At 40.2% G+C, this 144179-nt stretch overlaps 3 protein-coding genes and 1 long non-coding RNA gene across 9 annotated transcripts in view; 3 read left to right on the top strand and 1 right to left on the bottom strand.

Moving 5' to 3' along the window:
* Positions 1-714: 714 nt before the first annotated feature.
* LOC114884295 lies at positions 715-3313 on the bottom strand. The gene is made up of 3 exons (XR_003790820.1): positions 2517-3313; positions 2110-2175; positions 715-1638 (listed from the first exon to the last, which is right to left on the bottom strand). It is a non-coding gene; the product is annotated as an uncharacterized LOC114884295 (long non-coding RNA).
* A 238-nt stretch (positions 3314-3551) lies between these two features.
* Positions 3552-70823, top strand: TUT7 (terminal uridylyl transferase 7). Of its 5 annotated transcripts, none has more exons than XM_029203192.1 (29): positions 3552-3691; positions 4748-5298; positions 9580-9761; positions 10129-10245; positions 10746-10923; positions 12657-12745; positions 14509-14560; positions 15525-15594; positions 16352-16478; positions 18792-18911; positions 32453-32605; positions 35487-35667; positions 37078-38177; positions 38590-38740; positions 39855-39941; positions 40552-40652; positions 42336-42393; positions 47207-47310; positions 47974-48063; positions 48915-49028; positions 49195-49272; positions 49897-50074; positions 53668-53715; positions 53802-53893; positions 55229-55344; positions 56474-56799; positions 58966-59042; positions 59404-59467; positions 69813-70264. In XM_029203192.1, the coding sequence occupies exons 2-29, from the start codon at positions 4779-4781 to the stop codon at positions 69878-69880; spliced, it is 4641 nt and encodes a 1546-aa protein (XP_029059025.1). In that variant the 5' UTR covers positions 3552-3691; positions 4748-4778; the 3' UTR covers positions 69881-70264. The 5 variants fall into 5 exon arrangements, with proteins under 5 accessions (XP_029059025.1, XP_029059029.1, XP_029059028.1 ...); XM_029203193.1 differs by lacking the exon at positions 3552-3691 and adding an exon at positions 4128-4349; XM_029203196.1 differs by lacking the exon at positions 58966-59042 and having other exon boundaries at positions 3553-3691.
* Positions 70824-75426: 4603 nt separating this feature from the next.
* ISCA1 (iron-sulfur cluster assembly 1) lies at positions 75427-89475 on the top strand. The gene is made up of 5 exons (XM_029203804.1): positions 75427-75599; positions 81016-81090; positions 82400-82453; positions 85162-85267; positions 86724-89475. Exons 1-5 carry the CDS (start codon positions 75519-75521, stop codon positions 86870-86872), a joined length of 465 nt encoding a protein of 154 aa, XP_029059637.1. The 5' UTR covers positions 75427-75518; the 3' UTR covers positions 86873-89475.
* Positions 89476-128191: 38716 nt separating this feature from the next.
* The window catches only part of GOLM1 (golgi membrane protein 1), a 59868-nt gene continuing 43880 nt past the window's right edge, over positions 128192-144179 (top strand). For both annotated transcript variants that reach the window (XM_029201712.1, XM_029201713.1), the window contains exons 1-3: positions 128192-128323; positions 138613-138762; positions 140528-140707. In XM_029201712.1, coding sequence (XP_029057545.1) covers positions 138634-138762; positions 140528-140707 — 309 coding nt within the window. In that variant the 5' untranslated portion in view covers positions 128192-128323; positions 138613-138633. The remainder of the gene's footprint in view (positions 128324-138612; positions 138763-140527; positions 140708-144179) is intronic.

Genomic DNA, 144179 nt, shown 5'->3' on the forward strand with positions numbered 1-144179 from the left:
CCATCACTGCCCTGTGTCCAGTGCTGGGAGAAAGGACTTCATCTGTGCTGGGCTGCTTGGCAAGGAGAGGCAGCAGCTTCCTGGTATCTTTTGGGGGTTGGGTCTGTAAAGATGAAGATGGCCTAGAGATGACTTCTAAAAGCCTCAGGTAACCCTCAGCTTTCAGTTGCAATGGGAGGGCTGCAGGTTTTAGGGGGTAGCACATGAGCCCAGGGATATTCTCAGGTTCCTGATCCAGTGGATACTCAAAGGCCTCTTGGGAAGTTCGACCCCAAGAAAGCTGTGGGGGACAGGGCTGTGGGGAACCTAAAAAAGTCTAGAGTGCAGCATTTGATAATTGTGAAGATGAGAAGCAGGCAACGGGACCTAAGAAATAGCTGGGAGTTGGGTATTCAGTTTCCATGGGAAAAGGGGCAGCTGAAACTTGGAAGTAGGGAGAGGAAAGAAAGATGGGGCTGCTAGTCTCCGTGGCAACAGGGAGGGGAGCAGAACTTTCCATCACTCAGAGAGTAAGATTAGTTGAGGGAAAAGTTTGAAACATGTGGCCCATCCCCAGACTGGAACATGGGGAAAGTAGACTACCGAAGAGAAACATGGGATGATTTCAGGTGTGAAAATAACAGCAGGACACAGTCAAGCAGAGAACTGAAATTGACACTTTCAGGTATACTTGAGATTCCTTGTGTTCTTGAAAAGAATCCAGATGTTTCTGGATTTTTTTTTTTTTTTTTTTTTTTTTCGGGACGCAGGCCTCGCACTGTTGTGGCCTCTCCCGTTGCAGAGCACAGGCTCCGGACGCGCAGGCTCAGCGGCCATGGCTCACGGGCCCAGCCGCTCCGCGGCATGTGGGATCTTCCCGGACCGGGGCACGAACCCGTGTCCCCTGCATCGGCAGATGGTCTCTCAACCACTGCGCCACCAGGGAAGCCCCTCTGGATTCTTTTTGATGCCAAGGAATACAGACAGCAAAGTAGCCAGGAGATTGCCAACTGGGGGGAAGTAGTGGACCACCCACAATGAAAATCGCCTGGGAGTTGCAGCTAGATTCCAAGAGGGATGCATGATGCCATCACGTGTAGTAGGATGGGTCCAAGCTGGCAACAGCGAACGACTGGCGATGGACTAAGCTGACAGAACCAACCACGAGTCCATGAGTCTCAGACCTCAGCATCAGATATCCAGCAACAAGGCAAAGAACAGAGCCTAGAAAGACCAAAGAAGCAAGAGGACCCCCTCAAAGAGGCTGTGGATGTGTATCTAGGCACACTTCTTTCCAATCATATGACTCCAGATCGTCACATCTCCAGATAGCATGCAAAGGAAGTGGAGAAGAAAATCTGAACAATAGGGCGTATACCCAAGAGACCAAACCATCAAAGATATGATTTAAATTAGCAAAGACTTGAGATATGTTAACTGGCAAGTTAAATTTTTTTTCCCCATAGTTCCCAGAGGGAAGTGTGGCCCCAGAGTAACATTAGCTCAAATTTAGGAGGAAAAAAAGTACATTCATCTAAGTGAAGTCTTAAATTTTCAATTTCAGGACATTTTTTACCTTTACCATATTTTTCAACACTTTGAAAACAGGGACTGTGACTATTTCTCTCATATATCAGGCACATATCAGGAATTCAACATCTGTTGAAAAAAATGAAACGGATGAATGACCCTAAATAAATGGCTGACTCTGGAACAGCACAGTCTAGGTTTTAGTTCATAGCGTAAAATAGCTCACTGATTTTCCTCAGGTTTGAAAACAAGCACTGGAAATAAAATTCCTTTACTTTACACAACTTCTTAGGTCATAAATATAAGGTCCTGAAACAATTTAAACTAAGAGACTTTGCGGTAGGCAGAAACGGGATCCTGTTAGCCCTCTGTAATTTGTTAATGACCTCTAAGGCAGACAGCCCCGATATTTCTGCTCCAAATTGTTGGAAATATGTCTGGACCATGATGCAATCACTGCAAAGATTCTGAGAAAATCAGTATTCCCTCCAGTGACATCCAAAAAAGAATCAAACCAAACTTTTCAACTGGATTTTATGAACTCCATGACCAATTTAAATTCCCATTACAGTACAATATTGACAGAAAGAGGTATCTTACCTGTCAATATCTGTTGATTAGTATTGCATCTTGTTTTAGAGAGCCTCATTTATCCTCAAGATGAATCTTAAAAGTACATTTTGAATAGAAGTTAGGCTTTGGGAAACACACTGAAGAAAATGCAAATAAAAAATATTTTAAACTCTTAAAAAGATGTGTCCTCTACTGCTCCTCTAGAACTCTAGACAGTCAAGAGTGACTTTTCCTAAACCGGTTGTTCCATACAGAGTTACTCGGCTGGGTGTGGTGGTGCTGCTCCTCCATATAATAAATGTAATAATGTATCATCACACTCCCTTTGGACTCCATAAAAGGCCATTGTCTGCCTGTCAGATTACTGGCTTGATTGTCATGTATTTTCAGAACCAAAGTATCTAGATAAAGCATTGTACAAAAGTTGTACCTACCTGTTTTAAATCACCTTTAGTATAGACAGTGGTTAAAAACAGACTCTGCCTCATTAAGGTTTGGATTCCAGCGGTTCCATTTACTTCACAATAAACGCTATGTCGCCCACCATCTTTAAAAGGGGGATAATGCTATTCTCCTAGTGGGACTGCTGTGAGGATTAAATGAGTAATTATTTGCAAAGCCCTCAGAACAGCGCCTGGCAACAGCCAGTACTAATGTGTTCATTTTAAGACCATTATCCCCACAGAATCTCATGGCTTTAAATTTAAATACCCTTAAAGAGAAATCAAAACTGTTGCATTTTCTCAAAGCTCCCTAATTTTATTAGTTGCTCGAGGCTTTCCAAGCATTTAGAACACTGCAGATAGCAAGGAAGGTAAAGTCAATGGAAAAGAGAGAGAGAAAAAAGGAACCCAGTTGTTTGCTAGTTGCATTAAAATATTCTCCGTTTGAAAATTCGAGTATGAATGCCCTCCTTGGTCATCCTTTGCATTTACACATTTTCTGCGAAACCAGATTTTGTTTTTAAGACCGTACACAATCCAAGAAAAAAGCACAGCATTTCTTTCTGAGCCATACTGTGATCCGGATGAACAGCGGAGGCTTAAAAGCTAGGGTCGGCCATTAAGACCTCACTGAGACGTTCAATCACTCGAATTATCAGAAAAACAGCACGAGCGCCACGAGGCCTCAGACCCACGCTGAACTTGCCCTGGAGTGGAGCATCCAGGGGCAAAGCGAGTCTCCGACCCGACCCGGGCACACGGCTACGCCTCACCGCGGGCTTCGCTTCTCTCGCAGAGAACCAGAGGCTTCCTCCGCACGCCTCCCCGGTGCTTTTAAAGCCCAGGAGAGAGAGGAGCCCAGGCGAGGACAGCTCCTAGCGACCAAGAGCGGAGAGCCTACACTCAGACCCCGACTCAACTCCCGACTACCGACTGCGGGAAAATGCGCCCGCGCGGCGGCGGCGGCGGCGGCGGCGGCGGCGGAAACGGGAGCGGCGGGGTGGTGGGAGTTTCCGGCGTGCGCGGCGGAGCGCTCGGACTGGGGCACGGCCGGCTCCTAATAGCGCACAATGAGACAGCGCTGAGCGCCGGAAGTGGGGCTGGAGGAAAACACGGAGAGGGAGCCCGGCCGGGACAGGAAGAGGCGGGGGGCCGCGGCGGAGGTGGTGAGTGCTCACGGGCACCGGTTCCCCCGTGTCCCTGTCAGACTCGCGTCCGGGGAGGGTCTTGGGTGGGTTCTCGGGTCTGCACAGTCGACGGTGGGCCCGGCCCAGGAGTTACGTTGGCTGCATCCTCCGCCGGCCTCCTCTCCCCAGTTGCGAGGTCCAGGGAACCCCCGAGCCGGTGGGGACTGAGCTGTCGGGCTCGAGTCCGCGTCTTCACTTTGTGTCAGACCCTGCGGGGGCTGGAGAAGAAGGGATCTGGGTGGAGGCACTCGGCCCCAGCCCCTTGTCCGGCCGGGGAGACCCCGGAACCCTATCGAGGAGGCAGGTCACTTCCTGCTTCCTGGTCCCCGCGGTGGCTTCTTGGCCAGGACTGCGGAGACGCCTCCTGTTTCTCCGCCTCCGACCCAAAGGGTGGAAAACGAGGCAGATCGGGGGTGGGGCGGTCCCATGGGGATCGAAGAGGGAGAATTGCTGTTCGTGACAAAACCAGACTTGTTTGGGGTGGGAGGATGAGGACTGGGGGGATTAGCTTGAGTTGTCCCTTGGTCAGAAAGCCAGCCCCACTGACCAGAGCGGAGCCTTGGTCGGGAGCCCTCCGTAGCCCAAGAGATCGAAGCCTGTCGTTCTGAATAGTCTCAGGCGGAGCCGAGGTGCCGGGGTACGTAGAAGGGACTGAAAAGTGGAGTTGAGAGATGTACTGCGTTTACAAAGTTTCGGTTACTTTGTAGTAACACTTAAAAGTAATTGCCAGCTTGTTTTTAAAAGACTGGGGAGTTCTCTAAAGTATAGGCTTGGGCTGAGGTATTTGGTTTTGGGGGGCTTTGGGGGATTCTGAAGAAAAGAGCTTTTGTTATATCTGTATAATATCTATGAAGAATATTATAGAATTAAGCCTCCTAACTTCTAGTATAACGCACTAATTATTGGAACGTGATGGAAATTAGGAAAAGAAGGGTTTCTTACAAGCTTTTGAGCATCTGTGCAATAAATGTGTGGTACTTTGTGAACTTAGTATGATACCTTGTTATAGTTGGTCTCCAAAATGCCTTCTTCCAGGTGAAGATTAAGAAAATTGAAGTCAAAGATCATGGGAGATGCCACAAAACCTTATTTTGTGAGGCGTGCTAAAGAGCGAGGGACTCCAGATGATGAGGATTTCAGAAGGGGTCACCCCCAACAAGATTATTTAATAATGGATGATTATGCTAAAGGCCATAGCAGTAAAATGGAAAAAGGCCTTCCAAAAAAAAAAGGAACACCAGGGAACTATGGGAATACCCCCAGAAAAGGACCATATGCTGTTTCTAGCAATCCATATGCATTTAAGAACCCAATTTACAGTCAACCCGCTTGGATAAATGACAACCACAAAGATCAGAGTAAAAGATGGCTATCTGATGAACTTGCTGGTAATTCAGACAGTTGGAGAGAATTCAAACCTGGACCTAGAATTCCTGTTACAAACCGACCAAGAAGAGACTCTTTTCAAGAAAGTGAAGATGGGTATAGGTGGCAAGATGGAAGAGGGTGCAGAACTGTAAGACGACTATTTCATAAAGACCTGACAAGCCTCGAAACTATGTCAGAAATGGAAGCAGGAAGCCCTGGTAATGTTTCCAACTTGTCAAGTTACAACCCTGACGTCAGCAATGTCTTTTATTTTTCATTCAAATGAGTTTTATTATTTTCAGCAATGCAGTTCCAGTTTTTCATAGTTTCTGCTTATTTAATGTGATTATTTTAAGGATTGTAATCATGTTTTTTGGGCAACTTCAATATGTTGCATGTATTTCCCTTTAAAAGTTCACTTTGCCACAAGGGTTATTTTACTTTAGTAAAACTATATTTCCCATTGGTACTTTTTACAGAAGAGGGTGATGATATCCCCCTGGGGATATATCGTAATTTCTGAGGGGTATGTATGTGTTTTCTAAATTATGTATTTTAATTTTGTACTTGAATAATGAATGTATCTGTAATATAAACAACAGAATATAAAGCTTAAAAAAAAACTTATTCTATGTAAAAACACGATGTAAACTGCATATATCTCCTGCTACAGAGGGATATGTGTCTTTTGTGTGGATCTCAATCTCTAGAGAAGGACAGTGCAAGATTTTTTTTCTCAAAAGTGAACATGGTAAACAGGTTGAAAAACATTGTTTAGAAAGTCAGAAATTCAGATAAGATAAAAGCTTGTCCTTTTAGTTTCAGTAAAACCAAAAGCCTTCTAAGCACCCTATGTGCTTGATAATAATTGCCCCAGAGTTATTATTTATACCTTTTTCTAAAAGGTGAATAGATTTTGTCCATGTAGCATAAGAACAGAAGAATCAACCAGCCTCGTAAATCTTTAAGCTAAAAAGTACTTGAAGGAATTGCAGTGCTCTGTCATGGTGTATCAAAGGTAGAATCACAATTTTATTCAATACAAAGCAGGTAGCTGTGTCTCTGGAGAGGTTAAATTTATCCAGACTTGTTTATGCAGAGTGGTAGATGAGGAAGTGGAACTGAAATCAAGTACTGTGCTGCTCTGGCCATGAACTCGGCCTGGAATCTGACAGAGGGAACTGAACACGTATTCATAGTTTCTGGCCTTTCGTTTCTAAAAGTCTGTGTATATTTAAGTAGTTCTTTATTACTGTGTCCAGGCGAGACATGGACATTCTAATTTAGTTACCAATTGTTGGTCTTTCAGAAAAGAAAAAGTTGATCTTAAGCAGCATTACCAAAAGAAAGATTTATAGGTCAAAAGTTTGCAACCAGATAGATATTAAAAGAGACTGTTTACAGACCAAAAACCTCTTATTCTGTATTCTATATTCTATATTCTTATTCTATATTCTGCCTAGTCTTAAAAGCAAAGCTTAAGTGATTTTGAATAGGACCTGCATTTTTACTATCTTTTTGTTGAAGTCAATCCAAAAGTCCTGTGTTTGCGATATATGAAATTATATGTGTGTGCTTTCAGTTTCCAAATGAAGGACTGTTCAGTTTCTATTCCTTGAAAAATCTTCATGAAGAAAATATTAAGCTTTGGCATAACATTGCTTACTGTAGTGAGAAATTCAGTTTAAAGTATAAACTTTACACTGTACTCAGAGGATCCTAAAAAGGATCTCACTAAAGGGACTGAAATTTTCCTTAAATCAAACTTATATCTTAATACGGAAGGAAGATATTAAGTTTGATTCCTTAAATCAAACTTAATATCTTAATATTCCTTAAATCAAACATATCTTAATCATCTTCTTAAATGATGCAAGAAGATATAATGAAAATTATCTTAGAGTTGCTTTGTTTTTTAATGCTAACTTTCTATTTTTCAGTTCTACTTTACTGCCCCTACTTCATTCCTCATATATCCTAGATTGCCAATTTAATATATTTGGGACAATGCCATTAATGATCTTAGCTGGAAAATATCTGCTCAAATGCACTTGTCCTTTGTGAATGGAGTAATGGACCATATGCAAATGAAATATGAGAAACTTGGAGTACTGTATACAGAGAATTCATATTACTACAAAAAGCCTGGGATGAGCCAGGTAGTCTTCCTTTAAGTAATTATGGGAATTTTTTTTAGCAATACCCAGCTTTGCCTTTCTAGATTCCCTTCAATGAGATTTTAACTGTTTTTACCATGCAGGCCTATGAAACTCAGTTCAGAAGTTTGTATTGCCTTGTCAGTTCCTGCCTTTTTTTTTTTTTTTAAACAAACTAAGTGGTAGGGAGTTCTGGTCTATTTTAGATGTGAATGGGTTTGCTACAAGAAGGGATTTTTCTTATACTGTTAGATAGAAAGATGAATTTCAGAATTCCATCCATGCTCTAATCTCTGTTTTAAATCCCTTTATTGGATTTAGTCACGTGTCCCTGGACAAGTTACTTATTTTCTTGGACCAGCATGTTCCCTATCTGTATAATGGGGATAATATTAGCATCCATGACAGGATCACTGTAGGGATTAATCTGAGGCAGTGCACATAAAGTGCTTACATTGCATCTGTCACATGATAAAATACTCAGTATTGGTAGCTGCAGTTATTGTCATCATCAGACAATTTGTGCAGCCATCCACTTCTGTGTATAAAATAAGGCGTTAACTGTGCTCTTTGGAGGGAAATTAAAGTCACTCTTTCTAGAAAAATGATAGCAAATATAGTAAGAAGCCTTTGTGATCAAGAGAGAGGAGATGAAAAAAGGAATTTGGTTTCATATCAGTTTTTGTTTTGTGAACTAACAATGGACTTCTGTGATGATGTTGCACATGTTAGTGTAAACCTTTAATGAGTGTTTGCCTAAGAAACTTTGCCCTGAAAACTGAAGTCAGATGCAGTTATTTAGAGTTTTTAATGATAAGCAAATTAAATGAGAATAGACACACCTCTGAGTTAAAAGAATTGCTTATCTCAAAGGTTTATGCGGATCAGGAGTACTGTCCTTAAAAGACTGTGATAATTTAATTGGGCATAGGGGGAGTGTTAAAAAGCAATAGACCGTTTTTGACTACTTAACCTTTTAGTATTCTATTTGTCCCATTTTGATTGCTTTAAAAAAAAAAAAAGACAACTGTATTTGTCCTAATACTTGTTTAATTTTTTTTAATTTCTGCTGTATTTGCAGAATTTCATTATATTCATCTCAGGGTAGTTTGAGTACAGTGCTTGCTGCTTTTCTTTTAGAGCTGTTGGCAATAGCTGTTTTTAAAATTAGAGGTCCTATACGTCCCTTTCCTGACATTATTTCTTTTCAGTCGACTGATTCATCATACTTGCTATACAAATAATGAGTTCCACTGAAAACTTGACATGGCAGTTGCCTCAGGCAGAGCATTTCAGTAGGTTTATATTTTCAGAGAGTAAATTTTGGTAAGCCATTTAAAAACTATTCAGTCCACTTATCACAATTTTAATTGCGGAAATGAATTTCATTTTACTCTTATGTGGTACTAGTAGCTTCATTTTCAGAACTTGATAGAAATTACCAAAGCTATTAAAAACAATTTTTTGTAGATCAGTCCCACAAGCATCTTCAGTTTTACTGAAGTTGAAAAGTTATAAGTTTAAAAAAGGAATAGATTCATTTATTAGTTATAAGGACTGTAGAACTAACAGCAGGGTTTATAAACAAATGAATTAGTCTGTACTTGTAGAAAACTTTTATTTCAACTGCTAATTGTTTTTTTCCTTTGAAATATGCTCAGTGTGCAGGCCGTTCAAAGAAGCTAAAATGAAAGTAAAGATAAAATGGGTAATAGTTATCCTCGGTAAATACAGTTTTGGCTTGGACTTCTTGATATTAATGTGGGGGAGGGCCCAATAATATGAATGCTAAATTTACAATTTAGTGATGGATTTTCACTCCAGATAAGAATGTAGTTGATTTCTGAGTTCTTTGGAGATAGACTGTCCATCTTTGCTCCATTGAGACTGTTCACTTATAAAAAATGAAAACAGATGTGGATAGTTTTCATTAGAATACCAGGTATACTTACAGGTGTACTAGGAAGCGTTAGATACATGTACATTATATATTATGATATATTAATTACATTAGAATTACAGGTGTACTTCAAAGGATAATTTTTACTATTGCTTGAGTATGCTCAGCAGTATACCAGGAAGAGATGATAAAATCAAATTTTATGGTTGAAGTAGAATTCTTTTAAGTTTTCCAAAAAGGTGGTTTCTGTGGATTGGTGTATCCAAATGTGAGGAGCTTAACAGTATTTAAGCATTTTATCCATGGGAGAGGTATACCTTTCCTTTTGTTCTGTGTTCAGATGTCATTCAGATATCACATGATTTCATTAATATGTAAGTTCTGCTTTTTACTCAGAGTGGTGTTATTCAGTATTGCCAATAATATTTTCCCACTAACTTAAGAAAACAAGAAGCAGAGGTCCAGACCTAGGAAGCCACGGAGGACTAGAAATGAGGAAAATGAACAGGATGGAGACTTGGAAGGCCCTGTGATTGACGAGTCTGTGCTTTCAACTAAGGAGCTACTGGGCTTACAGCAGGCTGAGGAGCGATTGAAAAGAGACTGCATTGACAGGCTGAAAAGGGTAACAGCCTTTTGTTAGTTAAAATTTGTTAGTTAAAATCCTTGTTTTGGTTTAATCTATTAGTAATTGGGAACATGTGCTTTGATGAATTATATATCCTACTTTGATATTTAAGCACTACAAGTCAAAAGTGATACTGTTTGATTTAATAGAATTACTTTTTTTTTAAGAATTATTTTTCAAAAATGATTATTAGCATAGTGATAAAGAGTGATAGTACTATATTAACAGTTTTTAAAGTGAATGAGAAATCATCTCCTGGCCAGTTTTTGTTTACCTGTATTTTGTCTCTGTACATCTTTCTCTCTATATGTCTCTATAAATATGTGCTTATGTGTATGTCTCTATAAATCTATTCAAATTGTAGCGACCGAGAAACTACCCTACAGCAAAGTACACCTGCAAACTCTGTGATGTTTTAATTGAATCCATTGCATTTGCTCATAAGCATATCAAAGAGAAGAGACACAAGAAAAACATTAAGGTAAGTTTACTATAACCCAAACAAATATGTTTACTTGTCAGTTATTACTTGTCATCTTTATGACTTTCCTTAAGATTATGGTATTAGTAATTTTGCTACTTATATTGCTGAATTTATTTTGACCAAAATATTTTATACTGGTCAGATATGTTTGCTGGGCAGTCTTGTGAATTTCCTTAGGACAGTATCAGGATGAATGAAGCCAATGGTAGGACCTAGATATATGTCCTTAGGTCAGTAATAATAAAGTAAATAATTTGCCATTGCTATTTCTAAAGTTCTTTCTTTACACTTTTTCCTTATTCCTGTCTTCCCTCTATTATCACTTTATGTGCATAAAGAAGTGTGTGCGTGTTTGATAAGATGAAGACTAAAACAGCTAAAGTGAGAAGGAGGGCTAAGAAAAATATTCCAGAATACTGTACAGGGTGTTGTCTCTGTGAATAGTAGAAGGTAAAAACTGTGTGAATCATTTTTAATCTCAACATTGATATTAAAAGGAGAAGCAGGAGGAAGAGTTGCTCACCACGTTACCCCTGCCTACACCCTCCCAGATAAATGCGATTGGTATTGCCATTGACAGAGTGGTACAGGAGTTTGGCTTACACAATGAGAACTTGGAACAGAGACTAGAAATTAAACGTATCATGGAAAATGTGTTCCAACACAAGTTACCAGGTATTTTCTAGATTTGTTTTTCTTTTTAGCTACCTAAAAGTACCCCATTCATTTTTCCTACCAGTAGTAATTTTTGCCTAATAGAAATTGATTTGCCATGTCCTGAAGCTCTCAATTTTATTGTATGTTTTTGTTTCTCCTGGCTTACCCTAAGGTAACAAAGACTTTTACATATGTTGTCATTAACCTGTCTTCATTGTGAGTTTCATTGTGTCTGTCCATTTACATGCCCCGTATTATTAGAGCACCATGGGACTCTTGTATATCTGTTTACCTTTCTATTTATTTATTTACTTTCTATCTCTAAGTTCAGTTTCTTTTTTTTTAATTGAAGTATAATTGACTTACAATATATTAGTTTCAGGTGTACAACATAGTGATACAGTATTTTTTATACATTACAAAATGATCACCACACCTTTCTACCTATTTACATTGACACAATATTTTGAGTTAAAATAAAGAAAAGTATCCTGGAGTCATTATCAGGTTATCTGTGTCCATAAAAGGTTCTATTTAACCGCACTTAAAAGAATTGCACCATCTAAAATGAGCTTTCAAAACTAATTTGTAAGAGATTTTGTGCAGTGTTGAATTGATTTTTCCAAGTTATGTCTGTGGAACCATGGAAAACTATTTTTTTTCAAAGCTCCACAAGTGATTCTGATCCACAGCCAGGGTTGAAATCACTATTTGAATTTAGCGCCATACCACCCATAAAACTGTTTGTTCTACTGAAAGATCATTCATATAGTATATGATTCATATTAATATATATCTGTTAAAAAAAATAAAGGGCAAGATTCTGCTCATCCCCCTGTATAGGTGTCTCATCCTTTATGTTGTAGACAAGCTCCTGAGAAGTCATTTGTAATTTTGATTTTTGCCATAGATTTTCATTGTAAAATTGAATGTGCTTTGTCGTGGAAAACCTGTTAAAACCCAAAGAAGTTGTTTGACTTAACAAACCTGGAAAAAAAAAAATACAAAGTCCCCTGGTGAGAAGGGGTAATTTTTTGGCACAACAATAGTAAAACATTGGGGAAAATGCTGTAAAATAAATATAGGTGGTACACATACACACGTCTTCCTCTGAACTGTGAATCTCTTGCTGCCTAACATTTTAAGTTATATCAGTGATACTATAATTATTTTCTAAACTTTTCCTAAAGGGATTATATTATGTTAAATTAAGCTTTTTTTCATAATACAATGAGTATTCATATTGAAAAGTAACTTTATGCTGATTTTTGTGATTATTGTTTTACTGAAACATGATCTTTATAGTAAATTATACCTATGTACGCTTTCAAAAAGGTGAATTGTTTGTATTAACTCTTCAGTATATACATACTATCAGGTTTACAAACGTATGACAAAGTTAGGCATCCCTTTTCGACTTCCACATTTAAAAAATCATTTCAAATAGTATTTTCTGCACAAAACATGAAATAGTAAAGTAAGTTTTAACATGTTTTACAACTGATATGAAAAGAGTGGCTATTAAACTAAACTGCAGTCAATACAGTCTTCCCTTTTAAATAAAATAAAATGAAGACAAGAGCAAAGAGTCACCCATTCTTGTCCTTTGCTTATGCCAGACTTGAACACTTTTTCTTTTGTGTGTAGTTCTAATTGATGGTTACATTTCTGAAATAGCAGTGTCTTGTAATAACTTTTGAGAAATTTTAGTTTATTTATGACTTGTATTTATTCAATTTTTTTTGTTTTAGATTGTTCTCTGAGATTATATGGGTCATCCTGTAGCAGATTGGGTTTCAAAAATTCAGATATAAACATTGACATTCAATTTCCAGCCATTGTAAGTACAAAGTGAAATGTTAGAATTTTCACAGAGTGGTACAGAAATTCATTTTTTCCCCAAATGTGAGCTATATATGGATATATTTTAGATACTTGAAGACAGTTTAAGTGTGATTTTTTTTCCTAAAACTGCATTGTTTTTAAAAGTATAATTTTTTTTCCTAAAATTGCTGTTTTTATGTTCTTCTGCATGCCTTCAATTTTAGAGCATTTCTTTTTATTCTACAGATCTTTCATACTTTCTTCAGACACTGGTCTTCTAACCATGTGAATCTGATCGGGTAATTTAGGTCTGTTAACTTGAAAGGATTAAATTATCTTGATAAGTCAACTTTCCAATGGCAGGAAAGGGTTTCAGATTTCAAATTGTGTATCTATATAAACATTTATGACCTGCAAGCTTAATTTGTTCCTGAGTTTCCTTATATACACCCACCTTGTAAAAATAGTTATGCTTTTGAAGAACTACACCTAGCCTAGATTTCTGGTTTAAACATGGTTCAAAAAGATGTTGATAAGTCAGAACTTTAAAACTGGAAGGCACTTTGGTAGATTATCCATTTACTTACTGGTGGTTCCTGCAGGCCAGTTTGCAAATGGTTTATGCCCATTTACTTGTGTTGCTACTTAAAAATAAAAATGATTCCTAGTCTCTTCCCCCAGATGTTCTGTTTCACAACTTCTCATTCCTTGCCATCCCTGACTGCTATAGCTACCTGGTCAGCTGACCAATAGATTTTACTGTTCTTTTAACCTTAAATTCTGCTTAATAATTTACCAGCATAGCAGTTATTTTGATTTCATGTCATTCATTCATTTAGCAAATATTCAGTGAGTTTGAGTATATGTCAAGCACCATACTAGGTTCTAGAGGACAAAACAGATATCATTCCTCCCTCCTGGAATTCATACTAGGGAAGGAGATAAGTAATTATGTATGTATAATTAATTATAATGAGAGCTATGCAGGGAAACAAGGTTCTGTGAGAGAAAATAATAGAGTGTAGATATAGCTGTCCTGAAGGCCCCTTTGAAGGGATTACATTTAAACTGAACTCTAAAAGATGAAAATGGGTGGGGACAGTGAAAGGGTAAAAGAGTGCTTCAGCCTGAGGGCACATCATTTGTGAACAGTGAATTTGGCCTATTCAAGGCATGCTAAAAGGAAAATTGTAAGGGCTGTGGTGAAGGCACCTTGAGAAAGAATAGTTTAAGATTAGGATAGAGGAGTAATCTGGGGCCCAACGTACAGGAAGCCAGAATTTCATTTTGACCTAAGGGCATTAAGAAGCCAGACTGAGAGTTTTAAGGAGGGTCACAACTAGATCTAATGTATGATTTTAAGTGGTTTTGGTTCCTGTGTGGAGCAAAGATTAATAGAGAAAGGCAAGACTAAAGTGGAGACCCGGGTAAGCAATCTGTTGAAGTAGTCTCACAGAGTGAGAAGTAATATTGTTAACAGTTTGACAACCTCTAGCCACAACTTTGAGATTTGCTGAGAGGCTAATTACCTCGGGAATTAGTGAATCAGGAGTTAACTGCATAGTAGGTCTCTTTTTGCCCACACTCATCCTCTTTTTGCTCATCTCTCTGTGTCTGACTGATGTGTGCTCACAGCACAATGATTAATTCCTTTACTCTGGTAGCAAGGTGCTTTCTAATTTGGAAAAGAATTTGGGTAATTTCAAACGACTGTGTATTATCTCAGTGAAGCAAAAGTACTTATGGATTATTTGATATATTCACTGATTTATTTCCTAGATGTCTCAGCCAGATGTTCTCTTACTTGTCCAAGAATGTTTAAAGAACAGTGGTAAGGCCAAATTCTTTCCACATTTTGCTCTTAAATTTTTCTTTTGTCTATAATTTGAATATCTTATTTCTCAAACTTTGAAAATAAGAAGTCATGTTTTTTGATTTACTTATATGGGTAATATCCAAACAAAAAACTAAAGGAAATGCCCATGAATTATGAGCAAGTTAATTAGAGTCTTGTTAGTTGTCCTACTATGCAGAATAATTATTTTGTAAGTAAAGCTTTTAGCTTGGTGATAATGTCATAATTTAGAAAGATTATATTAGCCCTAGGCTGAGAGTAAAAAGAATTAAAATATGTAAAATTTACTTTTGAGGGTAAAAAACTAAAGGATAATCTTTTTAATTCTATGGTTTAAATTAGTACTTTACAAATAATAAATAGTGTGGCCCAGCCCAGATGAATGAATCAACAAATAGTTGTTCCCAGTTAGGTTTATCAGTAGTCCAGAGTAATGTCCAACTGGGGCTTGATGGCTTATGTGCTTTCCATAGGCCTCATTCAATTGTCTCATCCCTTGAATTAGTCTTTCCCATCCTTTTAGTTTTGATTGAATGAAACATTTAAACATTTCTTCTTACTTCAGTCAGTATGTATTTTGACCCCATGTATTTTAGTAGCTTTTGCAGCAATTTTTTTTAATGTCCTATTCATATTTCTAATTATGTTACCCACGTAACATTTAAATGTTCTAATTCAATTATGTAGTCATTTCTAATCAGACATTAGTTTTTCAAAATAAGGATTTTAAATTAATGTGATTACTTGATTCTTGAATATAATACTTTTTTCCTTTTCAAGTCACTTTTATTTCATTATCATCTCTTGAGAACCTTATTTTGTAATGGTCTTTCAAAAGGTCAAACAGATAATTCACAACTGGTACTTGTACTTTATCTAGTTGTGCTTTTAAACAAAGGCTTAGTTAACTAACCTATCTGATATTCTTTTCTTTTTCCAGACTCTTTTATTGATGTTGACGCAGATTTCCACGCTAGGGTGCCAGTGGTGGTGTGCAGAGAAAAGCAAAGGTCTCTACTTCTTTAAGCTGTTTATTAAGTACCAACTTGCCAAAAGCACTTGTACTTTACTCCATCTTAATGTCCAGTTTCTAGAATTGTAAGCTCCTATGTGGTTAATTTCACAAGCTTCCTGTTAGCATTCTCCGTCTACTGTTGGTGTTTAACACAAGAGGAAAAAGTGTTTTATTTTTAAAAGAGTAAAATTACTTAAAAAGAAAAAATATAGGAAGGAAGCATTTTGACCCATTTCAGTAAAAAACACCTCTGTCAAATAGTTACTTGCTCTAATCACCTTTATTTGCCATCCTTTTTAGAAGCATTTTAAACAGTGCTGAGTAACAACAGTTCACCCGGCTCTCTCTCCATCTGGAAGCATTACCATTACCACTGTAAATGGGTAGTTTGTAGGCTGTAATGATTTGCCATTAGGCAGATTCCTCCAACTAGGGAAAACACACTTGCCCTTATAAAGATGAATTCATACTCCCATTTGAAAGATTTTACAGTATTCTCCTTACTTGCATTTTCCCCCCAAAATAATTTTAATATATGAAAACATGAAGTTTTTGTTCTTGAAAAATAAAGTTTACTTAGAAGACAGCTGCCCTATCTTTTTTAATACAATATTGAGATGACCCATAAAGGTTTAGTGAGTTAGAAGTATTTACTATCAGTGTAAATTAGTTGGTGGTGGTGTAAAAGACACCTGATACCTGTATAATACTTTCTCTTTTTCCTTCCCATTCTCACCCTCTACCCCCACCAGTGGTCTTCTTTGTAAAGTGAGTGCAGGAAATGAAAATGCTTGTCTGACAACAAATCATTTAACTGCCCTTGGAAAACTAGAATCAAAGCTGGTTCCTTTGGTGATTGCATTTAGGTACTGGGCAAAGGTAGGTTTGAGTTCTTTAAGTGAATGCACATTCTGTGTGTGCATAAGCAGTATGCTTTGATTTTTACATGGTTCATTTAATCTTAAATGTTTGGATGCATATTTATAGACATCAAGGGAGTTGGCATCTGAGTATTAGACCAGAAATTTTAATGTGTACAGAAAGGAAAACTCAGTTTCTATTTCACTATGACATATTGCTCAAAAGATCAAAATGCTTTATGATGCTTATTAAAAATCAGATTTGTGGGGGCTTCCCTGGTGGCACAGTGGTTGAGAGTCTGCCTGCAGATGCAGGGGACACGGGTTTGTGCCCCAGTCTTGGAAGATCCCACATGCTGCGGAGCGGCTGGGCCCGTGAGCCATGGCCGCTGGGCCTGCGCATCCAGAGCCTGTGCTCCGCAACGGGAGAGGCCACAACAGTGAGAGGCCCGCGTACCGCAAAAAAAAAAAAAAAAAAATTAGATTTGTAAGTCAAATTCCAGAGTTATGGCCCAAGTGTTTACATTTTTTTTCTTTTCTTTGTAGTTCTGATCCCTCACCAAACAAAAGTAAAATTTTGATGCTTTAAAAAAATACCTCGAAAGCCATTTCCATATATTTGTCAGTGGAAGCAACCAGCTGGCATTTCAGTGATGTGTCCTAAATCTAACATTACTCTCATCAGCTGGAGGCAAATTCAAAAACACATAGTTTGAATAACAGCAGAAGAGAATTCTGTCAGTCCCTCTCCCGTTTCCCCCTTTCTAGTGGTAGAATGGCACAGCTATTACCCTCAGAAAAATGCAACTCTCCCAGAATCATATTTTTTTGTACAAGTCTATCTCAAACCATAATTCTTTCCATGTTAATTGTGTAGCAGGGATTTTTATGGATTTCTCAGCTGACATCCTTGGAAGCAAGTTCACTTTATTTCATGAACTTATAAGGTTGTCTGTGCTTGATCAGCTTCACTAGCTAAAACCCCCCCATCCCTTAGTCTCAGTTTGGGGCTGGATCTTGTTCACGTTGTCCTGCTCAATTAAGAGAGACAAAATTACGCTGCTTAAAGATTTTTGATGTAGGTTGTCAGGAAAACCTGATAAAAACATGTGTGTGGATTAAGGCGCATTATGGCCATCAGTGAAAAGTCAGTTTAGAGTGCAGGACTCCCACAAGTGGGTTAAGAAGTCATTTTCTGCAGATCAAGAAAATATACTCATCACAATATTCCTACCTTTGTACCATATGAATCAAATACACTGTAAATAAACCAGGTCTGTGCTGAGGAAAAGACAATGTCTAAAAGCATTTATAAATGAAGCTGCAGCTTCATAAGATGAATCTCATCAATAGTATGTGACCCACCAACTGTTTACTTTTTAACTAGTTTCCAGAAGTGATTCTCAGGCACAGGAAAGTTTGAAATGAAGCTTCTCATACCATTTCCAATAATATACCCAGAGACTCCAAAAAAATGAAAACCACTATCTGATCTTGCTTTACATTTCTACAATGTTTTAAATATGGTATCCTATTGAAATGCTCAAATAATCATGAGAGCATCTAACATTTCCCCAAAATGTAAGGTCTTATCATGATTATAAAATTGAGATTCTGTGTAGAGAAAAGCCAAAGCTTTACCGATTAAGACATGGCAGTAACAATACATAGTTCCTGTTGCTTGGGTCCAGGACCCAACAGGGACAGAGGATGTCCCACTCTTAACTGGGTGAATTGATAATCACAATGTGCTGTCTTTTGAAAGCAGCCTCCTACTTCATCACTAAGTAGGCCATGCTTTCTAAGTTGTTATTTCTGCTAGCGCTAATGAGTTTGCCTACATTCTCCCCTAATCACCTTTCTGACCAAAGCATGCATTTTCAAGGTAGTAGCTAAGGGTGAGGGGACCATTAAACTGAGCAAAGCCAATTGGCTTACAGTTGGAATTGAACCATCATTTTGACTCCATTAACAAGTTTTTGAACCAAGTGAATGGAGTTACCATGGATATCAAAAAAATAAAACAGTAAATATTATTTTTAGGGCCCTTCACAAATGAGTTTAGTTAAAATGAAAAATTTGAAATTGAAACTGTCACTCAAAACCACAATCTGTGGTTACCCCAAAAGTACAAGGAAGTATTTTGTCACTGTGGAGTTTTATTTGGAGGGGTAAATCATGTGACACACAGAAATGAAGTAACGGGTTTTAGACCAAATTGCGTAAATGACAAGTTTACAAAAGAATGTACTTTTTGACAAGTACAAAAGAATGCTTATCCTCTTTTTGACAAGTACAAAAGAATGCTTATCCTCTTTTCTCTCATTTGTAGCTTTGCAGTATAGATCGCCCTGAAGAAGGAGGTTTACCACCTTATGTGTTTGCCCTGATGGCCATTTTCTTTCTTCAACAGAGGAAAGAACCCCTTCTGCCTGTTTATCTAGGATCATGGGTATAAAACTTTTTTGCTTATGTATCTGATACTGATTTTATTACAGGGCCACAATCCCTTGTGTATAATTTCAGAGTGTAAAAACCTAACCAGAACTGACATGAATTTATTTATCCTACTATTGTGAATATTCATACCTTTCACTGCTGAAATATTAATGTATTTGACTCAGGATGCTGCCCTGTACTCTGCTTAGGGACACTGTTACTTTTCTAAACTGAAAAATCTCTTGACTTACGGAACACATGGTCTTGAGGTTTTCAGACAAGAGAATGTGAATATATTATCATTTGGTACACACTTTCTTTGGGTACAGTTTTATAATTTGATACTTGAATTTATATATCACCTCCAGAGAGACTGTAGGAAGCTTTTGGTTCGCTATCACTTACTTTCTATTACTAGTCTTTTGATTCTCTTTATGCCCCGTTCCCTGTGAAACAAAAGAAAATATAAGTGCTGAAATTGCTACCTATAGCACAAGATGCAGAACGTAGCAGTCAGTCACCTCTTGAATAATATTTTGCTATAATCTTTAAGATGAATTAGACTTCAGTGATGTGACTGTTCTTTCTTTCTGGATAAATTAAAGTTGAGCTGGTTTATTCAAATAGTAAGATTTAAGAAGAAGCCACCTCAAAGTCAAAATGAGGTTATTCTCATTCTCTTCGAAACCTCACTGTTAATCCCTAGGTGTTTATCTTGATAAAAATCTTACGTGTACACTTACTTTATAAAAAGGGTCACTGGGTGAGAGCTTACTTTGGTACATCAGTATTTTAACTAGTCTTCTTACCATATGCAGAATTCTTGTCATTTAAGGAGGAGATGTTCTAGAGCAGTAGCCCTTAATTATGGGTCTATAAAAAAAATAAGATTTTAAGGAATTTTTTCTTTATACTTAATAAGTTGAGAATTAAGCAGGGACCTTTGTCTGCCAGGCCCTGAGAATAAAGACTAAAGCAGAATAAGTCCTATATAAACTCTGTCTTGGCATTAGGGATTGCAGTCTGCTGTGCTGTGACCCAGTTGCCTAAAGGGAGCTCTCTTTGTGCTTGTGGTACTGAAATGAAAAAATTCAGGGTATCCTTGCTAGTCTGCTCTCCTGGTAGAAAAAAGGGTGAGAGAACAAAGTCAACTCTTAGTTGATAAATAACCCTTTTCATCAGACCCAAATAGGATTCTGTGAAAGTCTTTGAAGTTTTCTTTTCACTTTGATCCAAGAGAAACAGGAGTTTAAGATGGAACCAAACCAGTTGGACTCCTATGCCAAACAAAAAGCCTTAGAAGAGGTTGATGCATTGCCATGCTCACTAATGTCTTAGTGAAATCTGCCTTTTCTTGTGTCCTCATCATCTCTAAAGTAGGCATCTGTCACTGATGTGAGGATGCAGTAAAAAAAAAACAAGTGCTTCTATTCTGCTGCTGGGATTCTCCTCAGGATTTGCTTAAGAGAAGCATGAATACCCTTTCCTGTGGCCAGTGTATTATTTCCTCGGGAGTAGTACTGGAAGTCCTCTACGGTGACACAGAATTTGGTTTTGACTATACCATTTATTTATTTAAGATTTTTTTTTCTTCTCTACTCTTATTTATTTATTTACTTTTTAACATCTTTATTGGGGTATAATTGCTTTACAATGGTGTGTTAGTTTCTGCTTTATAACAAAGTGAATCAGTTATACATATACATATGTTCCTATATCTCTTCCCTCTTGTGTCTCCCTGCCTCCCACCCTCCCTATTCCACCCCTCCAGGTGGTCACAAAGCACCGAGCTGATATCCCTGTGCTATGCGGCTGCTTCCCACTAGCTATCTACCTTACGTTTGGTAGTGTATATACGTCCATGCCTCTCTCTCGCTTTGTCACAGCTCACCCTTCCCCCTCCCCATATCCTCAAGTCCGTTCTCCAGTAGGTCTGTGTCTTTATTCCTGTCTTACCTCTAGGTTCTTCATGACATTTTTTTTTCTTAAATTCCATATATATGTGTTAGCATACAGTATTTGTCTTTCTCTTTCTGACTTACTTCACTCTGTATGACAGACTCTGGGTCTATCCACCTCATTACAAATAGCTCAATTTCGTTTCTTTTTATGGCTGAGTAATATTCCATTGTATATATGTGCCACATCTTCTTTATACATTCATCCGATGATGGGCACTTAGGTTGTCTCCATCTCCGGGCTATCGTAAATAGAGCTGCAATGAACATTTTGGTACGTGACTCTTTTTGAATTATGGTTTTCTCAGGGTATATGCCCAGTAGTGGGATTGCTGGGTCATATGGTAGTTCTATTTGTAGTTTTTTCAGGAACCTCCGTACTGTTCTCCATAGTGGCTGTACCAATTCACATTCCCACCAACAGTGCAGGAGTGTTCCCTTTTCTCCACACCCTCTCCAGCATTTATTGTTTCTAGATTTTTTGATGATGGCCATTCTGACTGGTGTGAGATGATATCTCATTATAGTTTTGATTTGCATTTCTCTAATGATTAATGATGTTGAGCATTCTTTCATGTGTTTGTTGGCAGTCTGTATATCTTCTTTGGAGAAGTGTCTATTTAGGTCTTCTGTCCATTTTTGGATTGGGTTGTTTGTGTTTTTGTTATTGAGCTGCATGAGCTGCTTGTAAATTTTGGAAATTAATCCTTTGTCAGTTGCTTCATTTGCAAATATTTTCTCCCATTCTGAGGGTTGTCTTTTGGTCTTGTTTATGGTTTCCTTTGCTGTGCAAAAGCTTTTAAGTTTCATTAGGTCCCATTTGTTTATTTTTGTTTTTATTTCCATTTCTCTAGGAGGTGGGTCAAAAAGGATCTTGCTGTGATTTATGTCATAGAGTGTTCTGCCTATGTTTTCCTCTAAGAGTTTGATAGTTTCTGGCCTTGCATTTAGGTCTTTAATCCATTTTGAGCTTATTTTTGTGTATGGTGTTAGGGAGTGATCTAATCTCATACTTTTACATGTACCTGTACAGTCTTCCCAGCACCACTTATTGAAGAGGCTGTCCTTTCTCCACTGTATATTCCTGCCTCCTTTATCAAAGGTAAGGTGACCATATGTGCGTGGGTTTATCTCTGGGCTTTCTATCTTGTTCCCTTGATCTATCTTTCTGTTTTTGTGCCAGTACCATACTGTCTTGATTACTGTAGCTTTGTAGTATAGTCTGAAGTCAGGGAGCCTGATTCCTCCAGCTCCGTTTTTCGTTCTCAAGATTACTTTGGCTATTCGGGGTCTTTTGTGTTTCCATACAAATTGTGCAATTTTTTGTTCTAGTTCTGTGAAAAATGCCAGTGGTAGTTTGATAGGGATTGCATTGAATCTGTAGATTGCTTTGGGTAGTAGAGTCATTTTCACAATGTTGATTCTTCCAATCCAAGAACATGGTATATCTCTCCATCTATTTATATCATCATTAATTTCTTTCATCAGTGTCTTATAATTTTCTGCATACAAGTCTTTTGTCTCCTTAGGTAGGTTTATTCCTAGATATTTTATTCTTTTTGTTGCAGTAGTAAATGGGAGTGTTTTCTTGATTTCACTTTCAGATTTTTCATCATTAGTGTATAGGAATACAAGAGATTTCTGTGCATTAATTTTGTATCCTGCAACTTTACCCAATTCATTGATTAGCTCTAGTAGTTTTCTGGTAGCATCTTTAGGATTCTCTGTATAGTATCATGTCATCTGCAAACAGTGACAGCTTTACTTCTTCTTTTCCGATTTGGATTCCTTTTATTTCCTTTTCTTCTCTGATTGCTGTGGCGAAAACTTCCAAAACTGTATTGAATAAGAGTGGTGAGAGTAGGCAACCTTGTCTTGTTCCTGATCTTAGTGGAAATGATTTCTGTCTTTCACCATTGAGGATGATGTTGGCTGTTGGTTTGTCATATATGGCCTTTATTATGTTGAGGAAAGTTCCCTCTATGCGTACTTTCTGCAGGGTTTTTATCACAAATGGGTGTTGAATTTTGTCAGAAGCTTTCTCTGCATCTATTGAGATGATCATATGGTTTTTCTCCTTCAATTTGTTAATATGGTTTATCACATTGATTGATTTGCGTATACTGAAGAATCCTTGCATTCCTGGAATAAGCCCCACTTGATCATGGTGTATGATCCTTTTAATGTGCTGTTGGATTCTGTTTGCTAGTATTTTGTTGAAGATTTTTGCATCTATGTTCATCAGTGATATTGGCCTGTAGTTTTCTTTCTTTGTGACATCCTTGTCTGGTTTTGGTATCAAGGTGATGGTGGCCTCGTACAATGAATTTGGGAGTGTTCCTCCTTCTGCTATATTTTGGAATGGTTTGAGAAGGATAGGTGTTAGCTCTTCTCTAAATGTTTGATAGAATTCGCCTGTGAAGCCATCTGGTCCTGGGCTTTTCTTTGTTGGAAGATTTTTAATCACAGTTTCAATTTCAGTGCTTGTGATTGGTCTGTTCATATTTTCTATTTCTTCCTGATTCAGTCTTGGCAGGTTGTGCATTTCTAAGAATTTGTCCATTTCTTCCAGGTTGTCCATTTTATTGGCATAAAGTTACTTGTAGTAATCTCATGATCTTTTGTATTTCTGCAGTGTCAGTTATTACTTCTCCTTTTTCATTTCTAATTCTATTGATTTGAGTCTTCTCCCTTTTTTTCTTGATGAGTCTGGCTAATGGTTTATCTACTTTATCTTCTCAAAGAATCAGCTTTTAGTTTTATTCATCTTTGCTATTGTTTCCTTCGTTTCTTTTTCATTTATTTCTGATCTGATTTTTATGATTTCTTTCCTTCTGCTAGCTTTGGGGTTTTTTTGTTCTTCTTTCTCTAATTGCTTCTGGTGAAAGTTTGGGTTGTTTATTTCAGATGGTTCCTCTTTCTTAAGGTGGGCTTGTATTGCTATAAACTTCCCTCTTAGAACTGCTTTTGCTGCATCCCATAGATTTTGGGTCGTCGTGTCTCCATTGTCATTTGTTTCTAGTTATTTTTTTATTTCCTCTTTGATTTCTTCAGTGATCACTTCGTTATTAAGTAGTGTATTGTTTAGCCTCCATGTGTTTGTATTTTTTATGGATCTTTTCCTATAATTGATATCTGTCTCATGGCGTTGTGGTCGGAAAAGATACTTGATACAATTTCAGTTTTCTAAAATTTACCAAGGCTTGATTTGTGACCCAAGATGTGACATATCCTGGAGAATGTTCCATGAGCACTTGAGAAAAACGTGTATTCTGTTGTTTTTGGACGGAGTGTCCTATAAATATCAATTAAGTCCATGTTGTTTAATGTATCATTTAAAGCTTGTGTTTCCTTATTTATTTTCATTTTGGATGATCTGTCCATTGGTGAAAGTGGGGTGTTAAAGTCCCCTACTATGAATGTGTTACTGTCGATTTCCCCTTTTATGGTTGTTAGTATTTGCCTTATGTATTGAGGTGCTCCTATGTTGGGTGCATAAATATTTACAATTGTTATATCTTCTTCTTGGATCGATCCCTTGATCACTATGTAGTGTCCTTCTTTGTCTCTTCTAATAGTCTTTATTTTAAAGTCTATTTTGTCTGATATGAAAATTGCTACTTCAGCTTTCTTTTGGTTTCCGTTTGCATGGAATATCTTTTTCCATCCCCTTACTTTCAGTCTGTATGTGTCTCTAGGTCTGAAGTGGGTCTCTTGTAGACAGCATATATATGGGTCTTGTTTTTGTATCCATTCAGCCAATCTGTGTCTTTTGGTGGGAGCATTTAGTCCATTTACATTTAATGTAATTCTCAATATGTATGTTCCTATTCCCATTTTCTAAATTGTTTTGGGTTCACTATTGTAAGTCTTTTTCTTCTCTTGTGTTTCTTGCCTAGAGAAGTTCCTGTAGCGGTTGTTGTAGAGCTGTTTTGGTGGTGCTGAACTCTCCCAGCTTTTGCTTGTCTGTAAAGGTTTTCATTTCTCCATCATATCTGAATGAGATCCTTGCTGGGTAGAGTAATCTTGGTTGCAGGTTTTTCTCCTTCATCACTTTCAGTATGTCCTGCCATTCCCTTCTGGCTTGCAGAGTTTCTGCTGAGAGATCAGCTGTTAACCTTATGGGGATTCCCTTGTGTGTTATTTGTTGTTTTTTCCTTGCTGCTTTTAATATGCTTTCTTTGTATTTAATTTCTGACATTTTGATTAATATATGTCTTGGTGTATTTCTCCTTGGATTTATCCTTTATGGGATTCTCTGTCCTTCCTGGACTTGATTAACTATTTCCTTTCCCATATTAGGGAAGTTTTCAACTATAATCTCTTCAAATATTTTCTCAGTCCCTTTCTTTTTCTCTTCTTCTTCTGGAACCCCTATAATTCGAATGTTGTTGTGTTTAATGTTTTCCCAGAGGTCTCTGAGACTGTCCTTAGTTGTTTTCATTCGTTTTTCTTTATTCTGCTCTGCAGTAGTTATTTCCACTATTTTATCTTCCAGGTCACTTATCCGTTCTTCTGCCTCAGTTATTCTGCTATTGATCCCTTCTAGAGTATTTTTCATTTCATTTATTGTGTTGTTCATCATTGTTTATCTTTAGTTCTTCTAGGTCCTTGTTAAATGTTTCTTGCATTTTGTCTATTCTATTTCCAAGATTTTGGATCATCTTTACTATCATTATTCTGAATTCTTTTTCAGGTAGACTGCCTATTTCTTCTTCATTTGTTAGGTCTGGTGCGTTTTTATCTTGCTCCTTCATCTGCTGTGTGTTTTTCTGTCTTCTCATTTTGCTTATCTTACTGTGTTTGGGGTCTCCTTTTTGCAGGCTGCAGGTTAGTAGTTCCCGTTGTTTTTGATGTCTATCCCCAGTGGCTAAGGTTGGTTCAGTGGGTTGTGTAGTGTAGGCTTCCTGGTAGAGGGGACTAGTGCCTGTGTTCTGGTGGATGAGGCTGGATCTTGTCTCTCTGGTGGGCAAGTCCACGTCTGGTGGTGTGTTTTGGGGTGTCTGTGGACTTATTATGAATTTAGGCAGCCTCTGTGCTAATGGGTGGGGTTGTGTTCCTGTTTTGCTAGTTGTTTGGCATAGGGTGTCCAGCACTGTAGCTTGCTGGTCGTTGAGTGAAGCTGGGTGCTGGTGTTGAGATGGAGATCTCTGGGAGATTTTTGCCGTTTGATATTATGTGGAGCTGGGAGGTCTCTTGTTGACCAGTGTCCTGAAGTTGGCTCTCCCTCCTCAGAGGCACAGCACTGACTCCTGGCTGCAGCACCAAGAGCCTTTCATCCACACAGCTCAGAATAAAAGGGAGAAAAAGTAGAGAGAAAGAATTAGTAGAAGTAGGAAGAAAGAAAGAGAGAAAGAAAGAAAGGAGAGAAGGAAGGAGGAAGGAAAGAAGAAAAGGAAAGAAGGAAAGAAAGGAGGGAGGGAGGGAGGGACGGTGGGAGGAAGGAAGGAGGGAAGGAAGGAAAAAAGAAAGAAGATAAAGTAAAATATAATAAAGTTATTAAATTAAAAACTTATTATTAAGAAAAAAAATTTTTAAAGCAACAACAAAAATAAACGGACAGATAGAACCCTAGGACAAATGGTGGAAGCAAAGCTATACAGACAAAATCTCACACAGAAGCATACACATACACACTCACAAAGAGGAAAAGGGGAAAAAATCATAAATCTTGCTCTCCATGTCCACCTCCTCAATTTGGGATGATTCGTTGTCTATTCATGCATTCCACAGATGCAGGGTACATCAAGTTGATTGTGGAGCTTTAATCCGCTGCTTCTGAGGCTGTTGGGAGAGATTTCCCTTTCTCTTCTTTGTTCTCACAGCTCCCAGGGGCTCAGCTTTGGATTTGGCCCCGCCTCTGTGTGTAGGTCGCCGGAGGGCGTCTGGTCTTTGCTCAGACAGGACGGGGTTAAAGGAGCCGCTGATTTGGGGGCTCTGGCTCACTGGGTCCGGGGGGAGGGAGGGGCGCGGAGTGCGAGGCGAGCCTGCGGCGGCAGAGGCCAGCATGACGTTGCACCAGCCTGAGGTACGCCGTGCGTTCTCCCAGGGAAGTTGTCCCTGGATCCAGGGAACCTGGCAGTGGCGGGCTGCATAGGCTCCCCGGAAGGGCGGTGTGGATAGTGACCTGTGCTCGCACACAGGCCCCTTGGTGGCGGCAGCAGCAGCCTTAGCGTCTCCCACCAGTCTCTGGGGTCCGCGCTTTTAGCCGTGGCTCGCGCCCGTCTCGGGTCCGCGCTTTTAGTCACGGCTCACGCCCGTCTCTGGGGTCTGCGCTTTTAGCCGCGGCTCGCTCCCATCTCTGGGGTTCGCGCCTTTAGCCGCGGCTCGTGCCCGTCTCTGGAGCTCCTTTAAGCAGCGCTCTTAATCCCATCTCCTCGCGCACCAGGAAACAAAGAGGGAAGAAAAAGCCTCTTGCCTCTTCGCAGCTCCAGACTTTTTCCCGGACTCCCTCCCGCAAGCCGTGGTGCACTAACCCCTTCAGGCTGTGTTCCCGCAGCCCACCCCAGTCCTCTCCCTGCGCTCTGACCGAAGCCCGAGCCTCCGCCCGCAGCCCCGCCTGCCCCGGAGGGTGAGCAGACAAGCCTCTTGGGCTGGTGAGTGCCGGTCGGACCTGATCCTCTGTGCGGGAATCTCTCCGCTTTGCCCTCTGCACTCCTGTTGCTGTGCTCTCCTCCGCGGCTCCGAAGCTTCCCCCTCCACCACCCGCAGTCTCCGCCCGCGAAGGGGCTTCCTAGTGTGTGGAAACCTTTCCTCCCTCACAGCTCCCTCCCACTGGTGCAGGTCCCGTCCCTATCCTTTTGTCTCTGTTTTTTCTTTTTTCTTTTGCCCTACCCAGTTACGTGGGGGGTTTCTTGCCTTTTGGGAGGTCTGAGGTCTTCTGCCAGTGTTCAGTAGGTGTTCTGTAGGAGTTGTTCCACGTGTAGATGTATTTCTGGTGTATCTGTGCGGAGGCAGGTGATCTCCACGTCTTACTCTTCCGCCATCTTCCCCTCCCGCCTATTCAAGATTTAATAACAAAAACAAGTATGTGGTGGCCAAACAAGTATGTGGTGTGTCAAATACGGCAAACTCTGCTGCCTGAACCAAAGTGATCTGTAGCTTTGAGCATTTTAAACTAGTCAAGTATCAGTGTGCTGGCTTCTGCTAGGGTCTTCTAGTCAAAAATGTGAAGCAAGTGAGAGAAAAGAAATTCAGTGCCTTGTTCATGCCAGATATTTTATATCACTCTTTCTGCAGAAAATCTATTGAGAACCTCAAAATTACGTGCATGAAAGCATCTAAACTGTTAACTCCTTCAAAATTTTTAAAGCACTCTGCATGTTAGTCATTGTACTAGGCCCTGAAGGTAATACACAAATGAATAAGACTAAATTCTCTGTCAAGAAGTTTAGAGTATTGTATCTCTGTGCTCAGATCTGTGTTTTCGAAAATCTTTCAGCCATTCTCTCCCAACCTACTCAGATTTCTTCCATGTTGGAGATTATCTCTCTGACCTTTTACTCCCAATTAAAATTCCCATTTATTATCATTAGATATTGATATGTGAGTTGTGAATGATGAATAGGCTTAACCCTGTGTTCTTAGCATCTTTTATCCCCTGCAACAATATTTTACTAGTCTCCTAGTGGATATTATTTGGAATCTTCCTTATTTTAGATTATGTAAATGTAACCCTTAGGAAATAGTTATTTACACTTTAAGTATGCCAGATAATATAGTAGAAAGAAGAGTAGTGTTAAAGTTTGGCAGCCCTGAGATTCACCCAGGATTTGCCACTTAAATCCTTGTGACCTTGAACAAGTTATTTAATCTCTGAGCCTTGGTGAAAGACTCATCTGCAAATTTGTGAAATGAGATCAGGAATGTAGAGTTCCTGGAACTCTACAGGTAGGAGAACAGATGTAGTCCTTTCCCCCTTCAATAGAAAGGCAAGTTCCACTTACGGTATGTAGGTGTGAACTCCTAAAACTAGTGATCCTTCTGGAAATAACAGCTATAAATTCTCAACAAAATACATAAAACAACAACGTGAAGGCTCTGGAGACTGAACAAATGCAAACAGACTTTGGAGAGAAGTCAAAACCTGTAGCAAGTGACCAACGCAGAGTGAGTTTCTGTTTTTCAGTGGCTTTACCCCTGAAGGCAACCCTGGTAGAAAAACCAGTACTCTTTCTGGCCAGAGGAACTAAGGCCACCAGATAATAAGGGGAAGAAAAACCAGAAAGGGAAGATATAGAGAAGTGGAACCTTTAATTCTGTGTGGGAACTCAGTACATCACTGACTGACTTCTGAACCAGTCCAGTGTGCCATATAAGGAGATTGGAAGTCAATACTCTATCCTCACAAAAAGAAAAAAACTGAACATGCTGAAAATCAACAACTCTTTTTAGAGCCATTAGAGAATTGAGGTCATGAGGAAAACCACTGCCCCCAAAATTGGAGAGACAGGCAAATATATAAGTTGTCAGAGCATAAGCCCAGAATCCTGCCCATGGAACGGCCACCAGGGAAGGAAAACATGGACTCTGATTCTGGAGGCTCAGTTTGGATAAGCTTGAAAGTGAAAAACAATAAGGGGACCAGTCTTAGTTTTATCTGCAAAAATGCCCACCAGGTTCTCAGGGTAAAGATCTAAGAAAAATCCCCTTTGAGGGAAAAGCTAGCCATTTTGAAATTGCCTGGAGCATTCTGCTGTTAGAAACAAAAACCTGCCCTCAAGGGAAACTGTTTTACCAGAGCCTGACCACCTTGAGTTTTATCAGGGCCTAACTGACCTGGGTAAAGGAAAAATACCAACTCCAACCCTCTGTAGTTTCCTGTCTCACCTCAGGTGGGCAGGACTGAGAAGCACTTTGTGAAGGTCACAGCCCAGGACCACAGTCTCACTAAAAGACTGAGATCAGAACATAGGACTATAGAATGCTTCCCCTTCCCTCACACCTTACTACAGCATCATTAGGCCTCTGGTGTAATAATGGGATTACAACAGACAGACCTCATATAAGAAGAAATCTCTTGGGAAACCCAAAAGCAATACAGGAGACAAAAACAAATATACCAGCATAAGTTATAGCCCCTTGACATGTACAGCTACAACAAACAGTACATAGCCTGACTCCTAGCCAGGTAAAAGAAAACCTCACACCCCAGGCCTATACTTTACCCAGCTTTCCACAAAAAAATAACAAGGTATACTAAAAGGCAAATAACATAGTATGAAGAAACAGAGCAAACATTGGAATTATCAGACCAGGAGTTTAAAAAACAAGAATATGCTAAGGGCTCTAAAGGAAAAAAATGGTCAACATGCAAAAACAGATAGGTAATATAAGCTGAGAGATGAAAACTCGAGGAAAGAATCAAACGGAAATACTAAAAATCAAAACTAACAAAAATGAAGAATGCCTTTGATGGGTTCATCAGGAAACTGGACAAAGCTGTGGAAAAAATCAGTGAGCTTTATTCAATGGAAACTTCTCAAACTGAAAAGCAAAAAGGAACAAAAAAATGAAAAATAAATGGAACAGAATAGCTAAGAACTGTAGGACAATTACTAAGGGTTGTAATGTATGTATAATGGGAATACCCGGAAAAGAAGAAAGAGAAACAGAAGAAACAGTTGAAGTAATAATGACTGAGAATTTTTAAAATAAATGACAGACTTATAAACCATACATGTGAAGCAGACTGAAAACAGTTAAGAGCCAAGGCTTACTAAACTGAGCTGAGGTCGGAGCTGCTGTCTACCAGAGAGGTGACAATCTGCATTTTGTCTAAGCAGTTAATTACCTATAAAACAAAAGTAACTACACGTATTGGAGTAACATAAAGAATCCAGAATTTTCACAATACATTATAGTATCACAATATCCAGAACGCAATCCAAAAATACTCAGCAATACAAAGAGCCAAGAAAATGGGACACACTCTCAAGGGAAAAGAAATCAACAGATGCCAAGCCCAAGATAAGATACCAAAGACTTTAAAAGCAGTTATTATAACTGCTCCATGAGACAAAGGAAATACACTTGCAGTAATTTGAAGAGATAGAGAATATCAGCCAGAGAATTAGGAAGTGTAAAGAGAAGCAAATGGAAATTTTAGAAGTGAAAGATACATTATTTTAAATTAAAAAAATTTACTGGATGGGCATCATAGCAGAGTGGAGGTGACATAGGAAAGAGTCAATAGATATGAAGATAGATAAGTAGAAACTAATCTAAAGAATAAAAAGAAAAAAAGTTTAAAAATAAATAAATAAACCTCAGGGACTTGTGGAACAATTTCAGAAAAATCTAACCTATGGGTAGTTTGAGCCCCAGAAGGAGAGGAGCAAGAGAAGGGGATAGAAAAAAATAAATTTCACAAATTGATAAAAAGACAAACTTACAGTCTCAATAAGCCAAGTAAACCTCAAGTAAGATAAATTCAAAGAGAAGCATGCTTAGCACATCATAGTCAGGCTGCTGTAAACCAAAACTAAAGAGCAAAACTCAAAAGCAGCCAGAGAAACACCTTACATAAGGTGAGAAAGGTAAATAAGTACATATCAAGTGGTGGTCATTCTCTGAGGAAAAATAAACCAGGGTAGGAAGGACAGAGTGAAAGAGGAGGAGTTATTTAGAGTCAAAGATATTTGAGCAGAGCCTGAATGTGTTCCTCACTGCATGGGTTAGCTGATTTAGGGAGAAGAGCCTTCCAAGCAGAGGGAATAGCAGATGTCAGCTCCAAGCCAGGAGGACAGATCAAGAAAATGGGTCAGAGAAGTAGCAAAGGACCAGATTACCTAGGCCCTAGAAAAGACTGAATTTCATCCTGAGTAAGAAGGAAACTGTCATGAGCAGGGGAGTGACATGATGTCTTCTGTTTTAGGATTGCTCTGTCTGCTAAACCAAAGAAGTAGTCCATTTGATGTGGAAATACATGGGGGAACTGGGGCTACCACAGACACACCCCACCCCACAATTCACTGTGTACATTAACCTGTCTAAAAGGCTGTGATACATCCCTTTGTACCTACAGTAAAGAAACCTGTTCACATTTGTTCCACATTTCTTAGACCTTTTGAGCCTAGACTTTTCTTTAGCATCTTAACAATGTCAAAAGAAACACTTTATATTTTTTAAACACTTACTATATGCCATACCCTGTATCTGAATGCTTTGTGTCCAGTATTTTATTCCATAACTATCCCATGAAGGAGATTCTGGTGTTACCCCTTTTTACAGGAGCCTGAAACCTAAAGAAAATGGGGACCTTACTGAAGGTCTCACAGCTAGTACATGAGGGAGTGAGATTTGGGCCCAGGTGGTTTTATTCCAGAACCATGACCTTAGGCCTAGGCCATGTTGCCTTCTCTTAGACTATTTACTAAAGAATTATTTCCAAAAATCACCAATTCTTTTGCAAATCAAAACCTTGATTTTTCCTTTAAATTTACAGATGTCTCAAAGATACTCCTTTTATAAAAAATACCTTTTATATTTTCAGTGAACTAAAGTATGTTACTTTTCATTTCTTCCAGGATTAATATGCTCTGATTGATATAAAATCGTTTCTGCCTTATAATAGTATGTGTCTAATTTTTCCCAGATTGAAGGATTCTCATTAAAAAAACTAGGGAATTTCAACCTTAAAGAAATTCAGAAAGACTCTGTGGCCTGGGAGTACACTGATAATGCTGCAGGGGACGCAGACTCAGCAAAAGAAGAGGCACCAAAAAAAATGCCCGTTAAAAGGGGACAGGTCTGTTCTCCCTTGTTTCTAGTTTTACTGTCTATTTTTAATTTGTTGTTAATTGTGGAGTTTATGGGTTACTCAGTTCTTCCTCTCTTCTTTCCTCAACTATCTTAACTATTTCGTGGCTGTTTAGTTTCCTAGTCTATTCAGTCCTTTGAATAGACAAGTAATGAGAAAAGGTAAAATTCAAATCATTGAATCCACAGTTACTTATGTGGTTTCTTCTGTGTGCAAGGTGCTATGAAAGAGGCTGAGAATTCAGAGATAAATTCCCATCTGTCCTCTAAGAGCTTAGGTCTTAGATAGTATTATGAGGTTTAAATATATGAAAAGTTAACTAACCTCAAATTACTAAAATAACAGTGAATAAGTCTCTGGTCTAGCGTACTTGTCCGTATCCATACTATTAGGGGTGGGCAGGAGAATTTATGCAAAAGGAAAGAATTGCCATTAGAATTTCAAACAAAAATCTGAACAATGTAATTATACTAGTAATAACAATAGGATTCTGACCCAAATTGGTAAATGGTCCTTGACTCCATGAGCTTCCCCATAACCCTTTGGGGTAAAATGACAGTAATACCCACAAAATACTTCTGAGACCTGGATTCTTATCCTAGCTCTTCGCAAACAGGTCATGTCACTCTTTTAGTCCTTATTTACTCATGCCTAAAATGAGATAATGGTGAATCATACGTTCTCCAGGTGTGTTTTCTGGAATCCTTGAGAGTTGAGGGGAAGAGGGTGGGGGTGGCACTCTACCCCTGCTGCCGCCAGAGCACGCTGCTGGTATCAGTTTTCTATTTGGGGTTCCAGGAGTGGCTAAAAGCACAGGCTGTGGAGCCAGAATATTTGAATTTACAAACACAAATGCAGCTCTCCTACTTCCTAGCTGTGTGTCTTTGGGCAGGTGACTTAATCTTTCTGTGCCCCAGTTTCCTCACCTGTGAATGGGGATGATATTGGTACCCTCTCATAGTCACTGATTTATAGAATGCTTCACTCAGTGCCGAGCATGTGGTAAGCACTTAGTAAATGCTAGTTGCTAGTCTTATTTTATTTGAGAAAGAAAGTGTTCTCTACGTTAAAAAAGCAGAAACAACAACAACAACAAAAAGTGTAAGTACCACTAGTCTAGATATGTCAAAGGTCTCTTAAGTTCCATGTTATGATATTATCAAGTCATTTCAGTGAGATGCTTAAAAATCCTTAGTAATGCTGAATATATGGATAAAGAGGTGAGATCTAATGAAGCTTTCCATTTCTGGGGTTTTCTTTGTGTCCTCGACTATAGTGTGTGGGACCTAGACAACTTCCATTTTTAATCAGTTTTGCTTTGTAAGCCCACCTAATAACTTTATCTTATTTCACAGAACCTTTGTGGTTAAGATTTAGTGAATAAGTATGTGGCATTAATAAAATACCATACTACTTGTTTTGAAGCTTGATATAATAAAGTGTGATTGGAAACAAATTTGTATACCCTAGAAGGAAAAGCTATTGCTGAAAGTCCAATTAAATACTTTATCTTTTCATTTGAATGCTAATTGGAGAGATAAATCATGCTGCCACTTCTGAAATTGAGACCTCGACAGTGTCGAAATTGCATGGTGTGGTGAAAGAACACTGGACTGGGATCAGGAGACATTGTCCTCATTTTGCTCCTGACGAGCATTGTTGAGACCTTTGACAAGTCACTCTTTGGACTTCAGTTCCTTCTCTTGTAGCATATGGGAGTTGAACTAGATTACCTCTTAAGAGCATCTTACAGTTGTGACATTGTTTCAATGGTATATGGATTTCTTGTATTTAAAAAGACTATACCTAAATGAAAAAATACAGAGAGCAACCAGTCTGCCAGATGCTTTCCCTTGTTTTCTGATTTAATCCTCATAACTATCCTGTGTTATAGGTGGTATCATCCCTACTCTGCAGATAATGGTAGCGACCATTTTTTGAACATGTGTGCCAGGCACTGTGCTAAGCTCTTAACAGACACTCTCTCACTCAGTCCTCCCAACAACCCTATGAGGTGGGTACTGTGATCCCCATTGTTCAGATGAGGAAACTGAGGCTTAGACAGCTTATATACCTTCACCAGGATCAGACACAGCCAGTAAATGGCAGAGCTGGATTTGAAAGCTAAGCATGTCCCACTCCAAAGCCAGTTCTCTTAGCCTCTGTGCTATACTGCCAATCCAAGAAAGAAGCAGCTAAGTCACAGAGCAGTTAAGATCTGTGAAGTGGTAAAATTGTATTTGGACCCATTTTTTTCTTTTCTAAGTCCTTTGTACTTTCCACTATATTCCATCACAGTATGTCCCAACTTGTCATGAGTCTGTGAGTGGAAAACTTAGTATTAGTTTCTGATATCAAGAGTTATTTATTTGACTTTAAAATCAGTTGCTACTGGCAGATTCAATGAACTTAATGTAGCTTCTCAGAGCAAGTGAGAGGAGTGTTTTTCCTTTTGCTCTGTGCCTCTAGCTGCAGCCCATTTCTGTGTGTAACTGTGTAAAGGCACCCTCCAGAGGCAGGAACAGGGAGAGCTCAGTGCTGAGAGTAGTAGCAATCAGGGCACAGTTCTCTCCACCTGCCCTTAAGACTTCAAAGTAAGGAGTGCTGCCTGGTTACATAAAACTGCCTGTCTATTCCTATGATAATGACTAGATTTTAACATACTTTAATCCTGGGAATTCAGTGAAGGAATGCTGTTTTCCCACAATCAAAATAGAACCTAGAATGTGGTTATCTAGATAGGCTGTCCAATTCATATCTTTGCTAAGGTTTTTCAGATTTTTTTAATTTGATGCTTGAATGATCTCTTATTTTTCAGATTGTACTGACATCTGAAATAACCTGTATATTTTCTCTTTGCTGTTAATAGGTATCATTAATATTTGATTTAAAACACCAGCCTTCAGTACCGGTTGGGCAGCTCTGGGTGGAATTGCTTCGATTCTATGCTTTAGAATTTAATTTGGCTGATTTAGTGATAAGTATCCGTGTCAAAGAATCGGTATCTCGTGAATCAAAGGATTGGCCCAAAAAGCGCATTGCCATTGAAGGTACCTCAAAATGTTTATCTTTAATTTCCCCACCCCACCTTTTTTTTAAGGTGTCAGTCTAACAGCATGCTTTTTATTTCAGTCTTTTTTCAGCTCCTACATATAAGGTAGGCCTGACCCCAAAAGTGAAATAGATAGCCAGAATCTTGCATGTGTTACAGTGAGTCATTCCAAGGGAACAAATTGTTCATCCTGGGTTTTTTAAGTGCTGCAATAAAACATCTTAATCACTTAAGCAACTAAAAGAATGGCTGGCTGTGTCCTTACTTTCTTTGTAAATTGCTTTAACAACTTGAAATGCTTAAAAAGTCTTTTCGAAGTGATGTGTAAATCCCACTTTCCTCTTTGCTGTTCTCATTTCTGGATTTTTAGATTCACTCCTTTCATGGATTGTTGTTGATGTTTACAAAGGTTGAGGAAAGTACCTTTTCTCATGAAAAATAACATTCTTCATCGGATTCCTCTCCATAGAGAAAAAGTATAGTTATTTTTGGAATATTTGCAATAACATTTAGAACTTATTCATGAAAACACCTTTTCTCTTAAAAAAAAACACTTAAACTCTTAAATGAGTTAAGGTTCATTAACTGAAACCACTGTATAAAAGACATACTGATGTGCCCTGTAGATTTCATTAAATGTATGAGATCTCAGCTTTACAAAGTCAGGAGGTGGAAACCCCACTAGAAATCTTAATTCTCCTCCTTCAGATAATTTAAAGAACCTCCTAAATGGAATTTTCTTATTTTTGCTTGATTTTTTTCAAGCCTTATATTGCATAAGAGGGTTTTTTGCATTTTGCATAAATTCTGTGTGCAGTCATGGGGATCTCACATTTTTAAACCCTCCCCTGCAGTTTCTCTGGCTCAGCTCTTCTGGCCAATTGCCTAACCTGCTGGAGTTCTAGGGGAGGAGAAAAGATTGAGAGAAGTGGTGTCTCCTCCTGGTGCCTCCCTCTCGCCCCTGAATTCAGTCCAGCCAGTTCAGTGATGGGGCTTCCCAGGGCAGAAGAGTGGAGGTAAGCTCTACAAACCACAGGGCCTTGCTGAGTGGGGAGGCTGAGCACTCAGCAGAGCCTGGCGGGAAGACCTCGCTTCCCGAGGGCACAAGAGCCCCACTGATGACATCTTTTTTTTTTTTTTTTTAACCTCCGCAGTCACAGAACAGAATAGGGAAGGGGTACTGGTTCTGAACAGAATGGGTTCTCTTCAGAGAGCAGATGTTTAAGAAAGCATTTCTTTTCGTTTTTAAACTGTATCTTCTTACTCCCCATCCCCAGTTTTTTAAAAAGCATATGATACATGATAAATTTTACTGTTGCTTACTTGTTGTCTTTATCTATAGCAGGCTAATTTTTAAAACATGAAATAGAAGTGTATGAAGTAGCAGATTTTTTTTTTTTCATTACAGATCCCTACTCTGTTAAAAGAAATGTGGCAAGGACCCTAAATAATCAACCTGTGTTTGAATATATACTTCATTGTTTAAGGACAACGTATAAATATTTTGCTCTTCCACACAAAATTACAAAATCCAGCCTTCCAAGGCCTCTGAGTACTGATACCTGTACTTCCAAACATTCTAAAGAAGTAGCAAAACGTGATCCAGATGTACAAGTGAAAGATGATAAACTCAAAACCTCAGTTTTGGCTCAAGGTCCTGGTGCTGCCAGTTTAACTGCGAGCACCTGCAAGGTACCATCACTTACTCTTAAAGAGACAGCTGAAAGCTTTGAAAGCCCATCAACAGAGGAAATGGGAAACACACACATCAGTGTCCACCTGGAAAACTCAGACTATATCAAGGCAGAGGTCACTTGCGATGACTCTGAGGATGTTAAAGTACATCATCAAGAAACAGGAAGTAAAGATGAGAAAGAAAAATGTGGAACGGAGGGCAAGCATCCTTTGACTGCTGATGATCAAGCTTTAAGTAGTAGCAAACGTGGAGAGCTTGTCATCTGTGGCAGCCCAGGAAATGACGAGACTCATGGCACTTTGCATTTAAAAGGCTTCGAAACTCCTACAGCTAAAGAGTGTGACGAATTTGCGACTTTAGATGACAAGGCTGATGTTGATGAAGAAAGCATTGAAGGTACAGATGAACTTGGAGATGCTCTAAGCCATTTTACCCCTTCAAGACAGGGCCAGACATCAGGAATCACTCACTCTGATGAAGAAGAGGAGGAGGAAGAGGAGGAGGAGGAAGAACCCAGGCTCTCCATTTCCCGAAGGGAAGATGAGGATGATGTTGCTAATGAAGATGAGTTAGACAACACCTACACTGGATCAGGGGATGAGGATGCCCTGTCTGAAGAGGATGAGGAATTAGGTGGATCTGCTAAGTATGAAGACTTGAAAGAATGTGGAAAACACCAGGTGGATGGAAATCTACTAATGGAACTTAATAAAATCAGTCTTAAAGAAGAAAACGTATGCGAGGAAAATTCAACTGCGGATCAGTCTGATTTCTTCTATGAATTTAGTAAACTCATCTTCACCAAAGGCAAGGTAATCAGTGCCACTCCTAGACGTGGCACTAGGAGACTTGAAAGAGTTTTAATGCATGTACTTTCGATTTTTGTGTACTAAGACAGGGCTCTCCCCTCTTGGTAGTGGTTAACAAGTTGCTCTTTCACTCCAGTGCAACCACTAGGTCCACTTCCCTCCTTAATCTCTTAGGAATTTGCAGAGGAGAAAAGTAATGCTGTTGGTAGTAAAAATAACTGCCTTTTTCTCCTGCGTGTACCAAAAGGGTGTCCCCATCTCAGATACTTTGGAGTGGCCACACCATTATATTTTCATTCCTTTGGAATGTGAGAAGTAGAATGTGTACTTTGGAAAAAAGATTCAAGACCCCTTTGTTTGGTAAATAAAGTTTTATCTTAAATCTTTTATTATTTGCTTTGCCATCTTCCTGCAGTCTCCTACAGTAGTATGCAGTTTATGCAAACGAGAGGGTCATCTGAAGAAGGACTGTCCCGAAGACTTCAAAAGAATCCAGCTGGAACCTTTGCCACCATTAACACCCAAATTTTCAAATATCTTAGATCAAGTTTGCATTCAGTGTTATAGTAAGTTATTAACATTTCTTTTGATTTGTCAAAATATTAAATTGGCATTTTCTCAAGAGTTATCTGAATCACTAACCTGTTAGCTTCATTATAGGGGCTAAGTCTGTTCCATTCTCCATTGTATCCACAGTGCTCTGTGTATCCTGTTGCATTTGGGACATGCAATAAAAAATTGTTAAAGAAAGACACGGAGGGAGAATTTTTAAGTCTTAAGACTGGAGTACTATCATTTCCTAACTGGTATTCCTTGAAATGTTTTTCTAGGTGCCTGCCATTAATCATATTTCGTCACAAGGAGTATTCCATAGGTCAAGTAGGGAATAACTCTATATCCTGCCCCCTCCCGTAGAGGTTTTTAGGGCACACTAGCATAATAAAGCCTTCTGAGAAATGCTATGGTAAAGAACTTATTTAACTCTTTAGTCTTCTGTAACTCTTTTCCAAAAGTTGAGCGTAGAGTACTTTTTAATTAATGCTAATTAATAACCTTTATAACAGCCCTTTAAGGAGCACCAGTTTGGGGAAGTGTTGGTATACTGAGGTATAAAGCTCCACAAGGAAAAACATTCGATGGAGAGGCATGGCAGCTGCTTAGAGTGAAAGAATGTGATCCATCACATTGCTGTACCTTGAGATGTCTGTCTGTGCCAGAAGACACTTATTCTGAATCAGGGATTTCTTTTTTAAACCTCTTCAGAGAGTATAAGTGATGAAAGGAAACTATTGGTTCTCTTTAGAAAAAATACATACGTACGCACATGCTCACAAACTATTGCGTTCACCCTGGCGGGGGCGGGGGGGGGGGGGGGGGGGGCGGTGCGGGAGTTTGTGTAGTTCCCTGAAGGCTGCCTTCATAGGGCTCTGGGTCTCTGTGAAACCCAGGAGCAGAACCCTTGTTCAGACTGCTTTACATCTCAGGAGCAGTTCTTGGTGATAGACTCTTTCAAAAGGCATCTTTATTTTACATTGCTTAATGCGGTCTACTGAGAAGACACATAAAATTTAGAGTTTTGTTTATTTTTTTTTTAAGCCAGTTAGGTTTTATTAAAAAATATAGTTTTTCAGAGAATGTGAACAATCTTTGTTTCTGAATGTATCTGTTTATTTTAAACAGAGGATTTTTCTCCAACTATTTTAGAAGATCAGGCACGTGAACACATTCGGCAAAACCTAGAAAGTTTCATAAGACAGGAGTTTCCAGGTAAATAATTTTTTACCTTTAAGAAAAGAACGATAGTGTGACTTTCCTTCAGAATGAGTACATGTGTTACAACAACATTAATTTTGAGACTAAGAAAGCAGTCTTACAGTGATGGTGGGGACAGGGCTTAAGTTGTTCTGTGATATACCTAGGGTGGCTTTTGGTCTTCCCAATCCTAGTTTGCCAATAGAAAAGACAGACGCAGTGTAGTATTTTGCTTAGCAGATACCACAAGTGAACTTCATTTAGTATTAGGTTTAGAGTCAAAGTTCAGACCTGTAAAAAGTGAATTTATTTAGAAAGTAGTAAGCTTACATTATTAAATGTTCTGAGATGATCCACATTTTCCTTGAAATGTCCTTGCATTTAAGAAGAAAGTGGCATTTGATAATCTTGCATGTCTTCTATAACTTGTATTTATTTATTTATAGTAAATTTTGAGAGAAAATAGTTTATAATAAATGACTAGTTAATAAAAGAACATAATTATAATGAGATTGTTATAGGACAGTTAACAACTGGGTATTTTTGATTCATGAGAGATTTGTTTCTATCAGAAAATTAAATGTACTCAGGTAATTAGGTATGAATTTTCATATATCCCTAACAGGAACTAAACTGAGCTTGTTTGGCTCCTCCAAAAATGGATTTGGGTTCAAACAGAGTGACCTTGACGTCTGTATGACAATTAATGGACTTGAAACTGCTGAGGTACAGTGACCACGTAAAACTTCCATTTGCTGTGGAGTGTGATTTGACAATCTTGACTGACAATAGCATGGTATTTTCCAGATTTATCAGGGTGTATCATACGGAGTATGCCATTTGGCACAATCTGTCTGGTCAGATAACTTAGAAGTTGAGAAGTGAATGTGAGGAGTAGAAAGGCTTCTGCTTGCAACTTGTAGTGCAAACTAGATTTGAAAGCAACATCTGGGAATTCTAGAAAGCTAAACCAGCCTCTCCCGTGTCCCAGTGGCGTAGCCGCTAGGCTGACTCAGGTACATAAATATACCAACGTGAGGTTTTCTGAGAAGTTTTTTAGTAGGCAGGCAATGTGGTGCAGTGATAGGAGAGTGCTAAACTGAATTTAAGACAGACTTGGTTCATCAGTCCTTAAACATGTGGTCTTTGGTTGATAATCTCTAATATGGAAGTGAGATCCTCTTGCCTCAGGAGATGGTTGTGCTCTTCAGCTTGGATCATGTATGTCAGGAGTCAGCGAACTATGGCTTGCTGCCTGTGTTGTAAATATCAGTTTTTATTGGCATACAGCCACACCCCTTCATTTATGTATTGTCTACATCTGCTTTCACTCTGTAACTTCGTGGTTGAGTCCTTGCAACAGGCCATATGGTCCACAAAGCAGAAAAGGTTTGCCAGCCCTCATGGATATGAAGGCATTTATAAAATGTAAAATACTTTTGAAAAGGTGTAAAGTCTGAGAAGTACTGAATTTTTTATTTATAACAGTCCAAATGCTGTATATCCAAAGGAGTGATTGCTGCTGTTGCTCAGGATCTTTTTATGCCTTTTTTGAGTTTCAAGTTTTTATCCTTTGAGGATGTATCTGGCTTGGGGAAATAGTCAAAATTTATCTAGCATGACTATGGTGAATAGGTGGCTAAGCAAGATTGGGTCCGATATATGGAATGACCTGATTATATCGGGTGGCCAAAAAGTTCGTTCGGGTTTTCCTGTAATGTGGAAAAACCCAAACGAACTTTTTGGCCAACCCAATACATCATCAAGATTGAATTTTTACATGATTAATAAACTAGTCTTGAGGGCATTTTTAAATTAAATTCCAAATATATTCTGGGAAGTATATAGCCATCAGAAGGACTTAATGTTTCAGCCCAAATGTTTTTAAATATTTGAAATATTATTCATATTTCCTGTATGACTTTCTTTTTGTGCATTATATTTTTTACTAGTTCTGTGGAGAAATAATCTGAGCTTAATTACTCTCCACAGCATTTCATCAGCTCTTAATTAAAGTATAATGAAGGTCTACCCAGAATGAATAAGACGGGCCACGGAAGCTCCCTCTTATTAATTCTGTCACATAGAGAGTACTTCTGAGTGACATAATTACATAGCGGGGAAAAATGGAGATCCTCGCTGGTTCAGAGACTTTTCTGGAGACGCTGATTTCAGCCTTTCTTGTGCCTCCAAGAGCAACCCAATGAGGGTTTCCACATCCTTAGGATATTCCTATGAATGAGGATTAACGCTCACCTAAAAGGGAAAAATGTATGTAGAATAATTTGAAGTTAATTTTGTTATTTCTGGAGGAAATGGAAACTATAACAAGGTTAGGAACCTGTCTTCCATTTCTGATTCAGTAGTTTGTGCCTTTTTTTTTGTTTGTTTGTGCCATTTTTCTTGCAGGGGTTGGACTGTGTAAGAACTATTGAAGAATTGGCAAGAGTCCTCAAAAAACATTCAGGTACCTCTGTAAGCTTTTTCTAAAAAATATTTTTGTCTTTTTTATTAGTGTTTTGCATACTTAGAATTTATGAATGCCAACGAAACAGTGTAGTGGCTCATATAACATTTGTGGTATTGGTGTCTTTAAAAAAATCTTCTGTGATTAAGTATGAAAAACTGAGGAATTGGTTATAATATGTGTGTGCATGTTTTTGCCTCAGTCAGTTTTATTTCAAGACAGAGTATATACCACGCAAGAAATTTTGGGAATCGCTTTGCCTTATCAGCATTGTGTAAATCAAAGTGTAGGGGCTGCTCGCAGTGATGTGAAGTATAGTGGGACGCACCATGGACTAGGGTGATGGATTGTACTTACAGCTGTTTAGCTGTGTGTGACCCTGAACAAGTATTTACAGCTGTAAAATGTACAGATTCTGTAAATTGTGCACAGAGCTGAAATGCCATTAGCATATTCTCCTGCCTCTCTTTGTCAGAGGCAGCTATGGATGCTGTTAACAGTGAGAGTCTTCTTTTAAACTGTGGTTCATCCAACTTCTGTGCTAAGAGTTGAAAATGAAAGTGAACAAGATATTGTCGTTGCCTTTGTGGAACTTAAAATCCGTGCACCATCCATGAAAAGCTTTCTTATATCTTAGTCAAGAGTAGACCTAGGGCTTCCCTGGTGGCGCAGTGGTTGAGAGTCTGTCTGCCGATGCAGGGGACACGGGTTCGTGCCCCGGTCTGGGAAGATCCCACATGCCGCAGAGCGACTGGGCCTGTGAGCCATGGCCGCTGAGCCTGCGCGTCCGGAGCCTGTGCTCAGCAATGGGAGAGGCCACAACAGTGAGAGGCCTGCGTACTGCAAAAAAAAAAAAAAAAGAGTAGACCTAAATTCACAGCGTAGGCATGCACACATACATACATACATACACATAAATATGCACCTGGAATGCCCCTTTTTGTTGCATTCTTTTTTTAAATAAATTTATTTATATTTGGCTGCGTTGGGTCTTCGTAGCTGCACGCGGGCGCTACTCTTTGTTGCGGTGCGCGTGCTTCTCATTGTGGTGGCTTCTCTTGTTGCAGAGCACGGGCTGTAGGTGCGTGGGCTTCAGTAGTTGTGGCGCGTGGGCTCAGTAGCTGCGGTGCATGGGCTTAGCTGCTCCGCGGCATTTGGGATCTTCCCAGACCAGGGCTTGAACCCGTGTACCCTGCATTGGCAGGCAGATACTTAACCACTGCGCCACCAGGGAAGTCCCTGTTGCATTTTTTATTTCCAGGAGTTTAAAGAGGATACTGTGTTATTTAAGTAACGGGGGAAAAAAACTTAATTTTGATTTACTCCTAATGAAAACCTAGCGCATCAGTATTTTTTAATATGTTTTGATATGATTTTTTTGGTCATTGAAATAAGCATTTTGGGAATTTTACCTCTAAAGATCATATGCTTTTTTATTTTTATTTTTGAAGATTATGCAAAGAAACTAAATTGCTAAGCTTCCGTGACTATTAGTTATTTAGTACTGAGCTAGGTTTTGACTTTTGATTTTGAAATAATTTCAAAGTTAAAGGAAAGCAGCAAAAATTGTATAAAGAACTCTGTCTATCCTTCATTCAGATCCACCAGTTGTTAACATTTTACCACATTTGATTGATCATTCTATCTCTTGCTTGCTCTCAATTTTTTTCTGTACCATACGAGATTAAGCTGCAAACATCACATCCCTTTCCCCTAAATACCTGTGTGTATTTCCTAAGAATGAACCATGTTAAAAATAGGTCATTTTTAGACTAGAAATGACTTTTACATACAGATTACAATGTAATGCAGATTGCATGGAACAAAAATGGAATAATAGCTACAGGACTATGATTAAGAAAGCAGTCTCCCCATGTATTTTGTTGGGTACCTGTTATGTGCTCAGCACTGTGTTGGGCACTTAGGGATGGTAGAAAAATAAGTCTGTATAGGTCTTTGACAGCTTTCAGATCTCAAAGGTAAGATAATCTCACAGGCTATGTAACAATGTGTGGTAGTATTCATTTATTAAAATGAGTTGTAGAAACTACAGCAAGTATTAAGTAACTTCTGAAGAGAGAGAGATTCTGGGGAAAGAGTTGGGTAGGGGAGGTTCATGGAAGAGATGGGCTTTTTCTGATCTCAGGTGATGATGAACATGATTTGAAGAGGATAGGAAGAGAAGTCATTTCTAAGATGCATGGATGTGAGTGCGAGAATCACTGTAATATATTTTTTAGGACAGTGAGAAGATTGGTACATTTTGAGAGGAATTTCAAGTGGGAACTATTAGGAGATAAGGTAAAGTCTGTAGATATTTGGAAGCCACTGAACTTTCTTCAGAGGGGAGAAACCCCATAAAAGCAAAACTTAAACTTTTTTAGGGAGCTGATATACTCTTAGGGAAGATATAATCTAAGTGACAGGGCAGAAGGACCTTAACCAGATGCCGGTGATCCTAAAAGGAAAAGAATATGAGAGATTCCAAAGGGAAATGTCCTAGAATTGGAACCTACAAGTAGGAAATACGGGTTCAGGCTGATGTCTGGGTGTTTGAGAAATGAGAATGTTTGCAGAGAACGCCGGTGTGCCATGAAGCTATAATCTCCGAGGGTTAACAGTACAGCAGGCAGTTAGAAATATGGAGTTGTCAGTTAGGATTGAAGAACAAAATGAAACAGTTTTGTATTGAAATGCTTGAAGGAAGAAAGAGAGACAGAAGCCAAGAATAAAACAGAATTCCATGGGATCATTTGAGAGAAGTTGAGGACCAAGCTTTAATTCTTGAGTGTAGAAATTAGGGAAGGACACTGAAAAAACAGCTATTGGAATGGTAAAATAGGAACCAGGATGATGTGCTATGAATAAATCCTAGAGAACAGGCTTAGAAGTGGTTAGCAGGGTCAAATTCTAGAATGGGAAGGAGATTGAGAAAAAGGATATCTAATTTAGAGCCAGTATAGCAAAGTAATTAATGGGGCTTCTAGAATCAGACTCTCTAGTTTTAAATCTTGGGTCCCTGCTTTCTGGCTGTGTGATCCCCAAAAGTCACTCAACTTCATTATGAGCACTCAGTTTCTCATCTATAAAGCAGGAACAACAGAAATAGCATTTACGATTAAGCAAGGCAATACATTAAACTACAGGGCCTGACATAACGCAAAGTGTTCAGTAAGTACGAGCTTCCTTGCCTCTCCTCCCTATCAGTGTGTTAGACTTCTGTCTCCCACACAGACCTTTTTTGCTGAAATTTCTTTCATCTGTGTACTTTTTTTCTAAATTCCAGACCACTAGGTTTCTGCCCTCTAGCCATCACCACTTAACTCTCTCAGAAGGAGCTCAAACCCCAACATCTCAGGATGAGCTCATCTTTCTCTTTACTGCCTTCCTTCTGCTACAGCCACCACTACCGGCTCGTCCTTCTGAATCCTCTTTCTTGCTTATTGACATTGGCTTCCTTGGAATCACCAAAATGAATGAAGTGATAATTAGCCTGTCCTAGACTAGGTTCAGTAGATTCAGTCATACCTAGATTTGAATCCCAGCTCCACAGTTCACCAACTGCACATTCCTAAGCACGTTCATTTCTCGGGGTCTCTGTTTCCTCATCTTTTGGGTAAGGGTGAATGGTCTTAGGAGGTAATGTTTGTAAAGGAATCTGGATACTCAGGAAATGGTCTTACTGTTACAGCCCTCCTTCTTCCTTATCACCCCTACTTCTACTTCCCCAACCCATCCAGTTATGGATGCTCTCACACATGTCTTACTGCTTCTCTGCCAGGTCAGTTTTTTTTTGTTTTTTTTTGCAGTACGCGGGCCTCTCACTGTTGTGGCCTCTCCCGTTGCGGAGCACAGGCTCCGGACGCGCAGGCTCAGCGGCCATGGCTCATGGGCCCAGCCGCTCCGCGGCATGTGGGATCTTTCCGGACCGGGGCATGAACCCGTGTCCCCTACATAGGCAGGCGGACTCTCAACCACTGCGCCACCAGGGAAGCCCTGGGTCAGTTTTTATAATGGTCACTTAGTCTCTCTTCTGGGAGCCTCCAGCCTATCCATTGCCAGGGACCTTGTCTAAATAGATGTGGTCAGTGATTCTCCCCAACTTACACCAGTGCATTGGCATTTCTTTGCCTCTGAGGATGTATATGTCCCCTATTTGGACTCCTCCCAGTTTTTACCACATCTCCTATTACTCATTATTTCTTTCCCTCAAGTCCACTCTGTAGCCTGAACGATTCATGGCAGTTCCCTGAACATGCCGTTCTGCTTCAGGCATCTACCCTTCCCCTGTGCAGTTTTCCTTGCCTGGTAAATCCCGTCAGCCTTCCCTTTTTTTGCCTGTTCTTTTTCAAAGCCTGGCTCAAGCAGTTTACTTCTCTGTTGAAGTTGATTCCTTTCTTTTACTGACATAGCTTCTAGCTCCAGGATGAGTAATTTTTGTTTTGAGGATTCTGATGATTACCCCTATGGGCTTTTCTCCATATTATATGTGTAGTCATATGGAGAGAATAGGTAGGGCCCACATAGTCCAGATTCTGTAGTAGTTTCCTCTTTTGTGGTGTTTATCAGACTGACAGCCCTATACACATGCACATGATCCATTGAGTTCCTGAAGAGCAGTGGCTGCCTTGTTCATTCTTGTACTTCAGTTATTGATGTGTTTAACAAATGTAAACTTTGCCAGAAGAGTCTTCCCAGATGTTTGTTAATAACAGAGAATTCTTTGACTAGTCTTAGTGACTCACATTAACATAAGAGCAGCTTATATCCCCTGCTGCTGTATTTAATGACACTATCTTATTTCCCAACCTAGGGCTGAGAAACATCTTGCCTATTACAACAGCAAAGGTGCCAATTGTAAAGTTCTTCCATTTGAGAAGTGGTCTGGAAGTGGACATCAGTTTGTATAACACATTGGTAAGATTTTCTTTAGACTTTTTCTTTATGGAGATGAAGGGGAGCAAGTATCTCTTAATTTACACAATCTTTCAGTAAAATTAAGCCATTCATTTCATCCAGTTCATTCTTTCAGTAGTTATTTATGAGTGCTTGCTAAGTGCCTGGCAGTGTTCTGAGGCTGGGGATATAACATAGAATTGAGTTAATATTAGTATTCGTTTAAAATGAGGTCAGAGTGGCAAGTGCTTTTTGTTTGGCTTGAACTTTGTTTTAATTTTGGAGCGTGTATGTGTGTGTGTGTGTTTGTGTGTGTGTGTGTCTTTGGTCTCATACCTGGTTTATTTCAGGGCTTTATGGGACCTCTCTGGCCCCTAAGGACATTTAATTTGAATAATGGGCAGGGAGTGGGGGGTGCAGATCTTACGTTGACTTAAATGGAACTGATTATTTTAATAGCCTATATTTTCTAGGAATGTTTAGACTAAGGAGGCCTGAGATCAGATGTCACTTATAATTCTTATCTAGTAAGTTAATGAAGTTTGTCTTCAGGGGAAAAATATTAGTTTCAGCCTAAATGTCTTCATCCTAAAATGAATTACAGTGTAAACCTTTTCAGAATATTCCATCTTAAAACTTTTTCTTCTAACTGGTAGACTTACAGTGTAATTTCCCTTTTAACAGGCCCTTCATAACACAAGGCTCTTATCTGCTTATTCAGCCATTGATCCCAGAGTGAAATATTTGTGCTATACCATGAAAGTATTTACAAAGGTGAGTATGCTTCCTCTTGTGATTTATCAGGAAATTTCATTACATCTTCAACCTTGTTGAAAACATAAGTCCATAACAGAAACAGACTCAGTGATATAGAAAACAAAGTAGTCGTTACCAGTGGGAAGAGGAAGTGGAGCGATAGGGGTATATGTATTATGGGATTAAGAGACACAAAGTACTATGTATAAAGTAAATAAGCAACAAGGATATATTGTACAGCACAGAGAATATGGCCATTATTTTGCAAAAACTTTTTTTGGCCTCACCGCACGTCTTGTGGGATTTTAGTTCCCTGACCAGGGATTGAACCCGGGCCCTCGTCAATGAGAGTGCAGAGTCCCGACCACTGGACCTCCAAGGAATTCCCTACTTTGTTATAACTTTAAACGGACTATAGGCTATAAAAATATTGTATCACTATGTTGTACACCTGGAACTAATATAATATTGTAAATCAACTATACTTCAATTAAAAAAAGAAAAAGAAAAGATAAGTGTGTATTTTTAAAGAACCATAGCCATGTCAAATGCTTCTTTTAACTATTTGAGAAGCCCTACTCAGCAAGCTAAAATTTTGTTGCTTAAATTTTACGTGGTAACCTAATATTGCTTCTGGCTGATAGTTCCACAGCTTTGTTGGGGTTTGTTTTGCTTTGATTTTTATTTATTTATTTATTTTTTTGGTTGGTCTTATTTGGTTTTGTTGGCATATTTTAGCATTTGAAAATGTAATTTTTATATTAGTGCCCTGTAGAAGCACCTTACTCTTAGTGACAATAGAATAGATGCAAGTGTAGCAGAAGACATTGGTGGTCTTTCCTTTGTTCCTCCTTTTCCTTCCCCCCCAGATGTGCGATATTGGCGATGCTTCTAGAGGCAGCTTATCGTCATATGCATACACGCTTATGGTGCTATATTTTCTCCAGCAGAGGAACCCACCAGTCATTCCTGTCCTTCAAGAGGTATTAGTAAAAGAAATTGTATTTCTCATCTGTAGAGCTGGGTGATCTTTGAGCCCTCTTCCTTCTCTAAAATTCTGTAGTTAAAATTTTTACTATTTTCCTACAAGTTTTTGTATCAATGCATTAAGTTTGTAATCAATACTAATAGTTTAAAAATTAATTTCAGATATACAAAGGTGAAAAGAAACCTGAAATATTTGTTGATGGCTGGAATATTTATTTTTTTGATCAAATAGATGAACTGGTACGTATTTTAATAGTAAAGAATTTCTACATCCTTGACTGAAAGTTACCTATCCTATGCTGTAGTGTAGATGGTCAACAACTATATTATCACTTGTAATATTTATTTATATTATGATAGTAAAAAAAAAAATAGCACATACAGATGATTCCTTTGAAGTTGAAAACATTTTTTTTAAGCCAGGTGAGTTTCTAGGGACTATATCCAGGATTTCTTTAATGCCCAAGAATTCCAAATGGTCAAGTAACTTTATTCCAAATGAACAAATATTTGCTCTGTGGTTTCCTACAGAGAGTTTGGAAAGACTCTCAGTTACAGAGATATAATAACCAGGTGTCACCAAGGCTCTTAAAATTTATTTCCAGATTCTTCCACAAACATGCATTCTGAGGTTTGGCATTTAAAACCCTGAGCTCTTTCTGTCTCCAAGTCATAGGGTAGAGATTAATAAACTCATGTAAATGATATTTTAAAATATAAAAGAAAAGTTATATAATTATATTTTTATGTATTTAAACTCTAGTTAATTAAAATAAACCCAGATTTACTCCCTAAGATACAAATGACTATTGATATTAACACTTTACTATAGAGCATGATATCTCTTGTTCCTTCTATTTCTAGCCCACCTATTGGCCAGAATATGGAAAAAATACAGAATCTGTTGGGCAGCTATGGTTGGGACTTCTTCGTTTCTACACAGAGGAATTTGATTTTAAAGAACATGTTATTAGCATCAGGAGAAAAAGTCTGCTTACAACTTTTAAGAAACAGTGGACATCAAAATACATTGTTATTGAAGGTACAAATAAAATCAAACTTAAAACTGATTAGAATATAGAGATTGAACTGTGAGGGTGTTCTTCATCCTTGCTGAGCTCTTCCAGAGCAGCCATGAGCCACTGATTGGGGTGCGCCTTGCAGCCATCCCGTTACTGTCCACATCAGGCAGACTTGTCTGTTTCCAACTTAAAGATTTATTTTTAAATGACTGATGCCCTCCCGTGGGGTCTCTCACAAATCCAAAAGTCTTTGTTCACCATGACAAGCCCTTTACCTGTGTTTAACAGGTACTGGAGAATAAGGTTGCTATAGAGGTAAGCCAGCTTCAAAATAGTGGGACTTTTAAAACCTTCCTAAGTGAGGGTTTGAAGAGTACCACCGAAAGTCAGTTTTCAAGGTCTTTATTTGCTGTTTATTGATGGAGAAGTTTACCTATAAGTAGTTAGATATAAAATTTGCCATTTATTTCGCCTGTGCTGAAGCCTTCCTTGAATGCTAAGATCCGTGGGCCATTGTGTTTGTATTGATATTTGATTGTTTATTTCCACTTTGGGAGATTTTTGTTTCTATCTTTGTAGATTTTTTATTAACTATATATATATTTATATATTCACCAAATTGTTTTCAGTGGTTGCTCAGTACTGGTTTTTTTTTATTGTTGTGTACTTGTTTTACAATATTATATTAGCTTCCTGTGTATAAAATAGTGATTCGATATTTTTATAGATTATTCTCCATTTAAAGTTATTATAAAATATTGGCTATATTCCCTGTGCTGTACAGTATATTCTCGTTGCTTATCTATTTGATATATAGTAGTTTGTGTCTCTTAATCCCATACCCCTATCTCGCCCCTCCCCATTTCCCTTTCCCTACCGGTAACCACTAGTTTGTTCTCTATATCTGTGAGTCTGTTTCTGTTTCGTTACATTCATTTGTTTGTTTTATTTTTTAGATTCCACATATGATAAATGTGGAATTCCACACATTCCACAAATGATAAATTTGTGGGATTTTTAATTTTAAAGACAAAATGGAGTTTAAATGTTTAAAAATGAATTGAGAAATGGCTTAAATATTTTGTTGATTTTGGTCTTTTTAAATTTATTTTTAATATAATCATATCACCTAAATAATGTATTACTTTAGGTTATGCTTTTATCATTACTTCTGCTTATTGACAGTATTAAACTACTGTGAACATTTGTAAAATTAAATTCAGATGACAATGAGTTATAGATACAATTTTAACTTTTTGGTATCTGATATGTCAAAAACATAGAACTTTGTCTTAAACCTTTCCACTATCACAGTGGGTTCTTACGGTCTGCCAATTATTAATATTTTTTTCTTAATTTTTTGAAGCCTCATTATCTTTTGCTTTTAACTTTACATTATTTACAAACAAGCCATTAGTAATAGGCTATATTAGAAGGAAGACTTTTAACTAGTCATTCTAGAACTGAGAAATTTCAGTGGTGGTAGTTTGTAGTGTCTGTACGATAGCTAATATCGTAGGATCTCTGCTAACACCAAGCAAACAACCAAAAATACTTACACATAGCACACACATAAAAATCACCAGAAGAAAGCATGACCAAACCTACTAGAAAGGTAACCTTCTCATAGCAGTTATTAGTATAGGGTTATACTGAGTAAAGGGTCCTATACGCCAGTAAACTCTTAGTGGGTCTAAATCCCAAATGGTATACCCCAGTTATTATACATTAGAAGCATAACAGACAACCAGAAGGAATGCCTCTTTTTACTTCGTTACTCTTTTTTTTTCTTTTTTTTTGCGGTACGCGGGCCTCTCACTGTTGTGGCCTCTCCCGTTGCGGAGTACAGGCTCCAGACGCACAGGCTCAGCGGCCATGGCTCACGGGCCCAGCCGCTCCACGCCATGTGGGATCTTCCCTGACCGGGGCACAAACCCGTATCCCCTGCATCGGCAGGCGGACTCTCAACCACTGCGCCACCAGGGAAGGCCCCTTTACTCCTTCTGTATGTACCATATACATCCTCTATTTTCTTAATGAGATGATCCCCAAAAAAGGTTTTGGGTTTATTTTTTCCTTTGCTTTCTTGAATATGTTTTTAGACATTTATTGGAAGTAATTAAATATCTATACATAATGTTTAAATTGTGAATTATTCTGTGTATTTTTATTTTAAATCCAATATAAAATAGTATTTTGATTTAGAAATAGTGCTTTACCTGAATTTATTTCATGAACCAGTTTATTCAGATCTCACATACATCTTTGACATCAGCATTTTTTCATCATTTCTACCACTTTTTGGATCATCTAACAAATAATATTTCGGATACATCATGTTTATATACCTATCTAAGACATTTGAGATGCAGACATTTCAGATCATATGGGAGGGACTTCCCTGGTGGCGCAGTGGTTAAGAATCCACCTGCCAATGCAGGGGACACAGTTTTGAGCCCTGGTCAGGGAAGAGCCCACATGCCGCGGAGCAACTAAGCCCGTGCGCCACAGCTACTGAAGCCCACACACGTAGAGCCCGTGCTCCACAACAAAGAGAAGCCACCGCAAAGAGAAGCCCGTGCACTGAAATGAAGAGTAGCCTCCGCTCGCCACAACTAGAGAAAGTCTGCGCACAGCAGCGAAGACCCAACGCAGCCAATAAATAAATAAATGAATAAATAGAATTCTAACACAAGCCATTTGGTTAAAAAAGAAAGATCATACAGGAGTCTATTTTTTGGCTGCATTGGGTCTTCGTTGCGCATGCAGGCTTTAATTGTGGCGAGCGGGGGCTACCCTTCGTTGAGGTGTACGGGCTTTTCGTTGCAGTGGCTTCTCTTATTGCGGAGCATAGGCTATAGGCACGTGGGCTTCAGTAGTTGTGGCTCGCGGGCTGTAGAGCACAGGCTTAGTAGTTGTGGTGCACGGGCTTAGTTGCTCCTCAGCATGTGGGATCTTCCCGGACCAGGGATCAAAGCCGTGTCCCCTGCATTGGCAGGCAGATTCCTAACCACTGCACCACCAGGGAAGTCCCAGGAGTCTTTATATAAAGCTTTTACTGGAAATGGAGATCCAGATAGCCATTGGTATGCTACTGGGACAGGTGTGTGTGTCTGTGTATGTTTTCATTTATCTTCTGTTTTATGAGCTTCATGATAAATTATTTTCTAAAATGATGTTTTAAAGGCTGTTAATTAGCAGGAGCATTCAGTACTAAAATGTTTTAAATATATTTGTGACTTCTATATGCCTCTAAAACTAGCATGATTAGGTAATATCAGACTAATATATCTTCTCCAAACAGTATTTTGTTGTTCAAAATGAAGCACGTTCTCATAATATGAAGGACTCTTTAAGGATTCAAATATAAAGCAATACCCTCTTTTCTGATGGATACTTTTGGGGGAAAACTTACCTTATATTTAGGAATATATATATATATTACTTAGTTGTATTATAGACTTAAAACTCGTTAAAAAGGCAGTCATTTAATACTTTTATTGATAAAGTATGTAACACTTTCTTCTTGTTATATAGACCTCACTTAATGTATGAATACTGGTATTTCCTATTTGATTATCTTTTTATGTTTTCATTAATTTTCTTTACTTAGATCCATTTGATTTGAATCATAATCTTGGAGCTGGATTATCAAGGAAAAGTAAGTTATTACTTCGTTTATAAATATTAATGCCATCTCTTTTCCTTTTAATCCCTCCAATTGAGCCTTTACTCTTTTCTTCTTAGTGACAAATTTTATAATGAAAGCATTTATAAATGGGCGAAGAGTATTTGGTATTCCAGTCAAAGGATTTCCAAAAGACTACCCCTCAAAAATGGTAAGTTTTGGAAATACAAAAAACCAATTCTAAAAGCCATTTAAGCACCTAATTTGTATACATTACTTCAGTAGTAATCTAAATACTCTGGAAGTTTGGTGAGTCTAGCCAAGATAAAAACCTTTTAATAAACATCCCTGTTTTGAAGCCATTTATCAGGAGAACAGGAAGAGATAGCCGGAAGTGGAGTTTGGGTGGGAAAATTAATAATTTTGTTGCTGCTGCTTTTCCTCGGTAACACACATTGGTGGCACTGCTGTTCCACCAAGCATTCAGCTCCATACCAGCCTCTGCAAACCCAGTTTGCACATATCTAAGGACATCCCCCACCCCCTCATATGACATCTAGATTCTTCCAGTCTGCTTGCAAAGAGTAATAAATCCCTTAATGGGACAAGAGAGAGTCAGTGCTGCCTGTGCTAAAGATCTGTCTGTTCTCATATAACCTAATAATCAGGTTTTTATGGAACCACACTCATTAAAAACAAAACAAAACTGCATTATAAAAATTCATTTCAGTGAGAGAAAACGGGAAGGGGTTAGGAACTAGAGAGTTTTATGTTAAAAACAAAGGGGTTTTTTTCCTGCATTAATTTTCTTAATAAAGACTTTTTAAATGAACCTTAAGTTCTTGGGTGTATAAGCATGTTCGGCATTTGATTACGTCTCTGCATCTAGTGTTTGCTAGATACTGCTGTGGTGGTCTTCTACACCAGTGCTTTTGAAACTTGTTCAAACAAATCACCTGGGGATTTTGTTAAAATGCAGGTTCTGATTCAGGAGGTCTGGAGTGGGGCCCAAGACTATGTCCTACAAGCTCCCAGGTGATGCCACTTCTGCTGGTACCCACCTTAATTTTGGTGGCAAAGAGGCTAGAGTCCAGACCATTGTCTTTCCTTTCCTCTGATATTTTCCTTCAGAAGCCACAACAAAGCAACAGCACATAGCTTCTTTCTTTTTAGGTTTTAGCCTTTTCATTTTATGAGAAAATGAAGTCTTTGTACCTGGCCTCAGCTTCCCCCAAGTCCTAGGAAGCTGACTCACAGGGATGTATAATGCTTTTGTTCAGAAGTGTGGAAGGGAACAAGCTACCTTTATGGTTAAACCGTGTTCTGCATGATGAATAGTAATAAACAAAAATGAATTCAGGTAAGCCTATCCTGAATTAGACCTCTTAATGGTTTTAGACTTTGGAATTAAGCAATATAATAATAACTATTAAAATTAATATATCGATGTTGGTATGTCAGTGAGATTCCTGATTGATATTGGTTAGTTTTTGTGTTTGGATCTCATATTAATAGTTCAGATTTTTATGTATTTATATTCTGCTAGGAGTACTTTTTTGATCCAGATGTGCTAACTGAAGGCGAGCTGGCCCCAAATGATAGATGTTGCCGAATTTGTGGGAAAATTGGACACTTCATGAAGGACTGCCCTATGAGGAGAAGGTAAGCAGATATTCAAAAGAGGTGGTTTTGTTTTTGTTTTCTTGCTGTACCAGTTTTTAAATGAGGTTCTCTTGTAACAGAAAATAAACTTGTATTAAATCCAGCAGTTCTCAGATAAATTTGAGCTTTTTTTTACCATGAAAATGAAGTGATTTAAAACATGGCTTTAAGTGCAGATGACTAGGATTAACTAGGGTGTCCAGGAGACAGTCTTCCAGGCCCGGTCACCTTTCCTAATTTGGGGCACAGCCCTAATCATCACTTGATCATTTGGTTATCACACTCTCCAACAGGGATATACGAACAAAAGAGGAAACTGAAATTCTTCCCTTTTACAGCAGTGAGGAGTTCAGAATCATTTCAGTCAATGAAAAGTAAAATGGGTTTTTTTTTTTTAGGATCTCAATTACACTTCTGTGTACAATAACTGGGGCGTACTTAATAATTGCTATGGTGACCTACTCAGTTTGGGCCCCATGCTTTCTTATGATAATGATTGCAGGAGGGCAGAGCGGGACGTAGGTTAGGTTGCTTGCTTGGGACACATTCTTGTTTTGGGGTGGTGGTGGTATTTTTAACTGGACGATAATATTCTCATTTAAAAACTTGCCACTTAAAATAAGTCACCATCTGGAATTCAAGGCTCTTATTTAGTACTTTATTTTTATTCAGATAATAGTCACTGATCATGTAGGTCAAGGAAGAAATAATTTTGACAGTTTAAGAACATAAATCTCCTTATAACCATTGTTTCCTTGTGAACCTAAAGTTTCATGTCTCAAGTTTCCAGTGCTGGTAAAGAATGCTCATGGGCCAGAAAGGTTTAAGAAATCATTCCAAGGATAATTTGAGTTTCATTGCATCAGTATCAGAGTAGGTATTAACTTAAGGAGTTCCACTAGTTGCAAAAACTGGTTTTAAAGCACTAGAGTACTTGTGAAAATGAAAAAAACTACACCCTTAAGCCCTGAGGTTGCTTCTTAATAGAGAAGATGAACTTAAATTGTTAAATTCTTGTTTTTCCCTCTGATGCCTCCTATATCTGGTTGTCTCCTAAACCTGAAGTGGTCTTAGGAATTTATTTAGGTTTTTGTTCAGATTTTTCCTACTAATATTATATCTTCTACAGAGTGAGGCGACGGCGAGATCAGGAAGATACACTGAACCAAAGATACCCCGAGAACAAAGAGAAAAGAAGCAAAGAAGACAAAGAAATTCAAAACAAGTACACAGAGAGGGAGGTATCAACAAAAGAAGATAAGCCCATGCAGTGCACCCTTCAGAAAGCCAAGCCAGTGAGAGCAGCTGTTGACCTGGGGAGAGAGAAAATTCTCAGGCCACCAGTGGAAAAATGGAAGAGACAAGACGACAAAGACTTAAGAGAAAAACGTTGTTTTATTTGTGGAAGAGAAGGGCATATTAAAAAGGAATGCCCACAGTTTAAAGGCTCTTCAGGTATGCACACCCATCACACCTTGATGTTTGCACTCACATCTCAAGGGAAATCTCTTTTTTAGAGTTCTTAACTATTTTATTTATATTTATTTCTTTAACAGATCTATTTACTGGAAAAGATTTTGTTTTTAAGAAGGTGAACCCACCTCTCCTGCCTTTACTTCTGATCCTCTATATGTCTTGAACACTTATTGCTGGTTTTTTGAGAGGCTTATCAGAGTCATTTGGTTGACTTTTCTGATAAGATTATCAGTGAATCGAAGACCTGGTAATCCCCAGTACCTAAAAAATGTAACCTAAGTGACCAGAAAACAAGCTACCACTTGAGCTTTGCTACTCAGTGTGTGTACTTTTGAAATGGAAGCGCTGCCGGGCCATGGGGGAGTGATCTCAGGACACCATACAGTGCGTGCAGGAGCCGCTTGTATTGTTGTTTAAATACATGTGCGCACAGGCCTAGAAAGGGGACTAGAAGTAGAAGGGTTACACAGTTAATGGTGCCTCTACCTGCAGCGGATTGTCTTTGCATTTCATCATTTTAATAATTTTCTGCAGTGAGCATGATTATTCTTATGATGAGGAAAAATATATTGATACTATCAGTCCATAGTTGAAAATCATCCACAGATCTTGCCCCTTTGAGTTGTCAGATCTTAATCCACTTTTTCTATTAAATGGGTAAAGTGTCTGTTATGGGCATCTTTTTAACAGACTGTTAAGAGTAAGGGTTCTTTGTGTGGGGGGGATAAGTTATGGTTTACAAAGCAGTTTATACACTCTCACTTTCTTTTCTCAGAACAAACCTGTGAAAGTGGATGAAATTTGATTAGCATGGAAATGAAACCCTGAGAAATAATGTTTTTGATTAAAGTGATAACCCTGTTCTTGTCCTCGATTGTAAATGATGTTTATGTGCAGCATAAAAAAATGTCAGCACTGACAATTTCCTTAAAATATTCACTCTAGTCCTTGTTGTTCCTGGAACACTAATACCTCTCTTCCATTCTATGAATCACATCAGCAATATAGTATCTCTTTTTCTTAAGGTAGAAACTTTTTAGATCAGCTATCCTTATTTTTTTTAAATGAGCTTTATATGAAAAGAAGTATATTTTTAAATTGTTTTCATTATTGATTTTAAAATAGGACTTAAATGTTTATGAAAGTTACAGCTTCAGCTTGTCCTACTTCTAAGGAATTCAAATTCAAACTTTTTTGCCCTAACAAGGGACGTATACCAGAATAAAATGATCTTCTTTTATAATTATAAGAGGTAAAATGTTTAAAAGAAATTAAAAGCAATAGCTAACATTCATTGAGCACTTATGATGGGTAATTTCATCTCATTTTCACCACAGCCCCATTAAATGTGGTATTATTGATATCTCCAGTTTACAGATGAGGAAACTATAAACGGTATAGATAAGATGTAATATAGTCTCACCAAAATTCCTTTTGTAGGCTACCCTTCAGAAAACTCAGGTTTTGTGTTTACTCAGAGCAGGAGCATTGCGTTCCTCTTTGGTACAAGAGTGGTGAAGGAATGCCCCTGTCCTCCCGCAGCTTGGATGGATCTCTTCTTTCTAGCTAGTAGCAAGTTTTAAGTTACCTACTAGTGAATCTCTCAAAATAGTTAGAGCAGGGAATTCCCTGGCCGTCCAGTGGTTAGGACTTGGGGCACTTTCACTGCTGTGGGCCAGTCTGTGGTCGGGGAACTAAGATCTGACCAAAATAAAAAAAAAAAAAGTAGTTAGAGTGGATTCTGGCTGCCTAGGGGGCAGTAGCAAGTCAAAGAGAGATGGGATATCCTGGGGCAGGGATGGGGTATTATCAAAGCTACGGAAAGCACTAGAATCTTGGTTTCTTCAGACTGCAGTGTTTTCACATTAAATCAAGTAGTCATAATATAAAAGTAAAATAAAAAGGGGAGGAGTGGGGCTAGAGTATGGTGAATTTCCTCCAAGAGCAATTAAAAATAATCAGCTTCTTTCTGTCTAAAAATTATGTTGCTCCCTCTCATTTCTTCCAATATGTTATTATTTTGTCCACACAGTATACTGAGTAGAGTTTCTGTCATATCAACAGAAAATCATTCTGTGAAGGTTTGAAACAGGGCTACTACTTTGGATTTAAAGTAGGAACAAAAAGTGCTGATTTCTTTCTCAGGTCTGTCTAAATCTGATTGTGTATTTGGATCCCCTTCTTCACCTAGCCCTTTGAGACCAACTGGCACATTTGTTCAGGTAAACCTAGCTCAGGCCTGAGCAGGAAACCCTCCCATCCTCTGTCTCTCCTGCAAACACGTACTGAGTGCTAGCAGCTCTGTGCCAGGTGCTCAGAGGTGCTGGGCTGCCCCAGGCCCTGTCTCCATCCTCGTGGCTCCTCTGCTCTGCCCAAGGCACAGGTTGCGATGAGCTTGCTGTGCACCAGCTCACCGGGTGTGCTTTAAGGGGTCCTGCAGATGTGTCTTGCTTGTTGATTAACTTGCGAAGTTCTGCCACCCACATGCCTAATTTCAGCTCTCCTTGGATTTAGTTACAGTTTTCAGGCTGTTTCGGATGCTGTTCCTTTCGACTTTGTAAACCAGTCTATTTCGTTTTTTAGGCAGTGCTTTTACATGAAGACCAAAAGAAACAAAAAACATCTATATTTTTGAGTCCCCAGTCAGGTATGTGGGTTTGAAAAAAAAAAAAAAATGTGTGTTATTTTATTTACTGCATAGTGTACCACATGCCTTTTAAGGCATTTCCTTTGAATAAGTGGTTTTAACAGGGATTGGACATCAGAATCACTTGGGGAACTTTTAAAAATACAGCTACCCTGCCCCCACCGTCATTTCTTTTTTTTTTCCTTTTTGCGGTACGTGGGCCTCTCACTGTTGTGGCCTCTCCCGTTGCGGCGTACAGCCTCCGGACGCGCAGGCTCAGCGGCCATGGCTCACGGGCCCAGCCACTCCGCGGCATGTGGGATCTTCCGGGACCGGGGCACGAACCCGTGTCCCCTGCATCGGCAGGCGGACTCTCAACCACTGTGCCACCAGGGAAGCCCAACCTTCATTTCTTAAATCAGATGCGTCAGGGTCTAGGCTTAGGCCTGTGTATTTTTTAAATGTTCTAGGTGATTCTTATACCATCCTTGAGTAGGAACCATAGTCTAGTTATTTGTTTCTCTTCTATACTTTTTGTTTCTGCTTTGAAATTGCCACTGTCTTGTCAGCAGTGTATTCTCCTCATGGAGATTATTTACCATGCACCAAAGTAAGGAAAGAAAGTAATCATTGACCTGAACACTCTCTCTCTCAGCTGCGTCATTTATTCATTACTTCAACAAATATTTATTAAGCCACACCTCCCACCCACCCGCCCCCTCTAAGTTCAGGGTGTGGGCCTAAACACTGAAGACACAGCAGTGAATCAGCAAAGCCCCTTCTCTCATTTACTCTGCATTCTTGTCAGAAGAGAGACAAATATTTCATGTGGGACAGATGCTAAGAAATATAAAGCAGGAAAAGGGAAAGAGAATGTTGGGAGGGAAGAGGTCTCTCTGATAGAGTAACATTTAAGCAGAGAATCAAGTGAAAGAAAGAGGCAAGCCAAGAGGAAATTGGAGTTAGACTCTTACAACAGAGCTGAGAACAGTTTTGTCCTGGGTGGGTGACACTAAGTGGAATGAGGGTGAGGAGGGTTGGTTGGAGGGGAGGTCAAGGGTATACAAGTGTGGGTCATGCAGCTCCTTCAGCAATGGTAGGGATGGGATTTTTATCTCTACATGAGATGGGCAACTGTTGGAGGGTTTTGAGCAAAGGAGTGGTATTATCTGAATTGTTTTAAAAAGTTCATTATGCCGTGAGGAGGCAAGGGTGAAAATTCAAACCAACAGGGAGGCTCCTGCTATAGTTCAGGGGAGAGTGGAGGACGGCTTAGATGTAGGTAGAAGGGGTGGAGGAAGTGAGGACTGCTAATGTTCTGGAGACTTTAAAGGTAGCGCCACCATGATCTGTTGATGGGTTAGATGATAAAGCATGAGAGAAAATCATGAGATTTTGAGAATCAGAGCAGACACTGTGATTTTTGCTCTGAGCAGCTAGAAGAATGGAGTTTGAATTTCCTGTGCCGGGGAACCATCAGGAAGAACAGATTATGGGGAGAAATAGAGTTGGGTTTTAGACGTGTAAGTTTTAAGAGACCTGCTAGATATTGGGTAGAGATGTTGAGTAGCCAAGTAGATATAGGAGCCTGGCATTTAGAGCAAAATCCAGGCTGCAGATACAAATTTGAGCATGCTCAGTGTATAATAGATAGTAGTTAAGTCCTGGGTCTGACTGCGATCACTTAGAAAAGAGAAAAAGCTTGAAGAGGCTCAGGCAAAATAAACCAAGGAGACACAGGAAAAATGGTTCATGGGGAAGGAGAAGCAGCAAGTTGGGTCCCGGAGTCCAAATGGAGAAAGTGCCTCAAAGAGGGAGAATTGACTTCGTGCAAATTGCTGCTCATAGGTCTGTGCACCGAAGACTGAGAATGCAGCATTTTATTTGGCAACACAGAAGTCACTCACTGTGACTTTGAAAAGAGCCATTTCTTTGGAGTGGAGGGCAGAAAAACCTGATTGGAGAGAGTTGTGGTGAGAAGTGCTAGAAGAACTGTAGGCTGCTTAACTTCAGCTGTGGGTTAGTGCCAGGTGGGGTTAGTGCCCCATCCCCACCCAGGCCCCAGGCCTAAGGAAAGATGCTAAAAGGGAGGGGGAAATGGGAGGCTGTGAAGGCCTTCTCTTTCTCTTTCTTTCTCTCTCTCTAATCTTCAGTAAAGTAGAGTTAAAGGAGGAACATTCTATAAGCAAATAGAGCATGTGTACTCTTTTTAACTTGATTGTATAGTTGATGAGAAAAGTTAAGTTTTTGAAAACTTCATTGATATAACCTGACATTTTTATATATAATGTAAAACAAGCCACATATTTTATGCTCAGCTTTTACATATTGTGTCTTATTGCTAATGTGCAAAGAATGTTTGCTTTTAGATTGGAGAGGTGCCTGTGTTAGTTTACAGAGTGTGAAGAGGCTAATCTGTATCTACCATCAGGTGTCGGTTTCTGAGAGATAGCGCTCTCAGAGCCTCAGCAGCCTCCAGAGTCCCACCGTAGAGAGAACTCTTCCCAGCTTTCACCAAACCAGGCTGAAATAAGCCAGGGCACAGTGATCTCACCCTGGGAAAGCTGAGAGCGCAAGGCAAAGAGTATTTGGTTGTTTCTACTTTGAATGTTAACAAGAGAAAAATTAATTGAATTATTAAATTATTTAAGTACTTCCGTTTCTGTCAGTACCACGATGAATTATCTCCAGTATATAAAATGATCTACATAGAAGTAGGCATTTATTTTTATGATATGCTAATTTTACAGTTGGGTTTTTTTTTTAATGATTGGAGAAAACATTTGAAATGGCATCAAATCTCTTTACAATCAAAATTTAAAAGGCCTGAGTATTGAGGTTGGTATGCAGAGTGAGGTAGAACAGCTCAAAGAGAAACAGAAATCTTCAGAGAATTGCCACCCTTACCCAAAAGGGGAATATGGTGTCCATGAAAGGTAAAGACATAGGAGACTCTGTAAGAACAGGCGAGAGCAGCTCTTTCCTGGGAAGGTCTTGTAATTGCTGTCAGTGGAATGCCTGGACTTAAAAATAAGAAAAGTTCTACTGGGAAAACCCTCAAAATGAAAATGTGTGAAAAGAGAATGGGGCCTATTGTGAGAGGATTTGATTGACAATAGCAGCAGCCATGAAAGATGGATGAGATTGACAGGCTGCCTCTGAAAGCTACTTCAATAGATGAAAGTGTTTGGGAAACAGACTCCACTGCAGTTTGTGGGGTTGTTTCCCGTAGATCCTCTGAGAGTTTGAGGATCACAAGGTTACCAGATGTAAGCAAGGCAAAAGAGCGTTGTTTTTACAAGCTTCAGCCTTGAACAGGCATTTCCAGAACATTTTACATAAGAAAATACTGATCCTTGCTTAGTTGAGATATTTGTTTTGCCAAGGATAAGGTGTTTCTGAATATCGGCTTTGCCATCAGGCCGCATGGTGTGATTTCTAGCTTTGTGATCTTATGCTCCGCTTCCTTCAGTTTCCTCATCTGTTACAAGGGGATAATAGCACTACTATCACTTGCCTGGTACGGCTCTTGAGAAACCCTCATAAAAGCACTTAGAACAGTAGCTGCATGCAGCGAGGGCGGAGGTTGGCAGGGGGTGCTGATGGGGTTGATATTCCCGCAGGGCATCTGTCGGCATTGCTTCTGCTAAAGGCTTTACACATCTTGAGAGTAAAACTTTATAATTGTATAATTTTTTAAGTGGGGGAGAAATACAGATATTAGACATATGCCTAGAAATGGCATTACCAATTGACAGTAAGTTAGGATTTCAATAAATTGTCTTCTGAGTAAAAGACTTACATATTTATAAATCTTTTGAATAACTGTAAAACTTAACTTTATTTTTTTCCTGTAGTAAGTTTATTACAATAAATAGGTTTACTTTATACCAGAAAAGAAAAGAAAACATAGGTGGTTAAAATTTTTCCTTTCCAATAAATTAAACTTCAAGTTTAATTTATTGACAACTGTTAATACTGTCAAATTTACCCATGGTAAATTTATACAAGTTATCTATGTTGTTATAGATGTGAAATATGTCTCAACTGTAAGTAGTATTAAGTTTCCAAAAAGCTCTTCCTTTTCACAGGCTTATTTATCTGTGATGCACAGGTAGTTTCCTAACAAGAGCCTGCTGGTGTGGACAGCCCCTGCTCTCACACATCAGTTATATTGACCTTAGAAGAAATTAGCTGCTCTGAGCTCCAGATGTCACATTTATAAAATTGGCGGTAGCACCATCTGTGTCATCGGGTGCTGAGAAGATTAAAGCACCCATTCAGTAGTAAGCACTCAACCAAGTTCTCTTTTCCTTTCCTGATACCTCCCTCCATTCCTTTCCACTAAGCTACGTATAGTTCTTAACTCTCAAATATGATAGTAGTAGATAGAAAATACCATGAATTTCCTTGATCTTCATTGTTTCCTCCCTCCCGCACATACACACAGCCAACACAGTGCCTTAGATGTTCAGTAAGTTTGGAAGAATAATCAAGAATACGAGTGTTAAAATCAGACTTACTTGAGTTGGAAATCCAGCTCAGTCATTTACTAGCTGCATTACCTCTGTCGAGTTATCGAACCTCTCAGTGCCTCAGTTTCCTTGTCGATGAATTGGGGCTGATATCTCACAGGGCAATTGTAAGGATTAATTTCATATATGTAAACCCCTTAACACAGCATCTGGCACACATCACTCAATAAATTATTACTACTCTTATTACTGTGGTTAACAGAAAGTCTCCAACCATGTTGTAATTCTCTCTAACTTCTAGGACAAATATATAATGGAAATTTTTAACAAAACAGGAGTATGTGGAGATTGGAGAACCATAGTCATAAACTGTTCAGTATGAGAATCTCAGAAAACTAACATTTTTCTATTTCTTAATCCTCTACCGTTTTGGCAAAGAAAATTACTTTTCAAAAGAAACTACCTCTGTCTCTTCGTTTATTCCATTTTAATCCCAGGATTTGAAATCTTAAAAATTGGAGATACTATAAGAGATTGGTGGATATCTTTTCTCCTTCATGATGATGTATACTTTTTTCCTTAACCAGAATATTAAAGCCTACTTATTAAAAGCAAAAACACAGTTCTCTTTATGATAGTAAATTTAAAATAATAGAAGCACTTTTTAAAAACCATATGGGGAGATCTTAGTATCAGTGAATATAGATCATTCTTTTTCATACCCTTCTTGATATTCCAGTATATGAATATACATTATTTATTTAACCATTCCTTATTAATGAGCTAGCTCTTTTCAAACATTTGTTATGTCAGTGTCTTCAAAACTTTTTTGCTCGCATACTCTCCCCCAAAATGTTGAACCACCAATATATCTCCTTGTATGTGTTTAAGTTTATATCTCCATTTTTCATCATAATTGCAAAACATGTAATTTCTGGAGGTTTTTTGTAAATATTGGCATTTTAAAAACAAAACTTTTAAATCAGCCTTAAATGTATCAAATGAAATATAAATATTATTGCAGAAATTTTACATCTTTTTTTTTTCTGCCTTGAATTCTTTTGTTTCACTTCCATGGAATTTTATCTTAAGATGGTACCTTTTTATCATATATATTTCAAGCATTTTATTGACCAGCCTATCATACTTACCTGCAACAGAAGTGTTTATATAGATTGAATTTTTTTTATATAAATTGAATTTTTAAGCTTTTTATTAAATCTCAAAGTGTAAACATTTCTTCTAAATTATTTTTATAGTTATAAGAATAATATAATTAGCCAAAACAAATGTTACAAATTTTGATTAAAAATTGCTTTTTATGTTTACTTACTGAAAATGACTGTCCTTTATTTAGATGGGATTTTTTTCCCCATGCATTCATTCATCTTTGGATCAGTACTACTTATTGCAGGACTGAAACAGTGAATCATTTCTATTCCTAATCTTTCTGTTTTTATACTTGGTAAACATTGAGAAAACTCATTAGTCTTTATGATAGCAAATTAAAAGTAATAAGAAATACCTTTAGGAGTCTGGGAAGGGAAGATGTATTACAACAGTGCCACTCAGTTATTTTCATTCCTTTTTAATTAACTGACCAAAAATCACATAATAATGCATCATCAGAAATTATTTTGATGGTCATCAGCTATCAGTGTAATTTTATGAAAGCTAAAAATTTGGGGTTTTATTAGAGGCATTCACATTTTATCACAGATACCAGCATTCTGTGTGCCTCCCTGCCTCCCAAAGCTTTTTTTTTCACCCTGGGGCAACGTACCACATTAAGAGGTGGATGGTTAGAAGGTATGCCTCTCTGTCTTGTGAAAGGGGAAAGAAAAAGTGGTGTGATTCCTGAGAACCAGCCCAAAGCCTGGGCCACAAAGGCATTCTCAGAAAGAACTCAGAAATTGAAGCACTGTGGTCAGCTCTCTGATTGCCCAATACGTTAAGCACTTGTCCTGTTAAGCTATTCAGGAATACAAGTACCCAAGGTTGAAGACCACTGTTTAAACATTATAATGTATATTTGCATGTTTGTCTAGTTATTTCCTCAGGATAAATACCCATTTAGGAGGATAATAGGTTTAAAAGTATGCATGTTTCGACAGAGATACAATTAATGCCATGTTGTGATTGTTGACAATCTCAGAGTCATTCACAAACTTTCCATACCCTCACTTCATTAGGGTAGTCTTTTTTTGCCAGTCTGCTTGAAGTTCTACTATTACCATTAAACACTAACATTTCCCACGTTTTCATTTGTATTTCTTCATGTTATATCTTTGTATTTTCGTTGAGGATTCATTTTTGTCTTTAGTTCTTTCTACTTAGAAATTCATTCATGCTTTGTCAAATGTGTTACAGTGGCCTTCGCCACCACCACCAGTTTATTATTCTTTCAGCCTCGTTTATGATTTATTTTGCCATATATAACATTTGTTTGTTTGTTTTAGTAGTTTGATCTAGCCAGCTTTAGGGTAGTTTCAAGTCATGCTTACACTATTTTAAGAATTTCATGTTCTTCCCCCAGATTACATAAAAATTCATATTTTATTTCTAGCAGTTTTATCTTTTTTTCTGGCCGCACCATGCGGTATGTGGGTTCTTAGTTCCCAACCAGGGATCGAATATGTGCCCCCTGCACTGGAAGTGTGGAGACTTAACCACTGGACTGCCAGGGAAGTCCCATAGTTTTATCTTTTTACATGTGAATTTTTTATATGAAGTTTCTTCAGGTATGATGAGATTTTATATATATATATATATATATGGGACTACATGTTTAAGTGATGCAGTAATAAAACTATAAGTACTATTCTTAGAAAAGAATGGTTTCTTAACATTTTGGGGAAAAATTTTTTTAAAGGTACAAATAATATAACAACTACCCATCTACTAGAGAATTGGCATTATTTTTTCACATTTTCTTTTCAATCATTTGTTAATAAAAGGTTAAGATGGTGACTACCCCAGGCCCATTCTGTCTGTCATGTCCCCCTCCATCCCAGAGGATCCATTATTATGACTTCAGGTACCGGTTCTTTTTAAGCCCTTACTTATGTATCCTTTAATGTACGTATCCTTGGTGAATATTTAAATTTAAATGACGTATCACACTGTATAATAAGAATGTTCTACAACCTGCTTTTTTATATCTATTTAACGAAATTACTTTGAAATTTATATATGTTGTTGTATATAGATTTAGCCTCTTTCTTTACAGTATTGCATCATACAAATACAGAATATTTTATGTAGCCATTACCTAGTACGTGAACATTTAGATTACCTCTGATTTTTTCCTATTATAAACAGTGTTGTAGTGATCATTCTTGTGTGAGTCTTCTTGAGCATGTTTTAGAGATTCTATAGGGTTTGAGTACCTAGAAGTCAAATTGTTGGGTCATAGCGCATTTTCATATGTGCATATGTGCCTTTTCAGTTTAGTTAGATACTGTCGTATACCCTCTTATTGGTTGAAACAATTATCACTCCCATCAGCAGGTTTTATTCTTACAAATCTGATGAGTGAAAAATACTTTGGTGTTGTTCTAATGGGTATTTTTTTGACTCTGGTGATGCTAAGCATGACTCTGGTGATGCTAAGCACCTTTTTCTATGTTTACTGGCCAGTTGGAGTTCCTCTTCTATAAATGGTCTGTTCAGATCAGTTGCCCATTTTCCTGTTGCATTATCATTTCCTTAATAATTTACAAGGGTTCTTCATTCTGAATACTGAGCATTTATTATTATATACTTCCTTAATATCTTCCTCCAGTATGTCTTGTCTTTCACCTTGTATCTATTGCCACTTCAGTTTTTAATTTTGAGATAATCAGATGATTGGTTTTCCCTGATTAGTTTTCATGGACATGTGATTCATGATTTTAGGGTTATCTTTCAGAAATTCTTCCCTAGCCTGAGGTTATAAAGATATACATCTGTATTTTTTTCTATTAGCTTTAAAACCTTATTTTTCCTATTTAGATCTTTAATCCGTCCGAAGTGTGTGTAGAATATGAGGTGTAGTGGTGTAAATTTTTGTCCTTCAAGTGAAAAGCCTGTCCTCAATACTTTGTGCAGTTCAGAATATCAAAGATGTGTATTTTTGACCAGTAGACACTCTGTGGTATAAATATGGTATTTATACACAAGCAGAGTACTTTGAATCTTCCTGACATAGCACTCATTTTTCACTGTGAGTTGACTATCTAGATGTCCTGCTTCGAAAAGTTTGCTTTTGGGGGGCCTAAGTTTATATTTGCATACTTAATATTTTGGCTTTGGACATTTTAGAAAGTATAGTTTAAGCAAAATGAAAATAAAATTTATACTTGTCCCGTTCTAGAGCATTAACTATTGTTTAGGTTTTGGAGGTAAAATCTTCCCAGCTTTTTACATCAGTGTAATGATAATAGTTAGCATTTATTGAGTACTTTCTGTGTGCCAGTTTCAGTTGCTTTACATGTATTAATTAATTTAATCGTCACAATAACTCCAAGGGGGTAGGTGTTATTGCCCTTATTTTACAGATAAGGAAAATGAGGCGCCAAATATCTGATTGGTAGGGTTTTTCCTTTTTTAATTTTTAGTTTTAATGGAAATATTATTCATGTGGTTTTATAAACTGCTTTTTTCATGTTATTAATTATCCTCTGCATACCTAATAATCCTATTTTGTTCATGATATACTTAGTCATATCACAAGTTCTGGACATTTGAGTTGTTTGCATACTTAAATTATTGTAAGGTTTGTATGGATATTCCTTTACCAAAATTTCTACCTACTTCCCTGTCCTTCTGCTCTTCCTTCAAACAATTTGGTGGTTAGGAATTGGTATCTTGTTTGCATTTCTTTGATTACCCATTGATATTGAATATTTTTTGTGCTGTTTTTTTCTCTGTCATATATTGCTTTTTCTTTCACCAGCTATCTATTGGTGTTCATCTTTTCTCTATTGATTTGTAACTTCTTTAGTACTAAGCATAGAAAGCCTTTTTCATAAATAAAATATAATGTGATGTACTTAGGAAACTCTTTCCCCACCCCAAGATTGTATAAATATTCACTACTTCTTATACTTTGACTCTCTTATATTTAATTCTATAATTCATTTGGAATTAGGTGGGGAGGAAAAGTATGATGTGAGGAAGGAAACTTATCTAACCCTTTTCTTCCAAAATTACTTATTTGACACAATACCAGTTATTGAACAATCCATACTTTCCCCCATTGATTTGAAATGTATATAATCGATGTGTATAACCTTTGTTATATACTACTTTCTTACAAGTAATCACTTAAGAATTTCTCAGTTTTCTTGCTTCGTTGATCTATTTGTTTAGACTCCAGAACAGAACTTATTAACTGTTCTGTGGTATGCATTTAATTAGCAGTCTTTATTTCTGTCCTTCACCTGTAAATATAATAAATTTCCTTTTTTTCTTTTAAATCAATGACTTATGGCTGCAATATCACCATTCACAGCTTCGTGTCTTCAGAGTAATGATGCAAGATATATATTTCTGACCAAAGTATTCTTTGCAATCTATTCTGTTTGGTTGCAGATGCAGAGCAGAGCCTTTAAAAGTTCACCTGGCCTTCTATACCAATATGTAAATAGTGAGCATGCAAATGTATTAAAATGATGTCACTCTAGCAACTCGTCTGCATTTAGAAAGAATGTGACGAGGCTTTTGTTTAATAGATAATGTTCTATATATACCTTTTTACAATATATCTAGCCAAATTACTTGATTCAAAACAAGTGACCAGTATGAAAAGTTTCTGTGAATAATTAACAATAAGAAGTAATTGTATGGCGTTTACGATAAAGTGAGGCTTGTTTCATTTATGTTGGGTTTTGTTTTTTCCCCTCCTCTAGGTAGCCTTTCCAGTAAATATATGACTCAGGGAAAAGCCTCAGCGAAGAGGACCCAGCAGGAATCATGAGGGAAAGAAAATGCCGCACTCTAAATGGCCACTCAGGCGTTCCTATTCACTTTGAAAATTAGGTTCATTTCACAGGACACAGCAGCATAGATCAGGCTTCAACTTAACATTTAAGGGAGATGTACGATTTTTTTTTTAACTTAATGAAATTGTTAATGAGGAAAAAAATTTTTTATATAGTCTTACCTACTACAAATCCCTGTAGATTTAAGGATTTTAATAGAAAGCCATGATGTATGTATTGAAGACAGGTTTAAAAAAAAAAATGTAATTATGGGCCAGTATTCAGGAATACAATTTCATGCTTTTTAATTCTTTCAAAGCACACTAAAATTGGTGTGCTGATGAACTCCAAGTAAATTAATCCTTTTTTTCCCTTATAAATCCTTTTTGTTTGTTTGTTTTGAAGAGGGGAAATTATATTTATTGTTGACTGAATCCTTGTGTGAAAGCGTGTCAAATATGTGTGAACTGCCACTACTGTATTTACGATTTACAAACCTTACTTTATTGATATTTGTAGAAGAAGTGATAACGTGAACATGAGTACCTATTTATGTGAGCCTTCCGTGGATGAGCAGTGCCACTGAGGGGCTTTTAGTTTTCTTCCCTCTCTAATTTTAAGTAAGTTGACATATAACTACTATGGTCATAAAAATGAAGTAAGGAAAACAAGAGTCCTGTTTGCTGCTAAAAACATTTTCAAAGGAAAAATGACAAAAGTAATTTTTACTTTTTATGATATTCAGAAATTAGGGTGGAGGACTTTTAAAATCCCTGATTATTAAAGAGGCTATCTGCCAATCATGAGTTTGATTGGTCTGACTGGAGCCCTCCTGGAACTGTTTCTCTAATTCACAAGCCCTTCAGAAGTAGTACATGGTCTAAACTATGCCTCGGTTTATTTATCATTTTGAAATAAAATCACATTTTCAACCTGTAACTTTATCCATATTACTTTCCACTGAGAGTCCTACATTTCCTGAGGAAACTAGGTCAAGGATTAAGGGCGGTACAGATCTGCTCCTCTTTATCCCATGTTCCCTTTACATGTGCTCATTCGATCTGGTGTTTATTGACACCCGACGCCTGCCAAGTCCTGAGAGTGTGCCAGTAAGAGGCACAGATTTATGGGTGGTGAATGCATAGGAAGGGCTGCAGCAGGTGCTTGCTGGGCAAACGTTCCCAGATAGAAGAGGGCTCAGAAAGTAGCACACCTTGTGTGCCCTTCTTTTAAACAAATTACTTGGAGACATTTTCCAGCTAAAAAAGAACCATATCAAAATTAACTTTAGAGGGGAGTTCCCTTTGGCTTAGTGGTTAGGATTCGGGGCTTTCACTGCTGTAGCCCAGGTTCCGTCCCTGGCCAGGGAACTGAGATACTGCAAGCCACGCGGGGCAGCCAAAAAAAGAAAAAAAAAATTAACTTTAGAGTAGGGAAGTTGTGGTAGAAAGAATTAGGCATTATTCCTTACTCAGTTTTGAATGAACTGAAACTCATGAATTAACAAGTGAATTAAGCACCCTGGGCTAAAACTGCTCTACCTGACTTTCCTCCGCTGCTCCTCTTTTCTTCTCTTGCCTTCGCACATGAAAGTCGACTGGACACGTAATTCTTGTCACTTTCTTTGGAAAGACTGTTGATGGCATTCTGTTGTCTTCTGGCATAGTAACGAGATTGGGGCCAACCTGATTTTTGTTCCCTTATAGGTTTTATTTTTCTGCTTGGATGCTTCTGTGTTTATTTCTCCCTGTAACTTTTGTATCAGTGACATTTGTCTGAAACAAAAGTGAATCCAATATCTCTCCCCACCTAAGGTTTTTTTTTTTTTTAATTTGAGAGAATATCTATATTCATAATTTTAGTTCTCAAAAATACTTTTGTCTATTCTCAAATGCTTCTCCCTATCATCTCTTTCCTTTCCGGTTAGGAAAGCTTGTCAAGTTTAACCTCCACGTGACTGGCTTGATTTTTAGTGTCATTCTGCTGTTTGCTCTTTCTAACATGAGGTTTGTTATTGCACTTGTAACTTTCTTGAACTTATCTAACCCACCACCTTCCTTTTCCTCTCATTCTTTTAGTTTGTTCTTATTATCTTCCTTTTCATAGAAACCATATTTTCATATATCCTTTGAAGAATGTTGAAAGTTTCCTACATTTTATTCTGATTTCTAAAGTAGATTCTGCCTAATGTATTTGATAGCTTTTTGATTTTCAGTTCGTCACACTGAATCAGTGGGACAGTGACTAGTATTTGCCAGCAGACCTGGATAATGTATTGCCCTTGATTCTCTTCACTCCCTGTACTTGGATGCTGGTCACAGCCCCTTCTCAGCACCCCAGCTGGGGGACAGGAACATCTGCTCCATGCTGAGTCCAGTTTCCAGGGTGTGGCTATCTTGCAGATGCAGCTGGTCTGTCTCTTACAAGCTGCAAAAATGCCCCACCACCAGGGTTCTCCCTTCCTCTTTCTCTCAAGAACAAAAATATGAAATCCATTTTTTATACCCCCAATCTACACTTTTTAATCTCTTGCTCAGTGTGTACAGTAGCAGGAATGTGCACACTTAGAGATGTTACTAAATGTTCTCAGATAACTTCAATTTATTCAAATATATGTGTGTGTGTATATATATATATATATATATATATTACCCTAGTGGAAAAAATCCTGGGTAGATAAGTCAGTAGGGTTCAGTATTATGGCAAAAAAAAATGTTGAAAGGAAACAGAATTTAACAAACCTCCCTAAAATTGCAAAGATGTGCTCGGTACTTCTTTTTCTTTGAAAGCAGGCTTGTTTGGACAGCAGCAGTCAAGAATTTAGCACACTTTCCACTGAGTGGAATTCTAGGCTTAATTAGGTTCTGGCTCTGCCATTATTCCAGCTGAGAGTGTGGCAAATCCCTCTGACCTTTTAGCAGTTCATTTTCCTTGCCTGTAAAATGGAAACCATACCTGCCCTTCCACAGTAGTGAGGATCAAGTGCGGTCTTACTAAGAAAACACTTTTTTAAATGTCTAGAACCCTGAAATTAAATCCTGAAGTGCAGTGTTGAACATTTTCCTATTGTAAGTTTTTAACCTATTAGTGGAAATCTAGAAGTGGTTACAGCTTGGGACCACTTCAACACCACACAACAGCTGCTGCTCTGAGATAAAGGAGCACACGTTTTTTATATAGTCATGAAGACACTTTCTTCTAACATGCCAGTTTCTTTCAGGGATCTGCACCATTTTCAAGTAACATTAGGTATGCCTGATCCACTGACAAGCAGATTATGTGGCTGAGCACATACATGCAGAACAGCCAACAAGTTAAAAACTGAGTAGTGTGTATTAAATAGAGGAATGAAAGCTATTAGTCATACACAGGATCCTCAATCAGAAAATTTAGGACTGGATTTTTAAAATAGTGTCTAAGGCACTATACTAAAGGGCTTGAGTTTAAGCATCATTTATAAAATAGCCATGCCAACGCTCCTCTGTGTGGCTCAAAGTAGTGAGGCTCCAATGAGATAATGTGCTCAAGGGTTCTTCTGAAACCTGAACAGTGCTACGCAACTGTATAACATTTTTTCAATAATTGATAAAAATACATGGCATCTTTTTTTTACATTTTTATTAATAAACTTTATTTTTTAGAGCAGGTTTAGGTTCACAGCAAAATTGAGCAGAAAGTAGAGAGTTCCCTTATGGCCCCTGCAGCACACCAACCTCCACCACTGTCCACATCCTGTACTGGAGTGGGACATTTGTTACAATCCATGAACATACATGGGCACATCATTGTCACCTGGAGTCCATTGTTTACATTAAGATTCATTCTTGGTGTAGCACATTCTGTGGCTTTGGACAAATGTATAATGACATTGTATCATATGAAGTATTTTCAAACTTCATGGCATCTTTGAATATCTATTACCAATTAGCAGCGTTTATGGAGTGCTGCTGTGTGCTGTGCAGTCTTCCAAGAGCTTTTCATTTAATCTTCATATCTTTAGGAGACAAGGCATGAGAAGGAACATGATCACCCACCTAGTCACAGATCACCACCTTGTCAAATCACCCACCTAGTTAAAGATGAAACCAAGAGACGATTCCATACTACCTCGCCTAATCCCACAGTTTCTTCTGTGCACAGCAGGGCTTGGAAAACTATTCTCTTACTGTCAATGCGATCGCGTCTCAGTAGCAGAGAGAAAATTACTTAACTAATTCTGAACTATCCAATCCTGTAGGCTCTAGAGGATGAAAGATAAACTGGGTTCTAATAAACACTTCACACTCCGCCCGTGGTGGTGCGCGTGGCGGGGAGCGAGGGGAAGCCCTCGCCCAGCCCAGCCCAGCATTTTAAAATAAAAATAAAAAACACTTCACTGATTAGTTCTTTCCATGTCAAAACACTGAGCAAGAATCCATCCTCCCCAGCAAGACTCCACACAACCTCCTCCTTCCTTTTTCCCTTTAGCACTTAGAAATGCCGCCTTTCTTTTTTTTTTTTTTTTTTTTTTGGTACGCGGGCCTCTCAGTGTTGTGGCCTCTCCCGTTGCGGAGCACAGGCTCCGGACGCGCAGGCTCAGCGGCCATGGCTCACGGGACCAGCCGCTCCGCGGCATGTGGGATCTTCCCAGACCGGGGCACGAACCCGTGTTCCCTGCATCGGAAGGCAGACTTTCAACCACTGCGCCACCAGGGAAGCCCGAAATGCCGCCTTTCTTGATGTTCTCCTCCCATCTGCTGCCCCTACTGCACTTCTCTCCTACCAGGATCTCCAATTCTTCCTTGGACCTTCCGTTTACCAGGCTTCCTGTGTATGCCTTGGGTATAGTGCTGGCTGCACAATGCCTGGGGCTCAGGAATGTTTGCCGAATTAAAGGACAGAAGTCCCTGAGCAGCCACAAGAAATGACAAGCAACAGGTATTCCATCAAGCTATCGACTGGTACTTGCTATAAAAGTATTCCCTGAGCTGCCCAGTCACATCTTACAGTAAAGCTGGATTCCAACCTAAAGCAAACATTGTGTTAGTACCATATTTCAACATCCCAAGCAGCTTGGGGAAAGGCGGGGGAGAGAAGGAGGATGTTTATTGAGAATCTGCGGTAATTCTACGCTCTTAAGAACTGCGAAGCTGGACCAAAAAGGAAGACGGAAACGTATGTAGCTGTCCGGGCCTCGAATCCATTCTGCCCTTGTGAACCGCACCTCCCCGGCCGGTAGACTCCTCTGAGTTCTTAAGCGGCGGGGCAGCACCTTGCCCAGAAGGCAGGGCGTGGAACGGCGCGCCTCCAGAGTCCACAAGTCCGAGTTCATTCCATGTGCCCCAGTCCGGCTTGAGTCAGCGCGCGTGGATCTGCCGCAGAGCTACGACCTTGCCCTCGACCCCTGTGCCCCGCGTCACATGACCACGGCCGGGGCGCCAAGCCACGCTCTCCGCCTGTCACTCATACGGCCCGCCCCACGCCCGTCACTCATACGGCCCGCCCAATGGCGACGGCGTGGGCGGGCCCACGAGGGGCGGGGCCTAGGGCGCCGTGCGCCGGAGCTTGTGGCGTCAATGCGCCCGCCGTGTCCATGGAGAGAGGCTGAGGTGGCCGAGTTCCGGCCCGAGGTATCGGGGCGCCGGGAGGGCGAGGATGTCGGCTTCGTTAGTCCGGGCCACTGTCCGGGCTGTGAGCAAGAGGAAGCTGCAGCCCACCCGGGCCGCCCTCACCCTGGTGAGTGGCTGGGGCGCGCGACCGGGCCCATTATATTGGTTCACCTTCGCCCCCGCGAAGGGGGGCACGGTGGCAGGGCACAGCACGGCCGGGCGGCGGGACCCCTGGCCCGCTCCGCAGCCGCCGCATCGTCCCCACCCCCAACTCGCCTCTGCTGTGGAGATAAACAAGCGCGGGCGGGGCTGCTCCTCGGGAGCCGGGCGCCCGGGAACTACGTTTCCCAGCAGGCCGCGCGCCGCCGCGTGCGGAGGGGGGAGGGGCGGCGCGAGCGCGGCCCCTTGGGGGTCAGGCGCGGCTTTTCCGGAGCTTGGGGTTGCGGAGGGTCTTGCTGCGGCAGCGGTGTTTGAGGTCGCGGGTTACTTAGAGGTCGAAGTGCCAGGTGCCAGGCGCAGCTGGGTGAATGAACCAGGGTTCCTACCCTTGTGGCGCTTGGGGAGAGCCGAGCCTAGCCTCGCCCGACCGCAGGACCACAGTGTGATGCGGGAGCGCCGGTGAGAGCGCGGAGACAACAAAGCCCACCCCCTTGCAGAGATCAAGGCTGCAGTGCACAAAGGGTTACTTCCTGGTGTCTGGGGTTGAAGAGGCTTTGAAACGCACTCTGTGCCTCCAGGGGCCCTAGGCCGTGGCTCTAACAAAGGACAAAGAAGGATAAATTTCCACCCTGAGTGAGTTTACAGCGGTCTCTGGGTGAAAGGTCAAACACACTCAAAGGAAGCTTGCTGCAGATACTTACAGAACTTACTGTGCATGCTGGATCCCCGACGTACTGCACAGTTTTGTGTTTTAAATTCACATAAAAGTAACCACTTGTAAGCGTTCGATTCGGTGGCATTTAGTACATTCACAGTATTGTGCAACCGTCACTTTCTATGTAGCTCCAAAACACCTGGCCCCAAAAGAAAACCCCCTGTCCATTAAGCAGTCACTATTTGCAGTTTTGAAAGATTAATTTCATAGGAAATCTTATCAGTTCAGCATTCTTCTCACACACACCCCACTCTTGGTAAAGAAGCCTTTGTGCAAACATTCAATTCCTGAAGACTGGGGAAAACAGATTAAATTGAATCATGGATTCCGTTCAATTTAATGCCATGAGAAGGCCTGTTGCCGGAAAGTTCGTTTCAGCAAAACAGGAGAAAGTCATGATCAGGTGGAAGAATATATTTTTATAATGGGTCACTGTTTTAGGTGCATAAGGAGGTTATCCTGTTTTTATGTGATACTGTATTCTACATTCCTTTTTTCTGTACCATCAAGCCCATTTTCCTGTCTGAAAGATACACTGTTAAATCTTAGAATTATCCAAGATTTGAAATCATAAGAACTAGAAAGCACTACTCATACTTTGCGTCTCCTTTCAATCTCAGTAAAAATTATTCAGAAATCAAAAGAATTCTACCACTGGTACTGATAGAGCCAGGAAGAGTCAGAAAGTGTGGAGACACTTTTTTGCCTTTTCTTTCTCCACCATTTGGCATGGGTCATACCCTTTCTCTCCATTCCTACTTAGTCATCAGACATTTAAGACCTACGTTTCCCACCCTCTTGGGACACAGTCATGGGCCAGACCTTTGGCACCTCTAGAAATTACTAGGAACAATAACCCAGCCCACTTTCTCAGACCTGCTCTCAATCCATGCTTGCTCCTTTATGCTTCATTACCTGTCCTGGCTTACCAAGCCAATTCTGCTACCAGCACTGCTTTGTCATGTCAGTTCTCAGTTCACAAGGGCTCTGTGTTGCCTTTGATCAACATTTCCAATTAGCATGCAGGAGTTCATTGTCTGAATTTATCCTCCTTAACTGTCTAGCGGACTTTAGTCCCTTTCCCTGTGATCTTAGCTGGTGCCAACGCACATCCCTGTTTCTTTCCATCAAAGGTCTGTGGTAGCAGGCTTGCAGTTATTTTAATCCTGGCATGTGTTCCTAGTCTTAACACACTGGCATGCATGTATCTGTGCTTAATTTTCAAGTGTTTTTGCAAACGTTTAACACCATGTTCATTTAAGTGCAAAAGCAGTGAAATCATCAAAGGACTAATGAGTGAAGACAGATGAGAGCAAATGAAATGAGATCAATGAAACGGGTAAGAAGAAATGATGAATGTTAGCTAAGTATATAAATTTAGACATCAGGAATTCAACATGTTGCAACCTTTGAGAAGTGCTGTACCTGTGCAGTCTAGTCAGTGAGAGGTTAGGAAAAGGTATTGATGAAATAAAAGCATGATTCCATGTTTTCAGAGCCAAATTACCTGTGTTAACTGATGTTAATCCAGGAGAGGATTGGTGGCTTGCTGGAGAGAAAGACTTCAAAGACTGGTCACAGGCACTTTTATGCAACCAGGGGTGGGTCCTTGATAGAATAAGGTTTCAACCCACCACATCAAAGTCAGTACCCTTCATCCAAGGAGGATGACATCCCCCTTCCCTACTTCCCTGCAGACCCAGGAATTGCGAATGGAATTGTATGTATAGGAGCCAGAGTAAAATATGACTGAAGAACTTGAAGATTTAACACTACACTGCAGGCAGAGGCCTTTATTTCCATTGTTGTACAAAGCAGAATCATTGCAGCCCTAATTAGGGTTAGGGATATACCCACAACTGTCCTAAAGCTCAACCAAAGATGTGAAGATTAATGGTACATAGCCAGCATCATTCTTGATGCACAAGAGAGAAGTTAATTCGTTACATACAATGGGTACCTTAGGGCTTAATTTCTAGCAGCTCCTGGTTGAGAAGGGTCTGGAAACAATATGATGTTAAATACATGGGGGCTCAAGGAGGTGTTTATTCATTGAAGGAGTAGCCCCAGAAGTCCTTTGGAACAGTGACCAAGCTGTAAGATTGGTATATGGAGGCAATTTAAGGGGCGTTACACAGGAAACAATTGGAAGTAGCCTGAATGTCTAACAGTGAAAGGCCAGTTAAATAAGTAAGAGTAAATCCTGTTGGCGAGATATGTAGTCATTGCAAGTAATGATTTTTTTTTAAAGGTTTGGGAGTCATAACTCTTAATTCTTTGACTTACTAGCCCTGTGCAAATTATTTAATCTTTAATACCTAAATCACAGAACTGAAAGAATAAAAAGATGATGCATATAAACCATTAAGCACCTAGAAAGTACTCAAGAAACTTGAGTATATATGTATGTTACTATGTATCAAGTGAGTAGCATGTTAAACTTTCAAAAGTAGGCTACAAAATTGTGAATATATACTATGATTACCTGCATGTACAGGAATAGGCAAAGACAAAAGGGAAACAGCATCATAATGCCATAGCTGTTAAAGAATGACTCAAACAAAATATACTGAAATTTATTCATTGGCTGCCCTTTATCTACCATCTTTTAAACCTTAAAATGCCAGATTTACAAGGAAACGAAACTAGGTTGTAGTTGTTGGCTCATGTTTAGTATACATAATCGTGGAGTTAACTTCGGGTTTTAATCTTGTTTCCTTAAACAGCAAAAAATGAAAATTGCCTGGGGACTGACTAAGGAAATACAGTATTGAGGATGGAAAGTTTCTGCTACAAGGAATAGAAACGCTATGGCATTGGATAGAGTAAAAGTATGTTGCTATGAAGTAGTCAAAAGATTCGTTTATCTGCAGTGCCTTCTCCCATAATTTCAACCACAAAAACAGACTAGAAGTCTTTTTTTTTTTTAAGGCCAAAATATCTCACTCAAAGATACTCTTTCACTTGAAAGAATGTCTTGTTCTGTGATACACATATGAGAGAAATAATATTTCATTGAGTTTCAAGGGCCTCGTGAATTTTATTTCACTGGCCAAATCTCAGGTGAATTAGACTCATTGATTATACATAACTTTCTTGGGTGGGTATGGGTAACTTAGTTGTTTGGGGGAGTATGTTGAAATTGGAGGGCCGCTAGGCTTGCAGCATGTTGTTTTGTTGAAGTTTTTATACTATTTCCCAGAATGATCTTAAGTCCCAAACATTCCCCTGTTTAGTCATTCTGACTTGTTCTGAAATTCAGATCCATTGCTTGGAAAGTTCTAATGACCATATCTTTACCCTGAAGCGGGCTCTCAGCAGGGTTATACATCATCAGTAACACTCCTCCCAGTGGGGTATATTGGATTATTGCCTGACACTAGGAAATTAAGACATGTTTTGGTTCCCAGGCACGCAGGTAATTTTTCTCTTAAGCCCCTTTCAGTATGAAATGTTGAACATCAACCACTTTGTGGTAAGTGGACCACTCTCCATGAATTGCTTTTGTTTGCTGTTTAAGTGTTTTCTACTAAGAGTTGAGAAAAGAAATATATTGCTTTTGTAAAAACCAAATTAGATAATTTGGAAAGTCACATGAGACTCGGGAGTTCCCTGGTGGTCCAGTGGATAGGATTCGGCGCTTTCACTGCCATGGCCCAGGTTCAGTCCCTGGTCAGAATGAAAAGAAACACATGGGGCAGCATGGTATGTGTGCCCTGAGCTTACACCTCCCATCTGCTGGCAATAAACCAAGGCTCCGCATCAGGTTGGACTTCCAGTGAGTATTTTCCCACGGCTGTGCCTTTTTTTTTTTAATTTACTGGAAATCTTTTGATTGTAATTTGACAGTAATTAGATTAATTTCTTCAGGACTCACATGGGAAATATCACCATGAAAATTAGGAAAGCTAGTTTTTACTGGTAATCATTTAGAAGTGTAACTAAGCATTTTTAAAAATTTTTTTCCATTAATATCTCTCTAACTATTTGAGGTTAACATACTGTGATCTTAAAAAATAAATAAATAAAAATAATTCTCTGCAGAATTTCCTCCTTCCCCCCACCCCCCCATTCTATTCCCTGTCGTTGATCTGCTTGGTTCCTGTTCTGATAGAACTGTGGGAAACGGCCTTTATAAACCACCCACTGGTAGTGATTTATTTAACTTTTTTTTTTAAGTGACACACAATAAGAAATACATACACACCGTATGTTAATAACTGAATCAAAGTTTCACTGTTTATCAAGTGCAGTGCACTGTTCTGTGATTTTTGTTTTTGTTTTTTGGCTGTGTTGGGTCTTCGTTGCTGCGCACGGACTCTCTTTGGTTGCGGCGAGCGGGGGCTACTCTTCGTTGCGGTGTGCGGGCTTCTCATTGTGGTGGCTTCTCGTTGCGGGGCACAGGCTCTAGGCGTGCAGGCTTCATTAGTTGTGGCACCCGGGCTTCAGTAGTTGTGGCATGCGGGCTTCAGTAGTTGTGGTACGCAGGCTTAGTTGCTCCGTGGCATGTGAGATCTTCCCAGACCAGGGATCGAACCCACGTCCCCTGTGTTGGCAGGTGGATTCTTAACCACTGCGTCATCAGGGAAGTCCCTGTTTTTGTTTTTGTTTTTTTAATGATAGTCTCAACCTTTTACATTGGTTTCATGACTTTTCTAAATTTGTCCAGACTCTGCTTCAGCATCTTCATCTGGCCAAGCCCCAACCAGACAGGGTGAAAGAGCACACTCGGGCCATCCATCAGGTCTGTACCCCCAGCACAGGCTTGAGTTCTGGCTATGATTACTACCTAGTTGTAGGTCATAATGTCCACTCTGAGATTTCACAAACCAGGAAAATGCCTGTATAGAAAACTGGAGGACCGGCTCAGCATTGCCAGCTAGAGGAGCTAGTGAAACAAAACGTAGGAAGGACATGATCTCTTCATGATAATATATTCTCATTGTTATAATAATAGCTGGCTTATGTTGAGCTCTCTGTTCCTGGCGCTATTCTAAATGCTTTTCATGAATTCGTTCGTTTAATCTTCACAAGAATCCTGAGGAAGAGGGACTTTTATCCCTGTTTAAGCCAAGTAATGGGCTGGGACACAGCTAGGAAGTGGGCCAGGAATGCCCTGGGACAGGCTTTCTCCCTAACAGCCTCCTCAGGAAATTGGGGTTTGTAATGCTGATCTACGCATGAAGTACGTTGAGACGTTTTCTTATTTTTGAGGACAACTGGGCTTGGTTAAACATTTCTCCTGAAAACTCTTCCATGTTCTTGTTTCTATTATTGACTAGCTTAGTTCTGAGCATCATCTAGATGCTCAGATGCTGATGTAATAATCTCTGTGGATAGGGACTTCCCTGGAGGCCCAGTGATCAAGACTTTGTGCTTCCAATGCAAGGAGCGCAGGTTCAATCCCTGGTTGGGGAACTAAGATCCCACGTGCCGCGCGGCCGAAATCAATCAGTTAATCAATCTCTGTGAACATTTGGTGGGACTGGCACGAGAGGCACACTGGGTTATTTGATGCTGGTAACACTTTTTCCTCTAGGTGTGCGTTTTGATGGATCTGAAATAGATTTGGGGTAAACAGAATGAGCAATAGAGTTAATAATGATCAATAGGAAAAATGCCTGAAGGTTGGCTTTCCCAATGTGGTACTTGATATCATTCATTGACTGTCGAGTGCCTTCTGTGTGTCAGGCAATGTGCCTGTTGCTGGGCATAAAGTAGGAATTCGAAATAGATGCTGACTAGAAAAATTATATTTGTGATGTGAGTAGATAGTACCACAGAGATTATGACAGGGAGCTGACCTTGACTGGGGGGTTGGGGGCAGGGGATGAAGAGGATGTTGCTAGTAGATATTTTTAAAAATGCTTTTAATTGAGTAGAGTTCATATGCTTGTGTATGAAATCCACAAGGTACTCTGGTGAGAATGGAACATAAATTCACCACATGAATTTGCTAAAGATAGACTTGAGTTGTCTTAAATACTAGGAAATATAAGGCTAAAGAAGGCAAAGTTTGTAACTAACAACTTAATAACCTTCCCTTTTTTCAGACACCTTCAGCAGTAAACAAGATAAAACAGCTTCTTAAAGATAAGCCTGAACACGTAAGTAAAACCAATCAGACAAATATTCAGTAAAAAATTGAAGTTGTATTTTCACAATGAATTTATCTTGTGATAAACAGTGTGCTTTCATTAATTAGGGGTTTTTATTTAAAAAGTAAAAAATGCTCATGATTTTTAAATGCAAGTAACACAACAGGGTGTTATGAAAAGGAAGTCACTCTCTCGCCCCACATTCTTTATTCATTCTCCCTTCCAGGAGGCTGCCTCTTCGTGTCCTTGCACAGATCATCTGTGCATTTTATTACCTAGACCAAGGTTTCTCAGCCTCAGCACTGTTGATGTTTTGGACTGGATAGTCCTTGTTGGGAGTGGATTGCAGGATGTTTAGCAGAATCTCTGGCCTGTGCCAGAGTTGTGACAACCAAAACTAATTCCCTGAGGGGAACCACTGGCCTAGACTTTGCTTGTTACATTTGCGTGTGTGTCTCTTTTCCTATTTAGGTGAGAACATACCACACACACTGTGGTTGCACTTTGCTTTGCCCCTAATAGTATAGCTTGAAGATCTTTCCATATCCTTACATAAAGATCCTTATTCTCTTTATGGCTGCATATACTAGTGTATTCCGTTGAACAAGTTTATCTAGCCAGGCTCTCATATTAAAGGTCTTTTGGGTTGTTCTCATTCAGTGCTTCCACAAACATTATTCAACAAATATTTAGCATCTGTAGTGTGTCAGGCCCGTTGTTCTGGACCTGTAGTCATAGCTTATTTCATCTACATAAGCTGTATTCTTAGATGTAGAATCGTTGGGCAAGGGGTGTGCGTACCATCTTAATCTTAGCACATTCTTCACTGCCTAAGGGATACTGTAAATGACTTCCAAGACTATTAATATTCAATAATTAGACTACAGAGTAGTTTCTAAGTTCCATTGTACAACCTGTATTACAGTGTAACAGGAGTTCGATCATCTTCCCCCTAAGAATTATTAAATCTAAGTATATCAGTGTTCCAACTCAATTCCAACTAAATTTGGGTAGACTAATGACTAGAGTGTAAATTGACCAGTTGACACAATTTCACTTTTGTAGAGTTGAGGGATGTTTGTTCGTTTTGACATGAAAAGGGTTGAGCAAACACTTCTTCAGGTGTCATTTGTGGCATAAGCAATCCCTTTTCCAAACTCCAGTTACCTAAAGCTGTATTTTCACATACTCTTTAAGTGTCTCTCTATTCCTAATAGTTGGACTTCCTGCTTGTTTGAGTCTTCCTATTTGCAAAGATAAAAACTAAGTTAAACAAGTATTTATGACGTGTGCTCCAGAATTTCAGCCAGGCACTTTATTATTTATCATGTTGAATATGTGAAATTCCCTCACACATTCTCTAAGCTGTCACTGTGAAGGTGAATAAAGCTATAGTTCTGTCTCCTTGTTTGAAGACAGAAGAGAATACTCTGAATGCTTCAACTCATCAAAACCACCAAACATCTTAACATCTAACTCATGCTCTTCATCAGGTGTCTTCCCACTTTATGTTTGCTTTCCTGGAGCTAGCACATGTTACTGCTGTTCAGGGAATCAGGATCTGCTTGCTAAAATGATACTTCTTATGATAATGCTGTATATGCACACGAAAAAGCAGATAGGACTCAAGAATAGACAGAAATTGGGTAGATATTGTTAGAAAACTACATTGAGGTAGACATTGGTATTTTAAAAGTGCTGTTTGGTCACTTTTTAAACTTCTTAACGTCTGTGTTGACTGCAGTCTTTTGCTTTCTGGCACTTGAGAAAGTTTACAGAATTAAGGCCCCATGTCACATAGAGGCAATGTGATTGCCAGGTGATGACCTATGAACCTTGGTGAACCTAACCATAGGGAAATATCCTGGGAACATCTCACATGGTGAGGTGGAGCAAAAACATTTTTGAGAAAGTCCAGTTTTCTTAGGTAGTCATCTCTGCCATCAGATATTTTTTTCCTTTTTTTTTTTTTTTTTTTTTAAAAAAAGGTGATTATTCAGTTTTGGAATTAAAACTCTTCCCTTAAAAATGTTATTCCCAGAAGAAATGGTTAATAGTAATGGTTAAGTAATAAACATGCTTTAGGTGTAGTGGAATATTATGTAGGCATTAGTTGCAAATGATAATTACAAAAGCTAATTGCATGGGAAAATGATGTCTTAAGTGGGAAAAAAACAAAGCAGAGAATAAATTTTTTATTTCTGCTCTAATAAAAACTATGTTTAGGGAATTCCCTGGCAGTCCAGTGGTTAGGACTCTGAGCTTTCATGGCCAGGGGCATGGGTTCAATCCCTGGTTAGGGAACTAAGATCCCACAAGCGGTGTGGCACGGCCAAAAAAAACCCATGTTTAGATTATATATGAGACAAAGACTGAAAGAAAATAGGAAAAAACACACAAGCTCATTTTTAGGGTACTGGTGACTGTAGTTTTAGGGTGCAGTGTTCCCTCTGTATTTCTTTCTTCGTATATAATTGGTTTTTATTCTTTTTGGATCCCTGCCAATGTTGTAATGATATTTGTACAGTAGTTAAATTTTTTAAATGCTAGTTTCCCATTCTGCTTATACTTCCTAAAGGGACTATTTATAGCCAGAAATCTAATATTTATCTTTTAGCTTTTGAAGAAATGAATATTATCAAATAGGGCTTTTATTACTATAACTGTTTAATCTGTACTACATTAAAACTAAGTTTATTTTTACAATGCCTTTTCAGGTTGGTGTGAAAGTTGGTGTCCGAACCAGGGGTTGTAATGGCCTTTCCTACACTCTGGAATATACAAAGACAAAAGGAGACTCTGATGAGGAAGTTGTTCAAGATGGTGAGTTTTACGCAGACTTTTTCTGGACACTTTCTTCTCCCTAAAATGCTTAGCCTTGTGTAGCATGGAGAGTAATGATGATAATAGTAAGAAGGGTGTATATAGTGCTCACTGTAAGGGAGGCATGGTTCGACGGGCTCTCATATATTAACTAATTTATACACAGCAACTAAATGAGAATGGTACTGTATCGTCCCCATTTTGCAGATGAAGAAACTGAGGCACTGAGAGATTAAATATGTTTGCCTAAGGTCACACAGCCAGTAAGTGGCCTTATGAACATTTGAACCCAATCAAGTTCACTCCAGAGGCTGTGCTCTTAGTAACTAAGTGATAGATTATTGGATAAACTTGTTTATTTGTTTCAGTTATGAAAGGTTATCATTGTGTGCAGAAAGATTTTAAGATGATAACACTTCAGAATGAACCAGCCACTTTGGTGTGAAGCCTCTGTGTCAAATAAGTAATGTCATTTCCTGCTTTAGAAGAGTCTATTTCCAAATTTCAGTAAAAATTGCAGTGCTTTAATTATATTTTGCCCCTCCCCCCCAGTCCCTGCCCCTACCCAGTAATCTGATAGAATCTATTTAAAACAAAATAAATACTGCCACAACCTCAGGGGAGTTTCAGCGTGCATGGGTTCTGCAGCACTGGCTTTGTGTGCGCCATTAGCCAGTTTTCATGGGTTCTTGATGTGTATTCTTTTTATTGCACTTAAGTTACTGATCAATAAAGACATTTGTTAATATATTATTTTTAAAATCAATATGTAAAAGTATCTTAAACCTGAAAGTGTTCATCTTAAAGAAGAGATCTAATAAAGATAGTTCATATTTAAGTAATGATGCAGTTTTTTATAAGGAAGAAAGCTTTCTTAATCCATTAGTATTTATGAAGGCTCCCACCTCTACCAACTAGTTAGGTAGAGATAACTAGGGAGTTATGTTATTATCAGTTTTCTGGCCCATAAGCAGAAAAACAGAACTGCTTGTACTGATTCATGATTTAGTCTTATTAAACTAGCCCATTATATCATAGTCCTTTGTGTTTCTCTAGGCTTGGCAGTGTGTTGTGTGTACAAATGTCATTTCAGGATTTTCGTTAATCTCATTGACTCCATCTTTACAGAACTCTTACTGAGAATATACACATTTTCTTCATGTAGCAAATTGAAGTATAGCGAAGAAAGGCAAATTCTAGTTTTACACAGAATTGTCATGGAATTTGCTGTTCACAACTGTCTAGCCTAATACAATTGTTTTTGACATAGATTATTGTGTAGGAAAGGGGACAGAAAACTGAGCACTGCATCCCTTAAAGGAAATAATAAGACAGATTCAAAAGCCTCTTGTTTGACGTTTGTTAGTGGTTACTATTTGAAGTTCAGTTGTGCTTTGAATCAGCAGGTTCCATGGGATGGCAGGCTTTATATGACTCATGTTTTCTTCTCCCCCAGGAGTCAGAGTGTTCATCGAGAAGAAAGCACAGCTAACACTTTTAGGAACAGAAATGGACTATGTTGAAGACAAATTATCCAGTGAGTTTGTGTTCAATAACCCAAACATCAAAGGAACATGTGGCTGTGGAGAAAGCTTTAATATTTGACTCCTCAGGACTGCTCGGGCTGTAGGCCCCAGGAGAGCTGTGGAAGCTCTACGGCTTATTGAAGAAGTCATAGGACTGTCGCATGCTTAAGGTTTGTAACATGTGGCTGCCTTACAAGGAAAATAAAGTGATGCATTTGAAAATGAAGCCAGTGTGTTAGATTCCAGAAGAATTGATACTTGTGTCCTTTATAGGGGACAGAAAATGAGAATCTGTTGCTCTCTTTGTGTCGTTTTTCTGATCTGTAAAGAAAAAAAGTTTTACGCTGCAAGTAAATTCTCCTTCCTGCATCCTTTCTGTTAGAGCTAGTTTCATGGAAGTTGCCTTCCTGGGGGAATTTCAGAAAACATATTCTTAATAGGTGTAGATTGGTAGATCTTTTGAAAGGATTGAACGTACATCTCCCAACAAGATGGATTTTAAAATTCAGAGACAGGAAGTCTTGACTCCTGGTGCGGTGTGGTGGTGCATTGTTTTCTACCCAAACTGGGCACAGCGTTTCTACATTTTTATCTAAAACTTCATTGTCTGATACCTCATTTGCTTACCCTGCAGCATCCCCAGCCATTAAAGTATTGGACAGAGATTTCCTTAACTGTAGTGCAGAATAGTTCTGAGTGATGGGATCAAAAGATAAATACTTCACCCACCTGTTTTTAAGTCCATTTCTTTTGCCCACCCTAAGCGTCTGCTCGGATATGGGATCTCAAGCGGACTTAGATCCTTTTAATCAGAAGGTCTCTTAAAAGCCATCTAGCCCATCCCCTCAGTTCTATACCCTGGGAAGCTGAAGGGCTTTTGTCCCCCCTCACACTGCAGGCTGGGTAGGGGCACAGCCAGGACCACCCACATCTCCCCATCTTGTAGGTGACACGCCAGCCCTGCGCTCCGAGGCAGTCAGTGAAGGTAAACGGGTGGTCTGGCTTCTTTATCTGGTGAACATTTGGATGAGATTTCTCTGTAGTTTGGAGAGTATATTTAGTTTTATTTTATTTGGGGTGAAAAGAATCTTATTTTAAATCCCATTTATGTGAATTACCATCTTGTTTCACCAGGACTGTGGAACAGTCGTTTATACTAGCAGGGAAGAAGACATTGTAGCCACCCAGAACTGTTCTTTTGGAAGGTAGTAGTAATTGTGAAGCAGAACATGGGGATCTTTTCTTATAATTCCCAATACGGTGTGTACACTCTGGGTCCTAAGTCCAATTGCTAAAATTTTTAAGCCTAATATTTTAACCTGACTTTTTTTTTTTTTTTTTTTTTTGCGGTACGCGGGCCTCTCACTGCTGTGGCCTCTCCTGTTGCGGAGCACAGGCTCCGGACACGCAGGGTCAGCGGCCATGGCTCACGGGCGCAGCCGCTCCACGGCATGTGGGATCTTTCCGGACCGGGACACGAACCAGTGTCCCCTGCATTGGCAGGCGGACTCTCAACCACTGCGCCACCAGGGACGCCCTTTAACCTGACATTTTATCACCAACTTTTCTTTAACAGTGTTCCTTTTGTCATTTAGTTATTGATTTTCCTGGGTTTGACGTATTAAGTGTTCTGTGAGGTGACATATTTGCTTTTTTTGAAAGCCAATTCTTATGAATTGCAGTAGCTGAGTTCCTTTATGTTTGTCATATTTACTAAAATACCAGGCACAAAATGCACCAAAACCTAGAGCAGTAGCTTTATGTAAATGCTCATGAATTTGTATTAATATAACTGTCAACCCACTTATAATTTGTGCAATACTGTATATATGTAGATTGAGTTGCCAATAAAAAGAAAATGTAGCCTCTTTGTGATCATAAAATTGCCTTTTCTTTTAAGAGAGCAGGGTTTGTGAATAGCAGCCATTGTTGCTACTAATAAGTAATGTTCTATTTTTCTAACCAGTCTCCCTGCTGCCAGGATTTTCCCCACCCGATTCTGTTGCATCCACTCTTTTAGTTGTTGGGGTCCCCTTGCAGCCCACTGACAGACCATTTCAGATTGCTCTGGGCTCCAGAGTCCTCATTCCCTTTCTCCTTCTGTATCGCCTTTCTCCCTTTTTCACTATAAGGGTCATTCACCTCATCCAAGCTGCTCCTACAGCGTCCCACGCAAATTTCATCCTTACTTTCTCACATGTTGTTATTCCCGGTAGGGAATGCTTTTTCCAATTCTGTCGTCTGAGCTTTATGTTCATCTCCCTGCGGTAGTTACCTTCAGGCATATTTGTGAGCACCTGCTCTCTGCCATCCCTTAGGCTTCACAGATAACCAGAGACCGTCTCTGAAAGATCTTAGCATTGACAAATGAGACAGACACCAATGAAAAGAATAGGGTAAGTGTTGCTAATAGCATTTATTCCATACTTGCTACATGCCAGGAACTGTTCTAATTAACAGTCTTCACTGCAACCCAGTGAAGTAGGTCTGATGACTGTCGTTTTCGTAGATGAGAAACAAATATGGCATGGACAAAATAGTTGACCTAAGGCAAAGTGATAAGTGGCCAAGTCAGGATGACACCCCACACCATCTGGCTCCAGCCCTGTGCCCCTCGCAGTTAGGCTGCACTGCATGTCACGATAAGAGCCGAGACTGCAGGTGCCCTTCTAAAAAGGTATCTAAGAGGGCTTCGCTGGTGGCGCAGTGGTTGAGAGTCCACCTGCCGATGCAGGGAACACGGGTTCGTGCCCTGGTCCGGGAAGATCCCACATGCCGCGGAGCGGCTGGGCCCGTGAGCCATGGCCACTGAGCCTGCGCGTACGGAGCCTGTGCTCCGCAACGGGAGAGGCCACAACAGTGAGAGGTCCGCGTACCGCAAAAAAAAACAAAAAAAACCAGCGTGCTTGATTTTGGCATACATCCAGTCAATCCTTATTATTTGAAGATTCCCTAGTTGTGAGTCTGCCTGCTTGTTAAAATTGATTTGTAACTTCTAAATTATGTGTTGATCCGTTGGTGAAAATGTGGTGATCAAAGGCTCCCAGGAACCCAACCCTGTATTTCCTCTAGGAGCAATGGTTCAGTATTCTAGAATTCACTGTTGGTAGTTACTTTGTAGAACATAACTACTGGGAATAATAAGAATCAGCTGAACAGTGCATCCACTGAAATGAATTTTATATGGTGTATGCATATACACAAATGCATGGAAAAATATGAAAGAATATGCACAGGCATACAAACAGTTATACAAACAGGTAATGTATAGAATTATGGTATCTTAAATTTTCTTATTTTTGCCAACCTGCATTTTCTAGTTTTTTTCATAATAACTATGTATTACGTGAATTGTAATAATTAAAATGGATTTGGTGCATCTACAAACAGAAAATGAATTCATCATATTCAGGTATTTTCATTGTATAATAAAGATGAAAGAATACGGGAATAAGAAGGGTTTTTTTTTTGGTTTTGGCATTTTTTCTTTTTTAAAGTCAGAATAGTACTTTCAAAGGTAATAGGCTGTTTCCAACCTTTAATCCACTTCGTTGTTGCTTCCCTTTACTTTCACCCCGGATCTTCATTGTACAAGCATACCTGGAGGTTTATCATTAACCACTTAAAGTTGATTAAAACTGAACCTATGATTAAAAACCAAACCCACATTCTTAACAGGTGAGTGGATAAACAAACTGGTACTTCCAGATAATAAAGCCATGAAAAGACCTGGAAGACACATAAATGCATATTACTAAGTTTTAAGCCTACCTGAAAAGGCTACATCCTGTATGATTCCAACTTGATGACGTTCTGGAAAAGACAAAACTATAGAGACAGTAAAAAGATCCGTGGTGGCCAGGGGCTTGGGGGGAGGGAAGAATGAATAAACAGAGCACGGAGGATTTTTAGGGCAGTGAAACTACTCTGAATGATACTATAATGGTGGATACGTGTCGTTACATGTTTGTCAAAACTCAAGGAATATAGAACAACAGGGATGAACTCTAATGAAACTATTGACTTTAGCTGATAATACCGTGTCAACACTGTCACATCAATTACAACAAAGGTATCACATTAACACAAGATGTTAATGATAGGGAACTGGGAGTGGGGAGGGTTATAGGAACTCTCTGTAGTTTACACTCAATTTTCCTATAAATCTAAAACTCCTACAAAAACAAACAAAAAAAACAGTCTATTAAGACCAGAACAAAACAACTCATTCAGTTTCTTTTGGAAATCGTAAAGAAATGTATTGCCTTGTACAGGACAAGAAGGCTTGGCTACTAAGTTTGACAGTTAAGGGCTTCCCTGTTGGCGCAGTGGTTGAGAATCCGCCTGCCAGTGCAGGGGACACGGGTTCGATCCCTGCTCCAGGAAGATCCCACATGCCACGGATCAACTAAGCCTGTGCCACAACTACTGAGCCTGCAGTCTAGAGCCCGTGAGCCACAACTACTAAAGCCTTCGTGCCACAACTACTGAAGCCCATGCATGCCTAGAGCCCGTGCTCCACCACAAGAGAAGCCACCACAGTGAGACGCCCACACACAGCAACGAGGAGTAGCCCCTGCTTGCCACAACTAAAGAAAGCCCGAGCCAAGCAACGAAGGCCCAATGCAGCCAAAAATAAATAAATTTATTTATTTAAAAAAAGTTTGCCAGTTAAGGACAACAATATAAACTTCACCATATTGTTTCTCTATGTGGCCAATTCCTTTTCCAGATTGAATACTGGCAGTGACAACTTTGTTTATTCCACATTTATGAGATTTTAAAAAATATTTTGTGTTTTTTAAAATTTTTTTGTGGTACGTGGGCCTCTCACTGTTGTGCCCTCTCCCGTTGCGGAGCACAGGCTCCGGACGCGCAGGCTCAGCGGCCATGGTTCACGGGCCTAGCCGCTCCGCAGCATGTGGGATCTTCCCTGACCGGGGCACGAACCCGTATCCCCTGCATCGGCAGGCGGACTCTCAACCACTGCGCCACCAGGGAAGCCCTATTTTGTGTTTTTATTTTCTTCTTAAAATCAATGTGATTTTCTTTGCCTCAAGTAGCACTACCATGTCATTTTTTTCTAAACTAAGATCTCATTGTGCTTTTTTTTTGAATTTTATTTTATTTTTTATACAGCAGGTTTTTATTAGTTATCTGTTTTATACATACTAGTGTATAATGTCAATCCCAATCTCCCGGTTCATCCCACCCCCACCCCCACCCCCATTTCCACCCTTGGTGTCCATACATTTGTTCTCTACATCTGTGTCTCTACTTCTTCCTTGCAAACCGGTTCATCTGTACCATTTTTCTAGATTCCACATATATGCATTAATATATGATACTTGTTTTACTCTTTCTGACTGGCTTCTCTCTGTACGACAGTCTCTAGGTCCATCCACATCTTTACAAATGACCCAGTTTCGTTCCTTTTTATGGCTGAGTAATATTCCATTGTATATATGTACCACATCTTCTCCATCCATTTGTCTGTCGATGGGCATTAAGGTTGCTTCCATGACCTGCTACTGTAAATAATGCTGCAATGAACATTGGGGTGCATGTGTCTTTTTTTGGTTTTTTTAACATCTTTATTGGAGTATAATTGCTTTACATTGTTGCGTTAGTCTCTGCTGTATAACAAAGTGAATCAGTTATATGTATAAACATATCTCCATATCCCCTCCTTCTTGCATCTCCCTCCCACCCTCCCTATCCCACCCGTCTATGTGGTCAAAAAGCACCAAGCTGGGCTCCCTGTGCTTTGCAGTTGCTTCCCACTAGCTATTTATTTTACATTTGGTAGTGTATGTATGTCAATGCCACTCTCTCACTTCATCCCAGCTTACCCTTCCCCCTCCCCATGTCCTCAAGTCCATTCCCTACATCTGCATCTTTATTCCTGTCCTGTCCCTAGTTTCTTCAGAACCACTTTTTCTTTTTTTAGATTCCGTATATATGTTAGCATACAGTATTTGTTTTGCTCTTTCTGACTTACTTCACTCTATGACAGACTCTATGTGCATCCACCTCACTACAAATAACTCAATTTCGTTTCTTTTTATGGCTGAGTAATATTCCATTGTATATATGTGCCACATATTCTTCATTCATCTGTTGATGAACACTTAGGTTACTTCCATGTCCTGGCTATTGTAAATAGTGCTGCAGTGAACATTGTGGTACATGTCTCTTTTTGAATTATGGTTTTCTCAGGGTGTATGCACAGTAGTGGGATTACTGGGTCATATGGTAGTTCTATTTTTAGTTTTTTTAAGGAACCTCCATACTGTTCTCCATAGTGGCTCTATCAATTTACCTTCCCACCAACAGTGCAGGAGGGTTCCCTTTTCTCCACACCCTCTCCAGCATTTGTTGTTTGGAGATTTTCTGATGATGCCCATTCTAACCAGTGTGAGGTGATACCTCATTATAGTTTTGATTTGCATTTCTCTAATAATTATTGATGTTTAGCAGCTTTTCATTTGCCTCTTGGCCATCTGTATGTCTTCTTTGGAGAAATATCTCTTTAAGTCTTCTGCCCATTTTTTGATTGGGTTGTTTCTTTTTTTAATATTGAGCTGCATGAGCTGTTTATATGTTTCGGAGATTAATCCTTTGTCCGTTGATTCGTTTGCAAATATTTTCTCCCATTCTGAGGGTTGTCTTTTCGTCTTGTTTACAGTTTCCTTTGCTGTGGAAAAGCTTTTGAGTTTAATTAGGTCCCATTTGTTTATTTTTGTTTTTATTTCCATTACTCTAGGAGGTGGGTCAGAAAAGATCTTGCTGTGATTTATGTCAAAGAGAGTTCTTCCTATGTTTTCCTCTAAGAGTTTTATAGTGTCCGGTCTTACATTTAGGTCTTTAATCCATTTTGAGTTTATTTTTGTTTATGGTGCCAAGGAGTGTTCTAATTTCATCTTTTACATGTAGCTGTCCAGTTTTCCCAGCACCCCTTATTGAAGAGACTGTTTTCTCTCCATTGTATATCCTTGCCTCCTTTGTCATAGATTAGTTGACCATAGGTGCATGGGTTTATCTCTGGGTTTTCTCTACTGTTCCATTGATCTATATTTCTGTTTTTGTGCCAGTACCATATTGTCTTGATTACTGTAGCTTTGTAGTATAGTCTGAAGTCAGGGAGTCTGTCCTCCAGCTCCTTTTTTTTTCCCTCAAGATTGCTTTGGCTATTCATGGTCTTTTGTGTTTCTATACAAATTTTAAGATTTTTTGATCTAGTTCTGTAAAAAATGCCATTGGTAATTTGATAGGGATTGCATTGAATCTGTAGATTGCTTTGGGTAGTATAGTCATTTTCACAATATTGATTCTTCCAATGCAAGAACATTCTATCTCTCCATCTGTTTGTGTCATCTTTGATTTCTTTCATCAGTGTCTTATAGATTTCTGAATACAGGTCTTTTACCTGTGTAGGTAGGTTTATTCCTAGGTATTTTATTCTCTTTGTTGCGGTGGTGAATGGGATTGTTTCCTTAATTTCTCCTTCAGATCTTTCATTGTTAGTGTATACGAATGCAAGAGATTTCTGCTCATTAATTTTGTATCTGGCAACTTTACCAAATTCACTGATTAGTTCTAGTAGTTTTCTGGTGGCATCTTTAGGATTCTCTATGTATAGTATCATGTCATCTGCAAACAGTGACAGTTTTACTTCTTCTTTTCGAATTTGTATTTCTTTTAATTCTCTGATTGCTGTGGCTAGGACTTCCAAAACTATGTTGGATAATAGTGGAGAGTTGACATCCTTTTCTGGTTCCTGATCTTAGAGGAAATACTTTCAGTTTTTCACCATTGAGAATGATGTTTGCTGTGGGTTTGTCATATATGGCCTTTATTATATTGAGGTAGCTTCCCTCTGTGCCCACTTTCTAGAGATTTTTTATCATAATTCGGTGTTGAATTTTGTCAAAAGATTTTTCTGCATCTATTGAGATGGTCATATGGTTTTTATTCTTTAATTTGTTAATATGGTGTATCACATTGATTGATTTGCGTATATTGAATAATCCTTGCATCCCAGGGATTAATCCCACTTGATCATGGTGTATGATCCTTTTAATATGTCATTGGCTTCTGTTTGCTAGTATTTTGTTGAGTATTTTTGCATCTATATTCATCAGTGATATTGGTCTATAATTTTCTTTTTTTGTAGTATCTTTGTCTGGTTTTAGTATCAGGCTGATGGTGGCCTCATAGAATGAGTTTGGGAGTGTTTCTTCCTCTGCAATGTTTTGGAAGAGTTTGAGAAGGATAGATGTTAGCTCTTCTCTAAATGTTTGACGGAATTCACCTGTGAAGCCATCTGGTCCTGGACTTTTGTTTATTGGAAGATTTTTAATCACAGTTTCAATTTCATTACTTGTGATTGGTCTGTTCATATTTATGTTTCTTCCTGGTTCAGTCTTGGAAGGTTATACCTTTCTAAGAATTTGTCCATTTCTTCCAGGTTGTCCATTTTGTTGGCATAGAGTTGCTTGTAGTAGTCTCTTAGGATACTTTGTATTTCTGTGGTGTCTGTTGTAACTTCTCCTTTTTCATTTCTAATTTTAATGATTTGAGTTCTCTCCCTCGTTTTCTTGATGAGTCTGGCTAATTGTTTATCAATTCTGTTTATCTTCTCAAAGAACCAGCTTTTAGTTTTATTGATCCTTGCTATTGTTTTGTTTGTTTCTATTTCACTGATTTCTGCTAAGATCTTTATGATTTCTTTCCTTCTGCTAACTTTGGGATTTGTTTGTTCTTCCTTCTCTAGTTCCTTTAGGTGTAAGGTTAGATTGTTTTTTTGAGATTTTTCTTGTTTCTTGAGGTAGGCTTGTGTTGCTATAAACTTCACTCTAAGAACTGCTTTTGCTGCATCCCATAGGTTTTGGATTGTCATGTTTTCATTGTAGTTTGTCTCTAGGTGCTTCTTGATTCCCTCTTTGATTTCTTCAGTGATCTCTTGGTTATTTAGTAATGTATTGTTTAGCCTCCATATGTTTGTGTTTTTTACATTTTTTCCCTGTAATTTGTTTCTAATCTCATAGCGTTGTGGTGGGAAAAGATGTTTGATATGATTTCAGTTTCTTAAATTTACCCTGGCTTGATTTGTGACCCAGGATGTGATCTATCCTGGAGAATGTTCCATGTGCACTTGAGAAGAAAGTATAATCTGCTGTTTTGGGATGGAATGTCCTATAAATATCAATTAAATTTATACAGTCTGTTGTGTCGTTTAAAGCTTGTGTTTCTTTATGAATTTTATGTCTGGATGATCTGTCCATTGGTGTATGTGAGGGGTTAAAGACCCTCACTATTATTGTGTTATTGTCAGTTTCCTCTTTTATATCTGTGAGCATTTGCCTTATGTATTGAGGTGATCCTATGTTGGGTGCATATATATTTATAATTGTTATATCTTCTTCTTGGATTGATCCCTTGATCATTATGTACTGTCCTTCCTTGTCTGTTGTTACATTCTTTATTTTAAAGTCTATTTTATCTGATATGAGTGTTGTTACTCCAGCTTTCTTTTGATTTCCATTTGCATGGAATATCTTTTTCCTTCCCCTCACTTTCAGTCTGTATGTTTCCCTAGGTCTTTAGTGGGTCTCTTGTAGACAGCATCTATATGGGTCTTGCTTTTGTATCTGTTCAGCGAGCCTGTGTCTTTTGGTTGGAGCATTCAGTCCATTCACATTTAAGATAATTATCAATATATATGTTCCTGTTACCATTTTCTTAATTGTTATGGGTTTGTTTTCGTTGGTCTTTTTCTTCTTTTGTGTTTCCCACTTAGAGAAGTTCCTTTAGCATTTGTTGTAGAGCTGGTTTTGTGGTGCTGAGTTCTCTTAGCTTTTGCTTGTCTGTAAGGCTTTTTATTTCTCCACCAAATCTAAATGAGATATTTGCCAGGTAGAGTAGTCTTGGTTGTAGGTTCTTCCCTTTCATCACTTTAAATATATAGTGCCACTCCCTTCTGGCTTGTAGAGTTTCTGCTGAGAAATCAGCTGTTAACCTTATGGGAATTTCCTTGTATGTTATTGGTTGTTTTTCCCTTGTTGCTTTTAATAATTTTTCTTTGTCTTTAATTTTTGTCAATTTGATTACTATGTGTCTCAGTGTGTTTCTCCTTGAGTTTATCCTGCCTGGGCCTCTCTGCATTTCCTGGACTTGGGTGGCTCTTTACTTGCCCATGTTAGGGAAGTTTTTGACTATAACCTCTTCAAATATTTGCTCGGGTCTTTTCTCTCTCTCCTCCTTCTGGGACCCCTATAATGTGAGTGCTGGTGCATGTAATGTTGTCCCAGAGCTCTCTTAAGCTGTCTTCATTTCTTTTCATTCTATTTTCTTTATTCTGTTCTGCGGCAGTGAATTCCACCATTCTGTCTTCCAGGTCACTTATCCATTCTTCTGCCTCAGTTATTCTGCTATTGAGCTCTTCCAGTGTATTTTTCATTTCAGTTATTGTATTGTTCATCTCTGTTTGTTTGTTCTTTAATTCTTCTAGGTGTTTGTTCTTTAACTCTTCTAGGACTTTGTTAAACACTTCTTGCATCTTCTAGATCTTTGCCTCCATTCTTTTTCCAAGGTCCTATATCATCTTCACTATTATTATTCTGAATTCTTTTTCTGGGAGGTTGCCTATCTCCACTTCATTTATTTGTTTTTCTGGGGTTTTATCTTGCTCCTTCATCTGGTACATAACCCTCTGCCTTTTCATTTTGTCTGTCTTTCTGCGAATGTGGTTTTCGTTCCACAAGCTGCAGGATTGTAGCTCTTCTTGCTTCTCTCATTTTGGTTACTCTTTTCTCAGTCGCCTAAAAGGCATTTTTAACTTTTCATTCAGTTATGATTTACAGATATTTATAATATTATAAATATGATGGGATTTTAAAAAAAACTATTTCATCAATAAATATTGTAACAATAATGCAAATCAAAAACAGGAAAAAAACCCTCAGACTTTCAGGGTGAACCCTGTCCATTTTCATTTTTCCCTCATATAAAGGCACTATATATTGAAATCATTGGATAAATACAATATTGTATTTTCTTTACAATAATGTATATGTATTTTTCATATTTTTATATAATTTGACAATTAAAATTTTAAAGGAAACATATTTCAAGTTAAAATAACACAATTATTATTAAACATGGTTTGTTTTTAATTTTTTATGTTGTAAGTAAAATGTATAGAAAAGTGTTCATGCATATAACTTTTTTTTTTTTTTTTTTTTTTTTTTTGCGGTACGCGGGCCTCTCACTGTTGTGGCCTCTCCCGTTGCGGAGCACAGGCTCCAGACGCGCAGGCTCAGCGGCCATGGTTCACAGGCCCAGCCGCTCTGCGGTATGTGGGATCCTCCCGGACCGGGGCACAAACCCGCATCCCCTATATCGGCAGGCGGACTCTCAACCACTGCGCCAGCAGGGAAGCCCCATGCATATAACTTTTTATTTTTTAAAAAAGATATTACTTTAGAATAAATTTTCAAGAAATAGATCACTGATTTTTTAATTTTTTGACACTACAGGTCAGAAATTAATTTATACCCAGACAGTGTGTTATCTTGAGGCACATTTTTCTTTAATACAGTTTGGACTTTATGCATCTCATTAGGTAAAATTATAGAGTGCCTCATATCAAAATAATACTGAGATATATCAGTGATTCAAGTGTAAAAACTAAAACCCATAAAGGAATAGAAGTAAACATTAAGAATATGTTTACGGTCTTGGAGAGAAGACCTATTTAAGCCTGCAGCAAATAAATAAGTAAAACAATTGACAGATTTGATTAAGTGAAAATTAAAATCCTTTGCAGAGCTAAGGAAAAAAATGCAAGTTGAAAAAATGTGTTTGCAACACATGACAGCCTAATTTCCTTAGTATAAAGAGTGCTCATAAATCAATAAACAAGGACAAACAGCCCCATAGGAAAATGGGCAAAGGACCAGAGAAAGTAAGAATAAAAGTGACCGAGGGGCTTCCCTGGTGGCGCAGTGGTTGAGAGTCCGCCTGCCAACGCAGGGGACATGGGTTTGTGCCCCGGTCTGGGAGGATCCCACATGCCGCGGAGCGGCTGGGCCCGTGAGCCATGGCCGCTGAGCCTGCGCGTCCGGAGCCTGTGGTCCGCAACGGGAGAGGCCACAACAGTGAGAGGCCCGCGTACCGCAAAAAAAAAAAAAAAAAAAAAGTGACCAAAAAATATATATGAAGTTACTCAATTTCTTTCATCACTGAAGAAATGCAAATTAAATCAATGAGATTATTTGTATTTATCTGATTGACAGAGATAAGGTTCGGTCATGCTCAGGGTTCCTATGTAAAATGGCACTGTTTCTTAGAATACACATTCTCTGACAAATATCATAGCTTGAATTCCCCAGAAAGCAGAGCCCAGAGGCAAAGGCTTACATGCTGCCAATTAATCCCAGGAAGCAGGAGAGGAGCTCAATGAACAGGGAAGGAGGGAGACCAGGAAGGAGAGTGAATTAAAGAAATTAGGTGAAAACTGTAACATATTTTTAAACTTTTTTCACATATCATATAGTTGGTAGTGTTTCTATTTTGAAAGTTTTCTCTGTGGGTAAAACAAATAGGCAATTTTGTGGTATTCCAAATTCCACATCTTCAGTGTTCTCAAGAGCCAGGATTCTCAGGGTCAAAGAGAAGGGATAGGGCTTCCCTGGTGGCGCAGTGGTTGAGAGTCCGCCTGCCGATGCAGGGGACACGAGTTCGTGTCCCGGCCCGGGAGGATCCCACATGCCGCCAAGCGGCTGGGCCCGTGAGCCATGGCCGCTGAGCCTGCGCGTCCGGAGCCTGTGCTCCACAACGGGAGAGGCCACAGCAGTTAAAGGCCCGCCTACTGCAAAAAAAATTATAATAATAAAAAGAGAAGGGATAGAGATGTAAAATAAGAGAGATTAAGTAAAACTCTGTAGCCCTACATTTGAATTGGAAACATCACTTTGAGACTGTGATATACTTTTTATAAAACAAAATAAACCACTTTTTTCCATGTCTTTCTGCTGAAAAAGCTTTGAAAAAAATGACAACCCCAGTAGCAGTGAGGACCTCCAGCACCTTGGTTACTCTCCAAATCATCTTCCATTGAAAGGAACCAGGGCTCCTTGGAAAAATCACTGATACCAAGTCTGAGACAGGAAATGTATGAGATGAACCTGAACATCATATCATATTAGGAAGCAAGGAAGTTATCAAAGCTACAGGAGTCATATCTGAAAGACCAGAAGCCAACTTGAAGGGTTCCCATTAACCAAAAATAGCTTAATTTAACCTCCATACCCCGCCTCCCAGCCCTCAGTACAGGATCCCCTCTAGTCATGAACCATGAAAAACTGAATCCTGTCTCAATAGAAACCTCCCATCTCCTGTGCTGAATATGTGGAATGCCAAGTTTGAATCTTCTTTAGGCTATACCTGGGGGAAGGGGGCACTAACCAAAAAGGCTTCAGATTGACCCAGATCTATTTGATTTTTCTATTCCCCACCTCCTCAACCTCACCCCATCCCCTCTCACTCACCCTTAACACACGCAGCCATCTACTCAGTCCTTCCCTCATCAAAAAGGCCTTCCCTATTCTTGCCAGGTGAGAATGGCTTTACATGATATTCTTTCCATATCATCTCAATGGCTAAAGTGATCTGAGTCAACCAGGTCTTGGCTCTTGCCATTTCAAGAGAGGGCTTTTGAAATTCGTAAAGACCTTTATCTCTCAGTCAAGCCTTTCAAACAACCATTGATTCAATGCTCAGGAAGTCAGAGGGAAACCCAAAACTTAAGTGTCAGAGAAGAACAAAGTATTTATGTCTTCAAACCTGTTATCCTTCAGCTACTGGACCTGTCAGTCAATCTCAGCATCACTAAAAGTGGAACACACAGACATTATGTGTTCCTGAGGGGATGCAATTATGATTTGCACAGCACAGCACCAACTGTGAATTAGTCATACCTTAAACACTGAACCTGAATCTAATCAAGTTTTAAATATAGCTTTCAATGCAGAGGAAATACGAAGGTGCAATAAAAGTTAAATAACACCCTGAAAAAACAGATAAGTCATAGAACATTCTGTGGGACAAAAGCATGTATAAAGAAGGGGAGGGGGTATATGCTGCAGATTCAGAAACTAGAGAAACAGAACAATGAAATGAAACATGTGGACCTTGCTTGGGTCCTGACTCAAACAAACATTATAAAAATACATTTTTAATGCAATCCCTGATTTTTTATGCAATTAGGAAAATTTGAATATAGACTAGGTATTACCCGATATCGAGGAATTACCACTTATTTTGTTAGACGTGCTTTTTAATAGAAAAATGTTCTAATGTTTTAAAGATGCATATTGAAATATGTTGGGGTAAAATAACATGATATTATGGATTTATTTTAAAGTAGTTTATACTTTATTTTTTCAAAATATTTATTTATTTATTTAGCTACACCGGTCTGAGTTGCAGCACACTGGCTCTTTAGTTGCGGCATGTAGGATCTAGTTCCCTGATCAGGAACCGAACCGGGGGCCCCTGCATTGGGAGAGTGGAGTCTTAGCCACTGGACCACCAGGGAAGTCCCTATTAAAGTAGTTTAAAAAAAAAAGAAGAATTCAATCTAAATGTACCAACCCGAGAAAATGTCTATAATACATTTTCTCAGGTTGGTACATGCAAAATGCAAGTTGAAGATAAAAATATATAACATAATTATATTTCATCAATATAAAATTTTGTAGTTAGATGATAGATATAGAAATTTGACCCTATACATGTGGATAAAATAGGAATAAAATGCACAGAATTTAAATAACAGTTACCTTGGGGGAAAAGTGTTGCTTGGAAAGAAAGAGGACTTTGAAATATAACTTTTAATAATTGTTTACAGTTGTACTGTAATTGATGAATATTTACTTTTTGTTCTTTAATTATTTGTCAAATAAAAAAAAACCTTAAAACCACAAACTTAAAATTTAAACCTATTCTACCTATTACATGTATAGAAAAATGAAGAGAGAACATCTGGAAGGACAAGAGTTAATGGTGATTTCCTCTGAGAACAGGCATTTGGAGGAGCTGGCAAGACAACTAGAAATTTCATCCTGCAGACTTCAGTACTGATTGAACGTTTTATAACAAGCATGAGGTAAATTCACCATTGAAAGAAAAAGGAATAAAAGTTAATACACAAACTCAAAGCCTAGAAAAAACAATTAAATCAAACATCTTTTTATATACAACCTATCAACTTCTTGAGGATGCATATTTCATCAAATATCTGCTCTTAATAAAAAAGAGAAGAAACAGTAAAATGTTACCAACTGGTTAAAAACAAACACCAAGTTGTTGCGATCAGCTTTGGGTTTAAAATCCTGGATTCAAATCCCAGAGTTGTCACTACGACTATATGACATTGGCCAAATTACAACATCTCTCTTAGCCACATGACAACTATGAAAGGGATTAAATAACAGGAGAAGCCCAAACCCAAATCCTTGTTCGGCCATTTACCATCTGTTGTGTCCTTGGTTGAGTGACAATTTCCCTGTGCCTCGGTTTTCCCATCTGCAAAATGGAGGTAACAACCTCCTAGGATTGTGGTGAAGATTAAAGGAGTTACATACAAAACATTTAGAACAATGCCAACCCCAAATAAACCCTTCAGTAAGTGGGGTTATTATCACCTCCTATGCAGGAACTACAAAAACTTAAATGAGATTCTGCACATTGAGCACTTTGCACAGTACCTTGGTAGCTGTTATTATACTCATCAATCCAGGATTAAGTGTATTTTTTTATTGTGGTTAAAAAATATATATACATAAAATGTGCCATCTTAACCATTTTTAACTGTACAATTCAGTAGTGTTAAGTATATTCACACTGTTGTAAAATAGATCACCAGAACTTTTTCATCCTGCATAACTTTGTACCCATTAAACAACACCTCCCTTTTACCCCTTCTCCCCAGCCCCACCATTATACTTTCTTTTTCTATGAATTTGACTACTTTAGGTACCCCAAACTAGTGGAACCATACAGTATTTGTCTTTTTGTGACTCACTTATTTCACTTAGCATAATGTCCTAAAAGTTCATCTGTGCTGTAGCATGTGCAAGGATTTCTTCCTTTTTGAGGCTGAATAATATCCCATTGCTTGTATATACCACATTTTGTCTATTTGTCCATCCGTTGTTGGACACTTGGGTTGCTTCCATCTCTTGGCTATCATGAATAGTGCTGCTATGAATATGGGTATGCAAATATCTCTTCAGCACTCTGCTTTCAGTTCTTTTGGATATATACCCAGAAGTAGGATTGCTGGATCATATGGTAGTGCTATTTCTAATTTTGTGAGGAACTTCCATACTACTTTCCCTAGCAGCTGTACCATTTTACCTTCCCACCAACAGTGTGCAAGAGTTCCAATTTTATCACATCCTCTCTAACACCTGTTATTTTCTGTTTTGTTTTCTTTTAATAGTAGCCATCCTACTATCAAGTATCAGGTGACATCTCAGTGGTTTTGATTTGCATTTCTCTTATGATTAGTGAGGTTGAGCATATTTTCATGCATTTGTTAGCCATTTGTATTTCTTCTTCGGACATATGTCTATTCAAGTCCTATTTCTCTTAAAAAAGAAAGAGAAGAAACACTAAAATGTTACCAGCTGGTTAAAAACAAACACCAGTATGGTTATGATCAGGTTTGTGTTCTCTCTCTCCCTCTTTTACTGTGTCCCCCCATGGCAGACAGAGAGAGAGTTCTTTGGCATCCCTTCTTATAAGGAAAGGACACTAATCCTATCAAATCAGGGCCCCACCCTTAGGTTCTCATTTAACTTTAATTCATAAAACCCCCATCTCCAAATACAAGCACACTGGGGGTTAGAGCTTCATGAAGTTGGAGGGGGACTCAACTCAGCCCATACCACTGAGTATGTGCATACAGGTTCCATAAATCTGCTGTGGCTTGTCACCCTTGCCATGAGCTTCTTCAAGCTACGGCCATCTCACGATGCCTATATCACCGTAATCATCACCCTCACCTTCATCCTTATCATCAACAAATTGTAGTTTTCTTTCCAGGGAGTTTCTCTCAGGCCCCCTTGATGGAGCTTTATCAAGACAAATGTCTAGCATATCAAGGAAACAAAGTCTTGTGGACTTTTACAATAACCAAGAAGAGGCGGATCCACTAAGGCCTAAACTGAAATTCTTCAGTAACCTGAGTCCTCAGCTAGAGCAAAATCTTCTACTGCAAAGCTGCTCTCCTCTTTGAGCAGGGGGCTGAATGCTGAAGGTCATAAAAAATTCAACAGGTGCAAGTACTGCTCATCAACTCTAATAATTTATTTTGCATTCATGGTGCATTTAGGTTTATAGGACATTGTCAATAAATTATTGCAATGTGCATTTATGTTTATGATTTATAAATATTGTAAATACTATGATGATTATTGAAAGGCATACTGACAAATCTTACTGATTACCAATGTTTAAATATGTCAGTTTTGTTTGAAGGGTAAAAACTGTCCGTACTTTTTAATTCTCAAGGCTCTTATCTCTAAAGTAGACACATTTTTTTTTTTTTTTTAGTTTTTTTATTATTCACTTTATTTTCCAATTTGGGTCACATATAATGATTTTTTTCTTTTTTTTTTAACATCTTTATTGGAGTATAATTGCTTTACAATGGTGTGTTAGTTTCTGCTTTATAACAAAGTGAATCAGCTATACATATACTTATATCCCCATATCTCCTCCCTCTTGTGTCTCCCTCCCACCCTCCCTACCCCTCTAGGTGGTCACAAAGCACCGAGCTGATCTCCCTGTGCTATGCGGCTGCTTCCTACTAGTTGGCTATTTTACATTTGGTAGTGTATATATGTCCATGCCACTCTCTCACTTCGTCCCAGCTTACGCTTCCCCCTCCCTGTGTCCTCAAGTCCATTCTCTATGTCTGGGTCTTTAGTCCTGTCCTGCCCCTAGGACACATATCTAGAGGTATCAAGTAAAACAGGATTCCAAATATGGAGGAAATGGTCCCCGTTCTTGTGACAGCTACTTAATAAAGTAATAAAACAAAGGTAAAAGCTAGACAACATGTAAAGCTGGCCACCAAGAAAGTAAGTCACAAACTGAACACAGCACTTTCCTCCAGGCTAGATCTTACAGACACACACACCATCGGTTTCAAAATCATTTTAGAAGAGACTCAGAAAACCACCCTGCCTCATCCATAGGTTCCTTAACTTCAAGGGTCCCAACTCTAGTGGGGAGCTGACCCAGATCATGCCTATTTCACGGTCCTGCAAACACTCAAGGGACCCAATTAAAAGCCACAGGCATGATGGCAGCCAGGACAGGAGACCCAGTGGCCACTCAGATATCTCAACGGAGTCAAGTTAACATTGATTGTTATGGAGACAGCCAGTTTTCTTCATGAGTGAACAGCTGTTCCGTCACTCTGTCCAAAGGAACACTGCCAAAGTCTGGGGGCCCAGCTGGCTCCCAACAAAGGCACACACTGCCAGAGACGGGGCTCAGCGGGAGAAGTGACCCAGCCTTCTTTGACAGGTCAATTGAGCTCTGCTGTAGAAAATGCTTCACACAGGCCTGTTTTCTCTCCCCCTCACCCGCAGGGCAAACATGGCTTGATTGTTAAAATGACCATGAATAACTGTGGCTGGCTTTTTTCCCTGTTGGTGGCTGCACATACTGATTTTTCCACTACTTTCAAAATCCTTTCTAAAGGGTGTTGGGAGGAAGTTCTAGAAGACAAACGAACCCCCAAACAGAGGGGTGTTATCACCGACCTCAGAGCAGCCTTTCAAGTATGCAGACTCTGTCCTTAAGACACCACCTTCTCACTAATTGAAAGGATGCTAATTCTTGCTGAGTCCCTCTTGCTTGCTCTACAGAGTTGAAGCTGGTTGGATCTAAACTTTGTGCTGTGTTCTCTCTTTGTATCTGCTCTTTGTAGAACATTACCTGTGGTGGAGGATATAACTATGGAGACTGGAGTCCCTGCCCTCAGTAAACTCACGGTCGCTTGGACCCGCAAGTGCACAAGAAGATGGGGTGGAATAGAAAAGTGGCACTGAGCTGATACCCAGCTTGCCAAAGTCAAGCCTGTGTCCTCACAAACTCCAGAGCTAAGCAAGGGGAGGATGAATCACATAAATACATGGCTTTAAAGCACTGAGGTCAGGACTGTGCACCCATTAAAAAGAACAAGGCAGAGCCATATGTGCTGACAGGGAGCAAGCCCAGAACACACTGGACACTGACAAAAGTAAGAGTGGAATAGTGTGTATGATGTGTTCCCATTCGTGCCGAAAGCAGGGAATGGGGAGGAAGAGGATATAAATATGCAGAGAATAAACACAGAAACATTCCCAAGAAACTGGTAACAGAGATTTCCTTTAGGGACAAAAGCTGCATGACTAGGAGTTGGAGAGGGGGGTGAGTGGGATGGGACATACTTTTCACTATTTTTGAATTTGTTATAGTATGAATGTACTATCTTTCAGTATCTTTTGAATTTAACTTAAAATAATTTCTAAGACACCTATGAGTAGCGTTCTTCATTTGCGGTATAGAGAAGCAAAAATGTGTGTGTGTGTCTGTGTGTGTGTCTGTTTATTCAATGCAATCTCAATCCAAATCTCAGCATGCTTTTTTTCTGATTCTAAACTGATTCTAGAATTCAAATGGAAGTGCAAAGATCCTGGAAGAGCCAAAACAAGTCTGGAAGAGAACAGAGTTGAGGAACTAACAGTACATGATTTCAAGAAATATTATATAGCTACACTATTTAAAACACCATGGTATTGGTGTAATGGTAGACAAAATGATCAGTGGTATAGAGTAGAGTGTGCATGCATAAAAAACTCTAGAAGGATATACAAAAAACTAATGGCATTTACTATCTTCTTGCAGGCTGGGAGTTGGTTGGATGAAGAGCAGGAGGGGGAGCTTTATACATATTTAATGTGTGAATCATGTGAATGTATTACCTATTCAAAAAATGAAATTCAAAAGCACTTATGCCGCTTCTTTTTTTTTTTTTTTTTTTGCGGTACGCGGGGCCTCTCACTGTTGTGGCCTCTCCCGTTGCGGAGCACAGGCTCCGGATGCACAGGCTCAGCGGCCATGGCTCACGGGCCCAGGCGCTCCGCGGCATGTGGGATCTTCCCGGACCGGGGCACGAACCCGTGTCCCCTGCATCGACAGGGGGACTCTCAACCACTGTGCCACCAGGGAAGCCCTATGCCGCTTCTTAAGGCACAGTTTATGCTAAATTTCGAGAGCAAATTATCAGGAAGTATTGCAAATCTTCCATTTTGGTAAGAAAAAAAGTCAAATTGTCCATCAGATCAATTTAAGCCAAGGTTTGGATCCTGGGGCTATTGTTGTTTACAAAGACACTAAGTTATTTCTGAGAACATTAGGAAATGTTGTGTCTGAGCAAGGTATTTTTTAACCCTATGCCGTGGTCACATCTGGTCCCAAAGCAAAGAAACTCTTTATCAAGAAAGAAGGTGAATTTCTGGTTCCCTCCTCCATCTGAGATCTCAACCAACAAGACTTTTTCCTTTTCCTTCCTTTTCTTTTTTTAATTGAAATATAGTTAATTTACAATGCTGTGTTTTCTTTTTTAAGGCAGTTTTATCGAAGTATGATTGGCAGACAATAAACTGTACACATTTAAAGTGTATAATTTGATGTTTGACATATGTATTGAAAATTGCAAAATCTCTCAACACGAAGACTCCATCCAATCCCCAACACTAAGAGACTTGACCAAACTCTAACTTGGCTCCTAGTAGCCTAACGCTGTGTCCCTGGGTTGACCCAGCCCCCCTGAGTTCCTGCCTGGGAAAACCCAGGCTGCCGAAAGAATTTACTGTTTGTTCCAGCCAAGACCTGATAAGCCCCCACCTCCCTTTTCTGAGAGCATTTATGTTAGAAAACTTGCAATTGTAAGTCCTTTGTCCTGTCTCTTTGAGAAGTATATGTATCTTCTACAACCCAGGAATGTCTTTCTCAAATGGAGCGTTTCCTTTGAAATGTGACCATCAAGAAGGATAAGGCCCCTGTCATGCAGTCTTTGTGGGAGGGTAGGAACCAACTTCAATAAGCACCAGTTAGCAGACACAGGTGGCAGAATCATATCTCTCTCTTTTTTTTGAGAGATATTTAAAGTATTTGAATATTAAAAATTCTAATTTTTCATAAAGATGCATTATAGTTGCAAGGAGCTTACAAGAATTATCTTCCTATTAAACATCTCCTAGAAAATACATATTCCACTAAAGCAAAGATTACTACCTACCCTCCAAAATATGCGTTACCACATTAATAATGCAGAATTTTATTTTAGGAAGAAGCGCATGAGGGAGAGACTTCATTTCCCATTCCCTTCTTTTGTTTTGCCCACAAACCGTCTGCTTGTAGCAAATACACCCATAATTATCATTAATATAATTGTCTCAGCTTTTAGCATCCTCCTTAATAAACACGTCAGGATGAGGAAATGCTAAGAAAGGCAAACCTTTGCCTGGAATGGGCATTACCTCTAATCACATCTCTTAATGTCCTCTAGGACTTCTCCTTAGTTCACTCTGGCGTTTACTTTTTAATTTAATTTAATTTAATTTAATTTTCACCTCAATGCTTAAAAGGCCCTCCCGACCCTCCCCATCCATTCCTCAACCCCAGGCAACCACCGATGTGCTTTCTGTCCATATAAATTGCATGTCCGAGACTCCCTCCCCCAGTTTTATTGAGATAGAGTTGACCCACATCACAGTATAAATTTAAGGTTGTTGAAGAAAATTCAATTGACTATGAAGTTAAGAGAAAAGGGAATTTTATTAGAACCAAACTGAGAATTATAACCGCGGAAGCAGATTCTCAGAAAGCTCTGAGAACTCTTCCTCCTGTTGGAAGTCGAATACACTTTTTGAGACAAAGGGTCATACATCAAAATGACATACTGATATGTTACATAAAGTTCACCAAGGATACATAGTCCAGGTAAGCATGTACAAAGCAAGCGGCAAGTCACCATGACCCCCCACAGAGCTGCGAAAGAACGCTATTCTTTAAGTCATATTACTAGCATCAGAAGAAAGAAAAAAAAAAAGATCTTTACGGTTGAGCAGGCTCTCCCATCTCTGAGGAGCCCTGGTTAATGTGTAATGCAGATGCACACTGCACATCAGGGAGGGAGGAGGCCCAAGCAGACACACAAAGAGAATTTTATATTTAATTTTTTCTTGTCCAGCCTTAAAATATAAATTTTATTTCATCAAGGTGCACAGCATAATGGTTTCATTTACGTATATTGTGAAACGATCGCCACAATAAGTTTAGTTAACATCCATCATTTCACACAGATACAACAAAAAGAGAAATCAAAAAGGAAAAACGTGTTTTCCTTGTGATGAGACCTCTTAGGATTCACTTTCTTAAACAACTTTCCTACATATCACACAGCAGTGGTAACTACAGTCATCATGCTGTACATTACAGCCCTGGTAATTATTTATCTTGTAACTGAAAGTTTGTACCTTTTGATCACCTTTCAACAATTCCAATTCTAAAATATGTAGACTTTTAAAATATATATGGAATCATACAAATATTATTCTCTTTTTGTCTGGTTTCTTCACTCAGAAAAATTACTTTGAGAGCCATCCATGTTGTTGTGTGTGTCAATAGTTCATCCCTTTTTATTGCTGAGGAGTACTCTATTCTGTAGCTATATTACATTCTTATCCATTTACCCACGGATGGGGGTAGTTTCCTGTTTGGGGATGGGGGTAGTTTCCTGTTTAGGGCTCTTGCAAATAAAGTGGCTATGAACATTTGTGTACAAGTCTTTGCATGGATGAATATTTCCTTTTCTTTTGTTTAAATATCTGGTAGTGGAATGGCTAGATCATATGGTAGATATATGTTTAACTTTTGAAGAAATGGCCAAATTCTTGGTTCTAGTGGGTTTTTTTGTTTATTTCTTTTTTCAAATTCCATCTGATATTCTGATGGAATGTTCTGATAGATGCACTTGTGTGCACATAAAGACAGTTTTACTTGTTCTTTTCCAATCTGGATGCCTTTTATTTATTTTTCTTGTCCAACTGTACCCCTAGTACAATGTTAAATAAAAGTGGTGAGAGAAAACATCCCTGTCCTATTCCCAGTCTTAGGGGGAAGATATTCAGTCTTTCACCATTAAGTATGACGTGAGACAGGTTTTTTGCAGGTGCGCTCTATCTGATTGAAGAAGTTCCCTTTTACTATTAGTTTGCTGCGAGTTTTTATAAGAAATGAATGTTGGATTTTGTCAAACACTTTTTCTCCATCTATTAAGATGATCATATGATTTGTTTGTTCTTGTTTTTTTAGCTAATATAGTGAATTATAATAACTGATTTTCAAATGTTAAAATGACTCTGCATTCCTGGATAAACCCCACTTGGTCATGTTGTATTATTCTTTTAATATATTGTTGGATTCAACTTGTTAAAACGTTAGAATTTTTTCGCCCATATTCCTGAAGGATATTGGTCTGCAGTTTTTTTTTTCTTGTGTTACCTTTGACTGGTGTCAGGATCAGGGTGATGCTGGCCTTATATTGTAGAATGAGTTAGAAAGTATTGCTTATTCTTCCTCTTCAATTTTGAAGGAAGAGTTTGTGTAGAATTTTTATTATTTTTTCCTTAAATCCTTTTTAAAATTCACCAGTAAGGCCACTGGGGCTTGTGTCTTAGTCCATTCAGGCTGCCATAACAAAATAACAGACTGGGTGGCTTATAAACAACAGAAATTTCTCTCTCACAGTTCTGGTGTCTGGAAGTCCGAGATTAAGGTGCCCTCATGGTCAAGTTGTGGTGAGAGCCCTCGTCCTAGTGCAGAGAGCTGACTTCTCATTTTATCCTCACATGGTGGAAGGAGCAAGGGAGCTTTCTCTGGCCACTTTTAAAAGGGCACTAATCCCATCCACGAGGGCTCCATGCTCATGAGCTAATAACCCCAAAGGCCCCCACCTCTTAATATCATCACCTCGGGGGCTAGGTTTCAACATATAAATTTTGGAGGGACACAAAGATTCAGACTGTAGCAGCTTGGAGTTTTCTTTATGAGATGGCTTTTAATTACAAATTCAATTTCTTCAATAAATATAGGGTTACTCTGGTTATGTATGCTTTTCTTCAGTGAGCTAGGGTTTATGTCTAGTGTTTATAGCTCTCAGGAATTTGCCTATTTCATCTAAGTTGTTGAATTTATTGGCATTAAATTGTTTATGTTATTCCCTTGTTATCTTTTTAACATCTGTAGCTGTCGCCATCTCATTCCTGATATTAGTAATATGTGTCTTTTCTTCTTTACTTGATCAGTCTGTCTAGAAGTTTATCAATGTTATCAATCTTCTCAAAAACCAGATTTTCATTAATTTTGTCTATTGTTTTCTATATCACTGATTTCCACTTTGATATTTATTTCCTTTCTTCTGCTTCATTTGGATGGAAGAAAGAGAAAAGAAAGTATACATCCCCTCCTTTTGAGGCTATGTCCCAGAAACTATTATACATACATCACTTCCCCTTACATCCCACTGGCTGTAAGTAACTTAGCCACATGGGCAGGCTTTGCTTCCAGGGAAGCTGGGAAAATGGAAAGTATATTCAGGGTGGTCACATGTCCCACTGAAACTCAAGGTTGCTACTGCTGAAAAGAAGAGAACAGATAATGGGGGACAAGGATTAGTCTCTGCCATCTGTAAAACTAAGTACAGAGCAAATTCTCAAAAGAATCTATTGTTGTGGTATTAAAGAGATGATTCCAACTGGATAAATGGAATATAGCTTGGAATTCCAGGGAACACAAACCCTTATTTCCCAGAGTTAGGTGTGAAAAGAACATTTGTCCCTTTTTACTTCGAACTATTTGGACCTGTAACACAGTACTTCTCAAACTTTAATATGCAGATTAATCACCCGGGCATCTTGTTAAAAATGCAGTTTCTGATTCAGTAGGTCTGGGATACACCCCAAGACTCTGCATTCCTAACAGCTCCTAAGTGAGGCCAGTACTGCTGGTCTGAGCATCATATTTTGAGTAGCAGAGTATAGAACCTGTAATGGGTTGAATTGTATCCCCCGAAAAGATATGTTCACATCCTAACCTAACCTCCAGTACTTGCGACTGTGACCTTATTTGGAAATAGGGTCTTGGCAGATATAACTAAGATGTAAATTAAGATGAGGTCATACTGGATTAGGGTGGGCCCTAGATCCAACCACTGGTGTCCTTGTAAGAGGAGAGGATACACAGAGATCCACACAGGGAAGAAAGCCATGTGAAGAGAGGAAGCAGAGACCAGACGTGGTGTAGCTATAAGCCAAGGAATACCAAGGATTGCCAGTAGCTACCAGAAGCTAGAAGAGGCAAGGAAGCATCCTCCTTTATGCTCGCATCCTTCAGAGCAAGCATGGCCCCGCCTGTGACTTGAATTCTGACTTCTAGCCTCCAGAACTGTGAGAAAACATGTTTCTGGTTTTTTATGCCACCCAGTTTGTGGTAATTTGTAACGGCAGCCCCAGCACACTAATACACACCCCTTGATTTGGTGGGGGGGGGGCTGGAAGAGTCTCTCAGAATCATACATTGTCAAAATTGTGTCATACTTCATTTCCTTCACTCCCAAGGCAACATTTCTCAAAGCATAGAGTAATGACTTAGGGTCTTCTCTTAAAATCCACATTTATGGGCGCCACTCTAGCCATGGAATCAATATTCCTAAAGATTGGGCCCAACATTAGCTTTTGAAACAGGCACCCCAGGTGACAGGCTCTGTAGCTGTTTCCTTAAGGTCCTGCAATGTACACAGGTTCATTATGTGATGTGGATTCAAGGCCAAGATGCCGACAGCTGCCTCTCCATTTAAGGTCCACCCTGAAATCTCACTGTGAAGACCTCAGTCCTTCAGCTAAATGGGTAAAGGATTAAAAAGCAAATGCCTCATTGTTACCGACCTGGGTTCTTGGACTCTTTAATCGGTAGAAATTGATAAGAGGCTGGACAAGAATTCAGGCAGGTTTTGTGGTTACACAGGTAAATCCATTTGTCAACCCAGCAAGTGTCTGTGCATTTCACTGTATCTAAATATTCCATACAAGAAAATACCAAAAAGTTTCATTTCTACCTCATGAAAACACCACTTTTGGTGTGTTTTGTGTCCCCTCAAAATTCAGTTGAAGCTGTAACCCCTAGCATTTCAGAATGTGACTATTAAGAGATAGTCTTTGAAGAGGTAATTAAGGTCATTAGGGTGAGCCCTAATCCAATATGACTGATGTCCTTATGAGGAGATTGGAACACAGGTACAGAGGGGAGACCATGTGAAGACACAGGGAGAAGACAGCCATTTATAAGCCAACAAGAGAAGCTTCAAGGGAAACCAACCCTGCTGACATCTTTAGCTCAGACTTCTAGCCTCCAAAACTATGAGAAGGAAATTTCTGTTGTTTAAGCCACCTCATCTATAGTACTTTGTTATGGCAGCCCTCGCAAACTAATACAAATGTATATTAATAAATAATTTATACCAAGATGAAGCCTGATTAAGTAACATTTTAATTATAAGAGTACAACTTGCCATTTTTTAATCATTTTTTAAGACTTATTTTAGGTTCACAGTAAAATTGAGAGGAAGGTAGAGTTTCCCATATACTTCCCCCTACTTCCACCCCATGCGTTAACATCCCCATCAGTGTGATACATCTGGTACAACAGATGCACCTACACTGATATATCATGCCAGAAGTCCATAGTTTACCTTGGGATTCACTCTTGGTGTTATACATTCCATGGTTTTTTTAAAAATGTGTAATGACATGTATCCATCATTACAGAGTCCCTAAAATTCCTCTGTGCTTCACCTATTCATCCTACCCCCATCCCAACCCCAGGCAACCACTGATTTTTTCCTGTCTCCATAGCTGCCTTTTCCAGAATGTCATACAGTTAGAATCATACAGTATGTAACCTTTTTCAGACTGGCTTCTTTCACTTAGTGATTGGCATTTAGGGTTCCTCCGTGTCTTTTTCATGGCTTGACAGCTCAGTGCTTTTTAGTGCTGAATAATATTCCATTGTCTTGGATGGACCAATGTTTATCCATTCACTACTGATTCCCTTAGCTGCTGCCGAGTTTTAGCAATTACGGACAAAGTTTCTATAAACATCCATGTGCAAGTTTTTGTGTGGTCATAAGTTTTAAACTGCTTTCAGTAAATACCAAGGAGCATGATGGCTGGATCCTATGGGAAGGGTATATTAAGTTTTGTAAGAAGCCGCCATACTGTCCTCCAGAGAGGTTGTTACATTTTGTGTTCCCTCCAGCAATGAATGAGAGTTCCTGTTGCTCCACTTCCTTGTGAGCATTTGGTGTTGTCAGTGTTCTAAGTGATTTTTTTCCTTATCACTAGTCCTGGAATCTTAGGCAATTCACAAACTCATTTTCAGCAACCCTCTCTCCATTCTCTCCTCATTCTTCTTTGCCACACGTGCCCCTTTCTAGCTGCTCCATCCATATGTGAATGGTGCTCTATTCTGATAGGGGAAAAGGAAAAGATCTTTTTTTAAATTAAATTTAATTTAATTTTTTTTTTGCTGTGTTGGGTCTCCGTTTCTGTGCAAGGGCTTTCTCTAGTTGCGACGAGCAGGGGCCCGCCACTCTTCATCGCGGTGCGCGGGCCTCTCACTATCGCGGCCTCTCTTGTTGCGGAGCACAGGCTCCAGACGCGCAGGCTCAGTAGTTGTGGCTCACGGGCCTAGTTGCTCCGCGGCATGTGGGATCCTCCCAGACCAGGGCTCGAACCCGTGTCCCCTGCATTAGCAGGCAGATTCTCAGCCACTGTGCCACCAGGGAAGCCCGGAAAAGATCTTTTTAAATTGTCTTTTTAAAATTTTAAAATCAAATGTCTTACTGTCTTGATATATGTATTTTTCATCTCTGGAGGGTTTGCTTAAAAATACACATATGTAGGTAAACACACAAGGAGATACAGTACAAACAGTGCAAAATCAGAAGTCTGGAACAGTTAGGCTTTTCAGGGAGATAGTTGGGGTAGGACAAGCTACTTCTGAGCCTCCCAAAATGTGCCCCTTCTCCTGCCCCTTCTCCTCCCCTGGGGTAAGCTGGCCACACTGTTGTATTTCTTCCATCAATAATTCAAACTTTCATGTCTCTCTACTCTGACTCCTTTCAAATGTCAAACTGTAGCCCTGATTGATCCTCTCTTTTATGCAGGTTGCTCTTCCTGGCCAGCTTGAAAAGCTTTCACGGATCATTACCATAGCAATAGGAGCACAGTGCTGAAATCAGCACCAACGAAGGGCAGGGGGGTACCTGCTCCCACACACAGCCATTTCAGGCCTGCTAAAGGGGCAACTCTGCATTTCCTAGCTCACAGACATTAAAAATAGGGAGAGATTATCTCTTGGGCAAACTACTACACACCTCCAGACCTCTTTCATCTCCTGTATATATCTGATAGAGTTTTTCTTTAACCCAGTGCTGAGGAAAACCTCAAGATGGTTCTGTTTAATCTCACCCAATATAGGGGTGACCCAATATATAGGCCAGGGGACCTTCTGTTCCACAATGCACCATCCCTCTAAGGGCTTAGAGTCACCCTACAACTCACGAGGCTTGCATCCTGGGCTACGGAATGGGGGAGAAGTGAGTCACGTGGGACTGAACACAATTTGGTGACTGACACAGGTACAGCATGGGGGCTTCTGGCTGTGGAGGAAGGGGGCATCACCAGTCTCTGAGAAGGTAGACTGAGGTGAGGCAGTTCTGTGGCTCACTCAGATGGAGAGCAGGTGGGCCGCAGGCTGGAGAAGCCCCCATGAGGCCTCCTGGATGTCAAGAGGAGGCTGATGGCCTCTAGAAGTGAGATCCACCCTTCAGATTCTGTACCCCCATCCAGACTTCATCAGTCTCACCCCTGTGTCCAATCCCCTCCCCTGAGTCCAGGGACTCCCTTCCAGATTCAGGTACAGAAGGCTTTTACTGCTTTCATGTCTTCCAAATCTCTTTCTACATGCATGCATCCCTCCATTTCTCCCTGGCGCCTGGGCTTGGAAAATTCAAACACCAATAATTGAAACTGTTTTTTCTTTCTGGTTTTCCTGTGCTATTCAGAGCCTCAGGCAATGAACAGAGTGCCTAGATCAGGAGTCTATGGACCCCTTCTTAGAATAAAAATGTTAAATGCATAAAAATAAAAGAAACAAATCATGTTGAAATACAGTTGTCAATATATTAAAAAACAGATTGTGATATAGTAATATACATGCTTGTTTAATATATCAATAAGATTAAGTACCTTGATTTCAAAGTGTTGATATGCATAAATGTTATTTAGAGATATTTGATACAAATATGGTATGTTATGAAAATATCTGTGTTTTCTATTGGTTACAAAGTCATGGGTACTGTGAATACAGTGAGGTCTGTTGCTACATTAAAATGGAAGGTATGCTGAGTCTCAGTTAGAGGTTATTTCAAGAACTGTGAAGGGCTGAGGTTTTGCCCTCCTTCAAGGGGTACAAATTAGCATATCATGGTGTCACGGATGCTCATAGAAGACAGGAGACTTCTGAGGCAGAGACAAAGGACAGTTGATTAATCACAGCCAGAGCAGTAGGCAAAGGTGTCAACATTCATGCCAGTCCTCTGAGCCCCATTTCCCACAAGGTAATGTGAAGAGTACTATTTATGTTAACATGGAATGAACTCGTATTTAAATAAAGTAATAAATATTTTTTTAACTTCTAAAATATTGATAGTGGAACTCACATGATCAAAAACTCTTTGGGGTCACAAATAATTTTAAAAAAATAAGTTATCACTTTATTTTTTTTTAATTTTCATTTTATTTTTTGGGTGCACCACGCAGCTTGTGGGATCTCAGTTCCCCAACCAGGGATTGAACCTGCATCCTTGGCAGTGAAAGTGCCGAGTCCTGTCTACTAGACCACCAGGGAATTCCCCATCAATAATTTTTAAGTGTGTCTACTTAAAATTTTGTGGTCCTGAGCCTGAATAACCAAAACAATCTTGAGAAAGAAGAAAAAAGCTGAGGTATCATGCTACCTGATTTCAAACTATACTACAAAGCTATAGTAATTAAAATAGTATGGTACTGGCACAAAAACAGACATGTAGGTCAATGGAACAGAATAAAGACCCCCCAAAATGAACCCACACTGACATCGTCAGTTAATCTATGACAAAGAGGCAAGATTATACAATTGGGAAATGATACTGTCTTTAATAAATGGTGCTGGGAAAACTGGACAGCTACATGTAAAAGAATCAAACTGGACTACCTTCTCACACAGTGTACAAAAATAAAGTCAAGATGGATTAAAGACTTGAATGTAAGACAAACAAAACAAAAATAAAACGGGACTACATCAAACTAAAATACTTTTGCACAGCAAAGGAAACTATTAACAAAACGAAAAGGCTGGCTACTGAATGGGAGAAGATATTTGCAAATGTTATATCTGATAAGGGGTTAATATCCAAAAGATATAAGAACTCATATAACTCAACATCAAAAAAAAAACCTGATTAAAAAATAGGCAGAGGATTTGAATAGACGTTTTCCCAAATGGCCAAAAGGCACATGAAAAGATGCTCAACATTATTCATCATCAGGGAAATGCAAATCAAAACCACGATGAGATACCACCTCATACCTGTCAGAATGGCTACCATCAAAAAGACCACAAATAACAAGTGTTGGCAAAGATGTGGAGAAAAGGGAATGCTCGTGCACTGTTGCTAGGAATGTAAATTAGTGCGGCCACTATGGAGAACAAAATGATCCAGCAATTCTACTTCTGGGTTATTTTCCAAAGAAAACAAAACACTGGTTCAAAAAGATATATGTACCCCTATGTTCATTTCAGTATTATTCACAGTAGCCAAGATATGAGAGCAATAAGTGCCTATCAATAGATGAATGGATAAAGAAGATATGGTATAAATATACACAGTGGACAATATAATTTAGATTTTTGGATTCTTGTCTTTCTCTATTTCCAGTCACAGTTCCTTGGCACACATAACACATTTTCCTCCTTTTCTTTGGCTCCCAGCTTCCTTACTTTTTTATTCACATCACGTGGTTTCTTCTGACTGTACCATGTGAAGAACTAGTTGGCCGCCAGCCCCAGCTGTGGTCCACCAAGGCTGACGGTGGAAGAAGATGCCCTTGATGATGAAGAGCAGCTGCATCGCTTTCTAAGCAACATCCTCTCTCTCCGCAATCTCCACCCCATCCCCACCCCACCTGCTCCGCTGGGCCCTGATTTACTGTGTTCTTGATGTCTCTCCTGATTGATTGACACTCACTGGCCTCAGGAATGAGCTGGAAAAACCAGTCAATACTAAAGTGTCAGTGTTCTGCGGGCTGTTCTGATTATCTATTGCCGCATAAACAACCACCCCCAAACGCAGTGGCTTAAGACAATAATCATTCTGTGACCCTCCCGAAAGCCCTGGTGCTGACTGGACGCAGCTGGGCACTTCTTGCTCAGGGTCCCTCCTGCAGTCACAGTCACATGGAAAACCCAAAGGCTGTCTTAGTCCATTCAGGCTGCTGTAACAAAATACCACAGACTGGGTGGCTTACAGACAACAGAAATTTATTTCTTATGGTGCTGGAGGTCAGAGGACCAGGTGAGAGCCCTCTTCCAGGTTGCAGACTGCTGACCTCTCACTGTGTCCTCACATGGTGAAAGGAGAAGGGAGCTTTCTGGGGTCTCTTTGTAAAAGTACTAGTCCCTCCCAAAGGTCCCATCTCCTTATACCATCACCCTGGGGGTTAAATATCTGGCGGTGGGACATGTTCAGGTCACAGCAGTGGGTGACTCTGGAATTCGAGGGGGCATTATCTGGAGGCTTCTTCACTCACATGTCTGGCAGTTGGTAGCTGTTGGCTAAGACCACAGCTGGGGCTGGAGGCCAAACACCCACATGTGGCCTCCACGTGGCCTGGGCTCCCTCACAGCGTGGTGGCTGGGTCCCAGCGGCGAACATCCCAGAGAAAGCCAGAGGGCAGCTGTGCTGCCTTGTATGACGTCAGTTACGTTGTGCTCTATTTGTTGGAGCAGTCATAAATCCCCACCCAGATTTATGGGGAGGAGACACAGCCCCAGTCTCAATGGGAGGAGTGTCAAAGAATTCTGGGGCCAAGGCAAGTCAGTACTTTTCTTCTTTCCCTACTTAGTTAAGGCTGGACCAGCTTTAATAACATACCAGGGCTTCACTTTACTGATGTAGGTAATCTGCCTTGCTAGGAATGGCAGAAATTGCTAGCAGTTGCTAAACATTGCTTCTTTCTTCTGTGTGCCCACAGCTGGGCACACAGCTACCCAGAATAGAAGCCTCTATTTCCCAGCTACCTTGCAGCTAGGAATGGACATGAGACAAAGTTCTGGCCAAGGAATGTAAACGGAAATGTCATATGCAAGTTCTGAGAGGTGTCCTCAAAGGGAGAGAACAAGCTCTCATTTCTCCTTTTCTCCTTCATCTGGGTGGAATGTGAAAGTGACAGCTTCCGTTTAAACAGCCATCCTGGGCCATGCAGATGAAGGCCACACCTCGGAGCAGTGGAGCTGGAATTCCTGCTGCCTCTGCAGACCTGCTACTTCAGCCAAGACTGTCTACTTGGAGACTCATCCGTGAGGGAATGGAACTTTATGGGCTTAAGCCACTATTATTTGGGTTTCTTGTCACTGGCAGCTGAGCCCAATCCTAAAATGATAAACAAAGCAAAGCTCCCTTTCTGTGCTTAAAGTCCATGTCCCATAGGGTGGAACCCTATAGGGAATAAAGATCTTTTCCAGGTCCTTCCATAGGGTGACTACCCTTGTACCGCTCACTGGATCATTAGGCTCTCTGTTGAGACCAGAGAGTCTAATGGCATTGGAGTAGGAGCACTTTTTGCTGTGTAAGATACCCAATTAAGGTCAATAGCAGACCTCTCCCCACCCCCATGAATCACTGTTTAAAAACAGACTTATAAACAAGACTGATTATAATCATCAAACTTGCCAAGAGACTAAACTTCATTATTCCAATCACTAAAAAGAAATTATAATTACAAAACATGATAGAGGTGCTAAATATCGCTACAATGGCAATCATATTACAATATAGAAATACACCAAATTAACATGTTATATGCCTTAAATTTACACAATGTTATATGTAAAATATAATTCAGAACAACAAAAGAAGTCTCCTCACATTTCCAAATGCTCCCTCGGTGCAGGATACCACCCTCAGCTGAGAACCACTACTCCAGACCAAGGAGACTGACCCACCCACTTTAGTTCTTTCTTTCTGAAGACGATTACTGGGCACGACCCATCCCATACTCACAAGGGTGTGATCTCACTATGTCACCCTAGGTGACACGAAGTAGTTCTTAACACAAGTTGTGAGAAGATCTTGCTGGGCGTGGAGAACTTGCCAGATTTGGTAAGATGGTCAGTCAGTGGGAACGTCAACAAAATCTAGGACAGCAGAATCGGATGCCACAGTGCTTCACTATATATTTGCGTGAAGAAAAGAATCCACATCAAAACGAAGGGCAGAAACGACTGAAATACAATTGACATTTCAAACTGTATTTTCAAGAAATATCCTCCTTTCTCAAACATCACTGAAAAATAAGCAATAGTGGAACAGTCGTTGAGCCAGGCAACTTCTCAAGTTTGTAAGTTTTCAAGTATTCTTACCTTTGCTGCAAAGTTAAAACAAGCTGTGAATCCCTCATTCTAGATATACGTCTCAAGGTTAAAGAACTAATCTACCGCAGAAGTCTTTTGAAGGGGCTTTTGAGAACCAAAGACGTGCAAGCATTAGTAAAGTAGAAGAACCTTCTTTTCTTCAACACTGCATCTGGGTGCAAAAAACACACAACACTATTCCCGTATATCCTGGGCTGGGGTACTGTTTTATATATGCCAGACTTCATGCCGTCAGGCTGGTCTCCAGATTTCAGGATACCCTCAGCTTGGCCATTTTGTTTTTTCTCACCTGCTCAATGGTCATTGCCTGGCCCCCTCCTCTGCTCCTCCAGCTGGGTCTCCCATAATCCTTTGCAACTGGACCACACCATAATGGGTACATCACACCAAGTAGAGTAAACTGTGACAGCAACTCTGGAAGAGCATTAGTTTTTTGTTTGTTTGTTTTTGGTTTGCTTTGTTTCTAAAATACTAGTTTCTTTTATTTATTTATTTATTTTTACATCTTTGTTGTAGGTGTCTCAACGCATTCAGACACCTTTCTACTGCTTTGCTCAGTATTGCTCAGGCTATTAAAAACTGATAATGCGTCCTTCTCAACTTCAAATCATATGAAGGTTCATGACATTATGAGGCTATAATCACATTCTTTTACAGCTCCAGTCAATACAAGAGACTGAAGACAGTCATTCAAATGCCTAAAATTATGAGGTATCTACTTAGAATAAAGATTATGTCTATCTTCCTTTGTACTATAACAACTGGCCTTTCAAAGGTTTCAGATGATCAATAAAAAAACCTTCTTTCAACATAGGATTGCCAGACTTGGCAAAAGACAAAAACCCCCAAAACCAAGAAAACAGGATGCCAAGTTAAATTTGAATTTCAGTTAAATAACAATATATACACATATGGTATCAGACCCATGCAATGTTTGGGATATACTTAGACTAAAAATTTATTTGTTGTTTATCTACAATTCATATATATCTGACAACCCTCTGCAGGTAACGAAAAGGCTCTATGAGTTAGAATTCTTTGGGCTGCTTGTGACAGAAATCCAGCTCATACTGGCTTAAGTAAAATGAGGAATTAATTGGTTGATATAATTGAAAGTCCAGGGATAGGACTGGCTTCGGATATGGCTGGATACAGAAGATCAAATGATAGCAACACTAGATTTTGTCTCTGTCTTTTTCAACGTGTTAGGCTGATGTCTCCACATGGAGGCCCCAAACAGCTCTAGGCTTATCTTTTCCTAGTATGGGTTGCCTTAGTGGCAAAAAGAGCTTCCCTTTCCCAGCAGCTTCAGCAAATGTCCTGTTACAGAGTCTCAATGCATTAACTGGGTCATGTGCCCATGTGTGAATCAATCACTACAACCCCTGGAATTGGACATTGTATTAATTTCCGGTGGCTGCCATAACAAATTACCAAAACTGGGTGGCTTACAACAACAGAGGTTTTATCCTGACATGGTAGTGAAAGTAAAGTTGTGCTCTCTCCAAAGGCTCTAGGGAAAAATCCATTGCTTACCTCTTCCAGTTTCTGGGGGCTCCAGGCATTCCTTGGCTTGTGGCCACATCGTTCCAATCTCTGCCTCTGTGGTCACATAGCTTCCATCTCTCTTCTGTCCAAAACTCCCTCTGCCTTTCTCTTATAAGGACACCTGTGACTGCATTTCAGGCCCAGATGGATAATCCAGGATAAGCTCCTCCTCTCAAGATCTTTATTTAATCACATCTTTTGCCATATGGAGTAATATTCACAGATTATTGGGATTAGGACAGTGAAATGCATCTTTGGGGATAACTGCTCTGTTTACCACAGGCATTTAGGATTGAAAAGTCAGTAAGAAATACGTACCTGAGGAAGGGAAAAACAGATGCTACAAAGCACACACAGCAAGAGGTTTACGACAAGGACTTTCTATTCTATTCCATTCCACTGATTTCATGTATTTAATACCTGGAGAGAGCCTCCAATGTCCTGGGCACTGTGCTGCCCACAGGAGCTTGTAGTCTAGTCTGGAGTATTTATCTAGCACCTACTGTGTAAGTACCAGGGAGGAAACCATGCTAACAAAGGGCAGTCCCTCCCCTTGGGAACTTTACTGATTTTACATTGTGGGCAGACTGTGGTGGGTACTACGGGAGTTGGCTCTGACTGGGACTTTTGGGCTGAGTTGTGAGGAAAGGAAGGGGGAAGGGGGACCTTCTAGGCAGAATAGCAGAGCAAAGCTGGTCTGTGGGGAGCACAGGAGAGTGGCCTGGCTTGAGGAAGTTTGGACAGAGAGTCTAGGATGCTAAATTCTATATAGGCACGGAAAAGCCATGGAAAGTTATTAAGAGAGGGGTGATGTGACCAAAGTGGTATTTGGGGAAAATTACAATATTGTAGGGAATGGTTTGTTGAGTCTGAGGTAGAACCCTTGGGTCTACCTTTCTATCTTACTGCATTTCTATCTTACCCTCCCATCTATAATGACTCCCCAATCCGAACTAGTCCCCTTGCTGTTCTGCTTCACGCTTTTCTCTTTCTAGGCCTGTCATCATGCTGGTGTATTTCTCCACACTTCCAGGCCTGTGCCGAGCTCCTGCCGCGCACGCGGCTTCCCCAGCGCCCAGCTCTGCAGCGCCATGGTGGCCAGCAGCAACCAGCAGCTTCTCCAGGCACCTGGAGCCGTTTTGTAAGAGAGCGCCTCCCGTGAGAAACCAACCCATGAACAGCCTTCCTGGGCAGCTTAGAAGGTGATTTCTGGAAAGTTCTGGAGGGCAGATTTTCAGCAAGTTCTGCTGATGCCACAGCAACTTCTCTGCCGCTCAGGGAGCCACAAGCCCTGTCCACGGAGGTCTCAGTCTTATTCCTATAGCCTGTGGATAGAGAGGCAGCTTTCTCAGATGCTCTACCTCAGCCCCATGGGGCAGCCGCTGCTCAGAATACCTTCCATTCCTATATTCTTTACAGTTCTCTTTGCTTTTTACTAGCCAGACGCTCATGAGTCCAATCTGCTGCTATGTTAATGATTCTTTGTATTTAAACTTACCCTGTTTAAATTACTGTGTTTTCTAGATTAGATTAGATTAGATCTAATCTAGATTAGATCCAAGAGGATACACCATCCTTCTACACCTTTGTTGTTTAATGTTATAGCCACTAGCCACGTGTGGCTATTGAGCATTTGAAATGTGGCTGGTGCCAAGAAGGAAATGAATTTTTAATTTAATTTAATTAAAAAAAAAACCTGAAGCAGTGTACTTTTTTTCTGTTAAATATTTTATTGCATGTAAAATGTCCCATTTGTATTTTATTAATAACATGTTGAAATGATAATATATTACAGGGGTCCCCAACCCCCAGGCCATGGACCAATATCGGTCTGTGTCCTGTTAGGAACTGGGCTGCACAGCAGGAGGTGAGTGGCGGATGAGCCAGTGAAGCTTCTTCTGTATTTACAGCCGCTCCCCATCACTCGCATTACCACCTGAGCTCTGCCTCCTGTCAGCATTATGGTGAGTTGTATAATTATTTCATTATATATTACAATGTAGTAATAATAGAACCAAAGTGCACAATAAATGTAATGTGCTTGAATCATCCGGAAACCATCCCCACCCCCCCAGTCCATGGAAAAATTGTCTTCCACGAAACCGGTCCCTGGTGCCAAAAAGGTTGGGGACCACTGATATATTAGATATAGTGGGTTAAATAAAATACATTTACATTATTTTCACTTGTTTCTTTTTACTTTTTTTTTTTTTACTTTTTAATGCAGTTTCTGGAAATTTTTAAATTATATATGTGGCTTGAATTCTATTTCTATAAGGACAGCCCTGTCCTACACCCATTTTCTGTTCAGTCTTTCCTGATTTTCCTAAATAGACATGACTTCTGCCTCCTCCCCAGCTCTTTGAATTTCTCTTAGGATATTCGTGGGGGGCATTTGCTAGTTATTTGCCTCCTCTTTCTATAGGCATCTCAATCTCCTCTTGTGGAATTAGTGGCCACATACAGCTACAGAAACCAGAGCTGTCCCTGCTAGCCTGGGAGATGGGCATAGAAGCAAAGTCCTCCAACTGGAAGCTCCCTCTGGACACTATGTATCTTGAGCAAGTGTTGCAAACAAGTGGGGTCAGTTGGAGGTCCAGTGATGCAGCAGTGTGGCATATATACTATACTCACCCTATCTGCTGTGTCACTTTTGCAGTGATTTCTGCTGCCTAGCCCTCTGCAGCATCTAGGTTTTCCAAATTGGAAATCAATCAGTATGATTTCATGGATTCTCACCATTGACTCTCTGAGAACCTGACATTTGTCCAATCAATTACTTTTTTTCCTTAAGAGTACAAAGGCTGTTTCTGTTGTTTGCAACCAAAAACTCTGATTGATTCTGTATCGTTGTTCTATTATGTATTACATTTATTTCTAGCAAGTTCTAGCTATGGGGAAAGTCTCAGTATCGCAGGATAAACTGAAAAGTCAGGCTTTGGGAAGCACAGGAACCAGCCCCACAGATCTACATGCCAAAAATGATGGGTGCCATCACTGAGATAAGTGCCCAATGATCTTTTTTAGTTCTTGGGTCATCACTTTGCTCATCCCAGAAATAGAGTGTAATGGATCAGCTGAGAGTAGGGGTCTGTAGTAGGCAGAATAATGGTCCCTCAAGATGTTCATGTCTTTTTTTTTAATTTTTCTTTATTTACTTATTTGTTGGGCTTTCTTTTATTTATTTATTTATTTTGGGCTGCATTGGGTCTTCGTTGCTGTGTGCGGGCTTTCTCGAGATGTGGCAAGCAGGGGCTACTCTTCGTTGCAGTGTGTGGGCTTCTCATTGCGGTGGCTTCTCTTGTTGTGGAGCACGGGCTCAGTAGTTGTGGCTCGCAGGCTCTAGAGCACAGGCTCAGTAGTTGTGGCACACGGACTTAGTTGCCCCGTGGCATATGGGATCTTCCCGGACCAGGGCTTGAACCCGTGTCCCCAGCATTGGCAGGTGGATTCTTACCCACTGCGCCACCAGGGGAGTCCAAGATATTCATGTCTTAATCCCTGAAACCTGTAAACGTTACCTTAAGTGGCAAAAGGGACTTGGCAGATGTGAGTAAATTAAGGACCTTGAGCTCCAGAGATTATCTTGGATTATTGGGGTGGGACCAATGTAATCACAAGCATCCTTAGAAGTGAAGAAACTTTTCCAGCTGGATCTGAGAGATGTGACTATTGGAAGCAGGATTAGAAAGATGTTACTGATTTTGAAGATTGCTGGTTTGGAACATGAAGGAAGGGGGTTATGGGCTGAGGAATGCCAGCAGCCTCTAGAGGCTGGAAAAGGCAATGAAATGGAACTTCTTGAGAGCCTCCAGAAAGGAATGCAGCCCTACTGACACCTTGGTTTTAGCCCAGTGAGATTTTTGACCAACAGAACTCTGTTGTTTTAACTCTAGGTTTGTGATAATTTGTTAGGGTAGCAAATAGAAAGCTAATACAACAGTCTATCCCTTGAGCTGGAGAGGCCATCACTTTGATTGACAGTCTGACCAAGGCTGTATTCCTTGGAGAGTAGGAGGTAGGTTCCTGTATGAAAATCGGGTGCTATTACCTAGTGAGGGAAAGAATGCTGAACAGACAAAACCTGGGGGCCTGCTGCAACCAACCACCACAGCCCCTTGCACATTGTTTAATCAAAATCTGTCCAGCTGAATTTTTAGGGCCATAAAGTGATTAGGTTAAACGTTCTGGGTGAGAAGCCTTGAGGAGACAGAAGAGAACTTTATAAGAAATGTAAACCCAAATTTACATATGCAACACTGCATATATAAATATTGCATCTTAAAAGAACTTTAAGAACTACATTTTAAAAATTCCAAATTTTGTCATAAAGATTCTTATGAAACTTGGAAAGGACTGATTCCCCCCTCAATAAAGATGTAGTTAACTCAGCCAGCTTCCCTAGTACCTAGACATATGGACCTCTTCTATAAAGTGTTTAAGAATCACTGGCTTAGTCGCTGACTAATTAGCTGTTGATAAATCACAGACACTAATGGGAACATACTTAGAGGCAAATGAGGTGGAAGTTATGGTCCACAGTCTAAGAAGGCAAAACATTGCTACGAGAGCCAAAAGGAGCAATAAGGGAAGTTACCGTGCCTGAAGGTGGGGAGAAGGTCAGAGCCAAGGGATACAAGTCAGGTCTATGGAAAAGCCAGGGCTGACAGCCAACACACGCTCAGCTTTTGAACACTTAGTCTGACCAGGTGGCAGTCTAACAATGGGTAATGAAAACATCATTTTGGAATATACTCGAATATCACTCTAAAGGGGTCATTATTGTCAGCTCATGAAGATACTTTTCCTGCAGTTAACGAGATCCATGCTCAGGTGGTAGTAAGACATCTTGGTCACCTGTTTGAAGGGGAGTCTGTTCTGGTTGAAAACAGTTTTGGCTGTGAGCGTTCCCTCAGGAGTTTGCGTGTGTATCTGCTTGTTTTTTGGTGTTGGGGTTTGGGAGGGGTGGGCCAAGGGACTCTTTCCCCAGACACTAGAGCCAGGTAGGTTCAAAAAGAGATGGTTCTAGGAAAACTGTTCTCAATCCTGGCCACATGTTACAACTATCTGGGAAGCTTTAAAACAAAAATACCAATGTTCGGGCTCAGAACTCCAGAGGTGGGACCGTGGTCTCTGAATACTCTAAAAGCTCCCAGAGAATTCCAATGTCTGGTCAATGCCGTCACGGTTAAGAACCACTGCTTTACAATTTCCTAGTATGGTTATCCTATAGGTCGCTAGTTTTGTGGCATCTTCTCAGGCAGGTGTGGCTCATCTCAAACTTCCATGTGCCCGAAGGCCACCTGGGCGCTGTTTAAAATTCAAATTCCCAAGCCCCATCCTTAGAAAGTCCTAGAGGATCCCCCTTGCGCAACGCCCAGGAATCTTCATTTTCTGTTGCACGCCGTCCCAGGGTCGCAACCCGACAAATTAGCGGTGAGAGATAACAGCTGTGGGGAGATTAGGACCAACTGCGAAGGGCTGGTGGAAGAAAAAGGACTACTGAGGAGACGTGAGTGTGACCAGGAGTGTGGCGCTGGGTGTGGTCAGCTCTGGGTTCCGGAAAATTCCCTCGGGGCGGAGGCGGGGGTGCTGGGGGGCGTGTCTCTCCGGGCCCGTGTCTCCCCGGGCCCCGTCTCGCCGGACCCCTTCTCTCCGCCGCCGCTTCCCACCTTACGCGCCTCCTCCAAAAGCCTCTGGACCGCTCTGCTCGGCTCTCTGAGCCGCGACCAGAAGGCGCGCCGGGAGCCGCAGTGGGGAGGGGAGGGGCTGCTGGCGGAGGGGAGGGGCGCGACGGGGGCTTCCCGGCTCCAGTCACAGGTCGGCCGCGGGCCAGGGCGCGCGCACCGTGGGGCCGGGTGTCCGGGCGCGGCCACGGCCTCGCCTCCTCGCGCTCGCGAGGCCGCCTCCTCACCGCGCCGCCGGCGCTGCCCGGGGGCGGGGACTCGCAGCTGCTGAGGCCGGAGACGCGGCGGCGTTGGAGGCTGCGCGGGGCGCGGAGCGGGCGGGAGCGCGAGGCCGGCGGCGGTGGGAGAGCGGCCCGGGCGGCCTGGGAGCCGGGCCTCGCAGCACCGAGCGGCCACCGGAGCCGCTGCAGGAGGTGAGTGGGCGGCGCGCGTGCTCGGCGCGCCCTTCGGCCGCACTGGCCGCCTTGCTTCTCCTTGTCCCTCCTCGGCCCCGGGCCCGCGCCCAGAGACCCCGCGCCGGGTCCCGGAAACACCCCTCGGCTTGTGCCCGGGCCTCAGCCTTTTACCGGAGTCGGCTCGGGGCCGGCCCCGCACCTCCCCGCGCCGGAGCCTCCTTCCCGGGGCCGCCCTGACCCGCCGGGTTCCGTCTCCCGGGCTGGGCTCCCCTGCGGAGGCCGGTCTGGGGCGATGCGGGGCCTTTCTTTTTGTTCTTAGCTGTGTCACGCGCGTCGGCATCCAAAGTCAAAAGCGAGCGTTCTCCAAAGTCGCGCTAGTGCCTGCCGTGCGGGCGTGATTGGCACGCGGGGAGGGCGGGCTGGCCGCGCCGCTCATCTCTTCCCCCTCAGCCCCGCGCGCGCTCGGGCCGCCGCGGTGCCCAAGTTGGCAGCGGTCGCGTCCTGGCAGGTGACCGGGAGCTTGACGCCGGGTTCTCGGTCTGCGAGCTGCCAGAGCTCCTCTGAAGCCCTTCTCGGGGATGCTCCGGGTTCCCTCCTGTACCAGTATTTCCCATCTTTGGCGGCGTGGAGGATCCACAGAACTTTTGTTCTGCTGTAGAAATAGTCTCCTGGGTTTCCATACTCTTTATATGTCACACCCTATTTAGTATTCTTAATGATTGTTTTTTTGTAAAACAAAACAGGCAAAATGGCTATTTTGATGAGTGTTCTTTTTAGCGGAATTTAAGAATCATTGTATTCGGCAAGTAATGGTGGTGCTTAAGATATCCCGCTTACAAATTTGCAAAACCAGACTCGTGTGGCTTTCACGGTTTTGAGATTTCTTTTGTCTGGTTTGTGGTCTTCAAGGCCCAGTTGCTCTAAATTAGGCAAATATTGAGGGACATTCTTAGGAGCAGAGTAAGATGTCCAGTAGCCTGCTTAAATATTTAACAGCTCTAGAGTGACTCTGTTTGACTCATGGCCATGAGATTGACTCAAATTTGGCAGTTTTAGTATTTCTGAATTTTTTGCAACGTGAGACATGAGAAGTGGAATCTCTTGTTGGTCCTTGTGGGTCTCCTAGGGCATCCCTAGCTCCGTCTACTTGTGTTAGAGAAGATTAAGCCAAGCTCATGCTATCGTGAAGAATAGTTTTACTTTATTTGTAAATAGAAACCAGTAACTTGCTAAGGCTTGCTGTTCTTAGGTCAGAATTCAAGTTTTAAGGGGTCAGTGGTGAAAACATTGAGTTCATAGGGTGTTTAAAGAAAACAGGTTAACTCTTCAAGACGTATTTTGTTCTCCTGTGAAGATACCACTTTTTTTTTTTTTTTTTGGTTTTTCTCAAAAATAAAAGACCAACGATGAGAGGAAGGAATGCTGGGGGGGGTGTCAGATTTTGGGGACGTTGCCATTAGGAGCTAAGGATGCCGTCTGCTTTCTAATTGCTGGCCCTAGGTCCAGTTATTGATGGGGGAATGAAAAGATTTTGCATTTATATAGTTTTTTTGAGGGGTGCGGCTGATAACAGCAGTGAGGATGGTTGACCATGTTAGGCCCAGGGCTACCTTCGGTCCATTTATGTGGCCACCTTCCCAGCAGGGAGGGAACTGCTTACTGTGCTGAAGATCCTGTGAATGTTGCAAGCTGGCTTTCTGCATCTGAAACACAAAGGATAGCCAGGCAGAGCCTGGGGAAACTGCCTCTGCCGGAGAGAGTTAGAAGGTGGCCTGTGGCTTCAAGCCAGCTGTGCTGCGTGGGGAGCAGGATCCCATCACGGGCGGTTTAGTGAAAGGGAGCTTGAAGATAGTGTGGTTCCTGAAGACCAGCCCTGCTTCTAAACAGACTTGGGGTGGCGGGGAGAGGGGGAGGCAGGAACAGGGATGAGGCCCTGTGCCTGGGGCTTTAATTCAGTTGTATTATTGTTGTTTTTATTTTTCTTTAGAAAAAAATAAGGTGCCTTAGGAAAAGGTTAATTTCTTTTTTAATGACCTGGGAAATAACATCTGTAATTGGGATAAGAAAAAAAAGCACTTTTTTTTGTTTAAAAAAAAACTTGGTTAAAATTATTTTCTAAAAATTCACAGGAGTAAAAGGAACGGTCTTGATATGCTCTTGGCGTTCACCTTAACAAAGTGTGAATGTGATTTCACTTGCTCCCCCAAGATGGTCCTAGATTGTGGTTATTTTCTTTTCTAGACTTTTTCAAGTTACTGATGAAATTACATTGAAAGAGAGACTTGGCTTGAAGTTTAAGGATTATTTCCAAAATTCCCAGAGAGCCGACTTTGCTTCACAAAGAAATTTCCCCCATTTTCAGGAAAAAAAATGCATACCTTCTCAGATTTTTACAACATTTTGATCTTATTTTCCTGCAAGGCTGCATTAATAGAACTTCCTCTAACTAAGGTTTTGAAGATTAATTAGTGCCTGACAGGAAGAATATATATGTAAAAATACTATATAATATGATTATAGTGATATATATTGTAGTTTGCTGTGGTTTCCAAGCTTTTTTGCTCATTCTTGTTAGTAAAAAAATTTTAACACCTAAAACGAATACAGTGTAATATGTCAATTATATCTCAGTTAAGACCAATTTTTAGCACTCCTCTTATGTGTGTTTGTTACTTAATTATAAATTATATACATGTGCTGCTGTCATCGTTTTCTTGTATCTCAAGATTCAGTGTACACTTAGGGATGGATTCACTGTTAATCACAGTGGAGGTAAAACCCTTTTTCATATACTCCTTGAATTTTGAGTATTTTTGGCCTGGTTCTTGTCAGATCTGAGTACATCATCGTTGTTTTTACTTTGTGATGTGGCTCAGGTGAAGCTGACTCAGGGCGGGAAGTGTGTTCCCAGCCTTGGGCTCGTGTTCACCTCTGCTTGCGTTTATTAGTGTAGCTTTAATTTGTGCTTTCGGTAGGAATCTTAAAGCTGTTCGTATCCTCTGTGGGGTTTAGTTTAGTTATAATTTGTCCATCTACCTCATTGTGCGCTTGCCAAAGTCAAAGGAGTGCTTCAGGCACCTCAGAGGGCTGGTGACAGGTGACCCTCGACAGAGGGTCTTTGTGAGGTTGCAGTCAGTCAGTTCCTGCTTTTATTAGCACTATTAGTATTTCGTGGTAGTATAATTAGTACGGTGTAACATAGTGTAAAATAATTAGTATATACATAATATATTTAACTTGTTATATGTAATATTTATCTTACTAAAACATAGTTGCTATTCTACTTTTTGGATGAAAATAAATGTAACTTTTAGGATTTTTTCCCCAGCCAGGTGGAGCATCTTTTATACCTTCTGGGATGCATGCACCCTGCTGGTAGACAGTTGGTTCTCTCACTTTAGCCACACTCTCAATACCACAGCAGTTCCTTTCAGTTAAGTATTTACTTGGTGGCAAGTAAATGCCCTCATTTAATTTTCACACCAGCCTTAGAAGACAGACTCCAAGGTTATCCCTTTACAGACGAGCCCAGGAGGTTGGGAGGAGAAGAGGAACTGCCCCGTCAGCAAGTCAGAAACGGGTCCTCACGCTGCCCTGCATCTCCTCTCAGTTACCTGCCCAGGCTCAAGACAGGGACCTGGGTCTTCTTAGTGTCCCTGGTGGTGGGGTCCAGCACAGAAGGGAGCCTTGGAATGTATTTGAGTGAGTTCAGTGTATTTCTCTACTTCGTAATACATATATATGTTGTCATTGTTTTGTTTTAGAAGAAGCTGTAAAATACTGTGATTTAATCTGGGAATGCTACAAATACAGCTTCAAAACTTGCTAATGTTACCATTATACATCTTCCTAACATCTCAATTTTTTATTGTTACTGTTTGGCTTTTGTATTAAAGATACGCTCATTGAGGAAAAAAAATGGTATAAAGCAAAAAAATGAAAGCTTCATTCCTGTATACATTCTGCTCCCTTACTACAACTTGTATATATCCTTCCTTATAAACATTTGCTATACATTTTCTATGGTAGAAAAATATATTGATTTATTGAGTGTATTTTTAAAATGTTTTCAACAAAAGTAGGATATGATAACTACTATTTTGTAACTTTTTTCATGTAACAGTTTGTATTTTGATCATCCGTTGCTCTGTAACAAATCATCTCCAAGCTTAAAACCATCATTTTATTATTGCTCCTGATTCTGTGGGTTGACTGGGCTGCAGTCTTTTGAGGCCCAGTTGGGCTGGAACTTCAAGATGGCTCATTCGCTATTACCAGTTTTTAAAGTATTGCCTTGGTGAATTCTTGGACAGAATTTTAATATACTAATGATTGATTTAGAAAAATTTTTTTTAACTATTTCTCTGATATCAGTGCTGTCAGAACTGGAGGGTCTAGCCCATCAAAATGCTCTCTGTCATTTATATCTGTGTAGCAGATAGATGATTCCTTATCTTTCCTCTGTGTTTTCTGTATCAGTGAGGGAGGTCCTGTAGAAGCCGTGTTGCTCTGGAATTAGTTATCACTTCATTCTGATTAAAGAAGAGGTACCTTTATCCACAGGTGAACAGTGACTTTGAGATGGCCAAAGGGAGAAAAGACCCTCGACGAAGTTTCTTTAAATGGAGTCCATTTGGGGTTACTCTTTACCTCTTAGGGAGGTAAAAAGAAACCTTATTTCTCTAGGGCACACAGTAGTAGATAGGTTTAGGGACAATGTTTGCAACTGCAGATGGGAGGTGTGAGAAAATAGTAGAGTAAAACGGAAGGCCAAAGGCCATGAAAGAGCTGGGAGGAAAAAACTCAAACTCAACCTTTGAACAGTAGGGAAATACAAGTATTTCTCCAAAGATAAACAACACACCCCCTCCAACATGTCTTTCTGCTTTTTGAAAATAAATGAGTGCAGCCAGAACAAGATTCACTTGTCAGACTTGTCCAGTGAGCTCTGGAGAGGACAGTGGTTCTCAACCTAGACCTGCATCAGCATCACGTGGAGGGCTTTTAAACACAGACCCCAAGTCGCTGACTTGGTAGGTCTGGGGTGGGCCAGAACATTTAAATTTCTAACATTCCAACATGATGCTGATGCTGCTGGTCCAGAGAACACACTTTGAGAACCAGTGAACTACAGCAGGTGTCTAAAGGTACAGCAAACCTTTTCTGTAAAGGGCCAGATGGTATTTTAGGTTCTGCAGGCCCTGTGGGCTGTGTCACAGCTACTCACTTCTTGTAGCCTGACAGCGATAGACAATACGTAAATGAATGGGCATCGTTGTATCCCAATAAAACTTCATTTAGGGACACTGAAGTTTTAATTTCATATATTTCAGTACTTTTCATATCATGAAATATTATTATTCTGATTTTTTTCACTTAAAAAACTTAAAATCTGAGCTTTCAGGCAGCGTACAGAAACAGGTGGCTGGCAGGATTCGGCCATTAGGCTGAAGTTTGCCAACTCCTGAAGTAGACTAGGAGGAATTTGGGAACGCCTGCCAACGTGTAGTCTTGGTGTCTGTAGGGAAGGTGGCCCTTCTTCAGAAAATCAAGTGCTGGAAGAAGCACAGTGGAATTTGGTTCTCCTCATTCATTTTCACTCATTCACTTCAGTTTTTGGTATTTTCACTGCATAGCGCTAAACATGCACATTAATTTTTAGTTTTTCTTTTTAAAACATTTTATTGAGTATAATTGATATAGCATTAGTTTCAGGCATACAACAAAATGATTCAATATTTGTATATATTGTGAAATGCTCACCATGATGAGGCTAGTTAACATCTGTAACCACATAGTTACGAATTTTTTTTTCTTGTGATGAGAACTTTTAAGATCTACTCTCAGCAACTTTCAGATATACAATACAGTATTATTAACTACATTTACCATGCTATTAAAGGTTTTTCTTTCTAAACTGTTAGCTTCTAGAATTGTGGAAAAATTGGAGGTTGGGAAAGCGAGAGGAGGAGAATCTGTGCACTTCCTAGTAAGTTTTTTTTTTATTTTAAGATGTCGGGGGTAGGAGTTTAGTAATTTATTTATTTATTTTTGCTGTGTTGGGTCTTCGTTTCTGCGCGAGGGCCTTGTCTAGTTGTGGCAAGCGGGGGCCTCTCACTATCGCGGCCTCTCATTGCGGAGCACAGGCTCCAGACGCACGGGCTCAGTAGTTGTGGCTCACGGGCCTAGTTGTTCCGCGGCATGTGGGATCCTCCCAGACCAGGGCTCGAACCCGTGTCCCCTGCATTAGCAGGCAGATTCTCAACCACTGCACCACCAGGGAAGCCCCTAATAAGTTTTTAAAGCGATTTAAGGAGAATACAATGGACTTGTCATTTAACCCTAATGGTTTAGAGCAGGAGTTGGCAAAGTTTCCAGAAGGGAAAGATAGTAAATACTTTAACTGTTTCAGCCTTCATAATAACCCATCTCAACTTTTCAGCTCTGCGTTGTAGCTAGAAATCAGCTGTGGGCAGTACTTCAAGGGCTGGGCATGGCTGTGTTCAGCAAACCCTTATTTACAAAATGGGCCACCATGGCCTGTGGGCCTTGGTATGCTAACCCCTGCCTTGGAGACATTCTTGGGATGGAGTAGAATATCTCTAAACCCTCCAAAAAAATGCTGAGTGGGGCGTCCTCCAGTCTGTTTGCTTCACTATGGTGACTTCTGAACTCCGTGCAGGGCACCTCCGGCCCTCCACCATCCGGGTGAAGCCAGTTCTTCTGAAAAGGAATAAAGGTGCGGCTCCCCTGCTGTTTGGAGAAGGTGTGTTGTTTCTGCAGTGATGACATTGGTCAAACAAGCCAATCCGATTTGATTGCTCCCATCTATTTGCCTATATGATTTAAAACCTCTATGTGAAAATGAGGAAATGAAAAAATTATTTAACTAGGAGGTTCAAGGGGCTCATGCATTTGGCCAGTTGCCCATTTTCTTATGCTTTTTCTTTTTCTGAAAAAAGTAATTAGAGGTCTCTGTTTGCTTATAAAAATTTTTGTCTTACAAGCAAACAGTAATTTTAACCAGTAGATTGAATTTTTTAAATTAAGCCAGTAGAAAGAATCTGCAGGGTTTTTTTTTTTTTTATGACTCTTTCAACTTACCAAGAAACTTTTAGTGCAGACACACACCACTTTCTTTCATTCCAGGGAAACCTGGAATTTCAGAGTTCGGCTGATTTAGGTTAATCTTTTTCAGTATGTCAGGTGACTGTAATCAAATATGAGACAAAACACATTCTGAAGCCTAAATTATAACTATTAATCTGTCTGACACAGTCTGTCTCCCACCCACTTCCATCACCCTGCAGTCTACATAAATTCTAAGGTGGAGGAGAGGAAGGCGTTTGAAATGTGTGACAGCTGTAAACTCTGGCTCTGAGTTCCCGCCCTCAGTCTTCCTCAGGCTTTGGCATTTACCACCTGTGTTTGTCCCTTTGTCTTCAGCAGCAGGGTTCCTGCAGTCCTGGAAGTTCGTGGTGAGGCATGTTGCAGGCCCTCCCTTCCTCTTGGCACAGCTGTGGTCATCTTACCTGGGCAGCCCTGTGTCCATTGGGAAGTCCAGGACTCTCCTAACCATCTCTCTGGGTGGCTGCACACCGTCCGGCTGGCCAAGTGCTGGGTCACAGTGACGGGCTTCTGAGACTGTACTCAACTTCCTGGCATCTCTCTTTTGCATAATGTGGTCCTGGTCTGGGATGTCTACTGCTGCAGCGGTATCCGGAGTCAGTCCCAGGAGATGACAGTTACTGCTGCTTCAGTTGACAGCAGAGTCAAGGGAAGAATGCAGGTGGCTGGTTCCTATAAAGTAGAACGATTGAGGAAGGAAAGCATTCATCACCATTTTCTTATAAAACAAGAAAAAGACCAGATCTGGAAATGATTTGTTATTCATCTTTCCATCTCTAATAATGATAGTCAGCATTTATCGAGCAATTGACACTATGTACCAGTTGTGGTTCTAAGCACTTCTCATATCTTTACTCATCTGTTACTCACTTGAACCCTCTGCGGAAGACGGTGAGGCACAGATGGGTCCTGTGACTCCGAAAAGGTGGAACCAGGATCCGACTCTGGCCATCAGGTTCCAGAGTTTGTTCTCTTAACACTGCCCTGAGCTTCCTGGTGCTAGCACAGCACCTGTCCCCTAGTAGTTAAAAAAAAAATTAAATTTTTTTACTGACTGGCTAAAGGAAGGAGAATGTTAAATGATCATTTGTACACGTCCTTGGAGTGAGAGCTGAGTTATATTGTTTTCAGAGCTAAAGTATACCCACCCTGACTTACATCTGCAGGAATAACAAAAGGTCGAGTGTCCCATCTAAAAGTTTATTTTTAGGGAATTAAGCATATGACAAAGATGGCCTTTCAAATAACTAAGTAAAAATAGTTTATTCCATAAAGGATGCCCAAGGAACTGGCCAGCCATTACAAAAAATAAAAAAGAGTTGTTTTCTTTGTATTTCCTTACTCCTTACGTCAAAAAGGAATTCCAAGTGGATGAAACATTTACATATAAATATGAAAACATAGATATGTTGAGAGGAGATATGGGTAAATGTATATATAAACTTAGAGTAGGAAATGTCTTTCTAATCATAAGCAAAATCTAGAAGCAGTAAAAGAAAAGAGTGATAAGATTAGGTTATTTTAAAAACACCACCAACAACCAAAAATTATAGGCAAAAAATTTTACAGAGAAAGGAGGAGTGGGCCCAGTTGTTTGTAATTTAAGAAGCGTCCCAGGCGATTCTGATGCTCTCTGAGGGTTAAGAGCAGCTGGAATCGAAGGATACAGCCAGTGGAGTGGGAAGAGGAGGACTTTTAATTTTACACTTCGTGTGATTTTTCTCCCCAATTTTATTTGTCTTCTTATATTTTAAAAAGTTAATGAGTAAAAAAAAAAAAAAAAAATTTGTGATCAAAATCAAACAGGATGAGGCAGTAGAGACATTTTTAGCAGATCTATAAAATTTCCTAGAACTTTAGTATTTCTGAGCATTAGTCTCTGTTAGTATGTACAATGTTTGCTGATATCAACTGTCAGTTGAATTTAAAACTTTTTTCCCTCTTTTGTCCCGAGAGACCAGAAGCTGGTGAAGAAGCCATCAGCCAGTGGAGGCTGGACTCAGCCCTCAATTCATGGGAATTCTGGGGGTGCTTTGTTTTAGGTGATTCAACTAGATTGCTCATTCAGAGAGAGAGAGGATGTCTCCCAGGGACACACTTAGCTCCAGGTACCATGGGGGAGAGCCAGCTTTGTCAGCTCTTCTGTGTTCTCACCTGCAGGAACTTCACCTCAAAGCCGAGTCCCTGGTAGTCTCCCTTCCCCCTCCTCCCTCACCTCCTTTTCCTCTTCCTCCATTGCTGGCCACACCTGGCATTAAAGCATATCTGTTCTGAGGGACACTGTTTATTGTGTGTGCTGCCTTCCCTCTGATAAGGACCTTTGATCTGGCTCAGTGAAAGCCGTTTGGAAAAGTCAGTTTCCCTTGTCCTTGCTGACCAGGGCCAGGATCCAGCCAGACCTGGCTTGGGGTTGAAGCCCGTGAGTGAAACATAGCTCCTTTCTTCTCAGCTGTATTTGTATTCCTTTTAAGAGGCTCCATGCTCCCTGCAGCCCTTGAAGTCTTCTCCTAACTCGGCTGTGCTGCACAGATACGGCTTCAAAGGGAGAGAGAACAGTGTTCAAAGGAAGCAGAGCATAAATGCCTGTTCCTGCTGCAGGCAGGGCACCTCCGGTCCTGGCTTCACACACCTCTAGAAGGCTTTCCGGCTTTGCTCAGGAAACACTTTAACTGGGTATCTTTGGCAATTCTGTCACAGGGTAAAAAACCCTCCCTGGTTAGGAATCAGATCAAAAAGGCTTTGGGGAATAATGAGAAATGGAGTCTTTCTAGTGTGATGTAGAAGCACTATTATTTGCTATTGCTGTTTAAAGAGATGATGATTTCTCAGATTGTACTGGGAGGTAGGAACTATAATTATAGACAAGAAAACGGAAGTGTAAGAGAAATTGTTACCTGCCCGAGGTGTTGAGCCCGTGTGTGATGGGTTTCTAGGACGGTGCTTGCTCCCACAAGCCTGTGCCAGGGGTCTGGCCGCACTGCCCAGGGCACACACCACTGGCTCTGGGTGGGCTACTTACACGGTCTTCTCCACCGACAGCTTTGCATTTCAAGGAGAAGAGGCCGCCAGCCCGTGTTTCGGGGCAGGACACCTTCGTGTTGGTTGTGGTGACGCATCTGGCGTGCCTGGGGCATGGTAATACTGGTACTGAGGCCTGTGTGTTTGCTTTTATTTGGCAGATTCTCAGCCTGGTCTGTGAGATGATGGGATTGGGAAACGGGCGTCGGAGCATGAAGTCGCCGCCCCTCGTGCTGGCTGCCCTGGTGGCCTGTATCATTGTCCTGGGCTTCAACTACTGGATTGCGAGCTCCCGGAGCGTGGATCTCCAGGTGTTCTGTTTGTGTGGATGTCACAGAGTATTTAAAGCTGCTGGGCGGTGGGGTCCAAGGGGTTTGCTGTTTATCACCACCTAAGGTGTTGCATGCTGTAATGCTCGCTGCGGGGCTCTGCATGTCCCCCCACCCAGCCCCCGGCCTGACGGCACGCCAGCTCTGCTCTTGGGTGGGAGAGGGCCCCCTTGTGACTTCTTAGGATTGCTGCCGGGACATGCCTCTGCTTTTCCTGTGAGTTAACAATTTTCAGTCAAGCCTTTTGGGCTGGTTCTGGGAAGACAACTTACGTTAAGTACCCTGCCCACAGCCCGTTCTGGTCCTCCAGTCCACAGTCAGAATCTAAGAGTGGTGTTGGTAATGCACGTGGAGAACGGGCCTGAGAAATATGTTTTTAGAGGTACCAATCTTTATCAGCATCATTTACTGATAATAATAACTTTATCTTTCCCATTCATTGCTGCCCGTCGTGGGTCAGGCAGTGCTGAGCAGTGACAGAGACTCTCGTTGACCGCAGTTTAGTCAGCCTCTGAGGAGCCCCCTTCGTGACTAGGCCTCTATCTTGGTCCCCCATCCTGTTTTTGGCCTGCCCAGCGCAGGCTTAGCAAAGAATCCCTTTAACTCATCCCTCCACCCCTGATACCTGAGCAAGGTCCTCATCCCTTATCTTTGATGTCTAGCCCTGGGCCTGCCTTTAGCAAGACTCCTGTTAGGCCAGTTTAGCAAGAATCTCCCCACCCTCTTAGTGCTTTTCCACCCACTGACCCCCTCACTCTGCTCGTTGGCTATAAATCCTCTGCTGTCCTTGCTGTGCTCAGAGTCGAGAACAGTTTCTCTCCCGACTGCAATAGTCATGACCCCTGTTGCAGTAGCCTTGAGTAAGGTTTTCCTTATCATTTTAGCAAGCGTCAGAATAATTTTTCTTTGAGGATATATTGCATACATTGCCTTCTTTTGTACACAGACTCTCTCGGGTTGGGATTTTATGTTCCCCATTTCACAGGTGGGCAAACTAAGGCTCGGAGAGGTTAAGGACGAGGGGAGCTGGGATGCCAACCCAGTCTTTCTGATGGCAGAGCTTGAGTTCTTAGCTGTGGAAATCCATCCCATAGGGGTGTTTTGTCCTCCTCTCATGCTTACCTCCCCACGGTCGCAGTGCTTTTGTCTGAGCTTCCGCTGGACCCCTGTTCTCTGGGCAGTTGGGGTCTTGGTGTGCAGAGAACTGAATCTGTTTTCAGAGATTGTGTCTTATAAAGAGTGCTTAAATGCTCTGTTAGCGAGGAAAAGGAACTAAATATTTCAGCACCAGCTCACGCCAGGTAAAGCATAAGCCATTTTACGTACAGGAAGACCTTGGCAATATCCCGAATTCAGTTCCAGACTGCCACGATAAAGCCAATAGCACAATAAAACAAGTCATGTGAGTTTTTGTTTTCCCAGTGCATAGCGAGTTATATTTACACTATATGGTAGTCTGTTAAGTGTTCAATAGTGTTATGTCTAAAAAGTACATACTTAATTTAAAAATACTGCTGGGATTTCCCTGGCAGTCCAGTGGTTAAGACTTCTCGCTTCCAATGCATGGGGTGTGGGTTCGATCCCTGGTTGGGGAACTAAGATCCCACATGCTTCGAGGCACGGCTAAAAAATAAAAATACTTTACTGCTAAAAAATGGTAACCATCATCTGAGCCTTCAGGGAGTCATAGTAGTAACTTCAGTGATCATGATTGCAGATCATCATAACAAATACAATGTCCTTGCAGACGCGCATCGTGGAGCTGGAAGGCAGGGTCCGCAGGGCGGCAGCAGAGCGAGGGGCCGTGGAGATGAAAAAGAACGAGTTCCAGGGGGAGCTGGAAAAGCAGCGGGAACAGCTGGACAAAATTCAGTCCAGCCACAACTTTCAGATGGAGAGCGTCAACAAGTTATACCAGGATGAAAAGGCAAGACCTGCTTGGTTTTCCTCTTAATTCTGTTCTAAGTACCATTTATACCCTGTCGAATTCTCCTCAGTGGGAGGATAAGCCGCTGTGTGTGTATGTGATGTAGTTACGTGGAATGAGACTCTTGATCCAGCTTTGGATGTCTCCTCATATCGCCATTAGGCCCTGGGTGGGTTTGTTGGAAAAACTTTTGCAGTGCTGATAAATGGGAGAAATGCAAAAGAACTGTCCTAGCAGCACGTTCATCCTCCTGTTACCTTTTTTCCTTACTTTCTACAAGTATGCATTAAGTACCTGCTCTGTGCCAGGCCTGTGCCGGATGCTTGTATTTCACAGAGGCATAGCATTTGTGCCCTTGAGTATCTCACAGTGAGAGGAGATGTAGACCTCCTAATATATACTAACAAAGAAAGTAGGGAACCCAAGAGTGCTGGTTTTTAAATTTAAAAAATACCAGATCCTGCACAGATTAAAAAAGGGGCTTCCCATTAGTGAGCGTATCTAAGCTTTATGTGTCTTGCTTTTTCTGGTTTTCTTGGGACTGTGTGACCCCACTTTCCTGTTTGTTAAATTGTATAATGGTGTGAGTCACTAATATCTTCCTTTCTAAAGTGCATCAAACTCATGACTATTTATTTCCTCGCAAGATTTGACTATTTCCTACTAAAACCAAGTCCACATTCAAGATAATGGATCTCAGGATATGACCTCCTTCCAATAAATCAAGCATTTCACAGAGAGAGGCACACGGATTAGTAAGAGCCAGATCTGTGTAAAGTGCTACTAGTTACCAGATAATGAATCATTTCTAGATAGGGCCTCAGACTTTTCCTATGTAACTGGTTTAAAAGGTGAGAAGTGCTTTTTTTTTTTAATTTGCGGAGTACTTTCTCATAGTCACAAATGTGTATTTCTTCCTTGGGAATTGTTCCAGTTTTAATGCTGTTATAGGAAAGTGCTCCCTGTAACTTTATAATAAAGTGCTTCCCTATAGGAAAGGTCTCCCTTTTTCTCATGTGTGGGTGACACTATTTGTGCTCCTGAAATCCCCTTTAACTGAATAGAATGGGACCTTGCCATTTCTCACAGTGTGTACACATGCTTAACCTCCTGAAGCACGCTTTGGGAGGCTGCAGAGTTTATTCTCAAGGGATAGAGTGGGCGGAAGCTCCATCTGGGATTTGCAGGACGTACCGAGAAGGTCTCTGGCACTCTGGCCCTCTGCCCAGTTTAGGAAGGAGGCCTGTGATGGGACCTGGGGAGTGTTGGGTTGGGAAAGGGGACCCAGCAGAGACCAGCAGCCTTGCCCCATTGGGCCTGGGCTGGACAGGGCAAGGTGGGAAGGACCGTATGTCCTAAGGTCTGGGACCAGCCAGAGCAAGGTTTTCCCATCTGCAGGGAGGGAGGAAAAAGGAGGATGTTTTGTGTACCTGTCTGCCTGCCTCTCCACCCCTGTGTGTATCTGTGTCATTACCTGAAAATTTGACTCTTTTTTTCTGTAGGAAGAATTGTCTTTTGTTGATACTCTGATTCTCTGGCCTTCTACATTTTGTTTTTAACTTTTTTTTTTTTTTTGAAATGGTAGTGATAGAAGATAGAAGGGCTGTTCGTGTCTGCATGTGGTGTTTGGTTATTGCTTTTAACTGTCCTTGTTTTCTTAACCTCATCAGTCTCCCAAATGCCTCTGAAATTTTACTGGCTCGTGAAATCCAAAATTCTGGGAATGACTAATCTCTCTTTTCATACTCCTCCATGCTTCTGGATATTTTTGTGCATTGCACAAAGTGTTGGTGCCTGTTTGGGGTGGGGAGAAGCAAGAGCGACTGCAGGGTAATTTCTGCTCATGGGACCTTCGGCCTTGGCCTTGGTACGCCGAGGGGCTCCAGAGTCCTGTAAAACAGGTTGTAGGCAGCCGGGCTTCCCGTATCGTATGGGCGGAGTCCTCAGAGACTGCGCTGCCCAGAGCCATTTGTTCTAGCGAATTCATAGTAACACAGTCAATGAAGCTTCATCACCACAGGCAAGCCCTAGATACAGAAATGCTGGTTTATTGAGTGTAAGCTTTGGTGGGGATAAGCCTTCAGACTTGGAATTCTTTGAAATGTGGTTGACCGACTGTTTCCTAAAAGCATCTGCCTCTATAGGAGGAAATGAGAGGGAACATCTCCCAGCCAGAAACCAGGTGACTGTTACACCTCGCTTCTGAACACTTCAGTTTTACGGCTTCTTTTTTAAAAAGGGGACATAATGCGGGATCTTAGCACTCCCGCCCCACCCCCAAGTTCAAGAACTGTTTGAGCATCCAAGGGGAGGGAGGCTATTGTAGTCACAGTAAACATCTAACAGTGGATATTGAAAGTCGAGGAGCCCCAGTATAGAAGGTAAAGTACACATTTGAGAGACAGCCAAATAGCCGCTGGGAAAGGGTGAGAGTCCTTTCATTTGGAGTTTTAAGCTTTTATAGGAGATGTGATACAAAGTTCTTTTCATTTTGGGGGTGGGGATGGGGGCTCGTTTCTTAGCTCCAGGAGGATTTTTGCCGTAGTTTGGGGTGAGGGTGAATGGCATGGGGCTTCTGGCCAGGCAGCCCTGGGTTCGAATCCTTGTTTTCCTTAACTGTATGATTTCAGGCAAGTCAGTTAAGTTCCCTGGACCTGTTTTCTCAGCCGCCAAGTGGAAATAACAACAGAATCCCTTTTGCAGGGTGGCTGCAATGATTCAGTGTAATATTTATGAAGGGTTTATCACAGTGCCTGACATGAAGCAGAAGCCCGAAACGCGGTAGCTAGTATTATTACAGCTAGTCGTCGTGGTAGTAATGGTGATGGCATAGGGGTAGAGGTAGTAGTAAACCACAGCATCTGGAGTGATAATATTATTATTTTTTTTTTTTTTTGGTATGGACTCTTCTTTTTTCTTCTAAATTAAAACCATGAAAACAGATTGTCCTGGCTTTCAGAAGAGATGAAGGAGGTGCTGGGGTGTCTGTTGGAGCCAAGCGCGAACAGCGCAGTTGAGCCGTGCAAAGAGCACCAACAACAGCTGTCACACCAGCGACCAGAGCGCGTGTTTTGCAAATCTTTGCCGAGCCAGGGTTACGTTCAGCATTACACAGGAATTGTCTCCTGTCTTCCTCTCTCAGTAGCCTCATGAAGTTGGTGCTCATCATACAGGGAGGGATCTGAGGTCCAAAGAGAGTTAGTGACTGTCACCTAGGATGTGACCTAGACCCTGAGTGGCCACCAGCGGGGCCTCCATCTCTGCCCCTGGCCTCCTTCTGCTCTGTGTAGAGCCCGATTCTCTGGGCCGCAGGGGGCCTCTCCAGAGCTCTCCATCACCTAAATCATGCAGGGGGCCTGGGTGTGGCCACAGAAGAAACCAGGTTGGCCTGAGTTGATAGTTGTTAAAGCTGGGCGATGGGATCACTTTTCTGTCTCCTTGCTTCGAAAGACTACTGTTATTCGCTAGCTCT

The sequence above is a fragment of the Monodon monoceros genome, unplaced genomic scaffold (genome assembly GCF_005190385.1).
Source record: "Monodon monoceros isolate NGI ecotype Baffin Bay Population unplaced genomic scaffold, NGI_Narwhal_1 Super_Scaffold_5, whole genome shotgun sequence".
In the NCBI taxonomy this organism is placed as follows: domain Eukaryota; kingdom Metazoa; phylum Chordata; class Mammalia; order Artiodactyla; family Monodontidae; genus Monodon; species Monodon monoceros.

What these genes read in the sequence shown, in the direction of transcription:
- TUT7 (XM_029203192.1), top strand. Translation starts at nt 4,779, where the DNA reads ATGGGAGATGCCACAAAACCTTATTTTGTGAGGCGTGCTAAAGAGCGA. An exon ending in CATTTAGGTACTGGGCAAAG is followed by an intron (nt 16,479 to 18,791) that starts GTAGGTTTGAGT and finishes TCTCATTTGTAG; the next exon opens with CTTTGCAGTATAGATCGCCC. An exon ending in TCAGTTTGTATAACACATTG is followed by an intron (nt 47,311 to 47,973) that starts GTAAGATTTTCT and finishes CCCTTTTAACAG; the next exon opens with GCCCTTCATAACACAAGGCT.
- ISCA1 (XM_029203804.1), top strand. Translation starts at nt 75,519, where the DNA reads ATGTCGGCTTCGTTAGTCCGGGCCACTGTCCGGGCTGTGAGCAAGAGG. An exon ending in ACACTCGGGCCATCCATCAG is followed by an intron (nt 81,091 to 82,399) that starts GTCTGTACCCCC and finishes CCCTTTTTTCAG; the next exon opens with ACACCTTCAGCAGTAAACAA. An exon ending in TGAGGAAGTTGTTCAAGATG is followed by an intron (nt 85,268 to 86,723) that starts GTGAGTTTTACG and finishes CTTCTCCCCCAG; the next exon opens with GAGTCAGAGTGTTCATCGAG.